The 122,673-nt window shown below is 49.3% G+C and overlaps 1 protein-coding gene across 1 annotated transcript; it reads left to right on the forward strand.

The window, feature by feature from the left end:
* The first annotated feature begins 9,585 nt into the window (after positions 1-9,585).
* Positions 9,586-114,206, forward strand: IGSF3 (immunoglobulin superfamily member 3). The gene is made up of 10 exons (XM_055138639.1): positions 9,586-10,491; positions 67,806-68,183; positions 69,782-70,192; positions 75,815-76,204; positions 80,257-80,658; positions 83,919-84,323; positions 96,883-97,293; positions 104,283-104,690; positions 108,887-109,372; positions 111,460-114,206. Exons 1-10 carry the CDS (start codon positions 10,167-10,169, stop codon positions 111,708-111,710), a joined length of 3,867 nt encoding a protein of 1,288 aa, XP_054994614.1. The 5' UTR covers positions 9,586-10,166; the 3' UTR covers positions 111,711-114,206.
* The last annotated feature ends 8,467 nt before the right edge of the window (positions 114,207-122,673 follow it).

Raw genomic sequence — 122,673 nt, forward strand, 5'->3', positions numbered from 1 at the left:
CAGGGATTACTCCTGGTGGGTTCAGAGGACCTGGGGTGCCAGGGATTGAACCTGGATCAGCCGCATATAAGACAAAAAAGCCTACCTGCTGTACTACTGCTCCGGCCCTGTTTCTTTGAATATAGCACACAATGTCAAGTTTGAGCTTATTGCCTATGTCAGATCATTCCAGTATTTCAAAGCTTGGTGGGTCTGTGTCAGTCTCCTGTGTCTTCTGCTAGTATCCACACGTAGTGTCCTATTTTTTGGTCCTAGCAAACTGTGTGCTAGAAATCTCATTTAGAATACTATGTGGCCCAAGTGAGAGGCTCTTCCTCTTGGGAGGATTTTTTTTTTCATTTCTGCAGGTATCTGGTGCTGCTCCTGGTCTGGGCCACTCCCACTCACATCTGGTTACTGGAAACCAGCTTGCAAGTGTGAGTCAGGGCTGATTCTGCTTCTCAGTTACCCTGAATGCAGCCCCCACCACCTCCCTCTGTCTCTATCTCTATCTCTCATCCACTTCTCCCATCCCCCCATTTTTACCTTCTTTTATTTTCTACACAGCCCTATTAAAGGTTCCTAATTTCAAATTCTGCCCACCTACATCCCCTCCAACCACCTGCATGCAAAATCTATCCTCACCCCTTCAGCTGGTCTTTCTGTACAATAACTATATTTTGTTCTATTTGGTTTTTTGAGAGCCCAGGCAGTGCTCAGGGCTGACTCCTGGCTCTGTCATCAGAGGACCATACAATACCATATGGGATGCCTGGGATTGAAACGGAGTCCTCTATGTGCCTGGCAAGTGCCTTATCTGATGTGCCTGCCAAATGCCTATCTCCCTGCTCTCTTCCCCAGTAACTCTATTTTTAACATTAAATCTTCCTGGTCTAATATTAGCAGAAGCTAATATTCTTCTCCCATCTATCTTTGGGAGGATCCTTCCAAGCAATACTAAGGGGGATCCAGACTCTTCTAGAGTTTCTAGACGACCAACCAGGCCAGGCAGCTCATTGTGCGGGCCTGAGTACTGCGTGCTCCATCCCAGAGGTGCTGAGGCTCAGCATGGCCATGAACAGTGCTTGGGGTGCCAGAGATAAAGCTTGAGATCTTACACATGCAAGGTATATACCCTGGCCACATCACTTTATCCTCTTCCCCCAATTTCCCTGTTTCTTCCAGGATTTCTTCCAGAGAAATTTCTCTCAAATACCAATAGGAAAATAGTACCTCCATCCCTGTATTCTTGATTTTCTTTTCTTCATAGCTCTTATCCCCATCTGACATTTGGTTGCATATTTCTTTACTTATTTTTATTATCTGTCTCCTGAAGTAGAATTTATTTACTCATTTATTAATCTAAGACATACTGAGTCTATCCTCCATGCCAGAAACTTTTCTGGGCACTGAGCAGACCCTAGGGAACAAGAGAGACCCCCTATAATTGTCAGCTTATAGTCAACTAGGGGAGATGGACAAGGAACAGAAAAACAAATACAGAACTGAGTTTCATGGGGGAAAGGAAGCTTGATGCTTTCTTTAGCACCACAGGGAGAATAGCAATACTTTATGTTAACTGAATATTGGTTAAATTCTTTTAAGGCAAGCATTGTGATTCCACTGTTATTTTCTGATATTACTTCATCGGGCTGGAGCGATAGCACAGTGGGTAGGGCATTTGCTTTGCACGCGACTGACCCGGGTTCGATTCCTCCTCCCCTCTCGGAGAGCCCAGCAAGCTACCGAGAGTATCTCTCCCACACAGCAGAGCCTAGCAAGCTACCCGTGACATATTCAATATGCCAAATACAGTAACAAGAAGTCTCACAATGGAGACGTTACTGGTGCCTACTCAAGCAAATCGATGAGCAAGGGATGACAGTGATACAGTGATTATTTCATCATTGGTATTTCAACTGTATTGGTTTCCCCCTATTTTTCCTTTCAAATACATACCATTTAGTGTGGGGAGGCACCCACACCCAACTGTGCTCAGAGTTTACTCCTAGTTCTGTGTTCAGGGATCATTTATTCCTGGAGGTGCTTGGAAGGGGAGCACATGTGGCACTGGGGATCAAACCCAGGCAGGTCGGCAAAATGCAAGGCAAGAGCCTTACCCGCTCTATGATCTCTCAGCCCGCAATATATAGCATTTTAAGTACATGGAATGTTAAACAGACATGGGGAAGCCTGGAAACAGAATCATATTTATTATATTACTATTAGAGGGAAATGCGTTCTGAGTTTCAAATAATTAACTTCCGCGTAAACTTTTGGAAACTGTCAGTCAGGGCTCCTTATGTATATTTGGGTGCAATTTTCCAGTGTCTTTATACTCTTCGGGGGAAAGAGGCAGCTTGCCAGTCAGATGAGACCAGACAGCCCTGGTGCTGAGTGGGGTAGCAGATGTCTCTGTGAGAGCACTCTCACACCCACAGGACTCTGTTCTGCTATAAGCTTATGGCTGTTTGCATTCTTAGATTCCCAGATCAATGGTGACATACTTTTTCCAGTGTGAGGAAAAGTGTGATTAAACTCTTTCTCTCTCCCCTCTCTCTCATGAATGTGTGCTCATTCATTCTTTTTCTCTCTCCTTTTCTCTGGCTCTCTTCAACAGGACAAAGTCAAATTCTTAAGAGTCCTCTACATGCTCTGAGGCATGGTGGAAGGTGGCAGCCTTCCCTGGCAGCCTGTCCAGCTGCCCTGAGGCATTGAGAGAGAGTAAGCACAGAACTGAGGTCAGCCAATACAACTCAGAGAAGTCGTCCCAATGGGGAGATGCGTCGTCATGGCATTCAGCCTGAGCTCAGTCTCCTTGCCTGCACACAGCTCTATGTTATTTCAATTCTTTCATGAAGGGAGGAAAATGAGGCTGTGAGTTTCTGGAAAACAATATGGGCATCCCTTAAAAAACTAGAAATTAAGCTTCCATATGACCCAGCAATATCACTTCTGGGAGTATATCCTGAGGGTAAAAAAAAGCACAATAGAAATGACATCTGCACCTATATGTTCACTGCAGCACAGTTCATAATATCCAGAATCTAGAAATAATCTGAGCTCCCGAGAACAGACAACTGGTAAAAGAAACTTTAGTGTATCTACACAATGGAACAGTATGCAGCTGTTAGGAAAGATGAAGTCATGGAGAGTATCATGCTAAGTGAAATGGGTCAGAAAGAGAGACAGACATAGAATGACTGCACGCATTTGTGGCATATAAAATAACATATTATGAGACTAACACCCAAGGACAGTAAAGACAGGGGCCAGGAAGATTGCTCCATGGTTGGAAGCCTGCCTCATGAGCTGGGGGAGAAGACAGCTAGGATAGAGAAGGGATCACTAAGTCAATGATGGTTGGAGGGATCTTTTGGGATGGGAGATGTGTGCTGAAAGTAGGTAAAGAACAAAACATGATATCCTCTCAGTATCTGTATTGAAAACCATAATGTCCAAAAGTAAAGAGAGAGCATGGGGGAAATTGTCTGCCATAGAGGAGGAGGACAATAGGGTGAGGGGAGGGATACTGGGGACATTGGTAGTGGAAAATGTGCACTGGTAGAGGGACAGGTATTTGATCATTGTATGACTGTTACTCAAACATGAAAGCTTTATAATTGTATCTCACGGTGATTAATAAAAAATAGTAATTAAATAAACAAAATTTAAATTAAAAAAAAAGAAAATGAGGCTGTGAGCCAACACTGGTTTAAGAACGGAATCTAAAGGACCAGCTTGGTGGTAGAGTGCTTACTTTTGCTTATTTTGCATGAGTGAGGCCCTGGGTTCAATCAGCTCTATTACTGGTGAGTTAGTGCGCCCCCCCCACACACAAACACATGCAGAGGATGTATGATATTTGGGGGGGAAATAAGTAAAAAGGAAGTGATGAGCAGTAAAATGCTCAATCTTTGGGCTTTGAAGACTAGGGAACCTGCCTGACCAGAATGTAGAATTTCAGAATGGAATATTTGGGGGTAAATATGAGTTATTTTTGCTTCTTATGTAAGTGTCAAGTTATAGAGTTGAGGATCTTCTGAGTTAAACTGAGAAATGAACTAGGGCAGAGAAGATAGGATCATAAATTTGGAAGGCCCATCCTAAAAATTTGAGTCACAAGAATCCTTCAAAGTTAATGGATTTCTGAGTGCCCTAAAACAAATGACTGGTTAAAGAAACTTTGCTACATTTACACAATCAAATACTATGCAGCTTCTAGGAGAGATGAAGTCATGAAACTTGCTTATAAATGGATAGACATGGAGAGTATCATGCTAAGTGAAATGAGTCAGAAAGAGAGGGACAGACATAGAGGGACTGCACTCACTTGTGGAGTGTAGGGTAGCATCACATGAGGCTGACAGCCAAAGACGGTAGATACAAGGGCCAGGAGGATGGCCCCATAGCTGGAAGACTGCTTCATAAGTGGAGGAGAGAAGGCAGATGGAATAGAGAAGGGAGCACTAAGAAAATGATGGCTGCAGGAATCAGTTGGGATGGGAGATGCATGTGGAAAGTAGATAATGGATCAAACATGATGACCTCTCAGTGTCTGTGGTGCAAGCCTAATGCCCAAAAGTAGAGAGAGAGTATGGGGAATATTGTCTCCAATGGAGGTGGGGGGAGGCTGGGAAAGTGGGGGGGGGGGTATACCGGGGATATTGGTGGTAGGGATTGTGCACTGGTAGAGGGTTGGGTGTTTGATCATTGTGTGATTGTAACCCAAACATGAAAGCTTGTAACTATCTCACGGTGATTCAATAAAATTAAAAAAAAAATTTAACTAAATTAAAAAAACCCCAAAGTTGGTGGATTTCAATGTTGTAGTAATGGTAAAGAAAAGGAAGCTTCTGGAGGGGACCTGGGAATCTCCTTCTCTTTGTACCTCTCAAGTAACTCATGCAGTTTGAAACCGACTGGTCAAAGCAGCCTAATTTGATAGAAGAAACTTGGGCCCAAAGAAGTCAAAAGCAGTCTGTGCTGAAAGCTAAAAATTCTGACTCTGATTCTCATTCTGATTCTTAAATAGTGGGAACAGGAGCATAACTAGTGGAAAGCAGAGCTCATGAGCACTGAGAACTAAGAATTAGGCATCTGACTAAGTTCTTTGCATATATCAGTTTCTCTAACCCTTCAGCCATTCCCGAGAAGACAGGTAGGTTCTTTGTTTTTCCCTTTTATAAGGTGGAACCTAGCCCAAGAGAGATTGAAAAGAACTTGACCAGACTTAAGTATCACTGAGCACAGAACTGGAGCACACAGCCAGGCATTCGTTCAACTTCAGGTTCCTATGCTCTGTTGGCAGGGAGGAGAGAGCACTGCTCTAGGGTTTTCTAGAAGGAGCTGGCTGGCTGACTAGAACAGCCCCCCTAGGGCAAACCAGAGTTCCTTCAGGAGACAAGTCCAGACCCTTCTCACAGTGTTAGATGGCACCCCTCTGTGGGAGAGCCTGGGGGAAGCCCTCTCCACCCTGATCGAATGTGAGTCCTTTTGGAGGCTGATGGTAACCGCATCAGCTCTTCTGGCTTGGGCTTCAGGAATTCGTCTGCCAGTGCAGAGGGTAATCACCAGCAAAGCTTGCTCTTGAGGACTGAGGAGCATTTTCAGCTCTGACTCTGCTGTTTGTGAGTTGAGAGCTTCGCTCTTCCCACTTGGCATTTCAAAGTGCATTAAGAGCAATTAACATCCGGGCTGTGAGCACACCCTATCAGGCTATCTTTAGGCAAAATGCCTCCCCTCAACTTTCTGTTGACAAAGGAGAACATGGCTACCACCGCTGCTTTTTAAATGTAACTTTATGTCTCTTGTGGTTTTATCCTTTGCCCCCCTTGACCCCACCACACGCACACTTTGTGGTTTATATTAGCCTTTTGATTACAGCTGCTACAGGTCTGGGGCCTTGGCAGGGCACTTACCATGTCTTACCCGCAAATACTGTTTTTCTTTAACAGTGATTTTTTTTTTACTTCTTGGGTCACACCCAGCAATGCTCAGGAATTACTCCCGGTGGTGCTTGGGGGACCATATGGGATTCAGGGGATTGAACTCGGGTTGTCTGTGTGCAAGGCAAACGCCCTACCCGCTGTACTATCGCTCCGGCCCCTTGATTTATTTTTAGATACTCTCTTCCAATGGAGAGCTGTGGAGGAACTCAACAAAACTCTAGATTTCCTGCTTCTCTTGAAAAGTAGGAAAGCCAAACAACATTGGCTTAGTTCTCCACTGCAACACTTAGCTGAGGCGATACTTTCATGAGGCTTCTCTTGGCTTCTGTGAATTCTCTGGAGAAGATTAAGACATTGAAAACATCCATCTGATTCTATACCAATCCAGTAACACATTCAACAGTCCTGGGTGGTTTTGAAGCAAGTTATTAATATTTAACCTGGGCATCAGATAGATTTGCTCCTGAGGGACTTTTGTCCCCTCCTCTCCTTTGAGCTTCTTTTTTTTTTTTTTTTTGAGAGGAGGTTTGGCCCATACCAGGTGGTGCTCAGGGATCACTCCTGGCAGGCTCAAGGGACTATATGGGATGCTAAATTCAAACCTTGGTTGGCCAAGTGCGAGGCAAGTGACCCACTAGTTGTACTAGGGCTCCAGCCCCCCTGAGTTTCTTCCCTTACTTTTCCTACTAAAGGATAATTTCCGGAAAGGGCCCTGGACAGCCACCACTGTGTAGCATGGCCTCATCTAATCCTTTCTATGGCAGTTGGGCACAACCCTTCTTTTCATTGCCCTTAACCCTTTTTGCCCAGTGATTGTCACTGTTCTCTCCCTATCTTAGACTTTCTATAAGTATGTAAATCAAAAAGCTATTATGTTGGGAACCAGGCATGTCAAGTCCAGGATGGAGATGAAAGTCAAGGGCTGCTAGGTTGTACAGAAGAAGGGCTCTGGGTTCAAGGATGAAGTGACCAGGAGGGTGCTTCAGAAGGATAATCTTACAGGAGGAGACAGAGCAGCCTGATAGGGTTGAAGAGTCCCAAAGCAGTCTGAGATTTAAAAAAACAAACAAACAAAAACTTTCTGGAAGATTCCTGGACTGTCCTCTTTCTCTTCTCATCCATGTCAAACTCTCCAGAAATTCCATCTTATTTTCTTTCACAATGTTTGCAGACACTACCCATTTCTTACAACCTGTATCTCTTCCACTCTAGTTTGAGTCATGCTGAGACTCTTACTTATGAGTACAAGAGCCTCTTTCTCAGTGTCCCTCTCTTACTTCAACCTCCTAAGACTCTTTTCTGCAGCCAAAGAAACTCAGCTGCCTCAGGCCCGAGAGTCCTGTGAGGTTTGGCCTCTGTGTCCTGTCTGATCACACTCCCCCTTCTCTCTTGTGGGACTTCAGGTACTTTAACTAGTATTTTTGCTTTTGTTTTTTTGTTTTTGATTTTGGGGGGTGGGTCACACTCAGTTGTGTTCTGAGCTTACTCCTGGCACTGTGCTCAGGAATCACTCTTGACAGGGATTGGGGACTATATCAGATGCCAAGGATCAAACCCAGCTCAGATGTATGCAAGAAAAGTGCCTTACCCGCTGTATTATTGCTCCTTGTCTAACAACCTTTTTGTGTGAGAGAATGTTCAGGGGCTTCGTTCTTGTTGTTCCCGATGTTTACAATGCTTTTCCTTTCAGAAAGCTTCAGGTTTCCTGATGTCTCTGTTCAAATGTTACTTCATTTTGAGAGATTGTTTCTGTGACCAACCCTTTAAAACAGACTCCTCTCATTCTACACACCTACATGTGATTCCCTTACCCTGCTGTTGCTCAAAACACATGTCCCATTCCGTGGTGTATTTACTTTCTTCACTGGATGTGTTTCCCACTAGAATGTCAGCCCCTGGGAGTAGACTCCCTGGCACTCAGTAGATGCTCAGTAGATGCATGAGGGAGTCTAGCAGATAAGGAAAAGTGAGAGGTGTCAGAGCCAGTGCTGCCTTTCTTAGGGGAAAGAGATAATATTTAACACACAAGAAGAGATTTTCAATACAAAATATGGCATATGTGATAAATATTCAATTTAATTTGATTCAAGTATTTATAGTGTAATTACTGTATGCAGACTGCAGTGCCAAGAGTTGTTTAAAGGAAATGATAATGAAAGGGCAGCTCCCACTGGCAAGGAACTTACAGCCAAGGGATAGGGGTGAGAGTCTCTGTGAAGCCCCATCCATGCATGGTTGGGGGGAGGATTAATTCTCTCTCTGTCTCTCTCTCTGTCTCTCTCTCTGTCTCTCTCTCTCATCTCTCTCTCTGTCTCTCTGTCTCTCTCTCTCTCTCTCTCTCTCTCACACACACACACACACATGCACACACACACACTCACACACAGGTGGAGGAAGAGAGAGAGTATGTGAGAGAGAGAGAGTGCAGTATATTTCTTTACCAAACCTTTCTACTGTCATGGATCTGGTAGAATCCATGGTCAAGCTCCTTCTCAGTGTCGAAATCTATTCCATCCTGTTTGCTTCCTAGACATCTTTATTGGAGGCCTCTTGAGCATCTCAAACTAAAAACACTCTGGGGTGTACATTCTGGTCCCAGTAGCTGTGGCCGAACTGGCATTTCTGCCCCATTCCTCGCCTCCAACTAGACCTTCCCTGGAGTTTCCCCTTCAGGGGAAACTTCCCTGGAACTCCCCTGTTCAGTTCCTTGCACATCATAGCAAGAGGTCTCCAGTTTTTTTCTTCTCTGCTTCTTTTTTTGCAGCCTCGTTTGGGCCCAGTGGAGACTTCTGGAACTCTCACCGCCGGTATCCTTTGTTAGGCCTTCCAGGACGCTTATGCCTTCTGTCCTCTTCTGCCGCCTGCTCGGTTTGGATTTTGTTTCCATGTTCTCCAAGAAGCCGTCCTAACTCCTGGTCTGACAGTATGTCTCCTCATCCCTGAGTTTCTCTCCATACCTGACAGATGATACTGGCTCCTACCCCACCAGCCCGGGGAGGGCAGGACTGACTTGGCCGAGCTTCGTTCCTTGTGCCAGGTGTACCCCACGCACGTTTGGCAAAACGCATGTCTGCATTCTGCGAGAGCTGCCTGAACGAAAATGCATTCATGCAGATAGACCTGTTTTTCATAAAATATGGATAGCTTACACTTACTGATGAGGCAGGCACCCTTCTAAGGGTTTGACCAGTCCGTATCAGGGACATTTTTCATAACCTATTCATGAAGGGGGTGTAGAGGCAGAGGGTGGGGCTGACTCTATTCATAACAGAAGGGGAAACCGGGGCACAGAACCAAGTCCCTTGTTCCAGGTCATCGTGAGAAAGCGCAGAAATAAAGATCAGAATCCAGATGGTTTCCGGAGTGCAGTTGGGGTTCAACTTCTAGGAAACTGTATTCTAACAGCGCAGCGACATGTGGGATTCGTCGGTGAAAAGCAGGGTTTGCTTTGTCCCGTGGAGAGGACGCGCGGTGCCTCTTTCCGGTGCGGAGTTCCTGCCGGTCCTGCAGGGTGCCGGGGGTCTGCTGGGGAGCCCCCGGCGGAACTTCCCGGGCTGCGGGGCGGGCGCCGGCGGAGCGGGGCGGGAAGGGGCGGGCCGCGCCGGGGCGGGGACTCGGGCGGCGGGCGGGCGCCGGGAGGGGGCGGCGGGAGGAGGCGTGCGAGGGCTGGGCGGACGGACAGACGGACGCGGGCGGCGGGCGGGCGCCGGGAGGAGGCGGTGGGCCCCGGGGCCGAGCGCGGGGCGCGCGGACGGACGGACGCGGAGCGGGACGGGCGGGCGCCAGGAGGAGGCGGCGGGCCCCGGGGCTGAGCGCGGGGCGCGCGGACGGACAGACGGACTGACGGACGAGGCCGGGCGGGCGGGCGCGGCGGGCGCAGGCTCCGAGCGACGGGTCTGGTCCGAGAGCCTCGGGCGCTCCCCCTGCCGCGACCGGAGCTCCGTGCAGTGAGACAATAGCGGGGCCGGGCGGGAGGGGCCGCGGGAGCCCGGGACGGGGCGCGGGGCCGGGGCCGGGCCCACCCGCCGCCGTGTCCGCCCGAACGCGACCCCCTCGGGCACCGGGGGCGGGTGAAGGAGACTCTCGGATGGGGACACGCCCGCCGTGGACGCCGCCGGGGTTGCGCGGCTGCCGGAGGCTCCGCTCCGACCTGCCCCGCTCCCGCGGGTGAATCCGACCGGGAGACGACAGACACCTTGACTGGGAGCGCCAAGGACGTTGCTGTATAATCGGTGGATGAAAGGATTTCCCCGCGCTGCCCCTTCCTTCTCCTGGAGGACCGGACCGCAGCAGCCCCAGCCCCCTGGGAGCGCCGGGAGAGGATGCGGCCGGGGCCCGGGACGCCGGCTCGGTGCGCGCGGGCGCGCCTGGCGCCCAGGGGACCCTGAACCCTGCCCTCCCCGCGTCCGCCCCTCTCTCCGGACTAATCCCTGTGCAGAACGGGCCCGGGGCCCGAGGATCGCCGGCAATGAGAGGCTGACCGAGGAAGCCCCCGCGCTCCCCCGCTGGGCTGTCGACATGAAGGGCTGCTTCCGCGTGCTCAGCTGCCTGGCCGTGCTGGGTAAGTGGCCTGCTGGCCTGTGGCCCTGGGTAAGTGGCCTGCTGGCCGGTGACCCTCGGGAAAGCCGGACCCTCTGGGTGCCTGTGGCCGCGGGTGGATTCATTCCCCGTGCGCAGCCCTCAGCTCTGCGGGACAGCAGGAGGCAGTGTCACGGGGAGGGCAGAGCAGGGAACAGGCCCTCCCCCACTGAGGAGGCTTGTCTGGAGGAAGAGGTCTCTGCCCTCTTCCCCTGTCCGGCCCAGGCCTTGAGGCAGGTCTGCTGTGCTGTGCAGCTGTGGTTTGGACGTGTGGAGAGCTGGTTTCCTGCTGTTACAAACATGGTGCTTCCACACTGTTGGCAAAGTTGGTTTGGTTGGAGCGGTGGTGGGTTTCTTCAGAAGAATTGAAGGCGGGCCTTGAAAGAGGCTTTGCCCTCCTCAAGTGATCTGGAGCTAGAACTGCTGGAGGCTGTGAGTGTGTTCCTCACCAGGGATGCCCAGCTCACAGTCTGAAGGGATGGTAGGAGGGCCCAGGCAGTGGAGCTGCCATGGGCCAGGACCCACGAGCAGGGGGAGGAGACTGTGATCCCAGGAGTCAAGAACCAATCCTTGACTATTCTCCTAGGGAGCCCCTCCAAATGGAGACTCCTCTGACTCTGGGCCCACTTCTAACACCAGCTCCCCAGCCAGAATTGAGTTTGTCCTGTCTTCAATCCCCCTTCCGACTTGTGCCAGGGGCCCCCACCCCCATTCCAAAGAGGCTGTTTATGCTGTTTGCACCCCCAAATAGAGCCTCGCATTTAGAACCTGCGTATGTGGTCTCTTGAAGAAGAATGCTTTCATGTGATATCTGTCTACAACAGAGTCCCTAACTTGTCTGGCCTTTTACTCCCTTTTCAGGATAAAAAACAATCACACAGTCACATAGTGCCCAACTGGGACTCTTTCCTTAAGTGGACCCAGTGCCCTCCGCTTGCACCAGGCTACTTCTACCTGCCCCCAGGATTTTTGGAGCTATTCTCTGGGTCACCCAGGGCTGATAGTTTCCACTTTGGGAACCACTTGTTTACACTGCGGGAGTTCATAGGTGTTTGGAAAGAAAGCAGACTTTGGTGTTTGAACCTCAGCCTGATCTTGGTAGCCTCTTCATCTTGGGACAGTGGGGTGACACATGGCAGGTTGGGGGGGGGGTGCCGTCTTGATTCTAATTGTCTCAGATGCTTGGGGAAATGGCTGGGACTTACCATAAATGGACAATCAAATCTGGGTGCCTCTTGAGATCTTTTAAAACTTCAAGGAGCAGCGTGTGGCTGTTTGTGTGTGCCTGGTGATCTGGAACCAGAACCCAGGCTGGGCTGAGTCTCTCATCCCAGCCTGCCCCAGCCACCAACACACAGACACAGCTACATCTGCCTCCTGGTTGCACAGATGACTCGCTCCTCTGGTGCCAGCCCGAAATATTTTATTGATATTTGTTATACTGTATTTGTCATCCATCCCGAGTCTGGGCTATAATCAGTGATCAGTGACTCACGGGATTCCGGAGGGTGCTAGGAAGCCCCTGGTGGGGGTGGCAGTAGGGAACCAGGCTGAGCCTGCCAGGGTGGAATGCAGGGCAGGTGTAGGGGCCACCCTTGGAAAAACATGGAAATGTATCATTTGTGCCTTTTGTTTTTTCTGGCTGCTTAAGAAATGTGAGACCACCTCCTGGTTGCCTGCCAGGCCATGGTACTGGGTGGAACTGGGGCCCTGGCACTGGGCCCTGTGGCTCTCCCCACCTCTTGCGGTCTCAGGGGTGGGCAGCTGCCTTAGGGAAAAGTGAACAGCAAGATGGATTTAAAGGGAGACGGTGGTAAGTGTACAGGACAGAGGGAAGGCTTGGGCTTGTGGTGGAGCCTTATCCCCTATGCGCAGTTTGTTCGGCCCCACCGGACTGCTTCACCTGTCCTTGCCCCCTCATTGGGTCTCAGCAGGGGTTTGCACTGGGCCTTGCTACCTCTGTCTTCACCTTGGCGAAGCAAAAGGCGCTTGGAGAGGGAACAAAGCCCGTGTTGGGGTCTCATTTCCTGCATGCATTCTGGCATTCAGTGCTTCCTGTGTCAGCATTCTCAGCGTGTGATGCAAATTCATGTGGAATGTGAATTTGAAGTGTGAGGAATCCCAGGGTTTTATGCCCAGGTGGTCACACCCCTTGAATAAGATGTTTGTCCGGAGGGGGCTCAGTCCAGGCGCACTGTGCTGGGAGAGGATGCAGGCACTGCAGCCTTCAGTGTGGCAGTGAGGAGAGGGGGCATGAGGCGTGCTGGCCACTCTTCTGATGTCTTAAACCTGGGCCTTCTGTCCCCTTCGAAGCTTCACCACATCAGGGGTTGAACTCAGGGTCCTCTTTTTCTGCCTGTCTGGATACTAAGTCCTGCCCATGTCTTTGTCCTCCTGAAGCCACAAGGCTCTGTACCTGTCCTCTTGGTAACTGTGGCCAGTGGTCTGCCTGCTGTTGCCCTCAAACGCCCTCACAGCCAGGGGTCATGTTTGCTTCCATCCAAAGCCATCATTAAATCTGGACCCACTTCACCCAGGAGGACAGCTAGGCTGAGAGTAGGTGAGAGGAGGAAAGTAGGGGCTGGTGTGAATGTGTGAGAGGGGTGGGAGCTAGAAGGGACAGGGAGACTATGCCCACACCTGCGAGGAGCAGTGGGTGTGAGTGACAGTTACAGGGAAATTGACAGTGCTGTGGGGAAGAAAGAGGGTTCCTGCTTTCTGCCAGAGCAGGAAGAGGATCACTAGGGGAAATGAATAGAAGTTTTTGGCACATAAAGCAGATTTCGATTGTTCATGAAAAGTTATGCTTCCCAGACTAGTGCTCATGTTGCAAACAAGGTAAAAGAACTTTGTTCGCAGTGAAAAACGAAGGTGATGGGTCACATCTCCCGATTCACACAGGAGAACTTAGCTTTTCCGCAGTTCATTTGGAGAGTGAGGGGAGTCCCTGTGTTGAACAGGTGGGGGCTGTCAGCCAGGGGAGAGGCCAGAGGGTGCTGCAAGGAGAGACAGGAAGGAATTTTGTTCATTTGAGAGGTGAGAGCTCAGAGCACCTCTAGGGTAATCAAAGGGGGAGAAGAGAAGCCGAGGGGCAGCGTGTCAGGGTATGGTTGAAGGTCCTGACTGATGCTACAGTCCTGACAGCCATCCTGAATAGAGGAGAGGCCTTTCCGTTCAGGGGGACTTTTGGACCAGGTGCTGGAGGGGAATTTTTGTCAGGAGAGCTAGAGTGACTAGGATGGAAGCCTTTAGCAGCAGCTATTGAGCCATTTCTGGGCCCCTCAAGCGCCAACATTTTTCTTTGCATCTAAAAAGAGTTATAGGAGTAGTACCACTTCTCTTAGCTCTCATGGTTTCTGTGAAGCCAGCTCTGTCTCAGCCCACACAATGACTTTGTCAGGAAAATACCATGTCCGATTTTTTTTTTTTTTGTAGCAGGAGAGGCCAAGGTGCAGAGAGGCTAAAGAGCTGGGGTGAGTTATTGTGCTAATTTGATGTGTCACAGTCCTTCACAGTGGTGAAGTTCTTCTCTCCTGTGCCATGTCCATATTGGCATTCTCAAAGTGATCTCATCATCTAAGATGCCATTGTTAGCCCAGTCTCAGGACCCTTCAGAGACAATCCACCTGTTATATCTGCTTACATTTTATTAGTTCAAACTTGATTGCAGCACCAGACTTTGTTCTAAGGCAGGCTGGGGAAAATGATCCTCTAACTGGAGTGTTCGAGCTGGAGAGTGTATGCTTTGTATGCTGGAGACCTGGATTTCATCCCTGGCACCATGTGGTCCTTCAAGAACTGCTGGGAGCAGCCCTGAGCACAGAGCTGGGGGTAGTACCTGAGTACTGCTGGCTATGGCTCAGAAACAGACAAACAAATATCAGTGTTCTGTTCAAATCTGTTCTGCTCCTGGAGGGGAACGAGAGAACAGATTTGGGCAGTCAGCTGCTTGTGTGCTCTTGTAGTCAGAGCTAGTAAGAAGCAGAGTAGGCTTTGGAAGCTTGGACAGTTTGGTTCTAAAGCCTGTGTTCTTCATCTAACAAGCTTCTCCATAGGTAAGTAAGGCTCAGCCCTGCCCTCTTAAGAAATCTTGGTGGAAAGGCCTGAGCTAGCTGAACTGACAGTTGTCACCTAGGAAGCAGCTTATATCAGCATATGATTCAAGAGTGAACACTGAGTTTTTAGCAGTAGTGTAGTGTTCAGAGAATGCTTATGTGTCGGTCATACAGCATGTCTGAATAAAGGCCTCATTAAAGATGGTCTCAGTCAGGTTCATTTACCATAGCCCCAGAAGTCAACCTCATACATGGCATAAAGTGGATATTGTGTCCATTTTTGTTGAAGAATACATGGTTTCATAGGATAGGTAGTGTATTCATATTTGCACCTTTGATCACAATAAAGAAAATTCAAGTTTCAGGGAGTTTAAGTAAGTTTTGCTCTAAGGAAAAGAGTGAAACTTGTAAGAGTCTTGATTTGAACCCTAATTTGGTTTGAGAGCTTGTGCTTTTACTGCACAAAGAAAGATTCTCACCTTTTTTGTCCCATGAATCCTCTGGCAAGGCAGACCCCTTTTAGGATAACATTTAAAAATGTGTTAATGAAGAAACAGAGGCCAACAAAGAAAATCAATTTTATTGAAAGGTAGCCACTGTGATATTAAGGTATTTTTTCGATATATCAGTGTGCTTCTTTAGTAGCAATAAACGATAGCATCTAACACAGGTCAGACCATTAGCTGTGAGTGTGTGAACGATTCTGTGTTTCTGTGTAGCCACTCTATTGTATCTGAGTTTCAGAGCCCGAGATAGGATCATGACACTTACCTATAGTCCCAGGAATCGATGATGTGCAAGATCACACACCACCTGAATGCTATCCCCAGGCATCTGTGAAGTTCAAAGTCAAGCTCCATGGTGATGAGGATACAGCAGGAGAGCACTTAAGCTGGGCTTTCAGGAATGGGCAAGACTTGGAGAGGAATTCCAGCCCTAGGAGAATTCTGATTGTGCTCAGTCTTCACATGGGACTGAGTTTGAGCTTTGGGCCTACACCGGGTCTGAGGAGCCCTGACTGACTACCGCCACTGAGCCCAGGCCAGAAGTGGGTGGAATGATCCCAGCTGATGGCCACCTCAGTGCCAGGGCTTGGTGCTGCTGTACGCCAAGGTATGGCCCCTCAACTGGTATTTTAGGCTCCTTTGGAGTTCTTCATTTGCCATGATTGGACACACCCGTTTCTGTGCCTCCTCAAAGGAAGCACAGCTATGCCTTTGAAAATGGTGTTTGGGGTCGGGTTTTTTTTTTTTTTTATTTAAGGAAATTTGGGACACCTGCCTGTGAATTTTCCCTGATTTTTAAAGGAGTGCCTATGTCAGAATTAAGATTATATTTGTAGAAAACCATGTGATACCAAGTGCTCTCAGAAGAACCTTTGATTCATGACTAGTTGTGGCCCGCCTGCCAGGTGTATCCCGAGCTCATGAGCATGGACCTTGCCTGACTGGGATCCTCCATTAAGTGGGATTTTGTTTTTATTTTGGAACGCGGCTTTCCATGAAGGCAAACATCATGAGACATGGTATGGAAGATCATTCTAGAAACCAGCTTTCTGGCCACTGTCCGCAGTCTCCACCTCTTCCACATCTATAATTAGAGCAGCAGAAGAGCCCGAGGGCTCTGTAAGATCCTAAATCAAAGATTCAATTCTGTTAACTCTACCCAGGCTGGAAAGTGGTCCGATGTCATTTAAAAAGCTTTATAACAGGGTTTGTGACAGTGAAGCAAAGTTTCTGCCGAGCCCACACTTAGGCCTCTAATGAGGTTCTCCCTGGGCCCCATTGCCCAGGTAGCCCAGGCTGTCTCTCTCTGGCCTCCATCTGCTAGGAGACCATAGTTTAGGGCCAGAAGAAGAACAAACAGAAGTCACTGGATAAACAGGTCCAAAGTCACTAATATTGTTTGCTTTTTCCAAGGAGTGTCTACTGGATAAAACTGGGAAACAAGGCCCCTGGATTCTCCCTTTCAGCTCCTCAGCAGGAAGCATGAAGGAATTGAGGCTGTAGAAACTCAGCCTATGTCTGGAAAGGCTTTCTGGAAGAATGGGAATGTTGGCTATTATTTAAAAGGGGAGGAAAGACTTGGCAGCACTGTGGGGCGGGGGGCAAAGGGGTACAAGTAGCTGCTCTGAGGAGGCTTCTTAGGGAATGTAGGACGAATGGGAGTTGGAGGGTCCTGACTAGTAAGGGTTGGAGGTGAAGGTGGGCACCAGAGGTGTGTTATTTGGGCCAGACAGGGATGGTAGGTACCAGAGCTGTTCCTGGGTGTCCTGAGGACCACAAGGAGGAGTGGGAGGAGCAGAGGCAGGTGTCAGAGTGAAAGTGAGAAAGAAAAGCTGCCTCAGTGCCTGCAGAGCTGTAGGGCCTGGGGTGTGGCTCAGAGATTGAGCATCTGCCTTTCTTATGTGAGTCCCTGGCTTTGAGCATGGGTACCACGAGCCCTAAAAGTCTCTAATCAGGAAAGGTATTTAATGAAACTGAAGACAGATAAAGTACGACGCAGTGGCTTGCAAGTGGAGGCCTCTTCCTGTCAACTTTCATGTTCCCCAAACTTGCCTTTGTAAACTTGGGAAAGAAGTCTCGTACCAGTCCTGCGTTCTTTCCAATTCTGATGCTTTGGTGCAGAAGGAGAGGCTCAGGATTGCCTAAATTCGCATTACTTTCATGCACTTAAGGCTGCTTTTGTTTGCAACATCTATTACCCCTGTGACAGGGTGCAAAGTCTGCACCTCCTTTCCCATGGCAGCCTTTGGGAGCCTTGTGCCCGCCCTTTTCTCTGGGTGTGCCTGTACTTGGCTGCTCCATCGCTCACAGGCCAGGCCATGAAACGCACCCAGGAGTCCCTGCATTTGAACTCTCCCATCTTCTAGGCAAACCACATGCATTCTGCAGGAATTCATCTTTTTTTCCCCCTGTGTGATAGCCAGTATGATGGCTCATCCTCGAATAAATGCAGTCCAACTCTAAAGCCAGCTCAGCATGGTAGATTGGGTTGCTGATGACCTTAGACATGTATCACCTCGTCCTGAAGCCTCCCTTAGCCCTGTCTATGCAGTTTAGTGGCATCATCATTAAGTGTTTGTGAAATTTCTAGGTGCTAGTGTCCTTCTCCCAGGTGTAACTAATGAGTCTGGTGAGCTTATGGAGGAAGACTCAGTGGCCCATTTGTTTGCACTGAGGCCTTGATTGGCTTTCTTAGAAAGCACCTTCCCTTGGAAAGGGCAACAGGAGACTTGGCGCTGAGGACCTCCCTATTGCTGCAGGTCCGACCACTCCCACCTGCTCTGACCAGGTACGGTCTGCTCCATTAAGATTTTTGTTGTTGTTGTTCCTATTTTTGGGCCATACCCAGCAGTCAGTATGCCAAAAACAGTAACAACAAGTCTCACAATGGAAATGTTACTGGTGCCTGCTCGAGAAAATCGATGAGCAACGGGATGACAGTGATAGTGACAGATCCAGCAGTGTTCAGGGACTATCCTCAGCATTGGGGATTGCTCCAATGTGTTGCTGAGGGTTGAACCCTGGCCTTTGCGTGCAAATCACGTGCTCAGGTCTTTGAAACTGCCTCTCTGACCCCAAAGACAAATCTTATTTATTTTTCGAGACTCACCTAGCAAATCTCTGGGACTATTCTTGGTTCTGTGCTCAGATGCTCAAGGGTCACTCTGGATGGTTACAAGGAACTATATGAGGTTCCAGGCATTAAACTGGGGTCTGCAAGGCAAGCTCATTAATCCCCTACTATCTCACCAGCCCTTCTCTCCACCTCCCTCTCTCCCCAAAATAAAAAGAATTTCAGAGAGTGAAATTTCAAAATCTCTTGGTGTATTACCCCCCTATCAGGTAACCTTAGTTTTACTTTAATGATGAAATACTTTAGGGTAAGATACAACAGTAAGGTGATGAAAGATTTACTTCAATTTTGAGATAACTTATATTTTCTTGGTTTTGTACGTTTTACTTTTTTACTTGAAGTAACATTGATTTCTGACATATAAGCTTTAGGGGTGCCTCATTATAAGTCAATACCTGTATGTTCACCACTGGAAATCTAATTCTGTCCTTCACCATGAAATTGACCACTTTTTTTTTTTTTTTTTTGCTTTTTGGGTCACACCCAGCAATGCTCAGGGGTTACTCCTGGCTTTGCACTCAGGAATTACTCCTGGCGGTGCTTGAGGGACCATATGGGATGCCGGGGATCGAACCCGGGTCGGCAGCGTGCAAGGCAAATGCCCTACCCGCTGTGCTATCGCTCCAGCCCCGAAATTGACCCCTTTTGCCCAATTTATTCTTTCTCCTTCTTCCTTCCCTTCTGTTAGTCATTAATTTGGTTTTATAGTCTAAATGTTTATTTTGCTATATATATTCACTCATTCCGTTATTTCTTTATGAAGATGATTGAAATCTTAGTGTTTGTCATTCTTCCTCATTAAGCAGAATGCCCTCTAGGTTCATCCATGTTGTTGCAAATGACAAGATTTCATTCTTTTTTCATAGCTGAGTAGTTGAATTTTGGCTTTGACAAAGCTAACTTGGATATGGTTCTACTATTAAAAAATAAAAATTTAAACATTACAAAGTAAAGTATGAAATTTCCTTTCTCAGCCTCATGCCCCTTACTGAGTATGATATATAGTCTTTACAATTTGATGTATTCTTCTAGACCATGGTCTATAATTTCTGTGCATATAGTGACATAAATAATAGATTTTCTTCCTTGACATAAATGGAATCATACAGATCATATTGTGTAACAACTTGATTTTAAAAGGGTGATTTATTATATTATTTTTGTAGGCTTAATTTTATGGTCATATCAGAACTGATTTGGTTATTTTATAGCTAGTTGAAGCTGTAATTTGTAAAATCATTGGGGAGTTGTGAGCCTCTTCAGTAACTGTATAATGGAATCATTTTTTCTTGCTTTATCAAGAATAAGAACCATAATAAAAACACTACTCCTAAATCCAGTGTATTAAATGAAAATAATTGACTTGTTTATTCTGAATACTTTTTCCAAAAATATATTTAGCAAATTAAACTTGCACACACCATTTCATTGAGTATTTTAGTTGTATTTTGAAAGTGTGTTGAATTAAAATGTAGGGAGACCATTTGAAACTTGTTAAAGGCTAGAGAGATCGTTCAGCAGGTAGGGAACTTGCCTTACATGCAGCTGATCCAAATTCCATCCCTGGTACTCCTTATGATCTCGAGCCCTACCAGAAGTGATCCTGAGCACCAACCAGTGTGGGCCCCAAAACCACAAAAGAAAAAGGAAAAGAAAGAGAAAGAGGAGGAGGAGATGAAGAAGAAAACTTCTTCTTTTTTTTTTTTAATTTTTTAATTTTTTATTGTGGAAAGTTGCAAAGTTACAAAGTTTTCAGGTTTAAATCTCAGTTATACAATGCTCGAATACCCATCCCTTCACCAGTGCTCATATTCCACCACCAAGAATCCCAAAAAGCACAATCATAAGGACTGGTTGTCTGTCTGATAAAAGCATGAAATTTAAACCATGCTTAGAGAGTAGGAGAAAAATGAGAAGTTTTCCTACATTTTCAACTTCCAAATGAGTCTAGCATTTTAAAGGGAAGGGAAAGTGAGGAGCCTGAGAGATGGCTGGCCCTGGCTCAGGTGACAAGCAGTTTCTTTCCCAGCCCTGCAGAAGCAGCAGCTGTAGGAAGATAGTCACGTCAAAGTATTGCTAATGTCTCAGCTCACTGGTTTTACTTTCTTGAGACCCTCTGGAGCAAAAGCAGGTTTCCTGGATGACCCACTTTTAGACCTGGCTTTTAAAAATAGTTGCTATTTTGAAGGAATGGTTAGTAAGTATTTTTTGTAAATATCAAAGCTTGCTCTCCATCCTGAAGCCACCGGGTAGACCCTATTAATCTTTTTTCTGTTGTTGTTGTTGTTTGGTTTTTGGTTTGGGGGCCACATCTTACTATGCTCAAGTCATACTCCTGGCAGTGCTCAGGTGACCATACGCAGTGCCAGGATCACACCTGCATGGGTCAGCTGCATGCAAGGCAGGTGCTCTACTCCTGCTGTGTGCTTTCTACAGCTACCCCCTTAGACTCTTGTAACATGTTCCTAAAAAGGTTTTCCATCTGCTCATTTGACAAATATTTGAGTGCCTGCTACAAGTGCTCATTGTTCCTTTATCTCAAATACCAAGAATTAAAATTTAAACCATGCTGAACATTTTGTCACCTGATTCATACTTTTAATCTTTAATAAATAGAAAGATTAATTAAAAGCACCCTGAACTCAGGGAACTCCTTTTTCTTCCTCAGGTGAGTCTTTTTTTTTAATGTTACTTAATATCGTTTATCTTCCCTTTTGTTCACAGCTCTCCTGTAGCTGCCCTTTAGGGTTAAGACAGAGATTAAGACCCGTGAATACGAAAGATGGGGTGGTTGGAGTGGGGAAGTATAGTCAGGGGCAAGGGAAGGGCAGATTCTTTCTTTTGAAAATATGCAAATATCCCTTAGAATTCTGACTTTGCAATGTCCTTATTAACTGTGGGAGATACTGCCTGTCAACAGAAATTGGGAATGTCATACTTAGTGCTGAATTCCTGGAAAGCCAGAACAAGAGAGAAAGGCAGAAATCATTCATTGGCTTTGCCTTGTTGAGGTGGTACATTCCTATAGGACTTGCTCAAGGACCCTTAGGGCGTGTGTGGTAGGGAAGGTCAAGTCCATCTTCTTCCCTACCTCGAACTTGGCTTCTCTAGTTCTCCCCGTAGGTGTGGAGTGGTGGGTGGTGTGGGGGCTCCCCGTGGGTTGAACCTATTTTCCTATCAGCTCTGGGATTCTCTTGAATCTCTACCTTGCCAGGTGCCCTTCCCACTGAGAGAAATCCTCAGCAGGCATCCGTCCACCTTGCACCTATCACTGTGCTTTCCCTTCTCCCCAGCTCCCTGTGCCTGCAGGGTTCAGGTGGGTTAGACCCTGTGCCCTGGGAAAATGGCCTTAGCCCCAGAGCAGGCGGCAGGCCTGGAATCTCTTTGTAGTCCCCTATCCGGCACCCCGAATGCAGCACTGCTTGGCGGTCTTTATGGCTTTCCCTTTTGGTTGTTTGCCACGGTAGTTTCATGATGGTTTGGAGAAGCTGGGTCTGCTGGGAATTCACAGATGGGCTCATCTGTTCAATGCTTGGTAGAGCAATGGATCAGATAGATTTGTTGGAGGCTCACCCCAACACTGCACAATCCTTTAGGGCACTATGGAGAGATGACTTGCCACACAGTCTCTCCGTGTCTTCTGATGTTTCAGCACCAACAAGAGCTGGTCTGACCATTCTCCAGTGTTGGTATTTGGTATTATATTCAGTATTATTCTCTGCCTTTTGTTTTTTTTGCATGAACTGCACAGTAGGGTCCTATTCTGAGTGCCAGCTCGCCTCTTTCTCCTGCCTTCTGCCCAAAGTGTGGTGCCCTCTAGCAGGATGTTCAGGATACTTCTCAGGTTTGGGATCGTGGTGATGTAGCTCTAACTCCTTTCTCATGCTTGGAGTCAGGAATTCAATAACTCTTCTCAGTCGCTCCTGCAAGTGGCAGACATGTAGAGAGGAGGAAGTCAGTGGAGAAGGATATGCCTCTGGCTGTATCATCTGTGCCTTAATGACGGCACTGCCCACACACCGGCCTTCCCACTCTCACCCCACCCCCAGCAAGCTGTAATTTCCCATATTTGGAGTTTGGGCAGAGCCAGACCCCATTTAAGAACAAGGCTGGATTCAACATGTGCTTTGGGAGAAGGCAAGTAAATCAGAAAGCCTCAAGAGCTGTGGTATTTATGGTGAATCTATGATTACTGTATGTGCCTTCCCATCATCATTTATTCAGCATCTCTGTGTCCTGAACTGGGACCAGGCACATCAGTAATCTGACTCCTGTTTTCTTCTACATATTTTCCCTTTTGCAACTGTAGATGCATCCAGCTTTAATCAAGCAGGCTTTTGCTCTGTCATCTATAATGGCCTGGACGTGACTTGTGGAGGATTTTAAGTAACTAAGCTTTTAAGACATTCAGAGCATAATCTCCCCCTCCTGCTGTTCATCTTGCCTGATTCCCAGAGATTACAAGGTTCTGCAAAGGCTGCAGGAAGGGACTTTGGCATCCTTCAGGAACACTGGCTGCAACCCTTGCTGGTGACAGGTTTTCCTGTGCTCTTGGCTTGAGCCCAGGGCTGTTGACCATTCCCATATAGAGAGAGTTCAAGATGGCTTGTGAATGTGGCTAGTGTTTTTCCTGAATCTCTGCTGCGCTGGAGAACAATGGCAGCCCCAATAGACCGGAAATACTGCCCGGCTCAGAGCATCTGTGCAGTGTGTTCAGGCCAAGCTCATAGGAAGTTCTGTAAGATCCTGCCAGTCAGAACACAGTGATCTCTACCCAGCCAATCAAAAGATCAGTGTTGGAGGACCCAAAATCTTTATGTACTTTGCTTGTAATTTCAGTGCAACTTCATACATATGCCATTGAGTGGGTTACTGTTAGTAAAATACCTGAATCATCAAATATTTTTCAAGAACTTCAGTTGTTACTAGTTGTACATAAATACTATAACTCAAACTGGGCTAATAGAGTGCCTGGTAGAGCTCCTTGGGGATCCTGCTCTAGAGAGAAATAGAATAATTTGCAATTAGCCTCCTCATTGTTTATGTAAATAGAATTTCTGAGGTACTAGATTGTACTTGAAAATGATTTGTCCTCTAAAGTATTTTAAATAGTCTCTGTGCAGCACCATATACGGATGCTGCTGGTAGCTTATATGTGGAAGACCAGTTTTTGAAGTCTTATTCACAACTTTATTGTTAATATTTGGAGTTCCAAGGAATGGTCCCAATCCTTGCCTTTTGAGATTTAGATCAGTGTGCCTTCATTTCATATGGCAACTGTGCTGGCCTCTTATATAATAAGTATGAATATGATTAACAAATATCTAATGCTTGGTTGGCCAGAGAGATAGTACAGCCTGTAGGGCATTGACCTTGCATGCCGCCAACCCAGGTTTGATCTCCAGCATCCCATATGATTCCCAGAGCACCACCATGAGTAATTCCTGAGTGCAGAGCCAGGAGTAACCCCTGAGCATTACTTGGGTATAGCCCCCCAAACAAACAAACAAAAAAAAACAACAAAACACAAAACAACAGAAACCTAATATTTAGGGCTGGAGTGATAGCACAGCGGGTAGGGTGTTTGCCTTGCACGCGGCCAACCCGGGTTCAATTCCCAGCATCCCATATTGTCCCCTGAGCACTGCTCAGGTTATTCCTGAGTGCAGAGCCAGGAATAACCCTTGTGCATCACCAGGTGTGACCCAAAAAGTAAAAAACAACAACAGCAACAGCAATCTAATGTTTGGCTTTGCCCTTGACAGTGTGTAATATGCAAGAGAGCCATATTATAGCTCATTGGCTAGCAAAGAATTTAGGCAGTCAGCAAATAAACACACATAAAATGAATCCTGGTGGTACTGATAGGTGTGTACCCCTTTCTAGTGAGTGCTTTACTCCCATACACTGTGAATTCCATGGTGGAATTCATGGTGGAGAGATTCTGTCAGTGTCATAGGTTCTGTTACCCCAAACTCCCCTGAGCCAGTTGCCTGGCCTCAAGTTAATATTCATGGGAACTGCTTTGTAGGTCAGAATCTTCAAATATCAACAGGGTCATATGATTTAGCTGAAGTTCAGTTGATATATATTGAGTGTTGAATAAATCTCCTAATCAATGCACTCTTGCAGTCAGCTACATTGAACACTTTCTCCAGCCAAGAAAGTGTCACTACAGTATTAGAAAAAGGAACCTCAAAACATAAATTGTCTTGCATGTGTGAGGCCCCAAGTTCAATCCCCAGCAGCTAAGCACTACAAAATCTAAGAAAACAAATGGCCAACACCCCTTCCTCAAATCACCTCTCAAAAACCAAACAACGTAAAACCAAGAAACAAACTCAAATAGCTGAAATTCATGGACCTACCTTGTGTAAGGCATCAGGGGTACGATGGGACCTTGCATTCAGTGTATTTTCTATGCAGTCGTCAGGCTGTTTCCCAGCCTCAGGGGAGATGTGTGTATTGAGGTCTGCAGCTTCAAATAATATGGGAGAGTGGGAGAGTGTTCTGGGAAGCTCACATGGAAAGCAAACACAAGTTAGCTGCAGAAAAAAAAAAGAGAGAGAAACTGGCTCCTTATTTTATTTCCGTATTTTATCTATGTATTCATTGGTTCCTGAACCACACCCATTAATCTTAGGGCTGTTCCAGCACAGTGCAGGCATGAACCTGACCCCTAGCAAGCGAAATATATACACCAGGCCTGAGAACTGTGGGTCCAGCCCCAAGCCCTCTTTTTATTCTTGAACGAAGGGACCAGAACATTCCTAGGGAGGCACTGACCTTTCTCATCATGGGAGCATCCTTTGTGCCCAGACCTGTTGGCAGCAAGGGTTGAACCGAGGAGAAGGCCCAGCTAGACCCTACTGGGAGCAGCCCAGCGCTCTGTCCTGGAGCCGCCTGTCTGCAGAACTGGGAGTGAGGCCCAGCCCAGGGTTGGACTGGAGCCCCCCAGACCTCCTTTGCTAAATTCTGTTTCGCATCTGTTTGGATTTCATGGCCTTGTTGCCATTTTGCTTCTAATGCACAAAGGTTTAGTTATGCCTCTCTATTGTGATTGTCACTATTTTCTCACACCCACAGGGTAATTTCAAGTTGGATTCAATTCCACAGCTATTTGTTGTATATCCATCTGTGCTAGCACAGGACGGGGCGGCTTGTGAGGGAAAACACAAAGAAATGACATTGGTCCCTCCGTGTGGCAGACCCTGCTAGCTGACTAGGAGCAGCCGTTCTTTTCCCTAATGGCTGGCAGGGCCCTGGTGGTTTTGCATGTTTCCTCTTCTCCCACCCAGGGGAAAAGGCAGCCTTACTTCTAGCTGCAGGGTAGAAATGGATGTAAGCCCATCCTCGGGGCTCTAAGTTGAGACATGTTGCAGAACACAGTTTTAGCTAACTAGATATGAGGGGGATAGGAGGGGATCTCAGAAAGAAACCACAGCAGCAGGGAGAACACCCTACTGAATTCCTGGAAATGATGCAGCCCTTTTGTTACCAGGAGCGAAAACAGGTTTGTTGAGGTTGCTTGAAGGGAAAGATTGAGAAGAATCAAGTCCCTTAACGTTCGTGTCTCTGTGGACAGAGCAGGTGGCCCCATAATCTCTGTCCTCACAGTTTTAGCCAGTTGCCTTGCTCTGTGCTGCAACTGAAAACTGAACCAGTGTAGATCGTACTCTCCCTCCAAAAAGTTAGAAATAAGATGGCCCAGACGTCATTCCTGGTGGCACATGGAGGACTAAGCGGTGTCAGAAGACAGAACTGAGCTTTCTGTATGTAGGATGTGTGCTCAGCTCTCACAGTGCTCTCTCTGGCTCTGGGATTATTCTTTATTTTTTAACTTTTGGGTTTTGGACCACACCTGGTGGTGTTCAAGGCTTACTCCTGGTTCTGTGCTCAGAGATCACTCCAGATGGTGCTCAGGGGGTCTTTTGCAGTGCAGGAAATAGAAACAGGGATGGCCTTGTGCAAGGGATTCATTCTTTTAAAACTGTACATTTCAGATATTCATCCAAATATATACTTTCCTATGGAAAGACTCCTAAGGAGAGAGAACCCTCCCACCAAGGGTTAGTGCAGTCGTTGGGTTTGGAGTGGACCCTGAGCAGGTCTGGAATTCATACAGGAAGCAGAAAGGCCTTCTGAGAAGCGGCTGGCACAGCAGACCATGTGGTACATGCTCGGAGCCACAGAGCAGGATCCTGGCTGGTTCCACAGCAGGTCCGAGCACATTGCAAATCTCAGCTTTAGAAGCTGGCTCTTAATTAGTGCCATAGGAATGTATTGTTCTTTATCATAAAGGATTATTGACCCTGGAGCAGCAGAGGAATTAAGAACATGTACTCAGAAAGGGAGTGGAAGCCCAGAACCCAGGCTGGGGTCCTAAAGTCCTTCGGTTATAGGTAGAATTGAAAGCTGTGGGATAGGGGAGATGATATCAAGTGAAAATTGTCAAGGAGTAAATAGCTGCCAAGAGAAGGGCTGAAGGCTGATGGCACCGGGAGATTTGATGGCTTCAGGCATTTGATGACTTGGGAAATGACAAGTGGAAATTCAGAAAAAGTGATTGATTTGTCTGGTTTTGCCAGTATTATTTTGAGGTAATAATGGGAGTGCCACGTTATAAAATCTCAGCTTTCTCTGAAAATAAGTGCTAGATTTTGGGTCAGAGAAACCAGAGTTTCAGAAGAAGAGGGAGTGGTGATAGCTCAGATATGCACAGTTCTCCATATTGTCTGGCCTCCCTGGAGATTTGGCTAATAAAATGGGAGAGGAAGTGGTCTCTTGACCCCACAGGGAACCGGTGTGTTTCTCCATCTCCTCCCCTGCCATGGCAATTTTGGGGTCCTGGGGGTGGCAGGTATCCGATATGGGTGGCAATATCCTTTGGTGATGCACTCAGAGTTCCAGAGATCTGGCTGAAAGTGGTGTCTCAGGAAAAAGTGCTAGACTTCCAGACCAAAGAAGGAGGTGCAGAGTCCACCGTGTTTAATCTTGCACTCTCCCAAGATTGCAGATCTGCCTTTTCTTAAAGGAGCTGGGCTTTGGCACCAGGAGGCGTGCTCTTTGTCGAGTCTTGCCTGGCTGGCTCCTGTTATTTTCCTAAGGGCAGAGGCCAAGGCAGAGCTAGAAGGCATTTGGCATCTGGTTTTCGTCAGGCAGTGAGTCAAAGTACAGATGCTCTATCTGATCTTCCTTTAAACAAAGCCCAGCTAGACTGGAAGGCAGGGCAGTGGGGACATGCCTTTCCCCTGGTGATCTCCTGCATGTCCTGGTTCCTCTCCACCTAAAAACTCGACTCCATAGACACCCAGAAGAAAACCCTGAGGCCTGGAACAGCCAGCATTGGCCACCCCTAGGCAATCCCTTTCCCTCCCCCCACCCCACTTTTTTTCCTTTTTTGGCTTTTGGGCCACTGGTGGTGCTCAGGGCTCACTCTCAGCTCTGGGATCAGGGGTCACTCTTGATGGTGCTTGGGGGACCATATAGGGTAGCGGGGATTAAACCCGAGTTGGTCGCATGCAAGACAAGTGCCTTCCTGTCTGTGCTAGCCACCCAGCCCCCTCCACATGCCCCTCCTGGGCTTCTCTTGATAAATTTGAGCATGGAAAGGCAGACAGGGTCCTTTTCTCTGTCTCATGGAGCAATGGTGTTTTATTTTTCCTCCAATCTCAATAAAATTGGGTTGTCATAAATATGTGCCAGCTTGTGGCTTTGCTCCTGAGGAGCACCTGCTGTCCTCCAGCTCTCTCTGGCGGGCCTCGAGGGTCCTAGTCCAGTTCCCCACATGTGGAGGAAGACACGAGCCATCTGTTAGCCTGGCTGTCTTTTCCTTTGTCCATTTGTCCTCCCTCCTTTCATCTGTCCACTCAGCCCACAGTCAGCAAGTGACATAACCATCCACAACGCCATTTCTGTTTCTGTGCATGGACAGCAGTGCCTTGACCCAGGTCATAGATGGAGCCATCCAAAGGGTGTGCCTTGCCTCCCCTCTGCATGCCTTAAATGACCAGGAAATGGTCATTGTCCTTATTGCTGTCCAGTCCCAGATGTTCCCCACACCAGCTGGCATCGTGGCCATTTGGAGATAGGATCGTGGCCACAGCACAGTTACCAGCCATAAAGACACAACCTTTGGACTGCAGTACTCCTGCCTCAGACTTGTGCTTCTGGTTTTAGTCTTTGGGAGACCATGGTCATGGGGTCCAGTACTCTGAACTGCTGATAACAGACGCTGGGCCCTCGGCTTTGCCAACCATAAGTTATCTGATGTTGAGCAGGTTGGCAGCTCTGAGGGGTTCTTGAGCTCTTTTTGGGGGGGAAACACCCAGCAGTGCTCAGGGCTTACTCCTGGCTCTGTTCTCAGAGGTCACTCCTGGCGGTGCTTAGGGTGCTCATAGGATGCTGAGGATCGAACCCCCATCAGCTGTGTGCAAGGCATATACCTTCCCTGTTGTATTGTTGCTCCAGCCTTTGTTCTCTTGTTCAGCCCCACCATCTTGTTACCTGCATCACCTTTGTCCCTAAGCATTGCTCTGACACATAAACCATTGTCGCTTCCAGCCACATTCAGCTGCTCAGGCTCCGGTGTCTGGTGCTGCTGGTGTGGTTCCCCCCAGAGTTCTTCCAGGAATAGTGATAAATCACTTCACAACATGGGTCTTACTCTGAAAGAACTGGCCTGGCCGTGGAAGGTCATGGAGAAGTAGAGCATGCGAGCTGAGTACCCTGAAAGAAGGTCTGGGGGAAATCTGTGTCCCCCCAAACACAGGCACCCACCAGACTCTTGCAGGTGGCTGAGGGCCTGGGGGCAGTTGCTGAGGCTTGTGGCGCCTCTCATACTGAGCTCACCTGTGTCTGCTTCCCTCCGGTCACGTGACAGCTCCTCTCCCCACAGGCGGCCTCATTTCAGCTGTCAGTTAAGGGAGGAAGTTCTCATATATCTTACCCGTGAGCCTTAGATTGGCCCTGCATTGGCTGCTAAATCCACTATGCTAAGGAGAACTTTTGAAATGAAAAAGCCAGACTAGGGGAGCTATAGTACAGTGGGGAGGGCATTTGCCTTGCACGCAGCTGACCCGGGTTCAATCCCCGGCATCCTGTATGGTCACCCCGAGCACTGCCAAGGGTTATTTCTGAGCATTACTGGGTGTGACCCAAAAAGCAAAAAAAAAAAAAAAAAAAAAAAAGCCAGAATAGCCTGCCCCAGCACTGTCAAGCCTTCTGCCTTTCCTGAAAGTCTTTTTCACCCTCTCCCCCGGATTCCATGTCTTTTAAGCTGATGGCCAGCAGTCTGGGGACTGAGCCTGTTCCTGGGGCCTGTGGAGAGGGTTGGAGTTGTGGCTGCTTATGTGTCAATGCTAAGAACTCCCCGGCCCCAGGAACTGATCACAGTGCCTTCATGAAGGTTCTGACCGACTGTGGCCAGCCATATTAAGCAGAGGACCTGGTGGGGAGCACTGTGGTTATGGGAGAGCCATGTGTGACCTCCAGTTAAGGTGGAGGAAGTAAGAAGCCTGGAGGCCACAGCCAGGTGGGCTCAGCCTGAGTCAGCAGCAGCTGGCCCTCAGCCCCGCCTGTCCCCACTGTGCTCCCCCTCCCGACCCCCCTATGGTAATGGTGGCCTTGTCCCCCTGCCCCCAGAGTCTTTGTTCTTTCCCTGCACCCCCTGGCACCACAACTGCTGTCCAGTCCAGGCTGTGTGAGTCTTTACCTCAGCCCTAGCCAGAGCAATCCACCCCAGGCTGGCTGAGGGTTCAGTAGGGACCACTCACTTATTCACACTGAGGAGGGGAGGCATGCCAAGTGCTTGCTGAGCCTTCCCTTTGTCTCGGGATCTGCGGGGTCACTTGTGCCCCTTGTGTCCGGCCCCTGGTACAGCTGACACAGTCCAGGCAGGGCCAGGCTATGAGTTGAATCCAGGCAGCAGCTGGCTCCACCCCCTCCCTTAGCTCCCGTTTAGGAGAAGGAGCCAGGATCGTGTGTAATGGCCTTCTTGTGGTCTGACACACACACAGCAGCACTTGCCAGTTCTCAGCATGTGATTCTTGGAGGGTGAATTCAGTGTGTCCATCCACACTTCCGGGCTTGGGCCCCTTCCCTCCTCAATCCCTCCCCATGGCAGGTTGTCCCCGTGCCATGCCCCTGCTGATGCAGCTTTTCTCTGTGGCCTCTTCGGAGTATCATCAGGGGAGCACAGAGAGCCCATATGATTGAAAAATGCCGCCTAAACCCTCACCGGCAGATGTGGAACCCTTCCCTTACCCCACAGGGCTCCGTACCCCGTCTCCAAGATGTGGTAACCACAGATCTCATTTGTTCTGCAGCTTTCCTGGTTCAGAATCAAGTGAACATAAAATCCTGGTCATGAAGGTTCTCCAAGCAGAAAGCTTTGGGGGCATAGCTTGATCCTGCCTCACCATTCTTGTGCTTGCACATGGCTAGCCCGTGCCTTATTTACTGCTGAGTAGTTCTCCAGCGTGTGGCCCTCCCGTCCACCTGGTCATCTGTCTGTGGACATTGGGCTTCTTTTCAGTTCAGAGTTAGACGAATATGGCTGCTCTGATGTGTCTAAACCATTGTGCTGACATTGGTGGTTTTCATTTCTCTTGGGTAAATACCAGCAGGGGGTTACGGGGTCATAACAGTGAGGATATGTTTAACTTGGTAAGAAATGGCCAAGTTAGTTTCCAGATTACCTGTTTCATCCCCTATTACCCCAGAGAGATTGGGGGAGACTGGGTCCGTTTCATTCTCATCTCGGGCCTTTCTGCCCATGACATAAGTGCCAGCAGCAGGCTGAGGGGCCGGTAGCTGAGCTCTGCTAACATGTGCAGGGCTGCCTCTGGACAGCATTTCTGGAGGTTTCAGAGCCGGAGCCACTGGACGCCAGAGAGCTTTCTTCAGTGGCTTATGAGGCAACTTTGTCCCCTGAGGATTGCCTACTGCACCAACACTGACTCCTCCCGCCCCCGATTTGGGAGTTGGGAGGGATGCTCTCAGGCAGCAGACTGGTTTTCTACTGGGGATACTTGACCAGTTATGCTGGACTGTTGAGTGACCGTGATGCAAGGCTCAGAAGATCTGCAGTCACCAGGGCTGTACCTGGCGATGCTGAGGTGCCTCAGGGCTCCATCCAGTGGTGTTGGGCACCACCAGGGCTATCCCCAGTAGTGTTGGGGTCCCCCGGAATGGCATCCAGTTATACTTGGGACCACCAGACCTATACCTGGCAGTGCTAGGGTCCCTCAAGGCTCTGTCTGGTGGTCGGGTTCCCCAGAGCTACACTAGGCAGTGCTGGGATGGGGCGGGTGAACAGTACCAGAGAGGGAAGCTGGGTTCTGGGAAGTCAAGGATTGGGCCTGTCAGCCCCGAGCTCTCTCCACCCTCTTTCCATGCTGTCCCCTCTGCTGTCACCTCACAACAGAGTTCAGATGCACCTGTGGAATCTCATGGTTGGTAGCCCATGCCCACTTACGGCTACAACTCCTGACTTTTCTACAGCGAGCGTGCTCTGCCCTGCCTCCTCTCTGCCTACTCCCGTGGGGCCCATCCCAGAGGATGCTGGCACTCAGGGGACATGCTGCATCTGCTGGTCCCTGGAACACCTCTGATGCTCAAGATCCTCTCCACAGCTGTGTGCTGACTGCAGCTTCCTGCTTTGCTTTCCCAGTGATTCCTGAGGTTTGGCCTGAAAGTGATCAGAGGTTCTGCTAGTTTACCCCACCCCAGTGAGGCCTCTCTGGAGATGGAAGGGTTCAGAGATCATTAGTGGAGTTGCTGAGTTCCTGGTTCCTGCCTGAGTCAGGGTGGCTTTTCTTTGGTGGGGGAGCCAGACAAGGCAGTAGGGGCCATCTTCCTTCAAGCCTGGGTGTCAGGAACCAGTGCTCTGCTTGTGAGGCTGGTCTGGTGGCATGTGGGGGCCTGCATCTAGTATTTGAGAGCTTAGGGACCTCCCAAATTGTGGGGAGGCAGAGACCAGCAGGTGAACTTGCTGGGCTGAAAGTCCTGCCCTGCCCCGCCCCTCACTCCTACCGACTTTATGGTTCTGGCTGTGGGACCAGAGGACCTCTGTCACACTGAGGCTCGGGGCGAAGTGCGCTGCTCTCACTCCCGTAGCAAGGGCACTACGGGGAGCCCTGCCCTTTGCTGCCTCCTGGATGTACCTGGGCGGGGCTTAGGCACCCCCCAGGCCACCACTGCTTCCTCTCTGGCCTCTCCCTCTGCCTGCATCTCAGGAAGACAGGCTGGGATGGGCTGGGATGGGCAGGTCCCAGGTGACCATCAGGGGAGAATGATCTACCCGCTTCCAGTGGTCGACCTGGGAACTCACCCCAGTTATAAATGCTCCTCTGGGAGCCCCCAATGGTACAGGTGTCCAGGACACAGGGAACTGTGGGAGGAGGGCCAGAGCTCCTGAAGGTCATTCCAGGAGCACCCATGCCTTTGGGGGCGAGGGGCAGCCCAGAGGTGTGACAGGGATACAGCTGAGACTCCCAGCTCAAGCTATCCTCTGGATGGGTAGAAGTGACTATGGTACACACCTTGACCCTGCAGCCCTGGGTCAGCGACTGTTTCCTTTCCAGGTGGGGGTGGGGTCAAGGCAGCCTTCACGCTGATTCTCACTGGACATGCATGGGGAGGGTTTATTTTCCTTATTTTGTTTCTGATCCACACCTGATGATCCTCAGGGCTTCCTCCTGGCTTTATACTCGGGGATCACTCCTGGCAGGACTCTGGGGACCATATGGGATACTGGCTATTCAGCTCAGGGCAACCACATGCATTGCAAGTGCCCTCCCCGCTGTGCTATGCCTCCAGCCACTTCAGCGCCTTTGTATTCTGGAGGGTAAATCCCCATGGTTGAGAAAACTACTGCAGGGGCACAAGTGGTGGTGAAACTGTGGGTGAAGGTGCCGTCACATTAAGGGAGGTCCAGCAGCTGGACCTGGCCGCAGAGCAGCTCTGCACCTGCTGCCTCCAAGTCTTGCGATACTTTGCTGTTCTTTTTTTTTTTTCCAGGTTTGGGGGCGGTTTACGCCCAGCAGTGCTCAGGGCTTACTCATGGCTCTGAGCTCAGGGATCAGTGGGGTTTGGGAAACTGTCTGTAGTGCTGGGGATTGTATCACTGTATCACTGTCACTGTCATACCATTGTTCGTCGATTTACTTGAGCAGGCACCAGTAACGTCTCTATTCCTCTCAGCCCTGAGATTTTTTTTTCCTTTTTTTGGGCCACACCCGGCAATGCACAGGGGTCACTCCTGGCAGTGCTCAGGGGACCATATGGAATGCTGGGAATCAAACCCAGGTCAGCCACATGCAAGGCAAACGCCCTATCCCCTGTGCTATCACTCCAGCCCCACTTTGCTGTTCTTAAAAATAAAAAAAATAGGCACCTTGATTTACAGTATTGATAATGGCAGGGATTTATAAAACCTTAAAACCTTAACATAAAACCTTACCTCCGTCATGTTCACTCCCTCTGTCATGTCCCCGTGCCCCCATCCTCCTGAAAACCAGCTCACAGCTTCTGTTGCCTTTGGATATGTGCTGCTTCTCTACTGTTTCTTTATAGCCCACACGTGAGGAGAAGCTCTGTCATAAACCACTAACACTTGAGGCTTTTCCTTTTCCGCATCCTTAACCCGTGTGGTGGGAGCCCTTTGCATTCACCTGGGCAGCTCTTGCTCTGCCTTAAGTCCCTTTCCATGCTTCTTCTAGATTCATCTTTCATGATCTAGTTCCTTTCCCATGCTGGGTCCTAGGCCCTGCTCCGGCTGCTTAGAAGTATCCAGCCTGCATCAGGATCCCAGACTTACTCTACAGCATGCAGATGGAGAACTGGTCTTCAGTAGGAAGCTTGCTACTGGCAGAGAGGGGGGCAGGAATAGGACTGGACGGAAAGAGAACACTATGACAGTGGTGAGGGGAGTTGTCACTCGGGGGCGGGGTATGGCTGGAATGGGCAAAGTGTTATGCAGGAAACCCTGTCAGTAACAGTACTATAAAACACAGTGCCTAAATTTTTTTTTTAAGTGCCTCCCATAGAGGCAGATGTGGGTAAGAGGGAAACAGGCTATTGTTGGAGGAAAGTGGATAATGGTGAAGGGATTGATGTTGGAACATTGTAAATCTAAAGCCCAATCATGAAAAACTCTAATCCATGGTGACTAAGTAAATAAAGTACAAGTAGACGTCTAGGGGCCAGAGTGGGTAGGGCGTTTGTTTGCATGCAGCCCACCTGGGTTTGATCCTTGCCGCCCTCTATGGCTCCCTGAGAACCCCAGGAGTGATTGTAGAGTGCAGAGCCAGGAGTAATTCCTGAGCACCACTGGGTGTGGCCCCAAAACTGAAAAAAAAAAAAAAAAAAGACTCCTCGGCCAGAATTCTACTCCAGTGGTAAAGCACTTACCTTGTGTATGTGAAGCCATGGCACTGAAAATGCAGATTTCTATTGCTCCATTCAATAAAATTATTCTTTATATGCAAAAAGAAAAATGCATGCAGTGTGGTCTTTATCATTATTGAAATTTCCCCCAATTAAAAACCAAAATAAAAAGCCAAGCCTGGGGGTGATAATTGGGGGCTGGAGCACATGCTTTGTATGCTGGAGTCCTGGGTGGGGGGGAGGTCCACATACTGGGTTGGGCACTCCCCACAGCACTCCCATCCAAAGCCAAAGAACCACCTTTTTTCACTAAAAAAAAAAGGTTTTTTTGGGGGGGTTAGGGTGTATAATGTGTCTCAGCGGTAGAATAACATGCCTTTGGTTCAGTCTCTAGCATGGTGGGGAGGAAGGTGGTGGCTGGGGGAGGTGGGAAAAATCTATGGTCACAGATGATTCTTGTTCATGTTAGAGATCAAATTGGGAGTTATGAAAACAAAAGAAATGTTCTCTTTTTGAGCCATACACTTTTAATGCTTGGCTACAACTCCTGAATCAGAACCAAAAAAAACATGTATTCCGGTGCATTGAGTCATCTCCCCAGCCCAGAATATTCTGTATTTCAGTCAAATTATACAGGGCAAACCTTGAGTGAAGGCTGATAGTATTTCATTTGATGCTACAATGTAGTCATCAGAAATAGTCATTCTTGGGGCTGGAGAGGTGTTACAGAGTCAGGCACTACAGGCCTTGCATGATCTCCCCAGCAGCGCTGACTCCTGAGTGCAGAGCCAGGAGTAAGCCCTGAGTGTGACCCCAAAGAAACACAAAACAAGAAAAGAAATACTAACTGTAATGATAGTCCTAACTCCTTGCCTTCACTTGAAACCTCCCAGCTGCTTTGGCCCTTTTGCTGCCTGTCCACTCTTCAGCTCTGTCCTTCCTGAAGCCTATTTCAAGTATTCCTCTTCTTTGGATGTTTTATTGTTTATTTGTTTGGGGACCATCCCAGCAGTGCTCAGGGCTTACTCCTGGCTCTGTGCTCAAAGATCACTCTTGGAAATTCTTGGTGAGGGGGATTGAGCCAGAGTCAGCCACAGACCAGACAAGCACCTTATCTGCCATACTACCCCTCCAGCCTCTGAATATTTTTTGCTCTGGATGCAAATATATGCTAAAGTGTAGTGAACAGGATAATGAGCCAGTTTTAGCACTGACCTCTCTATCTGTCTTATTTTATCTCTCATTTTCCTACTTTTTCTGTATAATTTTCCTGTTCATTTTTTATATATTTATGAATTTAATGTGGAGAATTTAACGAGATTGTATTTAGAGCTTAACTGTTAGGTGAGTTACTATTTTCAAGTAGGGTTTTTTTCCTCCTCTCCCCTTTTGTCTCCTATTGTTACCTCTTCCCTCCTTTCCCTTCTCCCACCAGCAGTGCTCAGGGACTACTTCTGGCTCTGTCCTCATGGGTTATTCCTGGTGGTACCCAGGGGACCAAATGTGGAGTGGAGGAATGAAACCAGGACTTGCTGCATGTATGGCAAATGATTAATCTTCATACTATCTCTCTGACCTCAAGTCGAGTTTCTTTTCCTTTCATAAAACTTCCTTAATTATTTATTGGCAGACCAGTTTAGTGGCAATTAATTTCTTTAATTGTTGTTTACCTGCAGAGCCTAGATTCTGCCTTCCAATATGAATGATAACTTACATGGATGAATATTCTTGGTTCTAGGTCTTTTCCATTGAGCACTTTGCATGCATAGTGCAATTCCTCCTAACTTTAGTTTATGTGGGAAAATCTGATGAAAGTCTTATGGGGGCAGTTTTCTCATAGATGGTTCTTTGCTTTTCTTTTGCTGGTTTTAGGATTCTCTTTTTACCTTTGATTTCTCTCATTTCCCTCTCTATTTAAATTACAATATATCTTGATCTATCCACTTTCAAATTTTAAGTTTAAAAGTCTTTGTGCTTCCTAGCTCTGTATGTCTAATTCCTTTCTTAGCTTGTGGGACTGTGAATAATCATCTATTATTTCTCCAAACAAGAATTCTCTCTCTCTCTCTCTCTCTCTCTCTCTCTCTCTCTCTCTCTCTCTCTCTCTCTCTCTCTCTCTCTCTCTCTCTCTCTCTCTCTCTCTCTCTCTCCCCCCTCTATGGTATGAAGACTATTCCTCTAAATGCTCTTCTATATTGCACTATGTTATATTGTGGGTTTTTTATCTTCTTTTTGCTCATCCTTTTTGGAGATTTTTTTCATTACTTTACCTTTATGCTCACTAATTTGATTTTCACTTTCCTCCATTCTGGTGCTGCACCTTCTATTGTATGTTTTAGTACATAGACAGGTACTGTCTATTTTTCTTCAAGTTCTTGAGACAAAACTGGCCACATTCCTGACCCCTGCTACTGTATCGTTTAGCTTTGTGATTTCTCTTTATACATTCCTTAAACTTTCCTGCATACTTCTTTGTCTTTATTAAAGTCCCTTTTTATTTGTCTCATTTCACTGTGCATCGTTATAGCAATTGGTTTGGAGTCTTCCGCTTGCTGACATAGCTCAGTTGTATTAGAGGTTCTTTCCAGTCTGTTGTCTAGAACCATCAAGTGGTTGAGTTCTTTTCATTATGTCTGGTACTTCATGAGGAACCGGTGGGGCTGGGGAAAGGGCTAAAGGGAGGGCTGGACTTGCAGTCCTACCGGCTGCTGGGGTTGACACAGTATTGGGCTGGCAGAGCCTGCAAGAGAGAATAGCAGATCCTCTTGTTTACTGACTGTTGCAGGAGGACTATAGGGTTCTTAGAGCTCACTCCTGGCTCAGTACTCAGGGATCACTTGAGGATGCTGTGGGGGACCATGTCTGGTATCAAGGATAGAAGTTGGTGAGCCCCATGCAAGGCAAGGCCTTTAATCCCTGTGCTATCTGTCCAGTCCCCTCACTCGTGGTAATTGTCTCTTTGTAGCCAGCTACCACCCTACCACTGCTGATTGCTAGTTGTAGACTAAGCTCTTTTCCAAATCTCCAAATCTTAGGAATTTGCCCCCTGGATCTGTTACTGTAGCAAATGAGAGCCTGTGTCTTGCAGTAGCACTGCTGTCTGTCTAGGCAAGAGAGGCCCTAAGCGTGGTTGCCTGCAATTGACTCTAACCCCTGTTTATACTCTATTGCTTCCCATCCCAGTGTTCCAAGTCACGAGGTCATAGGATTGGGGTGATAGGTGTTTAGGGCTAAACAGTATCCCTCCGCCCACCCCCGCATTCCCAGGATAAAGTTCTGACCATGGAAACCTATTCCTGATTGCAGCTTGCCATGCCATGGTGGAGTTTCTTTCTCAGGAAGGGCATCTCTGTCCAGTTCTTTTGAATGTGGGCTTTCTGTTCCTTGCTATGGAAGGTGTGTTCATGGAGGCTTGAAGTCTCATTCTGTGTAACGTATATTTTGTTTCTTTTTTTGTTTGCTTGGTTGGTTTTTATTGGGGCAGGGGACTGGGGGAGAGCACACTTGGTGGTGCTCAGGGGTTACCCCTGGCTCTGCACTCAGAAATCATTCCTGGAGGGCTCAGGGAAGAATATGGGGGGCTGGGATCAAACTGGGGTCAGCTACATGAAAGGCAAGCACCCGGGGCTGGAGCGATAGCACAGTGGGTAGGGCGTTTGCCTTGCACGCGGCCGACCCCGGTTCTAATCCCAGCATCCCATATGGTCCCCTGAGCACCACCAGGGGTAATTCCTGAGTGAAGAGCCAGGAGTAACCCCTGTGCATCGCCGGGTGTGACCGAAAAACAAAACAACAACAAAAAAAAGGCAAGCACCCACCCACTGTACTAGCTCTCCAGCCCAGATTAATGCAAGTTTTGTTATAGATTTGCCATATTGGCAGAGGAAAGTAACATAGGTTCTCTCATGACCCTTTCCTTCCTGAATTATTTTTAAGAAAATCCAAGGAATACTTAACAGTAAGTGTTCCCACATGCTGTTGAAACTCATGCCCACAAGTCTGCATGAGTATTGCATTTTCATGAAAATGAAAATTCATTTTCAAGATGAAAGGGAGGTAAGCATTTTTTCCTCCATCAGACTGGCTAAAAAAAATAGAGAGAGTTGACAAAAACATGGGACAGAAGTAACATTTGCACACTGATCTTGGGAATCTCAATTGCTACCCGATGCTGCATTGCAATTTGGACAATGCCTAGTATGACTGAGGAAACTCCTTGAAGAACATTTACCAGTTTGTTTTTTTTTTTTAAATTGGAGTGAATAGTTGGAAGCCACATCAGAAAATGAGCAAATAAATTGTGATATATGTAGTGAGTGTTCATACAACAAATTATGACATGCAGCAATAAAAAGAAATGCCTTGAAGTGACACATGCCAACAAGAATTACTCAGAATTACACCTAAATTTGTTGTATCAGCCTTGGAACTTGGTGGAGAACCACTGAGGCTCCTATGGATTTGCAGTTGAAACACATTGAACAGCCCCAGACTGTGTTATTAAAGGCTTTGTAAATTTCCTTAAAAATGTAATAAATGTTGAAAAACTGTATCCAGTAAAAGAAAGATGCTACTGAACAATATATACCATGTGGTAACCATTTGAATCAGCTTTTAATTATTTATTTTCAGTGGCACCTCATACATGCAAGGCAGGTGCTCTACTATTGAGATATAAATGGTTTTACAACATGTAAGGGCTGGAGCAATAGCACAGCAGTTGGGCATTCACCTTTCATGCGGCCAACCCGAGTTCGATTCCTCCGCCCCTCTGGAGAGCCCGGCAAGCTACCGAGAGTATTGAGCCCGCGTGGCAGAGCCTGGCAAGCTACCCGTGCATATTGGATATGCCAAAAACAGTAACAATAAATCTCTTAATGAGAAACGTTACTGCTGCCTGCTCGAACAAATCAATGAGCAACGGGATGACAGTGGCAACATGTAAGAACTCCATTCTTGGGTACCTACATATATGGTAAAAGTAAAATAAAATCTGAGGCACGAATTAGGGATTGCTTGGTGGTACAGCATCTGCCTTGCAAGTGTGAGGTTTCATGTTTTATCCCCAGTATCACCACCCATAAACAACAGCCCTTTTTTGGTGCCTCCTGGTGCCACAACAAAGTGTGATATCTGGTACATCACAGCCAAGGACTGTGAGAGCATCCGAACAAAAGTGTGCAATCCCTGTAATGGGTGTTCCTGCCTGCGAGCACCATGACCAGTGTCAGCCAGGCCATGCAGCCGCACGAGGTGGATAGTAGAAGGGCAAACACGAGTGAGCGCGATGAGTGTCAAGTTCAGAATGGTGTTGTTTCTAGGATGGGCAGGCAGTAGGGATTTGGAAAGGGATTAGGAAAAGATGGTAATCAGGACTGGAGAGGTGTCTTTAACGTTTTCTTTCTTTCTCTTTATCTTCCTTTTTCCCCCTTTCTCTCTTTTTTTGGGGCCCACAGCTGGTGGTGTTCAGGGCTTACTCCTGGTTCTGTTCTCCTAGCGTGCTCAGGGGGACCATATGGGATGTTGGGAATTGAAACCAAGTCAACTGCTTTCAAGGCGAGTGCTCGCCACACTGTTCTATCACTCTAGCCTCTACTTTTTTTTCTGAAAAGAAAAAAAGAAAATCTAAAGCAAATGTTGCAAAATGTGGTTTTGAAAGTCCTGGTTGTATGCTGGTGTTTGTTATCCTTACCTTTTTTCAGTTTTTTTTTAAAAAATCTTTCCTCGGGGCTGGAGCAGGTAGGGCATTTGCCTTGCATGTGGCCGACCTGGGTTCGATTCCCAGCACCCCATATGGTTCCCTGAACACCGCCAGGGGTGATTTATGAGTGCAGAGCCAGGAGTAATCCCTGTGCATTGCCGGGTGTGACCCAAAAAGGAAAAAATAACAAAACACAACCTTTCCTCATTCAAAGATTAATGTGAGATGACTGTCCTTCATCTTCTAATGACCTTGAGAATGCTATTGTTGTCACAGGATCTTTTCAGTGTCTAGATTGAGGCTGTGCAGCTTGTTTTTTCTTTCCTAGAAAGTGTGTATTTCCTTGTCATCTAGTGACAGGGATCCTGGAGAGTCTCCTACATGGAATGGACTTTTAGAGGCCATGGAGCCTGGCTGTTGCCAGATAGTTCTATTAGTGGAAAAAGCCCAGTGATGAAGCCCTTATGATTTCACTTCTCAAGTATGCAGGAGAAGCTGTTGCCTTATGGATTGGATTTTTTTTTCCTTTTGAAAAAGGTAAAAAAGAACATCAAGAAGAGAGGAGGTGAAGGAGGGACCTCCCTGTTGGCAAGCATGGGGTCTGCATTATGTTCCCCTCCTTTCATCTGTGCGAGTGCCGTCACCTGAGGTGAGCATGGTGGAGTAGAGACTGGCAGATGGATGACCTCAGAGGAGATAGGATTTAGAACAGTGGTTTTCAAAAGCCTGTCCACTTCCTGTCAGCCCTTGAGAAAGTTACTGCAGATTAACTTTTAAGCCCCATCAGTGATGAAAACCAAATGCTGTCAAAGCAGCAGCTCCTTTCCTCTGCAGCTCTGCGTAGCCACGGTCACCCTACATTCTAGAGAAGAGGCAGAGGCAGATTTTGCACAATCTCTTACTTTGAATTAGCTCTGGCTTTCTCGAAAGCTCACGACATTCTATTATTAGCATTTTTTGCCTTCTGCTTGGTGTCTGGTAATTATAAAATTAAATAACTATAGAATTTTCATTTTATGATATTAGATTTTAAGATTAATACCCAAGTCCCATTTCTAAATAATAGGTTTTATTACTGCCTTTGTGGTCTGGGAAATATGAACCCTATTTTCACTGTTCTACAGGTATACAAAGGTTGAAGGCCACTGATTTCAACAATGAAAGTATTTCTCTTTTTGCTTTTGCTTTTGGGGGGGATAAAAAAATTGGGGGTGCGGAGGATGGGGATGCTGCTCATAGCTCTGTACCCAGCCATTGCTTTGCAGTGTTTGGGACACTGAACAAGGCAGTGCCGGGGATCAAACCTGAGCCTCCTGTGTGCAAAGCTGGAGTGAATTCAGGCCCCTGGGCTCTCTCTCCCCATTAACAAAAATGAGTGTTGATTACATATATGTGTTGAAGGCCTAACTTTTTTTTTTTATTTAATTGAGTCACTGTGAATTACAAAGTTACAGAAATGTGATGGAGTTTCAGGTGTATATCGTTCCAGCATTCATCCCATCACCAGTGCCGACTATCCTCCTTCAATGCCCCGAGTTTCCCTGCCTTTGTGGCAGGCACTTCCCCTGCCCCTGTCCTCGTACTCCCTTCCCTGACTTATTCCTTTATCCCTGCCTGAGTGCTGAGCTTCCTACTGAAACCAGTTCTGCGCTCTGTTTCTGCTGCTATCAGGCATTTGATATTTCCCTATGGGGTTTTTTTATATTCCACATATGGGAGAGACCATTATGAGTCTGTTTCTCTCCCTCTGGTTGATTTCACCCAACATGGTATTCTCCAGATCCATCCACATTGCAGCAAATCACATAACTTTATCTTTTTTATGGCTAAGTAGTATTCTATTGTGTATGTGTCCTGTAGTTTCTTTATCCAGTCATCTGTAGGCATTTGGGTTGTTTCCGTATTTTTGGCTATTGTATATAGTACTGCAGATGTCTTTTCGGCAAACCCTTTGAGGTCAGGGCCTGGCCATCCATCTTGACCTCTGCAGCCCCTTGACTTCTGTGCCATAGCCTGCACACGCCCTCTCTGGAGCTCTGCCCGCAGCCCTGGCTCTGCCATGCTCTGTCGTGGGGGGAGCCTATCCCTCCCATCTTTCCCATCCTGGACCCTGCCTGACTTCTTTTCTAACTCAGCTGGAAGCCATGCTGGTGAGGTGCCTGCCAGAGTCCTGCAAGCCCTTTTGAGTCAGCAGAGATGTTGTGTGTGATCCAGACAGCTTTCTTACTTTTCTCTTTTTATTTTTATTGAGATAACCTTGGCTTACAAGAGCACAAATGCTTGTGTGTTTTATCGATACGATGTTTCCACACCATATTTCCCCACCACAAATCGGTTCTTTTTCAGCCCCTTCCCTGCACTCCTTGGTAACCCCAATTCAGCATTATCCCATCGCTTTGTTTCTTTCATTTACTTACTCATAACTGGAATAGGACTGGCAGGTGAGTTGGAAGCACTGATGTTTGATGAGAGATTTCTGGTGGCTTAGGCTGCAGGACCATGGGATAAAAATTTCATGTTTATTAGTTCATTTGTTTAGGGCTTCCTAAGGCTGGGGGTGCTCTGAGCCAATTGGGCTGGGTGGATCAGTGGAAGGACCTCAAGGATGCAGAGCTGCTCCAGTTCACTGGTGCTGGAACCACTTATACTGAAGCTTTGTGGTGCTTGAGAGTGCCCAGGATTACACTCTGTGGGGCCCTGTAACACTAGGGATAGAACTATCTGACTTGTTCCATGTATTTCTCAGGAGTATTTATGTCTGTTTTCATGCCTAGAATGTGCTCAGTGAATCCTGAATGGATAAATCAAATCCTGGGTCCATCCCATGGCCAGAGTCTTTGAGTCCCATTTCAGCTCAAAGTAAAGAACCTTGTTGCAGAACACACTCACACAGACACACACTCACGCACACACACTCATACACACACACTCACACACCCACATACACACATTAACACACACATACACACATGCTGACATTCACACACACTCAGTCATACATACACACAGGCACACACACACATACACACACATACACACACTGACATTCTCTCTCTCTCTCTCACATACACTCTCTCTCTCTCTCACACAGGCTGTCAGCAGTGAAAATTGACCCTGAGGGCACAAACAGAGAGTTGCCCTTAAGGGTGTGGATAGCTCAGCAGCTCCCCAAGAATTGACTCTTCTTTTCATGCATCAGGACTTGTGGTGGAGGATGGAAAAAATGGGTAAAAATTTCGATCACTGGGGGTGGCTTGCCGCAAGTAAATTTGTAAATGAATTTGCTGGCAAACTTACAAGTATAACTCACCCACCCCCCAACACTACTTTTTATAATTTCTAGATGAAATGCCCTCATTTGAAACAGCAGCAAGTAGAATTTCAGCTAATAGTGTGATTGCAACCCCATCTGCTTGGCTTCATGGCCCAGTAGATCTGCCGAGCCATTTGTCACCATTTGTTTTAAAGCCAGGAAATGCTTCCTGGCTGCAGCCCAGAGCTTCTCATGGGGCTGCTGTCTTTCGAGCGGGGATTGGGTGGGTGCGAGGAGTGGGTTGGACTGAAGGAAGGCTGTGGGCAGGGAGGCAAGGGCTGGGGTTCCAGGGTCTCCTTGCTGGAACATGCCAGCTGCAGGCCTGGATACCCATTCTGCACCTCAGCCTTATCCAAAACTGGCTAGGCGACCCTTCTTTCATTCCCTCGACTAATATTTGGAATTCCTGCTGGTGGCCAACACTGTAGTAGGAAAGGGGAATTCAGCAGAAACTTTATTTTATTTTCTTATTTTGGTTTGGAGGCCACACCTGGCAGTTCTCAGGGCTTACCTCAAACTCTGTGCTCAGCAACCACTTCTGGTGGTGGTCAGGGGACCATATGTAATGATAAGGGTCAAACTTGGATGGACTGCATGCAAGGCAAGCACCTTTCCTTTTGTACTGTATCCCCTGTATCCTGGACCCATCAGCAACAGTCCCTGCCCTGGTTCGAAGACCTGTGATAGTAAGAATATCACAGCCCCCATTATCAGAGAGCGGCATTTGTTTCCAGCCACGAGAACTGTGTGCAGACACTGTTCTGAGCTCAGGAGATGATGTCACCATCCTGCCCCTCTTGTCTGAGCATAGCCAGGTCAGCTGAGAAACAATGTGGTTCATCAGTGCAGAGACTAGACTCACCAAGCAGATGCTCAGGTGTTAATACAAGCGCAGTGGAGCAAATAAGGAGCCAGAAACCTGGTGTGGGGAATTCCTCCCAGGAAATATGTGGCTGCAGAGGGGCTGCTCCATATGACAAGGTTTCCTGCTCAGCTTGAGGGAAGACTTCAGAGCAGAGTGGGGGTGAGGGGAGGCCTCAAGGGGAGGGGAGGAGGTGCTCAGTGAGTGGCATGGAGCTGCATGGTGGAAGGAGGTTTAGGAGAAGCAGCAGTGGATTCATCTTATAAGCATTCAGTTCCCAGCCTCAGTAGAAGCACAGACAGACATGAGCATAAAGCTGAGACTTCAGGGACCCTAAAGTCCCATAACACTGGTGTGTGAGTAGATAATTTTCCCCACAGTCAGTGACACAACCCAAGGGGTGAGGAACTAACTGCTTCAGGGGCTGAGGAAGGTTTGCCAGCAGCAGTGACAAGGGAGCAAGGCCTTCCTGAGTGACCAGAGCTGACTGGCTGGAGATGGGGCAGAGGCCGTGGCCAGCCTGGAGCTTCCTTGAGTTGCCTTTGTACTGTCACTGAGGCTGAGACTCTACTGCCCCAGGTCCTTGTTTGATGCTTGGAGTCAAGGGCTTCAGGGCTCAGGGAAGATGGCCAATACACTGTGGAGAAGTCTCAGTGGTAGGGCACACACATACCTTGTGTGTGTGGAATCTGGGTTTGGATTTGATCTCCAACATTGCAAAATATATAATGGGTTTCAGTAATATAGAGTTCCAACACCCATCCCCTCAGCAGTGTCCACTTACCTCCACCAATGACCCAGTGTCCCCCCCCACCCACCGTGTCCCATCCTGCCTCCAGGATAGACACTTCTTTTTCTTCTGGGCACCGTGGGTCACAGTGCTGCTGCTAAGAGGCTTCACACATGATGCTTCACTCCCTCAGCACCACCAACTGTGGCTCCATAGTGGCCACTTGCCTCCACCTCTTTTGCAGTTTCCCTCTCCCCACCCTAAGTCCCCCACCTTTTCCCTCACCTCTCTCCACCCCCTCTTGCCCCTTTGGTAGCTTCCTATTGAAGACCTTTGGTATTTGTTATTCCCCTACTATGAGGAAAGGAGTTTTGGAAGATCATGTCCACAGTGTGGACTGACACTGCATTAATTTAATCAAATGTCTGCAGTTGGCACTCAGGTTTCATCATTAGTACTTTAGAACTAATGAGGGGCCAGGGGTGTGATTCCTTTGTACGAGCTTGTTTTGTTTTGTTTTGGGGCCACATCAGATGTAAACAGGGGTTACTCCTGGCTCTGTACTCAGCAATCACTCCTTGTGGACTTGGGGGATCATATGGGGTGCTGGGGGGCAAACCTCCATTAGCCATGTGTACTGTCTCTCAGGCCCCATGGGTATCCTGCCTATGGAAGGTCCTGGTTTCATCCCTAAGTCCCATGTGGTCCCAAGCACCACTGGGGTCAGACCCTGGTCCCCAGAGCACTACCACCTGTAGCACATACCATCAAAACAGAAACAGGAAGTGAGTTTCTGGTAGGTCTAGATGTTTGGAATTCTTTCCCTTGGAAGCAGGTTATCAGTTGTGCTGTAGCCGGTTAATCCAACTGGGAGGCACTTCAAGACAGCTCTCACTCTCGGATTTGTTGTTGTTGTTGTTGTGTTATTGAATCACTGTGAGATAGACTCTTACAAAGCTGTTCATTAGATTTCAGTCATACAATCCTCCAACACCCATCCCTCCACCAGTGTACATTTCTCAACACCAGTGTCCCCAGTTTCCCTCTTATCAACCCCCACCCCACCCCTAGCCTGCCTGTGGCAAGCACTTCTCATCTCTCCCTCTCTCTCTCCCTCCCCCCCCCCTCTCTCTGTCTGTCTCTCTCTCTCTTTCTCACCTTTTGGGAATTGTGGCTTGCAATACAGATACTGAAAGGTTGTCATGTATATATCTTTACCTACTTTTAACACTCAGTTCTTGTCCAGCTTGATTATTTCCAACTAATATTGTCATACTAGTCCCTTCTCTATCCTAGCCTTTGTTTTCCCTAGCCTTGGATAATAGCCTACTACTGTATAATTTTTGTATCCCACAAATGGATGCAGTCATTCTGTATCTGTATGTCTTCTTCTGACTCATTTCACTCAGTATGATACTCTCCATGTCCATCCATTTATAAGCAAATTACATGACTTCATTTTTCCTAACTGCTGTGTAGTGTTCCATTTCTCACTTTATTCTTGCAAGCAAGTGTTGCAACTAGGAGTGGTGAGGGCTGGACTGGCCTTGCTTTAGCAGCTTTATGGGAGCCTAACGGGGGCTGGACAACCCCTCGTCTCTACCCTTAGCTGGTGTGGGAGCACCTCAGAGCATGAGGGTTTGGAGTAGTGCCTGCTCACCTGGCAGCTTGAAGAGCCAAGGTTTGTCCTCAGAGAACCAGGCAAAGCCTTCCCTGACCTGGTCTGGCCTCCATCCATCACATCAACAGCCCACCCAGCGTTGGAGGGGCAGGGACACCCATCTTCTTCCATGGAGACCAGAACAAGATGGGAACAGGTGCTGACCGTGACCCAGTGGTGAAATGATGCAGACAGGAATCATTGCTAGTATGACTACAAGCAGAGAAGATGGTGTGAGTACAGAGAGAGGAGATGGTGTGATTACAGGGAGAGGAGATGGTATGAGTACAGGCTGAAGAGATGGTGTGTGTACAGGCAGAGAAAATGGTGTGACCACAGGGAGAGAGGAGATGGTGTGACTACAGGGAGATGAGATGATGTGAGTATAGGCAGAGGAAATGGTGTCACTACAGGGAGAGAGGAGATGGTGTAAGTACAGGCAGAGGAGATGGTGTGACTACAAGCAGTGGAGATGGTGTAAGTACAGGCAGAGGAGATGGTGTGACTATATAAGCAGAGGAGATAGTGTGAGCAAAGGCAGTGGAGGAGAGTACAGTGGTAGGTTCAGCAGCCCGGGCTCCTTTGCAGGAATGGAGACATGGACAGAGCATACAAGAGACCTAGGAGGTTGTGGGCTCCTGGTAGAGCTGAAGCAGATGTGGCTACTGGAGGACAGCGGAAATGGGAACTTGCCATGGACCTTTGAGTTTTTCAGCTTTTTATTTCAGTTGCTTCTTGAGTGCTCTAATTAGTCCGCATAGCCTTCTAAATCTAGGGTAATATTTCCTTGTCTGTTTTGGAGGTCACGACTGGCAGTAATCAGAGCTTAGCTGAGCCCCTCACTCTGGCTCAAATATCACTCCTGGTGGGGTCCGGGGACTACGTGTGTTGCCAGGGATCAAACCAGGTTGGCCACATGCAAGGCAGGCACCCTACCCACCGTACTATCTCTCGAACCCTGGGGTTTCTTGGCACTTTTTCCCAATGTTGTCCCTTCCAACTCAGCTAAGCTCTGAGTACTGCCAGTCGTGACCTCCAAAACAGACAAGGAAATATTACCCTAGATTTAGAAGGCTATGCGGACTAATTAGAGCACTCAAAAAGCAACTGAAATAAAAAGCTGAAAAACTCAAAGGTCCATGGCAAGTTCCCATTTCTGCTGTCCTCCAGTAGCCACATCTGCTTCTTTCCTCTGCTGTGTAATCAAAAAATTAATGAGTGATCAGCTGTGGTGGCAGTGTCTCACTCACCACGTGCATTCAGTGGCCATGAGCCACTTCCCCACTCCGGCCTGCTGCCGCCACCAACAAACACATGAAGAAGGCAACAGGGACACCAAGCTGGTTGGTGATCAGTTGCCTTTCATTCCATTCTCCCCACGCATCTGTTCTGGTCTCACTAAGCGCCCCACTCCAGGCTCCCACTGCCCCTCATTCCCATCCCCTCCTGTCCCCTATGCTAGTCTCTTTGTGCTCCATCTCACCACCTCAGTCTCATGCCCAACCTTTAAGTCTTGGGAGTAGTAACTACACTTAGGTCTGGTAGCACAGTCAACATATGAAAGCCCTTCCTGATTTCCTGCAGGCAGGAGATACTCAAGGGCAAAATACCACCTAGGGTGTGTTTTTCTCCTTTCCTTAGTCCAATAACCATTTAAACATTCATTTTAATTCTACTTCCTATTATTAGTCATTTTGTATGGACACAATAAGAGATACATTAAGCTTGTAGGATGGCTCTCCTGGGGACATCTCATTATAGATCCCAGACTACAGTGCTCAGGCCAAATTAACCTTTCCTAACCCTAGCAGGGTCCTAATCCAGTTGTTACTCTTTGGATCATGACAGAATTTGTCCATGGCCATGCTCTTATAGTTAAGTATTATGGCTCTTTACCTGGCCCATTTCAGTGCCAGGGTAGCTCACAGCTTGTCCTGGGTCCATTCAGTTCCTCGTCAGGTCACTGCTTTTCGGGTGCCAGTAATTAAGGGCAACTGAGGCTTAAGTCAAGAAAATAGATGCCCAGGAATGAATATTATTCAGAGTCAATTAACTTCCAAGTTATAAAAACATAGCATTAACTGTCTTCCTGTGTCTATACAAAAAGGATGTTGCTCTGAAGTAAACTATGTAAAAGGACATAAGGAGAAGAGAAAAGCAATATTTTACTTACAAATATAAAATCAGATTTCTGAGGAATTTTTACAAATCACTTTACAAGTCACTGCTTAGGACAACTGAGTGATTAACAGACAGGGGAAGCAGAACAAAGGAGAAATCAAAGATAAACACACAGAGGAGTGGCAGCGCCTCCGGAACACTGTGAATGGGTGCAGTCCAACAAACCCAAGCTCCCTGAGGCCAGGGAGAAAGGACAAACCAATATTATTTGCCTACAGAATTCCTAGAGAATATACACGAAGTTGGTCTAAGTTGGAATCCCTGGGTAGCTAGTGAGAAGCAGACTTAATTTTCACTGTCTATATTCTTTGCTATTCTTTTTAATTAAGCACATTACTGTTCAAAAACAAATGAATAGGTAGACAAGCCAGGGCCACACCTAGCAGTGCTCAGCGCTTATTCCTGGCTCTGCACTCAGGGATCACTCCTGGTGGTGTTTGGGACCCTACAGGATCCCAGAGATACATGCAAGGCAAGCATCCTACTCACTATATTGTCTCTTTTGTCCTGGAGAGAAGCTTTAGTGATTATCTAGGCCCTCTTACACCCCCTAAGTCACACACTTATTTTGGTTTTATTTAAAAAGTTTTTTCCCCTGCCTGTAGAAAGTTAAGCCTGTAGAGAATTAAGATCTCTTCCCATGCCCAAACTTAGCTGCCCCTCCCTTGCCCCTGGAATGGATGATGGCTGAGACCTCCCTGACTCCTGATTGTGGGTCAGAGAGTGGGCAGCACCTGATTCCCTGTGCTTCCCCCAGGGAGGCCTGAGCAGGGACGTTGGCACGGGGCAGCCGTGGTTGACTTCCTCACTGGCCTCCCGAGGGGGCTGTCTGCTGAGCGCTGGGCAGTGCCACGTGCAGCACACAGAAACCCAGGCCAGGCTGCAGTGCACAGCATCGATCTGGGCAGGGCGAAGCTATTTTCTCCTCTGCATGTCCACAAATTTCATGACTTTACAATGAGCCTGTCAGAAAGAGCTGCAGTGAAGAAGCTGTCCCTTCTGGTTCTCATTCTTTCTGGAATTTTCACCTTCACCACCCCCACCCATGGGATTCAGGATTTGTATACAGCCCCCCAGTCTCTCCCCCTTTCTGGCTCTCATGGCAGCCCTTTGTGCTGCTGGCGCCCACTGACATTCTGTGACAAGGATTTGGAGCAGCACCTTTGCTCCTGGAAAGTCCTCTCGTGCCCGGGGCCTATGCCACGGGCTGCACTTCCCCTGCCTGCCAGGGCAGTGCCCAGTTAATGACCCATTTGTCTCCCCCATGGACCTGGATTTCCCCAGTCCCTCAGAATGCTGGGGGACTTCAGGAGGCCTGGTAGGATTACCTTCAGCACCTCTGACCCCGTTTGCTTTCTTCCTGGGGTTGTTTTATGTTCCCCCTCCCAGGGTTCCTCACACAACCTATCACAAGCTTTGTTAGTACCCAGTGGTCTAGAAAGTGGTTTCTGTGATGCTGTTTAAGGGAACGGGGGCTGGAGCAGTAGCACAGCAATACTGCACTTGCCTTGCTCACTGCTAACCAGATTCAATCCTTGCCATCCCATAGGGTCCCCTGAGCCCACCTGGAGTAATCCCTGAGCACAGAGCCAGAATCGGGCCCTGAACACAACAGCTGAGCATGACCCAGAAACCAATCAATCAATGCTGGGGAGCATATCACCATTTGGTTATACTCTGCTGCTGTTTAAGATGCTGGCCGTGACCCCTGTCGCTTTCTCGCCTCCATCCCTAAGGGGTCCAGCCTTGCACAAAAAGCCACTGGTAACTCTGTGTCAGAGTTTGGGGTGGTCTGTGTTTTCTGGTTTTAGCACCTAGATTTGTGTTTTGGTTTGGGAGCTACACCCTGTGTGCTGGGTTGGGGGAGGGGGCTACTTGTGGTGCTCAGGGGGAGTTGCCACAGCACAGAGCCTCAAACTGAAGCTCCAACCAGTTTAGCATTTCCCAGCACCCCCACCCCCCCTCCCCAGTATGCACTTAAAGCGCAGAGACTGCTACCCCCTCCCTCTCCCAGCCTGACTGTGTGGGCCTCACTGATTGGATCACTTGCTGTTTGGGGCCTCTTCCCCCTCTCTCCTTTGTAAAGGCTTCATTCTTCCCCGGCCTTCATTGACTGAGCTGCTCCCTCTGGCACCATTAGTCGACTGTTTTCCAGGAAATGGCTATGCTCTTGGTGACTTTTGTTCTGTGTCCTCTTGCTGTGTTCAGGGTCTTCCCTGGAGGGGACTTTGAAGCCCTCTGGACACCAGCTACTCGGGAGCAGTGTGGTGGACCGTCTTCTCATGCCTGTCTCCCCTGCTGTCGTCTTCTGTCAGCTGCCATGACACCTCCTGCCAGGACACTCGTCCTTGGTGTCTGTTCCATGCTCCCATGGTCCTGCCCAGTGCTGACTCTTGACTTGGAAACATGGTCCAGTGATGCCCTCACCCCTACCAATCTGCCCCTTCCTCTCCATCTCTGCACCTCCCCAGCCCCGGGCTGTGGGACTATGGAGCTTCCTAGTCACCCCCAGAGCTCTGGTGTGCTTCACCTTCGCTTTCACCTTCACCTTCGCCTTTCCTGACAACTCCCTGCCTCCCCCTCCGGATCTGCTTTGGTCCAGCTGGATCACTGCAGGGCCTTTGCCCGTGGTTCCTGCCAGATCCTCCTGGACATCCAGCTCTGGCTCTCCTGCTCACGCTGCAGGTGTTCTGGAGCCTTCTGACACCTGCCCCGCCCTTCAGCCCCTTGTTCTCTCCGTTAGCCTTCATCTCTTGGGGCACCTGTCAGCCAGGAGCCACTGTATTCCCTGGTCCTCCCGCATACAGAGCCTTGCATCTTGTCTCAGGAATGGCTATTCATCCCCAGGAGAACCCAGCACTGGCGGCTCTTCCCGGAAGCCTTCCTGACCCCATGTGCTTAGAGGGACCATTGCCCCTTGGCTTCCCTGTGTCCTTCACAGATTGTCCAGTGTGTTAGCCTCAGTTTCCATGTCTCTCTTCTCCGTCTAGACTGTGAGCATTTGTGTCTCCTGTCATCAGCCTCGCACAGAACCCTGCAGGGGAGAGGCATTCAGTCTGCAGGGCATAGTCGAATTAATGGAGTTGGGGTACAGTGAATTGGAGCTTGGTGTGCCTCCACCATGATACTGTGTGTCTTTGCGCCTTGGCGGGCTCATTGGTAAAATGGGCAGAGAAAACTTCCGCCAGTTAAAATCAGTGGCTGCCTTGGGGACATGCTTGCCCCAAGCCATTTCCTTAGCAGCAATCCAGTTTGTGTCTTCTTGAATAAGAACTTGGGAGAAAGCCTTAGTGTTGGGTTGATGCATCTCGTCTCCTAATGACCCTGTTTCGTCTTTTTCCCAAGAGGGCATCTCATTGTCTCTGATTTGGATTGAGTGCCCCTGGGCCCCTTTGAGCATCTGCCAACTCTCGAGTCTTCTTCATGTGGTCCCCAGTTGTCTTGATGAGTCATTCAGACCCTGGTTCTGAATTCTGTCCCCAAAGGGTTTCTGCCTTGGATGGCGTAGCCTCTGCTCCCCCCACCCCTGTTTCCCATTTCCAGAGCCCCTCCCCATCTTCCCTGTCAGTTGGGATTTGGAAACAGCCTGTGCTTGGCGCTGGGCAGGTCCCTGACAGCCTGGTGTTTCAGGTTGATGCCGAGCCCGGTGCTCGGGGATGCTGCCACCATCTGTCCTGTAACTGCCTTCTTGCACAGGAAGTGATTTTCCTCAGAGCTCACAGTGTCTGTTAATGCTGCAGGGAGGAGGCATCTGGCTGGAAGGAGCAAGAAATGTGTTAGAGGGCACGAAAGGGATCAGCCTGAAATTGAAAGTTTAATAATTCGGAAAATAAGGAGTTTTAGGAAAGCATCTAAACAGCGGTGGAGATGAGGTCAGGCCTGTTCAAGCAGGCTCCTTTCCCCAGGTGCATGGCACAGGGGCCTGGGCCGGGCTGGCCCTGGCCTGTCTCAGCCTTGCACTGTCTTCCGCCTTCCCTGTTTCATCAGCCCCTTGGCCTCCCCTCAGCCCTGGCATGAGCCTGATTCATGTGTGCCAAAACATGCCACTCCTCTTACTCCCATTTGGGGAGTGTGTGTGTGTGTGTGTGTGTGTGTGTGTGTGTGTGTGTGTGTGTGTTGGGGCCATTTTTCTTCACAGAAGCTTTATTTTACTTATGTTTTTGGACCATACCCAGTTGTGCTCAGGTCTTGGCTCTGTGTTCAGGGATCATTCTGGCAGGGCTCACAGGAACATGTGGTGTGAGGGGGATCTTACCTGGGTTGGCCATGTATAAAATAAGCATCTGACCTACTGTACTATCACTGTGACCAAAAATTAGTTTTGAACATTTTTAGAATCCTTTGTTTCCTTAGTCATAGGATTTTAGCATTTTAGGTGTTCGTAAGTACATCTTGCTGGTTTTTACCAACTCCTAACACAGTACTCTGGGGCGAGGGGAGAAGGCAGTGCCTGGGTTTGAACCTGGCAAAGCAGGCCTACCAGGCCAGAGATAGTACATTGGGTAAGGCACTTGACTTCCACGTGGCTGACCTGGGTTTGATCCCCATATGGTTTTCAAGCCTGCTAGTAGTAATTCTTGAGTTCAGAGCCAGGATTAAGTCCTGAGCACTCATGGGTGTAGCCCAAACACAATTTTAAAAAAGAATGAGAAGAAGAAAAATTGGCATCCCAGCCCTTTGCAATCTCCCTGATTGATGTGATTTTTAATGACTGCATAATATTTCAGGATCCAGGGAAATGCTGTAATTCACATCATTGTGATTTTCCTGGTGAATTGAGTTCTCTTGCTTCCTGGCCCACCTCATCACTGATTGCTCATTTTCTCCCTCTTTTTGGACTCTTCCTCCACTCTACTAGTACCCCCTGTACATCTTCCAGTTCTGCGATCAGAGATACTGCATGTTTAACCTCTCTCCACTGACAAGGAGCTGGAGCTCATGGCTTGTTCACAATCATGTTCCTTGGATTGAATTGGAGGAACTTGCAAGAGGAGGGCTGTCTGCAGGGAGGGCAGGGCAGAAGGTGCCAGGCCACCAACAGTGCACATCAAAGTGGAGAAGGAATGGATTGTTTGGGGGTTTTGTTGTGGGGGGGAAGGGTAATGCTCAGGGATTATTCCTGGCTCTGCACTCAGGGATTATTCCTATTGATTCTCAGGGGACCATATGGGATGCCAGGGATCAAACCCTGGTCAATCACATGCAAGACAAGTGTCCTACTCACTGTAGTATCTATATCTCCAGCCTCAAGAAGAAATGGATTGTTGTTATAAGAACCAGCTGCTTAGGAACCCGCCCCCCCCACACACACACTCCCCCGCAAAGTAGTATCAGTGTGTTTGATGATGACTTTATAGTAATATGTAGGTGTTTGTGCTAGACATAGTTCAGACTGCTTGGTTACCCCTACTCAAAGCTCGGTGTGGCTGCTGTACTGAGGGTCCCTCCTGCTCTCAGTGTTTGAGGGCAGGAAATTGCGTGCAGCTGCCCGTCCGATCGAATGTGGCTGGTAGTAAATGGCCTCCATGTTAGCCATTTTGGAAGCCTGGGGACAGGAATGGGAGTCGCCCCAGACTCTGAAATGGCCTCAGCACAGTGTGCCACACACCTGGAGTCTCACTGTGACACTTGAAGTGCAGTGGACGTGAGCATCCCCTGCTCCATTTATCGAAACTGATGTCCAGTCAAGGACCATGAGGAGCTGAACCATGAGGAGCTGCCTTCTTGGGGCCCCTTGGTCCCCAGATTCCCACTCTGAGGCCACGCGATGCTGTGGGACGGGTCCACACTCGCTGGAGCTCTCCTCTGAGCTTTGCTGTGTGGCTTGTCCTCCCTGTTTCCCCCCTGTCACTCTACCACACACACCTGAGGTTGCTCATGGGGCCCAGCACCCTGCAGGGCTGCTGTGAACACACTGGGGGCTGGCCCACGAGTGTGTGTGCAGGTACTCGGGCAAGAGTGACAGTCATTGCCATCTCCTAGACTGTCCCCAAAGGCTCCTGCCCTCCATAGTAGTAGCTTGGTGGCTGGAATGGGATGCCATGGAGAAGTGGAAATGTGGCGTCAATTTCATGTTCCCTCAGAAGACCCTGAAGAGCAGTGCGTGCTGAGCTCACCTGCCCTGCCTGGTCCAGGAGAGCCCAGCTTGGCTGGGGGTGGGGAGCGCTGGGTAGAGTGGTGAGAAGGGGGCTTTGCACTGGGAATGTTTGCAGAGGGGGTAACTGGAGGGTCTGCATCAGGGGTGGAAATGGCTGAGACCCCTCTAGAGACCACCCATTCAAACATGGATTCTCCTCTTCTTAGGTTGGGGAGAGAGGGACGCATGGAAGACTGAGAAAGTGACTCAGATGCAGGGTGCTAATCTGTCCTGTCTCTACTGGGAAGGAGTACAGGGTGGTGGCAAGAGAGGAGGGACAGGAAAGGGGAGAGCCCCAGTGTCTAGAGGCTGGGCACTGAGTGGAGAATATCCTAGTGCAGGATGCAGGTTGACTTCGCATGAGCTTTCTGAACACACATTCTGCACTTCCCTCCCCATTCTAATCCGGGCCCTGCTTCAAAGACCACTGGACAGTCCCCATGTGATCTTTTGCTCCCCCTGTGCCCTGTCCAGTGACATCTTGAGGTCCACCAGGCCTTTTTCAGGAAGGACCTTGGCTTGGTGTCCTTTCCCTGGACCCCTGAGAGCATTGAGCGGGACATGGAAGAAACTCTGGGCCCTGCTTCTAGGAGTCTGGAGAGAGCAGAGCTGAAGAGGGCATCATCTGCCCCCATGTGGGGTGGGCAGGACAGCCAATAAGGACACTGCCTTGACATCTCGTAGTTCCTTGTAGACCATTCTGGGAAGTTGGAGCCTGCCAAGCCGAGACGTAGCCTGGCACCACTGGGCTAGGGGCTCAGCCTCAGCTGGTGCCCACTGGTGGGCCATGTCCAGGAACCTACTGTGAACCTATGGTTCCCGGCCCCTGACCTTTCCCGGGGTGCTGTGCTGTGAGGCTGCCCTTTTGCAGGAACAGTTACCCTGACACACAGCCTTTGCTGTTATCTCTGAAGCCTGATCGAAGGAAACCGTCATGGCCAGTAGATCTAGGGTAATTACCAGGAACACATTTTCTGGTTCCATCTTTTAACTGCCACTCCTGCCTGCACACTCAGAAAAAAAGAAGGCAAATACTGCTGCTCTTATTCATTTAGGAGCACTTTCTGTTGGATGTGCTGCCTGGTATCCTGGTAGCCAGTGGATCTGTGACAGTTGCCAGGGGCATGACGGGGTGAGAGCAGACTGTGGGCCTTCTTAGGGTGGGGAGAGAGGGACACAAGGAAGAGTGAGAAAGTGATGCAGGGGGCTAATCTGTCCTGTGTCTACTGGGGAAGGAGTACAGGGTGGTGGCAAGGGAGGAATAACAGGAGAGGGGACGCAGTGACAGAGTGAGGTCCGACTGCCAAGCTTATTCTGGGGACAGTGGAAGTGCCCAGGCTTCTGTGGGGTCCAGTGGTCAGGATGTACCAGTTTGGTGAAGGAAGGACAGTGGGTGGGAGGTGTGTGACAGGAGGAGGGTTTGTTGGTCACAGCAGCATCATCAAAAAGAACTCAGTATCAGAGTGTGTAAAATGTGATGTAACTCTCTGATGATTGCTCGACCGACATGGAAAAGGAAGGAACTAGAAAATAATGAGAAAAAACAGGAAACCAAAAACATCATGTATAAAGTGATCAACCTTTATGAAGACAATGCTGAAAAATACTATATACTTTCAATAGTTAAATATTTGTATATGTTTTTTTCCTTTTTCTTTTTGGGGGTACTTTTCCCTCTTTTCTTGGCCTGGGCTCACTCCTGGCTCTGCACCCACTCCTCCAGGGCTCCAGGGACTATGTATGGTGCCGGATATAAGACCTGGGCTGGCTGCCTGTAAGGCAGGCGCTATCCCCGCTGCACTGTTGCTCTGGCCCTGTTAGGTAACTTAAGTTGACCCTAGGATGTTTGAGACCGTTTTGGAGGAGTCATATCTAGCAGCCCCCAGGTGGCAGCATCGGCGTCAGTCATGAGTGAGTTCGGGATGGTTTGGACGCAGGGCCCCGCACAGGGGCATGCAGCTCAGCACCCAGCCTGTGACTCAGCGGTTCAGATGTCTGGGAGTCAGAGCTGGCAGGAGGGTGTGAACCGGTGTCATTCTCCCGCTGACTCCGTCCCTAATAGTCCCACCTTCTTGGAGGTGACATCAATAATTCAGCATTTACTAGGTACCTTAAGACAAGTTCTGCTCAGTTGCCACTGGTGATTTCAACAAACAAAAACGGGTCAAAGTATGAATGAGTGATACTTTTTGTCCCAGAACTGCAAGCGGGACCAGGCCTTTTTCTTTTGCCTTGTCTCTTCCTCGGCTCTATCTCTGGTCTTGCCCTGCTCTCAGTCCTCAGGAGGGATGAGCCAAAAGCCCAGCCCTGACCTGTGTGGACGTTTTCTTGAAAGTACCGTGCACTCTGGGTGCCCTCCTTTCACAGGACTGGGCAAACGTCTCCTGGTCCTGGGGCATAATCCAGGGCTACATGTGGCCTTTCTTCCTTGGGAACCTTCAAGACCCCCGTCCACTGCTGTCACTTCTGGGAGATCTTTGGGGACTCAGGAGGCTCTGAGGCGTCACTGACGCCAGCATACTTGTCGTCAGCTATTTCCCCTGGGATGCTCAGTTTAGGGTGAAGTAGGCTTGGTCCTCTCCCTGTGGCTTCTGCCCAGTTCCCCGCTTGCAGTTGGACCTGTTTGCAAGTGTAGCATCATATATTGGGCACCATTGTCTCACAGACCCTTTTGTCTCCGTCTGTACTCCCCTGGCCCAGAAAGCGATAGAAGGATCTCTTAATTCGTGTCCTGTGGCACCCCCAGGATCAGAGAAATAGTACAGAAGGTAGAGGCATTTGCTTGCATGAAGCTGATGAAGGTTTGATCTCTGGCATCTTATATGATCACTTGAGCACCCCCAGCAGTGATTCCTGAGTGCAGAGCCAGCGATAAGCCCTGAACATCAGGTATGGCCTAGTAGCCACAACCAAACAAAGTGGCATCCTCTGATCTTGTCACCTAAGTATTCCTGGCTGCTTACTCTGCGGAGCCTTTAGGTTCTAGAAAGCGCTCAGTTGGCCTGGCCTGGTCTGACCCCCAAGTTGGGTGGTTTGTCCAGTATTTTTTTTATTGTTTGTTTTTGCTTTGGGGCCACACCCAGGGGTGCTCAGGTCTTACTCCTGACTTTATGCTCAGGGATCACTACTGGTGGGCTCAGGGACCACCTGTAGTGCCAGGGATGGAATCAGGGTCTGTCGTGTGCAAGCAAGCCCCTTATCCACTTTACCATCTTGCTGGCTCCATGCTTGCCATTTCAAAGTCCCCTGATTCCCCAGAATAAATGTTAGGGTGTGGTGGAGAGGAAAGCCCGCTTGGTTTACTCTTACTCACTGGCTACAGTCTCATCAAGCATATTCAGTATGAGTCACAGACCCAGAAAACTGCTGGTTCTTTGTCATGAGAAAGTGGTGAAAGCTGTAAGACCATTTCCTTGTCTGACAAATGAGGCGGCAATGAAGCTGACCTCCTTTCCCTGCTCAGAGGATTGAGTGAGTTTGGCAATGTGCGAATCATTAGAGCTATTTATCTTGCTTTCCAAACAACACACACTCACTTCTTTAAAAGAATAGGGAAATAAAAGGAAAGTGTTTGTTGGGAAGGAGGGAATCCTCCACATCTGCCACTCCACAGAGCAACCCCAGTCACCTCGATTAATGTGTTTGGGTCACCTCTGTAGGGCTGGTTTCTTGCTTTTTTTTCTTTTTAGCATAGGTTTTTGGTTTTTTTTTAATTACTGCATTGACAGTTTTGCATTTTTAAACTCAAGTTAACATTAATATTCTTTGTAATGTGCTTGTACTTAACATTTTTTCCTTATTTTCAGAGCGATTGCTCACACTGGTAGAAATGAGTTACTTACTTAGTTCTAGTTTCGGGGGCCACAGCCAGTGGTGCTCAGGGCTACTTCCAGCTTTGTGCTTAAGGGGTACTCCTGGGTTCTTTGGTGATCAGTGGTGCCAGAGATGGAACCTCCAGCCTCCTGCATGCAAAGCTTGTGCTCTAACCACTGAGTGATCTCTGCAGTTCCTGAGATTTTAAAGCGCTGGTTTTCCCAGGGCTGTTTGATCTCTGGTACAGGATATTATTGCCATTTTATAGAGAGAGAAATGTGGCTTGGGTTCTAGGCATTGTTTGCTTGTTCTGTAAGAGCTTTGGTGACAGTAGATGTGAGATTGTGACACTTGGGTGAGCTCTTATCGCATCATGATGTGCCTGTGAATTGGAGTCTGCCTTAGAGTCTCTGAGCCCAGGAGGTTCTCCCACTCTGCCCCCAACCCAAATACACAGGGGAACCGGCTTTTATGGAGGCAGTGAAACCTTCCAGTGCACATAACCTCAAATCATCCTGTGGCTAGCAGGTTCATCTGGGATCCAGCACGTGGGGAAAAGCAGGAGTGTCCACCGACAGGCAAGACCCTGAAAAACTAGCCCAGCTATGTATGGCACGTGTTTATGTCAATGCAGGGAGACTGTCAAAATAAATTCCAAAGAGGCACAACCTTTTCCCTGACCAGTGACTGAAAGCAGTGAGTCTTCATCTTTCTTTGTGGCCTTGAATCCTTTCTGAAAATTATAGGAAACATCCAGACCTTTAATGAAGAAGAATAGCAATGCGACTGTAACTCAACTTCCCAGCCAATGTTAGGGTTCAGGGGCTTCCATAGTCCTGATATTTATCACCATAAAATCAATCACTTTAAAACATACAGCTTAAAACACCAGTAAATTCTTTTTCATTTTATCGTGTACCTAAAAAACTTCCTAAACATTTTTAAAAACTTTTAAAAATTTATATCTTGGAGAAATTTCAAAGGCAGCTGTGGCTGAAATTACCCATGAAATTCTTTGCAGTATTTTCTCCATCTTTCCCTCCTGCTATTGCTGGTGATTGTGGTAGTTCTGTTGAGGCCTGCCCTAAAAATTCTACTGACAGTTTCATGGGATTGGGAGATCGCTTCGTAGCTGCTGCATCAAGTGCTGAACTCGACCCCCAGTGCTCCTGTATGCACCAAGCACGATCCTGGCTGCTGTGCTCTTTGAGTCTGCACCCCCAAGTGATTCCCAGCCACACACAGTCTGCTCCAGCACCACAGATACACGATGACCTTGCTCCCCATAGTTCTGTGCGCACCCCACCCCCCATTATATTATCTGTTATCTATTGGTCTGCATCTTTCCTGGTTGCTTCTAGTATTCCTCTGTCTTTCCAGGGTTTGGCAGGCTACTTCTTTTCATGCTCAAATCATCCCATTATCTGGATGTATCAGGTTTTCTCTTCACTGCTGAAAGACATCTTGATTGGGTTCAAGTTTAGAAAATCTAGGATAAAGCGACTGCAAACATGCATATGAAGGCTTTACTGGAGGCAGAATCATCACTGCTTCTATGGGGCGGGTTGGGCTTAGTTTCATGAAGCTGCCAGACTGTCTTTCAGAGACTGGACCGTTTTGCACTTCTGCAGCAGGGCCAAGAGTGCCTCCTGCACCCAGCCTCCCAGCATCTGCTGCCGGGCAGGTTCTGGACGTTGACCGTTCTAATGGGCATGTTACCTCATTATTTTAATTTGCACCTTCCTGTTGACATATGAATTGGAGTATCTTTTCATACGCTTAGTTACCATCTGCATTGCTTCCTTGGTAAGTATTGAGATCTTTGGCCCTCTTTAAATAAGATTGTTTTTGAGTCTCGTTTGGGGCCAATACCGGCGCGCGCTCTGCCGAGATTTGACCCAGGTGGCCACACTTTTGTGCGGCCGCTTTGCTGCTGATCGACCACTATCTGATCCTGAGGCCGGCTAGACTACTTTTGGTCCCAGCAACTGGTTGCAGCCATGTCTCTAGACTGTGAACTAAGCCATTGCCCCATACTGCCCCAGGAAGGGAAATGATGCAATTTCTAATATAAATCTCCCAGGACTTAATTACTAAAATACTAAAATACAGAAATCCTAAATGAAGACTTCATATCTTGTCATTCTCAGCAATGGAAAACTAATTATCAAATGCTTCCTTCTCAGTAGGGCTGTTTTTTTGGGGGGAAACTCCAACAACAATAGTGAGTTTTGTGTTGAAATATGGAATGTAAACAAGGTAAAGAGAAAAGGAAGTGAAATTTATCAGTTATGCAGGCAGGGGTGGGGTTGGGGGGTAGAAGGTATACTGGGGTGTTTGGTGGTGGAATATGGGCACTGGTGAAGGGATGGGTATTTGAGCATTGTATAACTGAGACATAAGCCTGAGAACTTTGTAACTTCACATGGTGATTCAATAAAATCAATAATTAAAAAAAATAAGATTTTTTAAAAAAATTTTATTAGTGAATCACTGTGAAAGATTGGGTTTTTCGTTTTGTGTTGTATTGTTTTCTTGTGGTTTGGAGGCCATACCCACTGTACTCGGGCTACTCCCAGCTCAGTGCTCAGATAGAAAAAGAGTTTATGGTGCCAGGGATTGAGCCTGGTCTTCCCATATGCCAAGTGTGTGCTCCAGCTCATTGAGGTATCTCCTCAGTTTATATCAGATTTTTTCCTAATTGTTGAATTTTTTGTTGTTGATGAAATTTCTCATATATTCTCAATAGCAATCCCTTGTTAGATGTATCTTTTGCAAGTTACTTCTCATTTCTGTGTTTTGTATATTAACCGTATATCCTGAAACCTTGCTATAATCACATATCAATTAGTTGCAAGAACATTTTTTGTCTGTTCTTGCAGGCTTGGGCTGGAGCAATAGCACAGCAGGTAGGGCATTTGCCTTGCACACAACCAACCCGGGTTCGATTCCTCCATCCTTCTCGGAGAGCCCAGCAAGCTACTGAGTGTATCCTGCCCACACGGCAGAGCCTGGCAAGCTACTCGTGGCATATTCTATATGCCAAAAAACAGTAACAAGTCTCACAATGGAGACATTACTGGTGCCCACTTGAGCAAATTGATGAACAATGGGATGACAGTGCTACAGTGCTTGCAGGCTTTCTACGTAGACAGTCATTTCATTTGTGACAAAAAGGACAGTTTTAATAACTGAGACTTAAACCTGAAAGCTTTGTAATTTTCCACATGGTGATTCAATAAAAGAATTAAGTAAATAAATAAATAAGTAAGGACAGCTTTATCTAGTTTTTGTCAGAGTTTTCAGAGATTGTGTTTTTTAAGGAATTGGTCTGTTTAGCCTATCAGATTTGTGAGAGAATTAATCATGGTATTCCTTTATCTTAATTTCCATAACACCTGTAGTGACTCCTTTGTTTCATATTGATATTCATATTGTGTGCCTTCTTAGCTAGCCTGGCTAAAGGTTTAATAATTTTATTGACTTTTTCAGAGGACCAGCTTTTGGTCCCATTGATTTTTCTCTTTTGATTTCCTATTTTCAATGTCATTGATTGATGATCTAATTTTTATTATTTCTTCTACTTACTTCTGCACTTCCTTTTCTATTTCCAAAGGTAGGAACTTAAGAGTATTGATTTTTAGATCTTTCATTTCTAATATATATGTAACTCACTTTGGTTCTCTTCCTCCTAAGTACTAATTTTGTGCACCTACACCATTTGGAGTGTTGTGTTTCATTTTCATTTCATTCCAAATACTTCTAAGTTTCTCTTCAGAGTTGCCCCTTAGCCCATGTGTTATTTAGAAGTGCATTGTTGAATCTCTGTGTTTGGAATTTTTAGTTACCTTTCTGTTGCTGATTTAGTTTTTGGTTTGCCAGTAGACATTGTATAATTTCTGTCCTTGTTAATTTGCTAAGGTGTATTTGGTGGCCTAGAAGGTGCTGTGCCTTGGTGAATGTCCCATGAGAGCTTGAGAAAAATGTGTATTCTGCTGTTGAATTGAGTAATTCTAACATATCCTTCATCTTGTTGATTGATGGCATAATTGAGTTTAACTACTTTTGTAGTAGTAGTCTATGTGCTAGGTCTGTCCATTTGTGATAGAAGGTATTTAGTGGATTCATTCATTTCTCCTTGCAGATTTTTCATTATGAAGTTTCACACTCTGTTATTAGATGCTTACATGTTAAGGACTGTTAGCATTTGTTGAACTAGTAAACAACATTTTATTATAGAATGCCTTTCTTTATCTCTGGTAACTTTCCATATTTGGACATCTACTCCAAAGTTAATATACTAGTTCTGCTTTCTTTTGATTAGTATTAGCACAGTATATTTTTCTTTGCCCATTTACTTTTATTTTGTGTGTGTCTCTATATTTAATATGGGTTTCCTGTAAACAGGAAGTTGTTGTGTTGTACATTTTGATTCACTCTCACAATGTCTCTTCAATGGTACACTGTGACCATTGACATTCAGAGTGATAATTGATTTGCTTGGATGACTCTCTTCCATATTTCTGTGGTGATGCCAGGGAAGCCTCATACTTGTTGCCATGCCATGGATCATACTTGGTGATGTAGGGTGGTTCTGGGGTCAAACCCAGTACCTCACATGTGCAAAGCACACCCTCTTCACACCCGCCAGCTCAATTTGTACCCTCTCTATGCTCAGCACTCCTTTCTGTCAGTCTTGTTTGCACCTTGTTTTCCCATGTCTTTTCTTTCTGCCTTTTTTTTATATACAGTTCTACAGATTACTTGATCTTTTTAGAGCATAGAACTGGTATTTGCTTTTGCAAAGTAATAAAAAGAGTACAGGAATGTCTATAGTTTCTATTTATTATAAGGTTATTTAATATGCACTGGTGGAGGGATGGGTGTTGGAACACTGAAATCTAATCATGAACAGCTTTGTTATTATCTATATTACATATTATTATTTATGTATTATAACTTGGTCTCACAGTGATAAAATTAAAAAATTACTAATAAATAATTTTTTACAAAAGGTTATTTAAGGGGTCGGAGAGCTAGCACAATAGGGTAAGGCAAGTGCCTTCACATGTGGACCCGGGTTCAATCTGTGGCATCCCGTATGATCCTACAAACATCACCAGGAATGATCCCTGTGTGCAGATCCAGTATCACCTCAGTATCACCAGATGTGGCTCACACACCCTCTTCCCCCACCCATAAAGGGTTGAGATAAAGGCAGTGCCTGCTGAAGAAGAGTTTTGAGAAGAGTTGGATGGTGCTTGGGTGAGAGCTGGGAGCCAGTCGGAGGCATCAGCATCCCAGAGATGCATATAGCAGCTCCTGAGCAACAGAAGGAAATGCACTGGGTGGAGAGTGTGGAAGGTGAACTCAGGTCTTGAGGAGAAAAAGTTCATTTTTATTTCTGTGTTAAGGTCTATCTTATAAAATCAGCATCTTCTTCAGGGGGCAAAGGTCCTTAGTGGGATGGGCACGAAATCCAGGAGCTAGTGATTAAGCAGGTGCAGCCTAGTATATGTGGTTCAAGTCCAGTCCCATATTTGTTTACTTGTTAAGGCTGTTTATTACCTGCTTCCTGCCTGGACTAGTTGCTTTGACCCTGACGCCCTGGCTCATTCACGCCACTTAACACTGTTTACCCTGCTGGTCGTGAGGTGACTGATCCAAAGAGCAAGTGCTTTTGTAAAGTCTGTAAATAGAAGGCACTCTGGATAGGCTCATTACTGCATCACAATAGCTTATCTGATGGGCCTCAGCTGCCTCCTTCTGCCCATTCACTAGCAGAGAATGGAACTTCTTGCTGCAAATCAATGGCAAGCCTTTGCAAAGGGGAGGAGCTTAAAACTAGTGAAGGCCTTTAATGGGGAATGTTCTTCCCTACGGCCTAGACACCACAATGCCAAGTCTCTCGGCCCAGAATTGTAGCTTCATGGTACTCATCATGCATGCATGAGGCCCTGGGTTCTCTCCTTCCCCTCAAATAAACAAAACACCCAAACCCCAGTTCTTACCCTGCATTATTATTTTTAAAAATATATCATGATTTTTAAAAATTCTAAGTTCCGGGTATTATCCCATTTCCTGAGGTGCAGTACAGAGTACATTCCTGCTAGTTCTTTGTTTGCTTTGGGGCACACCTGGATGTGCACAGGGCTTACTCCTGGCTCTGTGCTGAGGGGTCACTCCTGGCAGGGTTTGGGGCCCATAAGTGGTGTGGACTTAGGTCAGCCAGTCCAGAGCAAGAGCCCTGCCACTGCTCTCTCCAGATTGAGCCCCCTCTCTTGGGCAGTGCTGAGGACTGAACCCAGGTCCTTCAGGGCATATCCTGTGCTCCTGAGCCCAATCCAGTCCTGGATTCAGTTGACACTATTCCAGACCAGAGGGAAACTAACAAGCCACACTGGAACACACAGGGAATAACTGACATGTTGCCTTTGCCTTGATTCTCAGCACAGCCCCATGCTGTTCACTGGACAGTGCCATGTCCACTCACATGCCACATGGCTCTGTGGATTTGTGCTCACCCCATTTGTTCCATTTCCCCACTGCCTCTGCTAAAGCTATGGCAGGGTTCCACGTAGCATTTTGGAGCCAGAGCAAAGAAGAAGAATCCAGGCTCTGCCCATGCTGCTAGCATTGGTTTGATCTCTGGTACCCCGTGATTTCCTTAGTACCGTCAGGTGAAGCTCTGAAAGCCCCCCAAGCACCACCAGGTATGGTCCTGGAAGCCCCCAGCACCGCTGGGGTGGCCCACGTAACTCCCTGCAGCCTGGGGCCTGAGTTGCACTGCACTCTTGGGCCCCTGCATTGAGTTGGGGACACAGAGTATTTCCAGGAGCAGATCTGGGCCTCCTGAGTTCTGCTTAGAAGGCTGCAATAAAAGACTTTGCTTGAGAAAAGGGTTCTGCATGAAAAGGAGTTTTCAATCCACCAGTCTTTCCTAGAGTCTGTTTTAAAGATGCCATCAGCTCGCTCTGAGGAGCAGACACTCCGAGGCTGTGCCCAGAGCTGCAGTCACACTAGTATTGGAGTGTCCAGCTGTTCTTAGCCAGAGCCACTTCAGATGGGTTTACACTCAGAGCTCAGCTCCTGTTGCAGAGGGAGAAACATTCCCGGAAGCAGGAATGGCTGCAGTGTTGGTACCCAGAGATTCTCACACAGTCTGGAGACCACTTTGGGATGTGCCTGCGTGATCCGGGGCCAAACCCTGTCCTCTGTGGGTCCAGGGCTATAGAATACTACATTTGGGAGGAGTCCTGGCTGCTGTCTTTAGGGAGGGTCAGGCTGGCCTGGCCCCGTGCTGACCTTGTGTTATGACTTTCCTGTAGCATCGGAGGCACAACTCATTGCGCCTGTGTGCTACGACTCAGGGCAGTTCAGTGGCAACATTAGTGTGGGCAACTCAAGACACTGCAGAGCCTTGAGAACCCTTTCAGGGCCAGAAGGGAACAGCGTGGCCCCTGGCCACCAGAATGCTCCTGCTGTCCTGTCCTGTAGCCAGGGATGGCTGCCTCAGGGGGACTGTGGGTTCGGGTCTCAGGTACAGCAGAAGAAACTGACGTCAGTGTGTGGTGCACCAAGTTTGAACCCCCATTTTACTGTGTATGTCATCCCATTCCCGCTCTGCAAGAAGAGGTGCTGTTAAGAAACACTTGGAGGGGGTTCCAAGGAGCCCCAGATTTCATGCCTATCCCTGCCTGTTCTCCTCAGCACCATCAGGAGTGACCCCTTTCCACAGCAGAGAGCTCAGAGTAATCCCTGAGCATTGAGACAGGTACAGCCCCAAAAGCAAAGAGAGAGGGGCTGGAGAGAGAGTATAGCTGATAGGGCCTTGAGTAAGGGCAACTGACCCAGGTTTGATCCTCAGCATCCCATATTTGGCATCCCATATTTGATCCTAGAGCACCACCAGGAGAAATTCCTGAGCACAGAGAGCCAGAGGTAACCTCTGAGCAACACTGGGTGTCCCTCCCCACCTCACCCTGCGCCCCATCCTCCTAAAAGCAGAGAGACAATAGAGAGAAACAGGAGCAGCACACAGAGTAGGCAGACAGGAGGACCTGGGGAACCATGTCCTGGCCAGGAGTCGGGGCTAATGGGCAACTCAGAGCTGTGAGCATGCAGACAGGTGACTTGCTTATCTGCACAGTCACTCTCCTGTCACCAGCATGTGGGTCTCTGGGTGCAAGGCCTATGTACTCAGCTGAAATTGGCAGGGGACCTGCTGCCTGCAGGAGTTCCCGGCTCTCCCTTTATGGAAAACAGAGGGAAGGAAAGCTCCTGGCAGCAGCTGCATTTCCCAGCAGAGGGGACAGTGCCAAGACAGAGCTCCTGGCCTCCCCACTCCCCGCCTCTGCTCGCCAGCCCTGGAATCCTGGAAGAAGCCTTCCCTTTTAGCCAGATTGCTAGACTTTTATTTATTTTCATTCGCATTTGCACCAAGAAGCTCAACTTCTCCTGCTCATTTTATGAAAACCTTGATAAACAACGCTATTATTAGACAGAACACTGCCTCCTAAGTGGCAGAGAGACTCCGTGAGATTCCCGAGAGGCCATGTTGACAAAGAAACAGAACCGCTTCTTTGCACCATCAAATCCTCATCTATGCAAATGAAGCTGGTGCTGTGCCTCTGAGAGTTTTAATTAATACTGATAAATCACAGAGCGCCTCCCTCGCCGAAGGCCGGCAAGCCTTCTGGTCAGTGTCCCAGTGCGGAAATAGGGAGCCTGGCCTGGGATCTGCTCTCCTTGCAATCTGACCTGAGAACTAAGTGTTGCATGTGTGTGTATGTGTGTGTCTCTTGTGTCCCCTCCTCAGGTGTCATGTCGGCTCAGCGGCAGGTGGCCGTGCAGGAGGGACCTTTGTTTCGCACCGAGGGCTCCCACGTCACCATCTGGTGCAATGTGAGCGGCTTCCAGGGCCCTGCCGAGCAGAATTTCCACTGGTCCATCTACCTGCCCTCGGCCCCCGAGCGCGAGGTGCAGATCGTCAGCACCGAGGACCCCTCCTTCCCCTACGCCATCTACACGCAGCGGGTCCGTGGGGGCAAGATCTACGTGGAGCGCACCCAGGGCAACGTGGCACTGCTACACATCACTGACCTCCAGGCCCGGGACGCTGGCGAGTACGAGTGTCACACGCCCAGCACCGATGTCCAGTACTTTGGGAGTTACAGTGCCAAAACAAACCTCATAGGTGAGGAGTTCCTCCCAGTGCCCTGTTCTGACTGCAGCTTTTTCTCTTACCCCTGGCGGACTGGTCAGGTGGGCTTGCTCTGTGGGGTCAGGTGGCTCACCTCTGGGAATACGAGTTCTCAGAGGGCAGGAAGAGAATATGATTTTCTGGGCTTCCTTCCTTGCCTAAAGACATTCACCCCTTTCCTGGGCCTTTTGCCACCCTCTAACTTGAACTCACCTGCTCCAAGTGCAGCTTTATCTGAAATATTCAGAGCTCCCCAGATAGTTTAGAGGCCAACAGGTGGCATGAGTGTACCAATTTATTTATTTACTTATTTTGCCTTGATTTGCAACTGATAGAAGGTTGAGACTGAAAAGACGGATTGCAGATGGTAAAGAGGGTTCAGAGAACATAGTGGGAAAGGGATATGAAAAGACAAGACAACACATGTGTGGCTTATTTTCAGGAGAAATGAGGAAAGTGTGTGCTCTGATAGCAGCCAGGCAGGGGCAGAGGGGCGCTCTGGGCGGGGACCTTTGCGCTGGCGCAGGTACCTCTTTGCTTTGGCCCCATGAATAGAGAAGTGGGCCCCTGTTTTTATCCCTGGCTGTCTGCAGGCTACAGGAAGCTCCAGGGAGCATTGGGGAGAATCCAGTGTGGACAGCTTTGGGCCCAGTGTTTCCACAGCAAACGCTCAGACCTATCCAAGCTGTTTGGTTGCGCTGACCAAGTTCTCATTGTGAGGCTCAAAACAGGAAATCAGGGCCGGAGAGATAGAAGAGGGAGAAAGGCACTTGCCTTACATGCAACTGACTCTGTAACACAGGTGTGTCTGAAGCTTCAGTTGTGTCCCCATGATGGCCCAGAGTCTTTCAGAGCATTGCCAGTAGTGATCCTTAAGCAAGAGCCAAGAGCAAGCACCACCAGATATATCCCTGCAACAGAAACAGGATAGGGGCAGTCAACCTGAGTGGCCTCCTGTGCCCAACCCTCCCCCTCACCAGCACTGAAGCCAGTGCCAAAGTCTCGGGTCCCTTCGTCTGCTGCCACACACTGACCAGCCCCACGGGGGGGTGGGGGGGCAAGGGAGACAGCATGGAGTTACAGTGGGGGCCCGTCATCCATCAGTGGGGGTGCTTAGTGCCCAAAAGATAATTTGGGGGAGTGAGGGGGCAGTCGTGGTGGAGCATCAGGCAGAAATGAAGTTGTCTAAGTATAAAAATTCTGAAAATTCCAATATATATTTCTGGTGGGCGATCAGTGAGAAGTGAAGTGCAGGTACTTGAGACTTTGCTAAAAGGAGCAACCAAGTCTCATTTGACCTAAGAGGAGAGTCCTTTTATAACCTGATGTTTTTAGGGAGCTCATTTATTATGCAAAACCACATCCTCTGTTAGCCAAGAGTTCTTTAAACACAGAACCAGCAAGTATGCATGCTTACATATTGCAGTCCAAACCCCAACAGGAAGCCCCTGCCATTTTTGTGCTATTGGGAGTCGCCAGTGGCTCCCCAGTGATTCTCACAGGGTTGGCTTGGGCAGGGGGGCGGGGGGGTCAGCCCCAGGCATTGAGATTGTGATATTGTGACTCTGCTTTGGAATATCTCTGTGTTGCAGTGATCCCCGACACTCTGCAGGCCACCGCTGTGCCCCAGACACTGCACAAGGTAGAGCAGGACCCTTTAGAGCTGACCTGTGAAGTGGCCACAGAGACTGTCCAGCACAGCCACCTATCTGTGGCCTGGCTCCGGCAGAAAGGCAGCGACAAGCCCGTGGAGGTCATCGCCCTGGCCCGAGACTTCGTCCTGCAGTCCAGCAGCGAGTATGCGCAGAGGCAGAGCCTGGGCGAGGTGCGGCTGGATAAGCTGGGGAGCACCACCTTTCGCCTCACCATCTTCCACCTCCAGCCCTCCGACCAGGGCGAGTTCTACTGCAGGGCTGCCGAGTGGATCCAGGATCCTGATGGCTCGTGGTACGCCATGACCCAGAAGCGTTCCGAGGGCACCATGGTCAACGTCCAGCCCACTGGTCAGTTCTGTGGTCCCCTTCACCACTGCCTTCTTTAGTGGCCTCAAGAGGTACTGGGGGGGAGGGGTCTTTGAATGACCTCAGTTGGTCCAGTATCCTTTGGTTATTTACCTTGGGGAGAGAAGGAAAAAATTCGGTCTAGGCCTCTGGACAGTGGCTGTGTTGATGGCAGATAAAGCTGGGTGGTCCAAGAGCCTTTCCTCCAGTTGAGGTGCCACAGCCAGCCTGGCTTTGGTTTGGGGGCCACACCCAGCTGCATTCAGACAGAGCTGTCTCCTGGCTCTGTGCTCAGGGGTCTCTTCTGCCAGAACTTGGGGAACCAAATGGAGGGTTCCAGGGATTGAGCATGGGTCAGCTGCATGCCAAGGCAAGAGCCTCAGCCCGCGGTACTCCCTCTCCGGGCCTGGAGCTCCCCCTTCAGGCCGTGCCTGGAGTGTCCTTGTCCCGTGGGCTGCTTGAAGGGGTCTTGGTCTTGGGGAGTTCTGCTGCCTCTTGGTTTGTTCTTTGGAAACAACCTTACAGTTCTTTTTTTTTTTTTAATTTATTTATTTTTAATTAGAGAATCACCGTGAGGGTACAGTTACAGATTTATACACTTTTGTGCTTATACTTCCCTCATACAAAGTTTGGGAACCCATCCCTTCACCAGTGCCCATTCTCCACCACCCGTAAACCCAGCGTCCCTCCCACCCTCCCCATTCCCATCTCCCCCCCACCCCACCCTGCCACTGTGGCAAGGCATTCCCTTCTGTTCTCTCTCTCTAATTAGCTGTTGTGGTTTGCAATAAAGGTGTTGAGTGGCTGCTGTGCTCAGTCTCTAGCCCTCATTCAGCCCGCAACTCCCTTCCCCCACATGGCCTTCGACTACAATGTAACCTTACAGTTCTTATTCCTCAGCTGCACCCAGAAAGCTCAGCCCAGCTCTTGGGGTGTCCCAAGAGCTGAGTTTCACCACACTTCCTCTGAGTTTCAGCACACACAAGGTGATCTCGCCAGGTGGTGTCTCATCAAACACGGCTCAAGAGTAGCAGTGCAGAAGCCAGCCGTTCTCTGCATCTAATGGATCCCAGGGTTTATGAAAAGAATTGGGCTCCCAGGCAAATAGCACTTTATCTGCTCTGTGGAGTCAAGGGCATTTTAAAACTGCTGGATTTCCCAGTCCTAAGCCATCCTGCAAGGCGCTTTATTTCATATCACTCTTTTCCCTTCCTAGATGGTTCTCAGATCAGCTTCAAAAGTGTAGACCAAACTTCACATTATAATGCTTTCAAATTAAGTCACATCCGTTAATCTTTTTTATTTTAATAGTAACCAATTTGCACTTAGGCCTTTTTGAATTTGCCCATTGAATCTGCAGTCTGAGCCAGCAGAGAAGTAGATGAAAAGAAAATGTGGATGGATTCTGGTGACTCTGTGCTGATCAGTTATTGCGCCCCAGTTTGTGCCCTTCCTTTAGTTTCAGTAAACGTTTTACATTTCACATTTTACATTTTAGTAAACGTTTAGTAAGGGTATAAACTGGAAGATGTGGCAAAAGTCTTTGGGAACTCAAAGATAAGTAACATGTGGTCCCTACACGGGGGAGCTTGCAAATGTAGAACCATGGCTGAGTGGAGCACTCCAAGTGCTGTAGTTGTGTTGTGTACAGAATGCTCTAGAAGCACAGTAAACACAGTATGTTCTTGCCATAATCACTTTTCCCTGAATGGCGTAATTGTTAAGGCGAATTCAAGAGAACCAACCATTTGGTGACTTTGATGGGTCTCATTCCTGAGGAGTAGCGGGAGGAGTGACACAAAGCTACAAAAACAGTGTTGTGTTTGGCAAGTGGAGAGAAGTCAAGCAGGAGGGATGTTGAGTCCCGGGTATGGGTGTGAGTGGAGAAAGGCAGCGAGAAACTCTTTGTACTGCATTAGTGCAGAGCTTGGCCTCTGCGGATCAAGAGTTTTCCAGCTCTTCTTCTTGGAGCTTGTGAGAGTGTAGAAGGTAAATCCTTTAGAGATGGAGGGCTTCTGAGGGCCTTGCTCTCTCCTCAGAGGGCAGCCAACGTTTTCTGTATCCTCTTATATATGAAGAAAGGAAGTTCTCTTTTTTCATCCTCTCCCCTTCAGTTAAAGTTTAAAAATCACTGCTACTAATACTTGGAGTGGGGAATAGAGATTTTTTTTGAGGGGGAGGGGCAGATAGACCACATCTGCCAGTGCACAGGGGCTACTCCTGGCTCTGTGCTCAGGGGCCTCACTAGGTGGTTCTCAGGAAACTGTATGTGATGCCAAGATTTGAATGGTTCAGCCAAGGCCATGACATTACCCTGGACTATCTCTCCCATCCCAGAATATAGAGATTTTTTCTTAACCTTCAAGATATCTTTTGTATATTTAGAAACCATATAAGAAACCATATATTTGTATATAATCATGAGTTATAAAACATAAAAATAAGGATTTGGAAAGGACATACTAAATTTTTCTAAAGTTGTACTGATTAATAATAGACAGAATTTTTTTTGTTTTTGTCTCCTAATGTGACATGATTAGGCTGGAGAGATAGCACCATGGGTAAGGTGCTGACCTTGCAGTTGTTTTAAAGCAGGGGGTGAAACAATCAGATAAGAGCTTGAGCAGGAAAATCATGTTGACGGCCTGAACATTGGTCACAGTGTCGGGTCTGGAGTTGAGAGACTGGGCAGAAAGAGCTCTTGGGGCCAGGACAGGGGTTGATGACTGCAGTTTGAAAAGCAGCCGAGGGTGGCAGAAAACGGTGGTAGGAGGAGTCCAGCTGTCCAGGAGCCCCGAATCAGATGTTCCAAGTGGTTTCTTCGACTGTGGTCTAGAAGAAAGGTGGGGGAAAGAAATGACAGGTGGTGACACCTCAAAATCTTGGCTTCCCCATTAGTGGCTGCTCTGGGTAGCTTTTGGGGGTCAGGGGATTGGGGCTGGGTCTCACCCGTTGGTGCTTCAGAGCTTACTCCTGCCTCTGTGCTCAGGGGTCATTTCTAGCAGAGCTTACAGAACCATATTGGTGCTGAGGATCTAACCAGGCAAACTGTGTGCTGATAAGTACCTAAACCCCTGTACTATCTCTTTGGCCCTGGGACTTTTTTATCCCCTCCCCACCATAAATTTTAGTTAAGGAGTTGATCTCATGAGCACTCGTCTAGAGATGGTTGGTGTGTGTGATCGCTGGTATGTCGTGGGATGTGGGGCTCAGTTAGAGGCTAAACTGGGGAGAAGTGAGGGCCTGCAAAGACGAAAGGGTTGGGAGAGAAGCAGCAATGAGGGTTAGTCAGAGGAGCAGGTCTTGGTGAGAGAAGAGAGTCTTCTGACAAGCAAGAGCAGAAGCAAGGGGAGAATATGCTATGGAGCGCAATTTTTTTTTTTTTTTTTGTGTGTGTGTGTGTGTGTGTGTGTGTGCTCATGCAGGTGCGTGCGCAGCAGCCATGGATGAAGCTTATGTGGGAAGTCATTGGTTGTGCTGGGTGGAGAGAGAAGGATCATGGGTGACATTTTAGCAAATGGCAAGTGAAATATTGAAGAAGGACCAGAAGTTCATTTCAGTGAGCTGAAGAGTGAGGGCGCTAGAAAAGCCATAAATCAGTTCCTAGAGGTTTGCTTGATGGGGAATAACTGTCAGCAAAATTGTTTTGCAGTTTGATGGTGCACTGTAAATCTTGCACCTTCAGCCTGGGAATGTGCAAGATTCTTCTCCAGCCATGCCTGGGGAGAGTTCTCAAAAAGAAGAATCAGCTGCTCAAAGAAGGTCACAGTTTGAGTCAGCCTCATGGAGGAAACATCAAAGGCCCACAGTGTAGGCTCCTGTCTGCATTCATCCTTGGAAGCCTCGAAATCACTGTTATGTGTTGACCAGAGTGCCCATAGCTGGCCAGTAATGTGGGCAAATTCCCCTGAGTGCATGTGTGACAGTGCAGGGGTAGGGGGTGTGGGTGGTCTTTCACAAGAGGGAAACTGAGCAGCTGTCACGTAGGTTATGCTAGTCTTGTTTGTTGGGAAGTTTGGGCAATAAAGGAAGGCACTAATAACACAGGAACAGGAAATGGACGGTTGGGGCAAGACACATGTTAGAGGGGAGTAGATAAAGAGCCTGAGAAAAGTTGGGTGTATGCCAAGCTTGGGTGCAAGAGGTAGAAGTAGGGCTACACTTGTGTTCACCAGGTGTTCTCCAGGAAGCAATTGCAGAGGGCATGGGATGTTGGGATTAAATCAGGGCTCGCTGGGCTGGAGAGAGACTATGGATGCTTTGTAGAATGCTTGCTCTGTGTGCATATAACCCAGCTTGGGTCCCCAGCACTGCCCCCGGTCCTCTGAGCACTGCCAGGAGTGATCCCTGAGCACAGAGCCAGGAGTAAGCCCTGAACACTGCTAGTTATTTTCCCCAAAACCAAAACCACACTAACAAAATTATGAGGCAAAGATGGTAGTGGTAATTGCTTGGAAGTGTCAAGGTTGGTAAGGCAAAGCAGGTTGGAGCTAATGAAACTACAAGAATCCAGGCATCTTTTGAAGGTGATTGATGGACATCAGGCACCAAGATACAGCTGCAGGAGGCTATTAGTGGCCGTGAGACCCTCCTTGCTCACCCATATATGCCTTGAAGGGTACTTGGACTCATTGACCATTTCAGAAATTGTTTCTGGCTTTTACCAGAAGTAGATGCTTTCTCCGTACTTCTCAAGAGTTGATCTGATGAGGAAAGGTTAATTATAAAACATTAACTGCTTTTCCCATGTATAGTTTTGTTAGAGGGTTGTCTTGTCTGTGTCTTATTTCCAATAATCACACTGAAATGGAGACTATATCAATAGGTTTATTTTTGTGTCTGTGTTAGGATTAGGGCCAGCACTCAGAGCACTGCATAGTTCTGTCTCACAAGCCTTAGTAGGAAAAGTCTTAATGGTATCTGCAGAAACTATTCACAGTTTTTCTGCTTACATGGAGTTTTCTGAGTGTGAAGGGTAGACATTTGGATCTTTGACTTACACATGTTGGAAGTGAGGTCAAATGTTCTTTATTAACCTCCAGGGTTCTAACCTGAGGCATGGCAGTAAGTTACTGGCAGAGCCCCACCAGCACTCACTGTCGGGGGCAGCTTACTTAGAGTTCTCTCTGTGATGTAGTAGAGTCCAGTGGACTCATGTCAGCTGGCTCTGAGTTCCCTTTTCCTCTCGAGACAGGCATGGTGTTACCTCCTCAGGGTGAGCACAGTGAAGAAGGCCATGGCAGACAGGACTTAATGTCCTCATGAGGGGATACAACGATTTTCAGTTTCTTCTGCGAAAATAGTTTTTGATCATTCTTTTGTAAAGTTAGTGGTAAGAAGCAGTACAAAATAAATTAATGTGGGCCTGTTATGTGAGCAAGCTTGAGGGCTAGTAAGGAAAATAGAATCAGTGGCAGGGGGAAGGTGACTGTAGGGTGGTATTATTGTTGGAATATTGAGTGCCTGTAACAAATCATCATGGACAACTTTATGAGCCATGGTGTTTAAATAAAATTGGGGGGGGGGAGTAAAGAGGGGCATGGGTGAGGGGAATTTGTTGAGGCACCTAAGGTGCATTTCCCAGAATGCTCAAGAATGTGCACATTTCACAATTTGCCTTCACAGACAAGGAGTTTCTGGTGCGGCTGGAGACCGAGAAGCGGCTATACACTGCCGGCGAGGCGGCTGAGTTCAGGTGCATCCTGGAAGCGCAGAATGTCCCTGATCGCTACTTTGCTGTCTCCTGGGCCTTCAACAGCTCCCTGATTGCCAGCATGGGGCCCAATGCTGTGCCAGTGCTCAACAATGAGTTCGCCCACCGGGAGGCACGGGGGCAGCTGAAAGTGGCCAAGGAGAGCGACGGTGTCTTTGTGCTGAAGATCTATCACCTCCGTCAGGAGGACAGTGGGAAGTACAACTGCCGTGTGACCGAGCGGGAGAAAACAGTCACGGGCGATTTCATCGACAAGGAGAGCAAGAGGCCCAAGAATATCCCTATCGTTGTGCTGCCGATCAGTAAGTGGGTGTGTTGGGCTGCTGCTTCCTCCTTCTGCTGGGCTGCTGAAGTCAGGGAAGCCTGGAGGCGGGAGGCAAGGACGGGGGGAGGAGGAATTTGGGGGTCCTCAGAGAACTGGTCAGGAAGCCGATTGGTTCATCTCTTACTTCTCCAGCCTACCTGAGCAAGTTCCCTCCTCAGGTCCTCCCAGAGAGGCAAATACTCGCAGTGTCTGCAGTCCAGGGGTGCAGGGGACACTCAGGCCAGCTCTGCCTCCTGCTTTCAGGGATAACACAGACTCTGAGACAGCTGTGTGTACCTGTATGGGAGCAAAGCCCAGAATTGATGCCCATCTTGAAAATGTACTTTCTCAGTGGGCAGATCTTCTATGAGATGAGCTTAAAGCCATAAAGTGCGTTATTGGGTTGGGGCAGGAGAGATAATACAGCCAATAGGGCACATGCCGTGCATGTGGCCAGCCCCAGTTTGATCCCTGGCATCCCAGATGGTCCCCGGGGACTTGCAGGAGTCATCCCTGAACATGGAGCCAGGAGTAAGCCCTGACTATTGCCAGGAGTGGCCCCAAAGCAAACAAACAAACAAATGAGCGCATTATTGAAAGTGTGTCTAAAAGCTTCCATTTGCCTAATTGTCTTTTCCCTGTTGAAACTGGGATTTTCACCATCTGTGGGTTGGACAGCTCCCAACTTCTTAGAGCGAAGGCATGGTATGGTGAGGCTGCTAGGTGGGGTCCCTGCTTCAGTGTAAGCCAGGGTGGGGGGCAGACTCTGGGGACTCCCTATGCTTGCCTGTGTTGGGTTTATCATCCACAACAGCAGGAGGTTCTCATTAATCTCTCATCTCTTTTACAGTTCTATTTCTAGTAAAGAGAGATTTAAAGCTGTCAGTGCCAGGTTTTAAGTGAGATAGTGAAGTTTCCAAACTAACCTTTAACCTTTCCTCCACGGCTCGTCCTGTTCTTTCTCTTAGCCTGGTAATAAATCCCCTTACATTTGTTTAATTTACACCTTTACAATTTTAATATTCAAGTGTGAAGAATATAAAAACAAAGGTTCTTGCTATTTCTTTTCTCATCCACAGGAATACTTTCTATCATGCCTATTATTTTAGTTGAAAGCACTCACACTCATTGTCTTGCAATGCTTTTGTTTCTTGGTCTTTTTTGTTTTTTAATTTTTCCATTTCTACAATGCCTAGCATGGTGCTTTGCATAGGGTAGGTGCTTGTTGGACATTGTAGAATTAAAATAGTAGAATTGAATGTCCACTCTCTATGTTCCCGTTAGTCTGTGCCTGCCTTAACCACGGACTCTCTCCTATTAAATCTGCAACTAATCCTCTTTGTTTTGTAAGGATCCAGGGAAGGGCAGCCACACTGTTTCCTTCTTATATTTTTTGTATAAGAGATTTCCCCCCCCACCCCTTTCCAAGAACTTGTTTGATGATCTGTGGCCTGCTGTATTGCTTTTCCAGCAGATAACTGGGTAGTTAAAGTCCCCCAGCACCACCAGCTCCTGCCCCAAGGCCACTTGGGTAAGTCTACCAAGAACAACAGTGATCACTTCGGTAATGATGATTATACCTTGGAACTTAATGGTGCTTTTTCTCCTGAGAGCCGGTCAAAAATGCTTCTGCATATCTCATCTCCTGCTCTGCTCCACCCCTCTCTGGTCCCTGCAGAGGCCAATTTTATATTCGTCCAGTGAACAGAAAAGCCAGAGTACCACACAGAGAAGTGGTAGAGCCACAGGTCCCTTTAGCAGTTGAGCTTGCATTGCATTAGAAACATTTGCTTCTAACTCCAAATCCACTGCTCTGAGCTTTAGCCTGTGCGAACGTCACCCACCTGCTGATTTGGAATTTTATTTGTCAACATGCACTCAGATTCTCATCAGCTCTGTCCTAGTTTTTCACTGAATCTAGAGAAGATGAGTTTGTCGGCTGCCTTTTCTCAGGCCCGGGAACACACACAGATAGTGTAGGCAGGCGGGGCTGGGGCTGCTGCCTGGGCCGCTGGGTTGGCTTTCCTTCTAGTGATACCTTCTCACTGGGAAGCTTTTTCAGGCTTGCTCAGCACAGAGCACCCAGCAAGCAGCCTTTAAGGAGCCTGTTGGGGTGACAGCAGGGATGAATGAGATCTGTTATTCTGCGTAAGACTGGGAGGCTTTCCTCCCCTTGGTGCTAAGGAGCCCTTTTGAATTGATAATAGTGCTGAAGAGTCTTTAAAGAGAAGTAGTGTTATTATCTGTGATGATATTTCAAACACCCCATTGTACAGGCCCTGAGAAGTAGGGATTGTTTGTATCATATCTATCTCCATTTTGCACATGAGCAATCAAAGCTTGAGTGAGGAAGGACCTCGTTCAGGCTCATCACGATCCCTCCACTCCGGTTGGCTTGCCTCAGTCTCCATACTTTTAGGTCCTGTGTTATAGATAGTGGCAGATAAGGAGCTGCTGTAGCTCTGTGGATTTTCTCTCAAGAAGAGTGCTAGGCCTGCCATGTCACCAGGACTGAGAGGAGTCATTACATGGGGCCAGAGAGATAGTGTAGCAGGTAAGGTTTTTGCCTTACATGCAGCAGATCCAGGTTAGATCCTTAGCATCCCGTAGTCACCTGAGATCTGCCAGGAGTCATCCCTGAGCTCAGAGCTGGGAGTGACCCCTGAGTATCACTGGGTGTTGTCCCACAAAACAAACAAACAAACAAATACATTAAATAGAAGGAGCCATTCCAGACAGGGTCCTGCAGGCATCTTCACCGTCTTAGGAGCTACACGCAAGGTCTCTGAGCTCATCTTTGCCTTTTTCTCCCTGTGGGGAAAATACAGGGAGGAAAGATTGATTCAATGCATGGGTCTGGGTATGTGTGCCTCTTCCTGCAACAATCACCCATGCCTCTTGATCTGGGATTTAATTTCGTTGATTTTGGTTTGTTGTGTGTTTCACATGGGCAGTACCCAGGAAATGGGAGCCAAATTAGTTAGGGTATTTTGTTTTGTTATGATTATTGGGAGACTTTGTGCACTTAATTTAGATGATCATGCAGAATAGTATATTTGTTATTAAGATAGATTAGAATACCTCTGGCCTTTATAGAAGTCAGAGGAATTAGTGGGGATAGTAAAATTAATTATGATTCATTTTTAAAAGCTTTCTTTATATTAGGTGATTTATGAACACGGTATCACTTTCTTTTGGCTCTTTACAAAAGCAGGTGTCATACACAGCACTCTCCTGTCCTATAGAGGAAGGTATCGAGCTTAACTGATCTGGTTGGGCTCATTCATAGAACTCAGGGAGCAGCAAAGGCTAAATAGAGGCAGCAAAGAGTAGATACGATCTTTATCGTAACTCTGATTCCAGAATATTTCAAAGTGGAGCGCAGGGGAAGCTGTGGGTGGTGAGTGGCGGACAGGATGGAGAGCTGCTCGAGGTAGGTCTGTGGTGGGGGCTCGCCCCCCTGCTCTGTGAGCCCTGGCAGCACCTCGTATTGGCCACACCTAAGCACAAGTTTCCTTCCAAGCACGTTCCATCCAGTCCCCTCCCCAACACACACACACACACACACACACACACACACTTCCTAATCCCACCTCCAGAGGACACAGGGGCATGTTATAGATGTTCCACTTCTGTTTGACTGTTGTAGCACCATGCACAGTGGAAGGATTGAGGTGACATTATCTCCCCGACTTACTCATCTTTCTGCAAATTCAAATGAAAAATCCTGGGAAACCTAGGATTTTTCCCTAACCACCCCAATAGTTTGTAGGTTGCCTGGTAAATTGTTTGATGCCCTGAGCATCGTGTCCTTAAGTTATATATCTCAGCATCTGATTCACACTCAGGCCCTAGAACTCACTGTCCTAAACCCATGCATTCCCCAAAGAGTGCCAAGGGTCTCCAAGCTAAAGTCTTGGGGAGCAGAGCAGAATGCCAGGGTTGGCAGCAGCAAGTGTCAGGGACTGCCCACAGGTATGCTCCTGTCTTAGGCCGGTGGGGAGGTGCAGGGCAAACCAGAACCCCAGCACTGTGCTCTGTCCTTCCCAGAGAGTAGCATCTCCGTGGAGGTCACCAGCAACGCCAGCGTTATCCTGGAGGGCGAGAACCTGCACTTCTCCTGCAGCGTCCGCACGGCGGGTCGGCCACAGGGCCACTTCTCGGTCATCTGGCAGCTCGTGGACAGGCAGAACCGCCGCAGCAACATCCTCTGGCTGGACCGTGAGGGCTCCGTGCAGTATGGCGCCGCCTACTGGGAGCGCAGCCGCTTTGGAGGCATACAGCTGGAGCAGGTGCAGCCCGGCGCCTTCAGCCTGGGCCTCTTCAACAGCAGGAAGGAGGACGAGGGCCAGTACGAGTGCCACGTGACGGAGTGGGTGAGGGCCGTGGACGGCGAGTGGCAGGTGGTGGGGGAGCGCCGCGCCAGCACCCCCATCTCCATCACAGCTCTTGGTAAGTCAGCACAGTACAGTAGCCAGGATATGAGAACCACCCACAGGCCAAGAGCCGCCAGAGAGCCCCAGAAGCTGTGGGTATAGATGCGACGTGGAATGCTATGCAGCTGTAAGAGAATAGGGCATCTTGCAGTGGGCTGCAACTTGGATGAAACCGGAGGCCATTGTGTGAAGTGAAATAGAGAAGAGCAAGTACTGGGTGATTTCACACAGCTATGGCCTAAAGAGGAGCAAAACAGGGAGTAGGCACTACAGAAAGGTGACAGCCCTTGGGACTGACACGCTAACACAGCAGTTCTTTTCCTCAGAAAGCCATTTCCTTTTTAGCATGGAATTAAAAGATACCTTGATATTTGCCGAAATGAAAACATCTAAGATACACTTTTTTTTTTTTTTTTTTTTTTTTTTTGCTTTTTGGGTCACACCTGGCGATGCACAGGGGTTACTCCTGGCTCTTCACTCAGAAATTACTACTGGCGGTGCTCAGGGGGCCATATGGGATGCTGGGATTCAAACCCGGTCAGCCGTGTGCAAGGCAAACACCCTACCCGCTGTGCTATCGCTCCAGCCCCTAAGATACACTTCTTACAGGACCGGGAAAGAGGTGTCTCCCAGAGTCTCCGCCTAATGGAAGCAGCAGGTTCCATTGTGAAGGTCAGCTGGCCAGGTAGCCGGAAAGGTGGTCTGTCTTGTTCACTTCCTGTTATCAGGAGAGCATGACATTGGTGTTTCCTGAAACTTTACATCCTGCTCCCTGGGGCCGTCCTAAAACTGGCTGGTTTGAAACACATTCATTAACCGAGTAGTACCAGCACTAAGGTCTTCATTCCTCCCCCAGTCTCCGCATTGGAATCACTACTTTTTATCCTTTTTGTTTTTTCATTTATGCCACACCCAGGAGTGCTCAGGGCTCATCCCTGGCTCTACTCTCAGAAATCACTCCTGGTTTGGCTCTGGGGACCATATAGGATGCCAGAGAGAAAACCCATGTTGGACATGTGCAAGGCAAGTGCCCTACCCATGTACTATCACTCCAGCACCTACTATTTCTATTTTCCCCCCACTGGTGGGAATTGAACCCAGAGCCTCTTGTATGTAGGGCTGGTGCTCTGCCCCAGAACTCCAACCCTCAGCCAGGTTTTCTGGAAGAAACTTAAAGCCAAGTATTGAACTGCTTTCTGCAACAGCTGTAAAGCGCAGTGGTTGTGCTTCCCACTGAGCTCAGCTCGTGTCTCTGCCCACTCTGCAGGGGCAGTGTGGAGCCCGTGGGGAAGGGTCTGGCTTCCACCAGCGGTATCCCTTCCGCAGCCCGGGAAGGGGAGGCACACTGAGGTGTGGCTCTTGGCCAGGAGTTCAGGTCCTAATCCAGATGTTTTTCTTACTCACATTGGTCTGTGATTCTTGTGGTTAGGCCTCACCCAGACCTGGGGGCCTGGGTCTGCTCACTCTTTCCCCAGCTGGCTAACATGGAACTCAGGGCAGCTGAAGGGGGTGGAAAGACAGGAAGACATCCTGGAAAAAGCTTGGATTTTAGTTGGAACCATAACACAAATGACAGTAAATAAAGGGACTGAGTTTAGTCGTGTCTCCTCATGGTGGCGGCCCAAGAGAGATCACCAGCTGACCCGTCCTTCTGTTAAGTCCAGGCCACTATGGCCCTTCACTTAGAGCCACCTGGGGCTTATGCGTTGTGAGCCTGTGTGCCTGGTGACAGCCCTGTTCTGAGGAGCTCTTGCCTTCTCAGGTAGTGGCAGGATGGACGTGGGTCCACGCTCTCACCCAGTGTTCAAAGATGAACATCTATGCATGACCTATTTTAATTGATAAGCAGTAATCTATGAAACTCAGATTGCACATCTACTGGGCAAGATAGCACAAGTGTGCTTGCCTTGCACACAGCTCACCCCGGTTTGATCCCCAGCACCCCATACAGTCTCCAAGCCCCTCAAAGAGTGACCTCTGGGCACAGAGCTAGGTGTAAGTCCTGACCACAGCTGTGGTAGCTCAACCTCTCCCTCCTAGCCCTGAAATTGAAGACCCAGAGTTCTCTGCAAATTAGGCTCATGCATTTGCTGACTATACCTTTCCGTGAAGCCCAAAGCTGTGCCCAGTCTTCTACCTGTGGGGTTGGAAGAACTTCATTTTGCATCTATTTTGTTTCTTCTTTTTGGTGGTACAGGGACTGAGCCCAGGGGCTCACATGTATAAGGCAAAGCATGCTGCCTCTGAGTTCCATCCCCAGCCCCTCTGTTTTATTTCCTTAATTAAGTTTATGCTATGTGCTAGGTAACATTCCATAGATTTTTATGAATGCTAATTCATTTCATCCTCACATGGACCCATTTCTCAGATGGGGAACATAAAGACAGAGAGAAGTTAGGTACATTATCCAACATCACACAACTAGGAAGTGGCATAGCTGGACTTCTACCTGCTACCTGGAACGTTCTCTGAGTCAAGCAAGCAAAGGTCCATGGAATAAGTCACCTATGGGTGTGTGGCCAGATGTTGCACTTTCGTTACCCAATTTGGTCGCCCTCCATGACTTCACGTCTAAAAAGGAACAAGAGCCCTTCTTGCCCTTTAAGGTCATTCAAGGACTGAGCCAAGGAGGGGATGAGATGAGCAGAGCAGAGCTGGGGCACGGGGCTGAACACTTGGGTGGCACTGAGTCAGCCCTCCCTGCGCTCAGAGTGGTGACTCTCACTTCCCTAGTAGGACTCAGGGTGTGTCAGGGCTTGCTTGGTCAGCAATTCAGTGCACCTGGGCCCTACTGACACCCCACTGCTGTCTCCCTTACTGAGTGGGAAAGGGACCACGGAGCAAGCCTGCCCTGAGGGGCTGGGGAGCAGGGCTGCCGCTACTATCCTCCCGTTACCTTCTCTGGGGATGGCGGGGTAGTGGGCGAATTCAGGCGGGTGACCCCCTAGCATGGACAGAGGACCCGGACTGTGGGATTTGGCCTCTCTTACTTAATCTGGAATCCCAAAGTGTCCATCTACACTCACCCTACCTGGAAGACTGATGTATTGGGGGCCTGCTCATGGCCCACAGGGAGGATCACCACCTCTCCCCACGAGTCTCACAGCCGCTGGACTATTCCTCAGTATGATGGCCAGGGCAGCCCCGCCTGGGTGCCTGGAGAGAGAGTCACAGGGCATTTGTCCGCAGCCCTGAGCAAATCATGCACCCCTCTGATCTCAGTCTCCCTCTCTCTCTCTCTCTTTCTCTCTTCCTCTACCCCCCTAACACCCGCAGAGATGGGCTTTGCAGTCACAGCCATCTCCCGGACGCCGGGGGTGACCTACAGTGATTCCTTCGACTTGCAGTGCATCCTCAAACCCCACTATCCCATCCGGGTGCCCGTGTCTGTGACGTGGCGCTTCCAGCCAGTGGGCACCATTGAATTCCATGACCTAGTGACCTTCACGCGGGATGGAGGCGTGCAGTGGGGGGATCGATCTTCCAGCTTCCGGACACGGACGGCCATTGAGAAGGCCGAGTCCAGCAACAACGTACGCCTGAGCATCAGCCGGGCCAGTGACACCGAAGCGGGCAAGTACCAGTGCGTGGCAGAGCTGTGGCGCAAGAATTACAACCACTCCTGGACGCGGCTGGCCGAGCGCGCCTCCAACCTGCTCGAGATCAGGGTGCTGCAGCCAGGTGAGTGCCAGCTACGAGGAGGGAAGGGCAAGGTGTGCCGGGTGAGGGGTCACAGCCTAGTGGAGTGTGGCCATCGAGACCTGACAATAGTAAAACACAAATGAAGCCATTGTGGGGCCCAGGGCGGCTCAGGAAAAGCATCTCCTCAAACTTGGACCGACCCCACAAGGCTACAAGTTTAATTAATTTTTTAAGATTACTTCTTGGTTTGGGGTCCACACCAAGCAGTGCTCAGGGCTTACTCCCAGTGCACCATGTGGTATGCCAGGAATCAAACCACAGTTGGCCATATGCAAGGCAAGTGCCTCACCCCTGTACACTCTGAGATTGTGGGTCTGACCCCAGTCCTGCCCCCTATGCATGAGCAAGGTGCCACTTCCCTGCCTCTTCCCATCTGTCTTGGATACATCCCTGCCCCAAAGTTTCTTTCTGCACTAAGCGGGAACCCCATCAAGGCTGGCTCGTGATTTTTAGCAGTCACAGCCCTTTAACTTCCTTGCTTTTGAGGAGAGGGAATGAAGGGACCCCACCCAAGTATGCTCAGGACTTACCCCTTGTTCTGCACTCAGGGATCCTGCCTAATGAGGTTCAGGGGGCCCTTGTGGGGTGCCAGGGATCAGACCAGGGCTGGCTGCATGCAGGATGCCACCTCACTGCCTGAAATATCTCCCCTGCCCTTCCTTCTCCAGCAGTTCCCCGCATGAGCTGTGGCCTTTACCCGCCGGCCCATGCCCTGTAGCCCTGCTGTGGCAGAACCCTGCTGCCTCCTCCTTGTGGTCTAGAACCCTGGGAAGGGCAGTGCCTAGCATTTACCGGCCCTGATTCTTACTTCTGTGTGTTGTATATTTAGACTTGCTAGTTAAATTTTCACAGCCACCTCCAGAGAGACGGAGGGAGCACCCCAGGGCCGTGCAGCTGGTGAGTGGTGGCCCCAGTTTGGACCCTGGCTCTTTCCCTGTCCTGTGCTGGGTTTATGCGGCCCTCTCCATGCAGGTGTGTCTCCCTTCACAGGAGAAGGATGCAGTTCTGGCTGATCTGAAGCATCTTAGTCGGTGTGTGGCGCTCTGCTTTCTGCACACACTCTGCCCCTCCTCTAACCCAGGGGGTGGGTTAGCAAGTTGCTCTGACAGTTGTGTGGGTTGTTCCTGTCCTCGGTGGGTTGGGGTGGGGCCAGGGTGCAGCAGGGGAGGGGCCCACACAGCAGCCCTGCTTCCTTCCTGTTGTGGGCTCCACGGTGCAGAGGGGGTGGTAAACAGAAGGGGCCCTGCAGAGCCTTCTCTGCCGCTGGCTGGGCAGAGCTCGTCTCTCTATCCAAGCGTGTGTGCCACCACTCCAAATGGTGACACTGGTTTGTGGCCAAGTGAGGTTGCAGCATTGTGCTGGCTGGGCTCAGCCTGTCCCGCTCGACCCCTGGCAGAGTCCCCTTCTGTCCTTGAGTTTGTAGGACTGAGTCATGAATGATGGGATGGTTCTTTGGCCAATTAGAGCCGAGACACGGGTGACCAGCTGCACAGGGAAAAGTCTGTCCTGCTTAAGTGGGTCTGCGGGTTAATGGAGGTTTACTCAGAGGCCCCATTTGGAATGAAGCCTTGTTGTGGAAAGTGCTGAGGGCCCTGCTTGCCGGCCTTCGTGGGGAGACCGCGGTGGCGGTAATGGCACCTGCTCTTGTCCCCTCTGGCCCCGAGGGTCTGCATTAAGAGCAGCAGCCACCCCCTGGCAGCTGAGAAGGCAGAGGAGGTGCCGAGTCCAGGGCTGTCGGACCTTTCCCAACATCCGTCTGTGCACTTCTCTCCTAATGTGTTTGACCTCGTGTCTGAGACTGGAGTCCCAAGGGGAGGAACATGGCACTGGCTTACCCAGGTGCTACTTCTGGTCTTGTCCTTTCCCTTTCCTTTGTTTTTGTTGCTCTCATGTCTGGGAGCGATGTCCCAGAGATCCACAGGGCAGTTGCTAGGATGGGGCGTGGTGGGGGGAGGGGGCCCAGGCATGGAGCTTGGTCTGTGCCTCGGAGCCCCGTGGCAGCTCTGGGCCATTTGTGCCATTATCCAATGGGGAAAGGGACTAAAGAGATTTCTCACCTGCCACATTTTATGTTTTGAAATGCTTTCTGTTGAAATCTGCCCACAGTGAAATAATGGAGAGGTTGGGTCCTGTTGGGTTCTCCATGAGGAAGCCTAGGATTCAAGAGTTTGGGCCTTGACTGGGACACCGCCCAGTCCTCCTGGGTTGGTCGTTGGAGGGACCTGTCCCCCAGGTGCACTCTATTTCCATATCGCTTCCTGGGTGGAATGAGCAGCTGAGAATCAGTTGCCTGGGCCCTGCTCTCCTGACTCCCCTGTCTCATGTGGGTCTGAATCTAGAACCAGCAGCAGTTGGAAAGCTCTGGTGGCCTTTGTCCATCTATTTGCTTCCACCATGAAGCCAGAGTGGTCACAGCCTGGTGGCAGGAGTAGATGCACTTTCAGGGCTGCTGGTCCTGAGGCCACTGCTCAGAGGTGGACCTCAGCACAAACAGGCCCTCCCAGGGGAAGGTGGGTGTTGGATGATACCAAATCCCAGGAGTGGCCGAGCACAGGGCATTATCCCCAAGTGCCGCTGCCTCTGCCTGGTGAAGCATTCATGCATCACTCCCTGCTTTCCCCCAAGGTCTCTTTCTTCCCCACTCTTCTCTCCTACGCTGGTGTTTTTATTTGGGGCAAAGAAAACAAAAATACCAGCAGCTGCCCTTGAGCTGGAGCCTGTATTGATTGCTTGGAAACTGTTACCCACTTGTGCTCGCATCCTGGGAGGGAGTCCTGGCCTTCTCATTTTTGATAAGCATCCAACTGGCTCTCTTGCATGCTACGTTGTTTTGGCTTGAGGGCTACCGCCTGCAGTGTGGGGTTACTGCTGGCTCTGAATTCAAGCACGATTCCTGGTGATGATTAGAGGATCATATATGGTGCTGGGGATCAAACTAGTCAACCGCTTCCAAGGCAAGTGCCTTAACCCCTATACTGTCTCTTCAGCCCCAGCATGTCTTGCAGAAGTCAAACAGCAGGTTGTGCCTATGGAAAAGCAGTGGATTGGAGAAGTGAGGGTGGGAGGCTTTGTCTTTGTAAAGGCCAGAAGGAAGAGTAGCAGTGACATCACAAGAGCAGTTCCTGTACTGTGCCCTGGCTGGGTGCTTTCTGTGGAGCAACTGGCCTAGTTTATTCTTAGTCCATGCAGCACCTTGAGGGACCATCTCTCGTGTCATGGGGAGGAATACAATGACATGGGAGCTAACCCAAATGTCCAACGAGCCATCAGAAGTGCCAGGATTCCAGCTAGAATAGAGAAGGGATCACTAAGTCAATGATGGTTGGAGGGATCGTTCGAGATGAGAGATGTGTGCTGAAAGTAGATAAAGGACCAAACGTGATAGCTTCTCAGTATCTATTGCAAACCATAATGCCCAAAAGTAGAGAGACACTATGGGGGAAATTGTCTACAGAGGCCAGGGGAGGAATGAGATTGGGGTTGCAGGAGGGAAACTGGGGATATTGGTGGTGGGAAAATGTGCACTTGTGGAGGAATGGGTGTTCAATCATTATATGGTGAAAACTCAATCATGGAAGCTTTGTAACTGTATCTCAGTGATTCAATTAAAATAAATAAATAAATAATTTTTTAAAAGAAAAAGAAAAAAAAGAAGTGCCAGGATTCAAATTTAGTCAGGAAGTCTAGCTCCAGAGTCCAGGTCTCAATTTTATTCTCTATAATTTCTAGATTATTTTTTAGGGAGTCTCCTCCAGTACCACGTCCTTTTGTTGGGATGCCACCCCAGGGCTTACTCCTGTCCGTGCCCAGGGGTCAGTCCTGGTGGTGCTCCCCTGCCAGGGTCAGACCAAAGTCCACTGCTTCCAGGGCAAGTGCCTCCTCTCCTCTCTCTCCAGCCCAGTACCAGGTGCTTTTATCAAAATTCCCTCCTTCCTCCTATTTTCCATCCTTGATTTTCCTTAGGAAGGACTTAACTTTGAGTTTGGGGAGTGGGGTTCCAAGCCTCAAGGCCCTGCTGCTAAGAGGCCTTTACTCCTGCCTTTGTCTCTGCTTCTCCTCCCTCTGCCACTAGGGGGCCTTTACTCTTGGGCGAGCCGGAGCTACCAACGTGTTTCTCTTTCTCCTGCCAGACTCTGTCCGCCCCGTCCTGAGTTCCCAGACCTGTATTTTCCATAGAAATATCTCCTTATTTTCCCTTCCCATACTTAGAATATTTTACTGGATTTTTTTATTTCAACTGCCTGGTTGAACCCCTCTGTGAGCCCTTTGCACTGTCATCTGCTCCTGAGAAGGCTCGGGTGGTCAGCGCACTTGGCCTTGGTGTACAGACCTGCTGCCCTGACCACCTCACGGGCTCTGGACTCATTACTCTCTGGCCGGGTGGCAGCTCACGTTGCTCCGTGGTTGCCACTGCCGTGAACTCTCCATCTGTACAGCCCCTCCAGCCCCACTCAGCAGTGCCCCGGTGGCGGCTCCCTGTGCCAGCCTGACTCCCATCCAGCCTTGCGTGCTAGGCCACACTCTGAGCCAGTCTAGCATCTTCAGTTCTTAATCAGTGTTTTCCTCTTTTTAAAAAAATGTTGGGGGGTGTCGAGGGGAGGCTGGAGTGATGGCATAGTATAAGGTTACCTTGCATGTGGCTGGCCCAGGTTCATTACCCGGCATCTCATATGCTCCCGGAGGAGTAAGCCCTGAGCACTGCTGGGTGTGGCTCAAAAAAACAAAAGTGGTAGTATGGGGAGGAGGGGGCACACCCAGTTATTCTCAGGATTTTCTTCCTCCTCTGCACTGAAGGATTGCTCCTAGCAGGGCCCAGGGGACCATATGTGGTACCAGGATCGACTGGGGTAAGTCTTAGGCAAGGCAAGTGCTATCTCTCCAGCCCCACTCTTTTAATTAATTTATTTTTGTTGTTTAGCCACACCCTGGCTGTTTACCCAGGAATCACTCCTGGTGGGTCTTGGGGCACCATTAAGGGATGCCAGGGAGTGAACCCAGGTTGACTGGAGTGCAAGGCAAGTGCCCCACCCACTATACTATTACTCCAGCTCCCCTCTTTCAATTTTAAGCCTCACTTTTTTTTTTTTTTTTTTTTTTGCTTTTTGGGTCACATCTGGCGATGCACAGGGGTTACTCCTGGCTCTGCACTCAGGAATCACTCCTGGCTGTGCTCAGGGGACCATATGGGATGCTGGGAATCGAACCCGGGTCAACCGCGTGCAAGGCAAATGCCCTACCCCCTCTTTCTTTTGATTTTCTTTAGTACCAACTTTTTCCCCTATACTCATCACCCCACCCCCGCCCGACACACCCCCTCCTATTACATACACCTCAGTGCAGAAGCAATAGGAAAAATGTCAGCATTCATTTTCCAAATGTTTATGGCCACCTCTTGGTCTGGCTATTAAACATTGCACATTAAAATTGACAAAGCCATAAACCAGCTCTAGGAGGACAGCCTCCGGTGGAGAAGCTGGCTTGTCAGTGGCTGTATTCTGCTGGGATTTTACTGATGGGTAGTCAGGATGAATATTTAATGCCCTCTGGATGCCGCCAAATCCGTTTCCTCCGATTTCTTAGTGCTGACCTGGCAGGTTGGGAGTGCTGAGGCTTTATCTGTGATTCCTGAGGCTAGGACAGGAATGCTGGCTCTCCTTGTCATGGTCTGGTGGGTGACACACTGCCCTGTCCCTCAGAAAGTGGCCCTTGCTTTCTTTCAAGCTGGAGCTGGAGTGATAGGACAGTGGAGAGGATGTTTGCCTTGCACATGGCTAACCCGTGTTTTATCCAGCACCACTAATGATTTCCTGGGCCCTGCTGGGAGGGAATGATCCCTAAGCATGGAGCCAAAAGTAGTAACCCTTGAGAACTGCTGGTGTCACCCAAATTAAAAATCAAGTTGCTACAATGCTCCAATTATGTAATGGGGAGAAATTGGGGCAGGGAGTGGGGGTGGGGGGGCATGGGCTATTCATACTCACATACACACTCACTGTCTGTCACTGTCCTCTCATTGCTCATTGATTTGCTTGAGTGGGAACCAGTAACATCTCCATTGTGAGACTTGTTGTTACTTTTTATGGCATATTGAATATGCCACAGGTAGCTTGCCAGGCTCTGCCATGCAGGCGAGATACTTTCGGTAGCTTGCTGGGCTCTCTGAGAGGGGCAAAGGAATTGAACCCAGGTTGGCCATGTGCAAGGCAAACGCCCTACCTGCGGTGCTATCGCGCCAGCCCCTGTGCTATCACTCCAGCCCTATACACACTCACGCTTACAATCACATACTCACACTTAGTCACATACTTTCACTCATACTCTCATTCACTCACTTTCACACTCTCTCTCACACTCACTCTAACACACTCACTCTAATTCACTCTAAACTCTCACACCCTTGGACACTCTCATACTCTCACTCTCACTCACTCTCATATTTTCACTCTCACCCTCACAGTCACACTCAAACTCACTCTGACACTCTCACTCTCACATTCTTAGACACTCTTGTATCCTCATTCACACTTTCACAATCACACTCTCTTACTCACCCTCTCACACACTCACACTTATACCTCACACTCTCACTCACCCTCACTCTCACACTCTCACTCATTCTATCACACCCTCACTCATACACTCACTCACACCGTCACTCACACTCTCACACCCTCACTCACACTCACACTCTTGCTCAGCTTCACACTCATTCTCATACCCTAGCTCACTCTCACACTCATTCACCCTCACCCTCTCACTCTCCCGCCCTTGTTCACACACTCTCATACCCTCATTCACATTCTCACTGATACTGTCACTGTCACACCCTCATTCACACTCATTCACTTTCATTTTCACTCTCACTCTCACTCTCTTCACCCTCACACTCACCCTCACACTCTCACACCCTCACTCATACTCACACCCTCACACTACTCTCATACCCTCACTCTCACACTTACACCCTCACTCATACTCATTCTTGCACTCATTCACTCGCACATCCACTCCTCTCTCTCCTTACCACACTCACATTCTCATTTCACTCACTCACACCCTGACTCACTCACCTCCTCACCCTCACTCACACTCTCACTCACTCTTGCATCACACTCATGTGCTCCCTGCATGCACTCACACACTTTCTCTGCAGCTGTCCCTTCCTTCTCTCCTGTCCCTTGGCTGACAAGCCTCCCCCATCTGAAAGCTTTCTGCCACCCATGCCTGCCCCCTCTCTGCCATGTGCCTTTAGTCAAGAGCAGTGTTGGGAGCCAGAGTGACCGTACAGGGGCCAGTGTGCTTACCTTGCCAATCGGTTCTATCCCCAACACCACATATTCCCCACCCCCCAGCACTGCCGAGTAACCCCTGAGCAACACCAGGGGTAACCAAACTTCCCCATTTCTCAAAATGAAATGATACGTTACCTTCCTTCTCTGCCACTCAGTCTTGTCCAGAGCGAGCAATACTGCGCTCGCGCACACACACACACACACACACACACACACACACACACACACACACACACGGCGGGGGAGCCAGAATAATAGGGGCATGTAGTAGCCTCAGGTACACTTGGGGAAAGCTTTCTGTTTGCTTAAAGAAGGTAGCTTTCCAGGAAGCCCACCGAGGAATTATTTCTTCTGAAAAGGAGGCTGTAGCCAAATGACTATAGCCTCTTCTCCCCCTTGCTCCCTCTCTGCCCACATCATTTATCCTGTACCCTGTGTCTGCTGCCCACAGAGCTGCATGGACATCACTGTTACAAGTGACCCAACCATGCGGGGGCTTCTCCAGCTGGTGTCTACAAAGCATCCTGGAGGGCTTGTAGCTAGCCAGACTCACTGGTCCAGGGTTGTGGCAAGACTGAGGGGGAGGGGAGCTCCTAGGGTGGCAGAGTGGCAGGGTGTTGGCCTCAGCTGTAGCTAACGTCCCCCACTCTCGGACCTTGTCCTAGGCCAGTCTGTCTTGGTACCTGGAGCTCTTAACACCCCTTCTCCATGCTCATTGTCCAGTTGCCCCTTCCCTCGTCCTCCTGGCTCCCCAGGTCCCGCTCAGGTGGCCCCTGCCTTATGTGACAGTCCTGTCTGGTGGCACTCGAATGCAGGGTGCTGCCTCTGTCCCACAGCTGCACAGAGACAAGGTGAGGTCGGCGTGGCCCCACACTCAGCGGCTCAGCAGATGGCCGGGTCCCACCTGTGTTCATGGTGTCTCAGGAGCACTCATGGCGTGGACAGCTCACTTCAGTGCAAGGCAGCCATGGGGAGGGGGCTGGGGGGGAAGGCTTCTTTTTTGTCAATTTGGTTCTGGTGTCCTTGGTTTGGGCCGCACCTGGTGGTGCTTGGGGCTTCCTCCTTTCTCTGCACTCGGGCTCACTCCCAGGCAGCCAGGTTGACTTGTCACAGTTACAGATTCTGTGAACACATGAAGTGGCTGCTTGTACTCTGCCTTAATTCTCTCTATGTATGAAACACATTATGTGTGAATTTTAAATTATTTTTTTCCTAACCTGCTCGGAGTGCCTGGTGGTGAAGTGTGTCAGACATATTAGGGTTCAAATTCCAACTCTTGCATTAATTAACTGGCTTAATTAGAGCAGATCTTTATTGGTTCTAATATTTTTTCTAATAAAGGATGGTGGTGATTGCTACATTTAAAAAAAAATAAAGGAATCATTCCTGGCAGTGCTCAGAGGACCATATGGGGTTCCAGGGATTAAACCCAGATTGGCTACATGCAAGGCAAGCGCCCTTTCCATTGTGGTATTGCTGGGCAGGGAGAAAGGAGCTTTGAGTTACAGATGCACTCATAGTAGGGATGCTTCCTGAGTCAGGGATGCACTCGTGGTGGAGCCCTTGACAGTGCTTGGGAGCGCCATTGAGTTTGGCTGCAAAACTCCCTTGTCCCTCCCTCAGTCCCGCCGGGCTGGAACCCAGCAGCTTCTCCCGTGATGTAAAGCTGAACACCCTGAGCCACAGAGATTGTACCCGCCTCAAGGCTCTTGCCTTGTACATGACCAATCCAGGTTCCATCCCCAGCGTTGCATAGTGTCCCTTGAATAGTTGTGTTTCTTGAGCACTGAAGCAGGAGTAAGCCCTGAGCATTTCTGGGTATGACCAAAAGCTGGGGGGGAAAGACCCAAACCTAAAACTCAGGATTCACCTACAACCCAGCTCCAAAAGTGCTGGGGTGCTCCCAGTGTGGTTGGGGTCTGTGCCTTCAGGGTCGCTCTGCCCAGGCAGGGTCGGGGGCTTATAGGAAGTCTGGCCTGTGCTCCTCATGCCCCCTTCCTGTCTTCCTTCCTCCCGATCATTCTCATTGAAGATTAGCCACGATCACAGAGTCTGAGCACGCCTGTCTTGCTGTCTCTTCTGCATCCGTTGGTTCTGACAGCCCAGGTGTATCACGGGTGCTTGTTACTGGAAGAGCCTGAGCCAGCCAGTCTGCAGTGCAGCCCGTGACTCTCTAACAAGCTCCCGAGCTGTGCCAGCCCTGCTCATCCATGCACAGCTCGTAGGAGCAAGTTTACCAGTCAAGCCAGACAGTTCTAACTCTCATGTGGAGCTTTGAACTAAGGGCGGAGCCAGAAAACCGAAAAGAAAGGGGAACGATTCTCCAGTGTGTCTCGTCTTTATCCTCTGCCAACGCTGCTGCTCATCTGCAAGCCAGTCCTGAGAGGGTTTGCAGATGAAAGTCTTCTGCCCCCTGAGTCTAAGGAGGTGGTAACAGACAGCTTCTGCCCAGATGGGCTATGGGAATGAGGGCTGATGACCCCTGGGGACATGAGGAAAGGCTCCCTCGCCTGCCACTGTAGGAAGGAATTTCACACTGGGTCCAGAGCCCGCCTCTAACCCACCTGTCTGTCCCACACCAAATCTCAAAAGTGCCTCCTTTTTCATCACTCCACAATATTTTGACATGGGAAGGGGTGGGGCAGGGGTGGAAATTCTTTGAAACATTTCTCTTCCTTGGATGCTAGTTCTCAGCTTATGTGACCAATTTGAAGTTTAGTCCTAGGATTCCAGTTTAACATATGCAGTTACTATGGCAATTGAGGTTTCCTTAGTAACAGTTGCAAAAAATAATCTGGCCTCAATTAATAATACATTTGAAAGCTCTTTCTATTCTACATGGAACAACCCAGAGTTTTTTGGCCAGGAACATGGTAGTTTGTGTGGTGTCCCTTGCACCAGCTGGGATATTTACATGCAGGATTGGAGAGGAATGAAAAATAAGTGGCAGGATAGGAATTTGGTCGAAAAGCTGTCTGGCTAGCTCTTGCAGAACTTCTCGTCAGAGCTGGGAAGCTTACTGTTCGACCCTGCCCACTGTGTTGGGCTAATTCACCTTGCTTCAGGGACTTGGTCATCGGAAGAAGGGGGAAGCTGGGCTTATTCGAAGAAAAGATGACACTATTAAAAGGGAGGTGGCAGGAAGTGGTTTCTCTCTGCTCAGTGCTGGGGCTTCAAGCCTGCTAAGAGTCTGTGTGGGTGTGCATGCTTCTGCCTGACCAGCAGGGACTGGGTGTGTCCAAAGTGCCTTTTGGGCTCAGATGCCACCACCCCTTGGCTGGCCAATCTCTGCTCTCCTAAGCATGTCTCTGTGCTGCCTTGGCACCCAAGTAATAGGCTGGCCCACATTTGCTTTGCTTGGGTGCCTGCATCTCAGGACTTAATGCTGTTTATGTCTGCCAAGCTCTGCACTGGACGTCTGTGGAGTCCAGGCACTTCTAGTGGGGCCTGGATGAAGACAGGGAAGCAGGTGCAGAGCAGACCCCCCACCCCAGGCCAGTCCACCGCAGGGAAATCCCCAGCCCTTTCCCTCCAGGCACTGTGCCTCAGCTGCCAAAGAGACTTAGTCTCCCCAGAGCTCAGGGGACAGAGAGGAGCAGAGCTTCCCCTGAACAGGTCTAAGGTTTGTGCTGGCCTAGTTAGTGTCTCTTGGTGGGGGGGAAGCAAGTCAGGAGACATCTGTGCATTACCCTCTGCTCCTAGCACGATGGGGCAGGTGAGAATGGCAAGTGACCTGCATGGCATATTTCAGTCAATGGCTCTTGGCCAGGGGAAGCTGGTTATCAGGAGATTGCCCTCACTCCTGATGTCCGGAGTCCAGAGCAAAGGGCAGGGAAGACTGTTGGGGAGGGGCGTCCCCGTGACCTGTTGGCTCCACTCTCCCACGCCCAGGAAGAAGCTTCATCACGTCCTGCAGCTTCCTGGTACTACACTCCCCAGCACATTCCCATTCGCTCACCACGTCCATACTTCAGGAAACACTGACTTAGAAAACACATTTCCCCCAAAGTCTCCAGACTCTCAGGCAGGCGTATGAGAAGCTTGTTCACTTGGTCTTGTATTTCAGGGCCCCTCTGCATGTTCTGTCATGAGGGGCACAGAGCAAGCGCTGAGTATTTGCAGACCGGGGATCTGGGCATGTGGCTCAAGGGGGTACATTAGGTGCATGTGCAGGCCCTTTGGATCGGTCTCTACCATTGCATGACCCCTGAGCACACTGCCCTCAAAGCTGAAACAAAGCCGGGTATGGCCCACACAACATCCCACAAATATATGTCAGTATTGCAGGGAGAATGGCCAAAGTTGTTTGGGTTTTGAATTAAAACCCACATTTGGGGGGTGTGGGGTACACACCCAGCAGTGCTCAAGGCTTACTCCTGGCTCTGCACTCAGGGGTCACTCCTGGTCAGGCTTGTGGGGGCCATATGGAGTGCTAGGGATCTAAGCCGGGTCAGCTTCATGCAAGGAAAGCACCCTATCCACTCTGTCTCTCCAGGCTCTGGGAATGGGAAACGTTTGATCATTGCACTCCGGGCTTTCCCAGAGAGACTCAGGAGAAACTAGGACGCTGTGGAGTGGGTGCAGTGAAAGATCAGAGGGTGACTAGCGGGATGGAGTTGAGGGGGAGGAGATGAAAGGGGAAGGGATGGGTGGGGACAGATCCTTCACCCAGAGCATCACAAAGTGGGAATTGGAACTGGTAGGAGACAGCAGAGAGAAGTGGCACAGTTGGGCAGAACTGCAGGGAGCTCAGGGGGCGGGTGGGATGCGAGCTGAGAAGGGTGTCTGGGGGATAAATGGAGACACTTGGGTGAGGGCCAGCTCTGAGTATCTCTGTACGTGAACAGGAGCCTGCTTGAAAAGCCACAGGGAAGTGCTTGTGTGGTTTCATGGTGTGGCCGCGGCGCAGGCTGGACTCGGTGGCAAAGGGCAGTGCAAGGATAGGACAGGACCCAGGGCCTCGTGCACGGCAGGAGCCTCTGTTCAGCGGCAGGCTGGTCTCAGGGGGACCCCCCAAAGGCATTGTGAAGAGAGGTAGATGGCCAGCAGGCACATGGGAGCAGAGAGCAGACATCGGAGAGGTTGGGGTGTTGGATGGGGAGTCGGTGAGTGGAGGGAAGCTGAGGCAGCCAGCCCCATTCTCCCCCTCACAGTTGCAAGCTGCTGCGGGAACCCAGGGTTGCTGGGCCAGTGTGGGCGGGGTGTGGGCCCCCTTCTAACCCACTCCTTGCGCTTCTCCTTCAAAGTGACCAAGCTGCAGGTGAGCAAATCCAAGCGGACCCTCACGCTGGTGGAGAACAGGCCCATCCAGCTGAACTGCTCCGTCAAGTCCCAGACCAGCCCCAACTCCCACTTTGCGGTGCTGTGGTACGTGCACAAGCCCTCGGATGCTGATGGCAAGCTCATCCTCAAGACCACACACAACTCCGCCTTTGAGTACGGCACCTACGCCGAGGAGGAGGGCCTGCGCCCCCGCCTGCAGTTCGAGAGACATGCCTTCGGGGGCCTGTTCAGCCTCACCGTCCAGCGGGCCGAGGTCGGCGACAGCGGCAGCTACTACTGCCACGTGGAGGAGTGGCTGCTGAGCCCTAACTACGCCTGGTACAAGCTGGCTGAGGAGGTGTCGGGGCGCACGGAGGTCACCGTGAAGCAGCCAGGTGAGGACTGTGCGAGCTTGCACCCTCCTGCAAGCTTCGTCTTTCTCATGACTAAGTAGTATCCCACTGGCCACTTACGATCCCATTACTCATTACCTGTTCATCTGCTGTGAATGATATTGTGCTAATATACTTGTGGATCAGTGTTTCTGGGCATGGTTGTTCCTAGGAGGGGGTGTCACTGGATGCTGTGGAATTTCTGCTTCTCCTCTCCTCTCCTCTCCTCTCCTCTCCCCTCTCCTCTCCTCTCCTCTCCTCTCCCCTCCCCTCCCCTCCCCTCCCCTCCCCTCCCCTCCCCTCCCCTCCCCTCCCCTCCCCTCCCCTCCCCTCCCCTCTCCTCTCCTCTCCTCTCCTCTCCTCTCCTCTCCTCTCCTCTCCTCTCCTCTCCTCTCCTCTCCTCTCCTCTCCTCTCCTCTCCTCTCCTCTCCTCTCCTCTCCTCTCCTCTCCTCTCCTCTCCTCTCCTCTCCTCTCCTCTCCTCTCCTCTCCTCTCCTCTCCTCTCCTCTCCTCTCCTCTCCTCTCCTCTCCTCTCCTCTCCTCTCCTCTCCTCTCCTCTCCTCTCCTCTCCTCTCCTCTCCTCTCCTCTCCTCTCCTCTCCTCTCCTCTCCTCTCCTCCTCTTCTTTGTGTTTTGGTGTTTTGTTGGGCCACACCTGGCAATGCTCAGGAGTTATTCCTGACTCTACACTCAGGAATTACTTCTGATAGTGCTCCAGAGACCATATGGAATGCCAGGGATCCAACCTGGGTCAGTTGTATGCAGGGCAAATGCCCTATTGTTCCAGACTGCTGTTCTTAATTTTCTGAAGCGTCTTCACATTATTTTGGAATAAGAGCTAGGCCAGAGAGCAGTACTACCAACAGTGAATAAAGGTTCCATTCCACCACATCCTGCCAACACTTTCATGCAGCCAGCCCAGGTTCGATCCCCAGCATCCCATATGGTCCCCCAAGTACCGCCAAGAGTAACTCCTGAGTACAGAGCCAGGAGTAACCCCTGTGCATCGCCAGGTGTGACCCCAAAAGCCAAAATAATAATAATATAATCACATGAATCACGTGTGATTAATAATATAACTAAATATTATAATTAAATATTAATAATATAATTTAAATTAATAATATAATTAAAAAATTAAAAATTAGTCCTTTGTTCCTTGTTTGAAGTGTGAGTATTTTATCTCATTCAGCTGTGTGTCCTTTCATTTGGGGTATCATTTCTTTGCCCATGTAGCTTTTAAGCCTGACATAGTTCCACTTGCTTCACTTCTGCCTTACTTCCGTTTGCTGGGGGCTTGTCTCCTTGATGAAGCCTCTGAAGTCAGTAACAGGGAGAGCCTTCCCTTTGGTCTCCTGGCTGTATTTATTGATTTCAGGTCTGATATTGAGGTCTTCAGTCCATTCTCTGTGCACATGACTATCCATTTTTTCCCAGCAGCATTCATTGAAGTGACTCTTACTACTTCACTTCATGGTCCCAGACTCTTTGTCGTAGATTATCAGCACATACATCTAATGATTTCTCTCTGGCCTGCTAATCCTGCTCCATTGATTTGAGAGTCTCATGACAGTGCTGTGCAGCTTTGATTCCTGTAGCTTTGTAGTATAGTTTAAAATCAGGGACTGCAACGCCTCCCATCTTTTTCTTCAGTATTACTTTAGCTATCCTGGGAGTCTTATGGTTTTGTACAAATTTTAGAAGTGTTTGTTCTGTGTGCTAAAGAATGCTGTAGGAATTTTAATGAAGATAGTGTTGAATCTGGGATTTGCTTTCAGAAGGATGATAAACATGCTTCCGATCTGTGAACAAGGAATATGTTTGTGTTTCCTTATGTCATTTCTTTCAGTAGTGTTATCACTTTTATAAGATAGGTCTTTCACCTCCTTTGTTGAGTGTATTATTCCTATTACTTGAATGTTTGGGTGACCGTCGTAAATGAAATTTTCAAAAAAAAATTTCTGGGGTTGGAGAGATAATACAGGGGAGTAAGACGCTTCTTTTGCATATGGCAGATCCTTTTTTGATCATTGACACCACATCGGATCCCTCAGCACTTCTAGGAGTGATTCATGAGTACTGCTAGATGTGACCCCAAAACCAAGAAAGAAATTATTTCTTTGTTTTCTCCATCTTTGTATATGAGTATGCAACAGATGCTGTGCATTGATTTTATTAGCTGCTACTTTGCAGTTTTTAGGTTTTATTTATGTACTACATCATGTCATCTGCAAATAATGATAATATGATTTCTTTGCCAATTTGAGTTGCTTTAATTTTTGTCTCTCATCTTAATGCTGTCACAGGGACTTCAAATACTATATAGAATAAAAAGATATCCTGTCTTATTCTTTTTTTTTTGTCTTATTCTTGATCTTAGAGGAAAAACCTTTACTTTTTCTTCATTCAGTGTTTTATTTTCAGTGAGATTGTTGTATATGGCCTTTACCACATTGAGGTAACTTCCTTCAACCCCCATCTGTTGAACGTATATTTTTTAATCACAGATGGTGTTGAATCTTATTAAACACTTTGTCTGCATTTATAGAGATGATCATATGGCTCTTATCTTTCCTCTTACTATATTAATGTGGTACATTACAGGTGATCTGTTTATGTTGAACCATCCTTGTATTCCTGGAACAAATTCTATTTGATCATGATATGAGGTGTTTAATGGATTGCATATTTAGTTCACAAGGATTTTTATCTAGCATCTTTATATCCATGTTCTTCAAGGATATTGTGTTGAAAAATAATAATAACAATAAAGGATATCGTGTTCAAAAATTTTTAGTAATATCTGTCTGCTTTTGATAGCATGATAACTGTTGGTATGAGCTTGAGAAGGTCGATAGTTGGTCCTTTTATTATTTATTTGTTTTTAATTTTAATGGTTTTAAGTCACCGTGAGACACAGAGTTACAAATCTGATCATGGTCATACAGTGTCCAACACCCATCCTTCCACCGGTGTACATTTCCCACCACCAGTGGCCCCACTTTCCCTCCCGCTGCCCTCCCCCTAGCCTGTCTTTATGGCAAGTGCTTGGGAGAAGGAGGTTGGGATAGAGAAGGGACCACCATGACAAAAATAGTTGGAAATGATCTCTCTGGATAAGAACTGTGGGCCGAAAACAGGTAAAGAAACAGACATGATAGTATCTCAGTATCTGTATTGCAAACCATAATTCCTGAGAGGGGAGAGAGAGAGACAGAGACAGATAGCGAAAGAGGCAGAGAAAAGGAAAGTCGGTTCTTTTTGAAGGCTTGGTAGACCTCACGAGTAAGCCTATTCAGCCCCGGGCTTGGTTGGAAAGATTTTGGTTCTGGAAAGATTTTCTGTTACTTTCTTAGCTTCCTCGACCTTCTTGGCTCAGCTTCAGGGTTCTAAATTTTTGTCTATTTCTCCTAAATTCTCTAATAAAGTTGATGTAACCATTCAAGGTTACTCTGATATAATCTTAAATGTTTGGTATTTCTGGGGGGGAGGGAGGGTCTGTCATAAGTTCTCTTATTTCATTTTTGATTTGATTTATTAGAATTTTCTCTTTTTCCTTTGTGATTCTAGCCAAGGATTTATCAATCCTGTTATTTGGGGAAGGAAGTTTGGGCCACACCGAGCAGAGCCAGGGCTTGATCACTGACTCTGTTCAGGCATCTCTCCTGCTGGTGCTCTGGGGACCAACACAGTGTCAAGGATGGCACTGCGGTCATCCGCATGCAAGGCAAGCATCGTAGCCCCTGTACTACTTCTCCAGCCCTTGATCAGATCATTAATAGTAATGATCTTATTATTTCTTTTCAAAACACAGCTCTTGGTTTCATTGATCTTTTGTATTATATTTCTGATTACCATATTACTGACATCCCCTCAAGTTTTTATTCCTTGTGCTTACTTTGAGCTCCCTTTTTGTTCTCGTCTAGTCCCCTGAGGTGTGAGGTTAGGCTGTTTGTGCCTGCTGTTGTTTCCTAAGGACACCTGTAAGCACACGGTGCAACAGTTGTTTTTTCCCCGTGACACTCTAAGTTCTTTGCGTTCAGGCCATGCTGGTGCCTCCTCAGCCCCCGACACAGCAGTGACTGACCCTTAATAGCTCGGCTTGAATCAGCCGTGAGTGGTTACTTGCCTTGAGCACCCAAGGCAGGTCCTTTATTCTTGCTGTTCTCTTAGCCTGGGACATATTGACCATCGAAATTCGTTTGTCTAGTTCTGTCTACCAGAGAATTTTCTCAGCTCTGGAGAATTCCAGGGGCCCTCCGGTTCCCTGTGCTGTGCTCATTCTCCTGCTCCCCTCTGTCACATGTCGTCCCTGCCTACCTTCTCTTGTCAGCAGTGGAAGATAGAGCCATGTTTCGGAGTGACCAGGCCCCAGGCCAGACAGTGGCATCAGCAGGTCAGAGCCAGCCTAGCAGTCACAGTCCAATGTGGCCTGTCACACTTGCTGGGGACAGAATTCTCGCAGAGTGTCTGTGCTGCCATGCAGTGACGCATTTCACTCTCCCTCACTAGGGTTTGCAAGCGACTGACTTGTCTCCACTTAGGGAGCTCCCGTCGTCCTTGGTGAGCCTGTGCTCCTCGCTCATGCCTCCGTGTTTGCACCCACCCTCATCTCTTTGCGAGAGAAAAGCACAGACATCCCTCATGACCCCTTCACCGCTGCCTCTCCTGCTCCTGCTGTCACTCTGGGGCTGTCACTCTGGGCTTCTCGCTGCCCCCCCCCCCCCGTGACCTTTGACATGGCCCTTTCTGATAGAAAAGGAATTTTAGGCATTCCTAGTGACCTTCGCCCGCTGTCTAGGACCTTTGAAAGCAGACTTGGGCTTCAGGCCCCAAAGTCCGTTTTGTTCTTCGACCTGCTTTCAGTTCTGATGGTTTTCCCTGTTGGCTAGCCATCTCCCGCTGTTTCCTCTGCACAGCCTTCCCTTGCCCTTTCTGCGTTTGTGTGAGAACAAAGACGGTCTGCTGGGTACTGAATCTGAGCAGACAGACTGATGGCCGGCTCTCTCAGGACCACACAAGTGTTCGAGGACGCTTCCCCGGAACAGCCTGCGTGAAGTCGCGGCCGGAGGGCCGGCGTGACGTGCTCCTGGGGAGCCCCGCAGCACAGGCACGGCAGCACGTTCCCCCTTTCTGTTGAATTTTTTGTTGCTATGATTATGATTTATTTATTCCTCCCCCTGGCTTCTCATTCTTTTATTTTTCATTCTGGGTCACACCCAGCGATGCACAGGGGTTACTCCTGGCTCTGCACTCAGGAACTACTCCCAGCGGTGCTCGAAGGACCATATGGGATACTGGGAATCAATCCTGGGTTTGCCATGTGCAAGGAAAATGCCCTACCTGCTGTGCTCCAGACCCCTGCTTTTTTTTTTCTTTAATTTTCCTTCTATTTTTTTCCCCCCAATGAAAGAACTGACACTTAGAGAGCTTTTGAAAAACGTTTCTTTAAAGAGCACAGAGATGGGCTGGAGCAGTAGTACAGGGGTGAAGGCACATGCCCAGTCCCTGGCCCTATGTCTGGTTCCCCCAGCGCAGCCAGGAGTGACCCCTGAGCACTGCCCCTCCTACCCGAAGTCCCAGAGACAACATCTTCACTATATCTATCTGGAGATACTGCTTATTTGAACTGTAATTTCTGGGGCCAGAGAGACAGTACAGAGGTTTAGGCTTTTGCACTGCTAACAGATGACCCCAGTTTGATTCCTGGCACTACATGTAGACCCCTGAACCCAGCCAGGAGTGACCCCTGAGTCGGGACGGGAGTAAAACCTAAGCACCACTGAGTGCTGCTCCCCCAAAGAAACAAACAATATATATGTGTATATGTATGTATGTATATATATGTATGTATATATACACATACATATATATACACACACATACAAATGCATACATATATATACAGGCACACACACACACACACATATATATGCATATGTGTGTACACACACACAGTTATTTTTTTTCTAGCAATCATCTTTTTGGTTTGGTTTGGTTTTTTGGCCACACCTGGAGATGCTCAAGGGTTACTCCTGGTTCTGTGCTCAGGAATTACTCCTGGCCTCTGGCTGGGCTCAGGGGACCATATGGAATGCCGAGAACCAAACCCAGTCTGCTGCATGCAAGGCAAGTGCCCTGCCTTCTGTGCTCTCTCTCCAGCCCCTAAAGCGACCCTTTCACTATACAAGGAGGTCTGTTCCTGTCACGCATGGCAACAGGGTTGAGGTGTGTGAGTCTCCCCTCCCTGGGGAGCCCCCACGACAGCCCCTCCCCCCACGGCCTATGTGTTGATTGACAGGCCCATCACTTCTCAGGTCCAGAGAGGCTCATCTTACAGAGTTGGAGTAGTGCCAGCGGGGGTAAGCGGTGCTTGTCCTCAGGATGGGAGTCTGCCTGGCTCTTTTCAGCCTGCTCAGTGCTATGTGGCTTGTTTGAAAAAAGGTGAGAACTGCAGCTCTTTGACCCCTGAGCAGAGCTGAGCAGGCCCTCTGCAGTCCAGCTCATTCTCGCCATCCCCTTTGGTCTGCAGGTGCCCTCCTGCTATGAGAGGGGCCGCCCCCCTTTCCCTCCCTGTTCCCTTCCCAGCACCTGCCCTCCCCACAGCCACGTGCTTCGTGGCCCTGTTCTTTGGACACTCAATCTAATCATCTAAGCTAATCACCTTGGCATGTGAACCCATGAGGCTATAAACGAGAGGGGGTGTTGCTGTAACACTGAACCTGAATGTGGGCACCCAGACCTATGGCCAAGGAGCTTGGAGAGTCGAGGGCATATGTCTGAGAACCTGCCCGCTGAGGTGTCTGCATCCATCCTGTGTTCAGAAAATGTGCGTGTGTGTCTGTGTGTGTGTGTGTGTGTATGTTTGTGTGCTCATGCACAGAGCAGATGTGAGCATGCCTGTGGGAAGCACATGAGCCCGTGAACATGTATGCACGCATGTGCCGGCCATGTGCATCACTTGTTCTCACCACTCTCTCCTCGCCCTCGCAGACAGCCGCCTGAAGCTCAGCCAAGCCCAGGGGAACCTGTCAGTCCTGGAGACGCAGCAGGTGCAGCTGGAATGCCTGGTCCTGAACCGCACAAGTGCAGCCTCACAGCTCCTGGTGGAGTGGTTTGTGTGGAAACCCAACCACCCCGAGCGGGAGGCTGTGGCCCGCCTGGGCCGGGACGGCACCTTCCACTACGGGGAGCAGGCGGCCAGGAACCGCCTGCAGGGCCGGCTGCACCAGGAGAGCCCAGCCCCTGGTGCCTTCCGCCTCCTGGTCCAGAACACGGCCGTGCAGGACTCCGGCACCTACAGCTGTCGCGTGGAGGAGTGGCTGCCCAGCCCCAGTGGCCGCTGGTACAAGCGGGCGGAGGACACGGCGGGGCAGACCACCGTCACCGTCACTCGGCCAGGTGAGCAGGAGACCCTGGCCCCCAACTCCTGGGGCTGTTTCGCCTGGAAATGGGGTATTCTGTGTACCTGAAAAAGTCAGTCATTGTTTGCAGCTAAATATCTGAGCATCAGATGCATCTCAATGTCCTTTCCCTGGTGGGTGAAAATTGTACACCTCACTTGGGTCAGAAATGATTCTCTCTCTCTCTCTCTCTCTCTCTCTCTCTCTCTCTCTCTCTCTCTCTCTGCCCCCCCTTCCTCTCCCTCTCCTTCTCTTTCTCTCTCCCTGTCCCTCTCTCTCTCTCCCCTTCTCTCTCTGTCTCTCTCTCCCTCCCTCTCTCTCTCCCCCTCTCTCTGTGTCTCTCTCTCCCTCCTCTTCTCCCTCTCCCCTACTCTCTCTCCCCCTCTCCCTCTCCCTCTCTCTCTGTCGCTCTCTCTCCCCCCTCCCTTTCCCTCCCCTCCCCGATCCTCACCAGTGTTTGAGTTCAAGATGCTCAGACATTTCTCCTGGCCATCTCAGGAACCTCTGTGGTGCTGGGGAACCTCAGCAGATCAAGACTTCAACCCTTCGAGCTCTCTCCAGCCAGATTCAGTTTCTCTCACTTTCTTTTTTTCAGTGTCAGGGCAGGTGAGGAAGGGGAGGTTAAAGCCATATCTGGCAGTGCTCAACAGTTCTTTAAAAAAAAAAAAGTTTTTTTTCGGGGCTGGAGTCATAGCACAGTGGGTAGGGTGTTTGCCTTGCACGCGGCTGACCCGGGTTCGACTCCCAGCATCCCATATGGTCCCCTGAGCACCGCCCAGGCTAATTCCTGAGTGCAGAGCCAGGAGTAACCCCTGTGCATCACCGGGTGTGACCCAAAAACCAAAAAATTTTTTTAAATTATTTTTTATTATAACACCATGATTTACTAAGTTGTTCATAATACAACTTAGTTGCTTCAGGCATTCAATGTTTTAGCACCAATCCCGCCTCTACTGTGGCCTTCTCCCCACCATCGTCCTATTTCCCACCTGTCCCCCAAACCTGCCTCCTGAGCAGGCACATATAAAATTACTTCATATCATATGTTACAGCACAATAGTAAATGGGGTTATCAAATCTTAGATCGGTTATATTCAGTTTTATCTCATTATATCATTATATCATTATATCTCACAGTTCATTATATTGCATAATGATCTTACTAAAACCACGGTCTGAGAATCTATTGTGCTGGGCAGTGCTAGAGTCATGACTCAGGTTCATTGAGCCTGTGGGCTTCTATGCAACTTTCCCATCAGATGTGCTATGATAGTCCTGGCCAACAGTACACTGGGATTTGGAGGTGTTGTGTGTTCACATATGTGGCTGTGCAGCCCAGGGGACCTAGAACAGTTTGGCGGCTTGGCAGCTTGATGAGGTTCGGTTTTGGAACTGACCATTTCCTTGTGGGGGGGTGTTGGGTGTGGCTGTGGGCTTCTGTGCCTTCATGTAGAAGGGGGGTCCCACCTCCATTCTGAGAAGACCCCAGAGCCCGGACCAGTCCACTGGGAAGATTCCACAGTGTCATGTGTTTTGGAGATTAGTCGTGAAGCTGAGCTATTTCTCTCCTGGCAGGATGGCAGGTGTGGGTAGGGCTGCTGGGTCTCCTGTGTGGGGCTGGGGGTTGTGTGTGGTTATGGGCAGTTGTTGGCCACCCCATTCCGAGGTCACTCCTGGCCGTGCTCCCGGGAGCACATGTGCTGCCAGATAGAGAACGGGGGCAGTGCCCTACTGCTGAACAACTTCTCTCCTCACACACAGAGTGTAGGGTATTGCCTTCTACAGAGTGCGTTCGGATTTGAACAGGGTAGAAATCTTGAGCTAGTAGCTCTGTAGACTGAATGAGTAAGCACATGAATTTTCAGAGGGGGAGAAATTATTCCCGTGCTTTAAATAGAAAAGGGAAGTGTCTGCAGCATTACTCTCTCACCTCCTACTCACGTTATTGGTGCTAATGACTAGTCTGTGTGGCCTTAGCTTGTTTTGTCATTTTAATCTTCATTATTGTTTCTCAAGTATCAAATTGCAGGTAGCAACTCAGGATAATTGTCACTACACATTTCATCACCTCATTAAAACAGAGGTGCAGGTTCCTTGGCCCCAGCTGTCCATCCAGATCAGAAGCAAAGGCCCAGAGGGCCCTGGAGCACAGAGCGAGAAGGGCTGGGCCCATGCCAGTGAGGGCCTTCGTCATCTTCGCTTTCCACGTGTTTCAGCAACGCTGGCACTGGTGGAAGCTTCTGGGTGTTTTCACATCTAAGTGGGGCAGCAGTGTTGGTGGGGTGGCTGGAGGTGACTGCAGCCTCGGGAGCCCTGCACAGCTCTGACCCCGCCTCCACGGGACCCAGAGGGGATCCCTGCTCCCCTTCCTCCGCCCCCTTGTTGCCCTCTGCCATGCTGGGAGCTGCTGGGCAGCTACTCCTCCCTCCTCCCCTCCCCCATTTCATTGACCTTTATCCTCAGCCTCACACCTCAGGAGCAGAGGAGAATAGCAGCAGCACCCACCAGTTAGGCGACCTTGAGGGCAGATGTCACTAGTGAACTGGAGCCTGAGGGAGATGCTGCGCAGCTGGGAAGAGAGGCTGGAATGGTGCCAGCTCACTCCTTCCACCTCCGCCTGCCTCCCTCTCTCCCTTCTTCCCTCCCTTCCTCCTACCCTCTCTTCTTCCTTCCATCCCTCCTTCCTCCCTTTCTCCCTCCCTTCCTCCCTCCCTCCCTTCCTTTCTTGCCCACTTCCTCCCTCCCTCCCTTCTTCCCTCCCTCCCTCCCTCCCTCCCTCCCTTCTTCCTGCCTTCTCCCGCCCACCCTCCCTCCCTTCTTCCCTTCCTTCCTCCCTCTCTCCCCCCTCCCTCCCTTTCTCCTGCCCTCCCATGTTTCTTCCCTCCCTCCCTCCTTCTCTCTGACCCTTCCTCCCATTTTCTCTCCCTTCCTCCTTTCCTCCCTCCGACCCTTCCTCCCTTTCTCCCTCCCTCTCTCCCATCCTTCTTTCCATATTCTCTCCCTCCACTTCTTACCAACATTCCTAACATTCCTTCTTCCCTCTCTCCCTCTTTCTCTTCCTCTCTCCTTCCTTCTTTGCTTCCTTATGTCCTGCCTTCCTCCTTTTATTCCTTCTTCCCTCCTACCTACCCTTCCATGATTAAATGAGCTGACTGTGTTAATATTCAGAAAACACGTCACTGTCATCATCACTGTCATCCCATTGTTTGTCAATTTGCTCAAGCAGGCACCAGTAACGTCTCCATTGTGAGACGTGTTGTTACTGTTTTGGCATATCTAATACACCATGGGTAGCTTGCCAGGCTCTGCCATGCTGGCGAGATACTCTCAGTAGCTTGTCGGGCTCTCCAAGAGGGGTGGAGGAAGCGAACCCGGGTCAGCTACGTGCAAGGCAAATGCCCTACCCACTGTACATAAACATAGTTTTGGGAGCTTGGGCCACACCCAAAGGTGCTCAAGGAAACTCCTGGCTCTGTGTTCAAGGATCACTCATGGTAGTGCTTGGGAAACCGGAGTGCAACCCCAGAGGCAAGACAGAAACTGCAAACTCCCTGACTCTGGAGGTGCTTCCCAAGCCTTTGTGAGCCAGTGGTGAGAGGCTGAGGGGGGTGGGCAGCAGCACCCCCACCCCCGGATAAAGAGGAAGCTCTTTGTCTGGAAGCAGCATTGACCGAGGGCAGTGCTGGGAGGTACTGGGTGCTGGTCTGTGTCCAGGTGGAGTGGGCATGGGCACTTGGTTGGTGGGCCTTATGCTGGCTTCTTTCCTGGCGGGCATTTAGTTAGCAGACAGAGAGAAGACCCCCCTGGGAGCTGGGAGTGAGTTACTACCCCAAGAAGGTAGCCCCGGGCCCCGAAGAGATAAAAAACAGCTGAATGAAATTGGGGCTTGCACCCTGCCTGGTGGGGTCTCCCTGCTCTCCTGTCTCCGTGTCTGACCACTCAGCCACGGGGCTGCTCCTGCAGGGGCTCAGGGCAGGCCAAGACCCCTTCAGGTTTGCTGGTACTTGCCTCAAGCCTGAGGAGCACTGGCCCCTGGGGCTTCCCTGTCCCAGGCCGCACTCAAATTCCTGCGATTCAGAGTCCAGAGCAAGGGTCCGAGAGCTGGCCGCCCCTCCCCTAGCCCTGCGCGCGGGGGGCCTGCCATGTCTGTGCTGGAGACTGAAGCCCCTGCCTTCCCCTTCTGTCCTTCCCCAGATGCTGCCTTGCAGGTGGACTTGCTCGTCGCCAACGCCACAGTGTCGGAGCACACGGAGTTCCAGCTGGACTGCCACATCGTGTCACGCTCAGGCCAGGACTCCCGCTTTGCTGTGGCCTGGTACTCCCTGCGGACTAAAGCTGGGCGCAAGAGGGGCAGCCGTGGCCCGGAGGAGGTGAGTGAGGAAGAGGAGGAGGAGGAGAAGGACGACGAGGACGACGAGGAGGACCCCACAGAGCGTGCCGCCCTGCTGAGCGTGGGCCCGGACTCCGTCTTCGGGCCCGAGGGCAGCCCCTGGGAGGGGCGGCTGCGCTTCCAGAGGGTCTCACCGCTGCTCTTCCGCCTCACCGTGCTGCACACCAGCCCCCAGGACACGGGCAACTACTCCTGCAGGGTGGGGGAGTGGCTGCCCAGCCCCCAGAAGGACTGGTACCAGCTGGCCCAGGAGGAGTCGGCACCCATTAGCATCCGAGTACTGGACACAAGTGAGTTTGACCGCATGGACGAGGGGAGGGGGGCGGCTGTTGTGGGCTGTGTGCACGCAGGATCCTCCTGGGCTGCGTTGTGAGTTAATGAGCAGTTTCCTCCCTTGTTTGGGCATTGAGCAGATGACACACCAGCTCATGTAACTGACTCTTGATTGCCCATGCAAACCAAGCAGTCGTCGGAGTTCAGTGCAAATACGCCAGCCCTTTTTCAGGGTTGACCTGAGGTCCCACCAGACTCCGTGGCGGTGAGGCAGGGGTGTCCTATGCTCCCTGTGACTGTGGACTCTCATCCTGGACTGCCTGCAGTCAGCAGGTGCCCCGGGTTGACACCTGAGCATCCTCACGTTACTGTGCCCCCCTCAACTTTTCAGATCATTTTCCTTTGGAGGGTGACTTGGGGGTACCTGGGGAGGGGTGGGTTGGGGAAGCTAAGAGGGCTGACTGAGAAAGTCAACGAGAAGCATCTGGGCATCAACCCTGCTTGCAGTTCGGGTTACTCCAGAATGTTTCAGAATTCTGACTTCTCTTGGAACAGAAACCAAAAGAACTACTTGCTGCCCTGAATTGTTGGTTCTAACCAGAGACTCCTGTGGTTCCTTCTGTCAAAAAGTGAACTGCAGGGGCCAGAGCAATAGTACAGTAGGGTAGGAGAAGGCGTTTGCCCTGCATGCCGCCAACCCGGGTTTAATCCCCAGCATCCCATATGGTCCCCCAAGCACTGCCAGGAGTAATTCTGAGTGCAGAGCCAGGAGTAATCCCTGAGCATCACTGGGTGTGACCCAAAAAGAAAAAAAAAGTGAACTGCCGTAGATGATAGTTTGTCTTTGATGGAAGAACCAGCCCACACTGCAGAATAAAACCTTTGCTAGATGTTCCTTTTACTTTTCCATCAAAGCATTTTCCCCTGGTCATTTTGACTTGAGTTTTGAATATCATCTGTGTTTTTTCTTTTTATGAACAACCTCCTATTTTACATTACGTGAAATTGAATCATACGAAATTTAGGTTTCATGGGTCAAAAGTGACTAGTTCTCCACAAGTTCACACTCTCCAGAAATCTCCTAAGTGTCATGAGCACAGCACAGCGGTTGGGTAGAAGGAAGCCAGCAGAGCCTCACAGCACGCAGCCCGCCAGTGAGCAGTGAGTACTGTGCAGGCCAAAGTACATAAGAGTTTAAGTGCGTCTGCCATGCCCAGGCCAGAGGGCCTGTTGCCAGCACAGAGCCATCGCCTCATAGCCTTGTTTTATCCACAGATGCAGGTCAGGCTCCTGCTGAGCTCTCACAGGTCAAAGGTCCACCCTCAGCTCAGTCTGGCCTGCGGCTCTGGGTTTCCTCCACCCCATATATAGTACTAACTCCTGCTGCCAGCATGCAGTGCAGAGTCACGTGGACATTTGCACACTGTCCCTAATGATGTTCTAATTGATCGTATTAATTAAGCGGGCATCATTTCAGGTCCAAGTACACTCAGAGGCTGTCAGGGAGAGAATGTGTTCTGTTCCCAAAGAAGGACTTTGGGTGTGGAACTAAGAGCAGAAAGGACCTGTAAAATAGAACCCTACAGAGCAATACGGCTTTTGCCTTGCGCATGGCTGACCTGGATTCAATCCCTCGGCATCCCATATGGTCCCCCAAGCACTACCAGAAGTAATTCCTGAGTGCAGAGCCAGGATTTACTTCTTGCTTGGTGTGACAACCCCTCCCCCCAGTCAAAACCAAAACCAAAACCAAAACCAAAACCAAAACAATATGTCTCTTCCCAGGCTGGAGGTGTGGCCTGAATTGGAGTGAGCTAGCATCATCTGGGCTCTAGGGGAACACTTTCCCCAAAAGGGCACTTCACAAACACACACACACACACACACACACACACACACACACACACACACACACACACACACACTCACGCATGCACACATGCACACATGCACACATGCACTCACGCACGCATGCTCACAGACTTCCAAGCCCTGTGGGTGAGGCATTAGTGTTGGTTCTTCATGTGGCGTTGCTCAGGGTCTTCGGGAAGACACCCCTAGCCCGGGTACCACCCTCACTGCTTCATGTGCTCTGTCCCTGCAGGTTCCAGCCTGCAGTCCATCATCTGCTCCAACGACGCCCTCTTCTACTTTGTCTTCTTTTACCCCTTCCCCATCTTCGGCATTCTCATCATCACCATCCTGCTGGTGCGCTTCAAAAGCCGCAGCTCCAGCAAGAACTCGGAAGGGAAGAACGGGGTGCCCCTGCTGTGGATCAAAGAGCCGCATCTCAACTACTCCCCCACCTGCCTGGAGCCCCCCGTGCTCAGCATCCACCCAGGAGCCATCGACTAAGGGCCTCGGGGCATCGCCACTGAGGAGCTGAGGCTCTCCCTTGCCTGTCCGGCTTGGCGTGGGCGTGCAGAGGGCCCCCACAAGAGAACCCTCAGACTGGACCAGGACCGTTCTGAGACAGGCTCTACAGGGGCAGACTCGGGAGTCTGGAGCTGCTGCTGTGGAGCTGGGTCTCGGGGTGGGGAGGCTCGGGGTTGAGGCCCAGTTCCGTTTCGGGTATTGTAGTGGATCCTTCCCATGCCACAGCTGCTCACTGGTTTCTGTAGCATTGTCTGATAGATGTCACAGGGCTTCCAAGTCTTTGTCATGGACTCTTTTAAAATCTTTTTTGCTTTGCCCTTTTTGGATTCCCTGAACTTTTCATGGACCAATTTCCATGCGACAGATGACAAAAACAAAAAAAAAAAAGGAAAAAGGAACCTTATAACCTTATTCCACCAAGAAATCTTTTGCAAGACATTTGGTCCTGAGCACTTGAAAATGTTGTCTGTGGAGCAAAATATAGCCAAGGATTTTTTGTTTTGTTTGTTTTTTTAACTTTCTTATGGAGACTTGAAAATGATGTGACACATAGGCCCAATTTGTATCTTATCTTTCCTCTTAGCTGAAGTTGCTGGAACCACTTTGGCATTGAGATGCGAGCTTTGCATTGTGCTTCAAAGAGCAGCATAGCTCCAAGGATCTCGACCCCCAGTGGGAGGAGATTGTGCCTGGCCAACCTGTCAGGGAGGCAAAGTTAAGGCAACCTTGCCCAAGACAAGGAGACTCGCCTGGAAAAAAATCAAAAGCTCCACAGGGTTCACTTGGGGGTGGGGGGGGACGCTGAGTGAACATGGGCTTAGCCACTCTCAGCCTTGCGGATTTCCAGACTGATCAAAGGAGAGAGCAGTGCAGGTGTGGTGGGGAGGGAGGCTTGCTCTTGGCATGGGTCCTGTGGGAGAGAGCTGTGAGCAGTGGGTTTCTGTTTCAAGGTGCTTTTCCAAACTCGTAAGGGAAAATGGCCAGGGAGCATGGTCCAGGGGCAGTCCCGAGTCAGCACGGCCCTGCACCAACGTAGGGCAGAGTCCCGCAAAGAGGGTTGAAGGCTGGGACCAGCAGGCTGGAAGGGGGCTTTGAGCCTGACTCAGGGCACCCAGGACCACTACCTCCCCAGAAGGGTTCTCTTCCTCCTGTGTACATTCCTCCTGGACATCACGCTTCCCTCTGCACCGTGTGTTCCTGGCCGCAGATCGCTTCCTGGGCCCTCCAGGCCCCAGCCTCAGTCTCACTCCTTTGTCTTTGTTTTTTTGTTGGTTTCCCAGCCTTCTCTTTCTTGGACCTTCTTTGTGGGTTCAGGTGATTGGGTGTTTTTCACTGTAGGGCCTCAGTTTCAGCAGACAGGGCGCCATTTGCCTTGCCCTGGGACTCGAGTCTAAGGGAGTTTCCAGTTTGGAAAAAAGACGACAGCAGCAACCACAAACCACAAACTTCTGGAGCTGAGACACCCCAGAGAGCCTTGTCCTGGAGCTTTGTTCTAAGATGCGGCAGCCTCAGTCTTGCAGAAGGGTGTGGAGCTCCCAGCCATTTGCACGGTGATGCAGGTCCAGGTGGAGGCAGCCCTTGCCATCTTGTTCTCCTGGAGGCACCCCACCTCAGCCCACTGCCCCTTCCCCTTTATTACACTGCAACATGCTTTGGAAGTTCAGACTTGGTTCTAGGGCAGAGAAGGCCAGAGGTTGCCCGTGTCTTCATGTCGGGGTGAAAGGGATGCTGACACCTCCCTTCCAGACCAAAGCCCGGGAGGAAACAAGAGGACTGTGGTGCCTATCTGGGCAGGACAGAGCCTGATTGCTGCCCTGGCTGGGACCTGCACCTCTGAGTCGAGTCTGGAGCGACTCACAGTTATGGAGATGTGGTGTTGTGAAGAATTGAAGCAGTGACTGGAAGGAAAGAAAGAAACCGGAGCCAGTATTTTAGCAAACTCATTTGTTTATCCAGTGTGTTTTCTAGTGGGCAGATGAGAGCAGCCGCGGGGGAGCATTTCCAGCTTTCTATGAAAATCCTGACTTTTGTTCTTGGGCCGTTTCTATGGAAACGTGGTGTCGGGCGGAAGGGAAGGGTGCCCTCTAGTGGCCACCAGGCCTCACTGCACCTCACCTGCCGTGCTTTCCTCCGGAGCAGGAGGGACTCGCTGCTTCTTCAGACCATCTGAGATGCTGCATTTGTAGAAAGTGCACTGGGGCCACTCCAGGACAGTGGCTATGTCCACGCCCTCTCCAGGCTGCCTCTCTCGCGAGTTTTCAGCTTCTTTTTAAGCAATGGTTTCTCTGCGGGGATGGTTGGCGAAAAAGGCAAAGTCAGGTGGGGGAGCAGAAATGGCCCCGTGCATGCCGTAGAGAGCCGTTGATTGAGTTGGTTTTGTTTGCTTTTATTTTTTAAGGAAAACTATTTGTAATATGTTGCACTAAAATGTTTTCTATACATCAGAGACCTGTAGTAAATGATGTTGGAAATATGGCTATTTGAGTTCCTGGGCCACTGGCCTCGCCTGTCCTCCAAGAAGCCCAGCGCCGCCAGCATGCCCCGCTTCCTCACAGCCCCCCGCCCGCACTGGGCACTTGGGCATAGGACCCAAGTTCCTTCCCCAAGACATTTGGCTGCCCTGTGCAGAACATGTGTCAGAACAAACGCACAGTCGGCCCAGTCTGCCAGTGCTGGGCTGCTCCAGGGACCCACTGTTGTGCTGGGGTTCGCTTAATCGAGGACGGAGACCCTCGATGGTGGGAGAACATGGAGGTCCTTATTACACCGGCCAGCCAGACCAGAGTCTAGGAGAGGTAGGCACCTGAGACCTTCGGCCAAGCTCAGGGGTCTGAGAGCCTGAGCCTGTTTTTATAGGTGAGACTCATTACTTTGCTTCCTACTCAAGCAACGAGGGGCGCGCACACACACACACGTTATGACATCTTATCGTACTAACTGTACTAGCTTTAATCCCCCCATCCTCCTCAATGCATGCGGCATATAGGAGGATATAACTATACTAGTTACGGGGATCAGCATTTTCTTAGCTTGGAACAAGGAAGTTCATCCCAAGTGCAGTCAGGGTGGGCATCTTTTTAAAACTTTTTACCCACAAGCAAAATCCTTTCTATAAAGTACATTCTACAAATCAGTTATAAAACCAAAAATAGGGGCCGGAGCGATAGCACAGTGGGTAGGGCGTTTGCCTTGCACGCGGCCGACCTGGGTTCGATCCCCGGCATCCCATATGGTCCCCCAAGCACTGCCAGGAGTAATTCCTGAGTGCAAAAACCAGGAGTAACCCCTGAGCATCGCTGGGTGTGACCCAAAAAGCAAAAAAATATAAAAAATAAAAAATAATAAAACCAAAAATAACATATAATAGCACAGAGGGGAAGGCGTTTGCCTTGCACATGGCCAACACGAGTTTGATTCCTCCATCCCTCTCAGAGAGCCTGACAAGCTACCAGGAGTATCCCACCCACATGGCAGAACCTGGCAAGATACCTGTGGCGTATTTGATATGCCAAAAAACAGTAACAACAAGTCTCACAATGAAGACGTTACTGGTGTCCACTCGAACAAATCAATGAACAATGGGACGACAGTGCTACAATGCATAATATCACCACAGTACACGGCCCCAATAGATCAGAATTTAGTGAATAACCTCTTTGGTTTAATTTTGCTGGGGGGCTGGGGTGCTTGGGTGGCAGGGCTGTGGGGACAATGGAGGGAAACAGGAAAACGGAGCGGAGCTGGAGAGAAGGTGTAGAGGATAAGGTGCTTGCGTTGTACCCTCACAACCCTGCTTCCAATCTTTGGTTTTATATGGTCCCCTGAGCACTGTTAGGTGTGACCTCAGTCCCCCCAAAGCACAGAGGATGGAAAGACTTTCTACTCCAGCACTAGGACCTTCAGCACCATCTTTACCAGACTAGTTGCTGTTGCCCCAGTTTCCAGGATGCGGGAAGAGCAGGAACTGTGTGGGAGTCCTGTCTCCAGTCCCTGTGCTCCCAGAGTTGGGACTTGCAGGAGTTTGCCGCATGCATTGAGGAGGATGGGGGGATTAAAGCTATCAAAGAACCCCCTCGATTCTTTGAGAACTCTCCAAAAGGAAGAGGACGGGAAGTCAGAAGCCATGGGGAGGTGCCTGCTTTTCTTTTAAAAATCCTTCCCATGAAACAAATGTGTTTCAAGCCTTTCTGTGGAAGAAATGAGCGTCTCAGTCTGCTTCCCAGCCCCACTGGCTGCCTCCTTATCAGCTCCCTGCAGCTGCCAGCTTGGCCAGGAGCTGCAGTGGACTGTGGCTGCCCTGGGGACCAGGAATGGCTCTCTCCTCGAGTTTCACAGGTTTGATTTCTCATTTGCCTAGAGTGTCTCCCCAAATATGCTTTCTCCCAGGAAACATTTCTACAAGTAGGAAAATAGACTATTGTGGAGTGAGGTCACCGCCATGACCCACCGCGCAAGCCTGCTTTGTTCCCGACTGGGAAGAGCACTGACTCCTCCCGGGAAGGCAGGGTGGGGAACAGGCTTTTCTCACAGGGCCCTGAGACTCCTGAGTGCCCAGGGGTGGTTCTGAACATCAGGCAGAAACCAGAGTCTTAGAGGGAGGTAGGGAGAGCTGCAGGATGAGCTCTTGTTCCCATCTAACTATAGTCATTGCGCAGGACAAGGCTATATCTGGGTCTCTCAACACTTACTGCACAGTGGAACATACCTCAGATCTTCCTTTTGGTCAGGAGGCTATGGACAGAGCCTTGACCACCTGCCCACAAATGGTAGGGCTGGCCTTGCTGCTCCACGCTGACTCATTAGGTCAGCCAGACCCACATTCGGGCATTTCTGCTGCACGGAAGTGTTCTCTCTGAAGAGCAGCGAGCAACTGTGGAAGGGTCAGGCACATCAACCAAGGAAGACCTAATGGTTCACTCCTTGCCCAGTGCTCTCAACCCTGGTGGGGAGGTGACCTTTAGAGGGGCTGACAGCTCCCACTGGTCCAGAAGCCACACCCTGCTCCAGATGGGCGATAAGCACAGTACTTTGGACTCAACCTTGATGAAGACTTCCAAGTGTACATCTTGCTGAGTGGCCTGGAACACGCCCCGAACTTTCTGAGCTTCAGTTTCCTCACATGAGTGGGGAAAGCACCACTGAACCTGCATGCGTTGGTGGGAATCCGTTCACAGACCTGGTTAGCTTCAAAGAAAAGTGAAAGTACAACTGAATGTCAAACACTGGCAGGATACTCACCCTGATATTCAGGGGAGTTGGGGGTCACCTAGTCTGTTAACTCAGCATTTCCGGGCCAGCCGTCATTTTCCTTTGCATATAATGATCGCTAAAAAGAGGCAGCTGAAGGGCACAGCAGGTAGGGCATTTGCTTTACACACAGCCAACCTGGATTCGACCCTGGCATATGGTCCCCCAAGCACCTCCAGAAGTAATTCCTGAGTGCAGAGCTAGGTATAAGCTCTGAGCATCACTGGGTGTGACCCCCCACACACAAAAAAAACGTTTAAAATAAAGATGGTTTAAAGGTTTGGATCTTTGGGACTGGAGCGATAGCACAGCGGGTAGGGCATTTGCCTTGCACACGCCCAACCCGGGTTCAATCCCCAGCATCCCACATGGTCCCCTGAGCACTACCAGGAGTAATTCCTGAGTGCAAAGCCAGGAGTAACCACTGTGCATCGCCAGGTGTGACCCAAAAAGCAAAAAACCACAAAGGTTTGGAGCGTGTGCTTCACACATTAGAGGTGGAGTGATCTCAATCCCAACACTGAACTCAAACCCCACTGATAACAAATCCTGAGCACTGTGCCAGGAATATCCCCTGCTGATACTCTTATGCCAGAGTCTGAACCCAGATCAGCCACGAGCCAGACTGCCTTACTGCCATCCAATCTCTGGCTCCAACACACAGTAGGATTCTTTTTGCACAAATGGAAGGACTTCCAGAGGGGTAGGGCTGCTAAAACCTCCAGTAATGGGGTCAGAGTGATTGTACAGCAGGTAGGGTGCTTGCTCACGTGAGTTTAATCACCGATATCCCATATGTTCCCCGAGCACCAACAGAAGTAATTCCTGAATGCAGAGACAGGAGAAAGCCCTGAGCATCACTGGGTGTGGCCCCAAACCAAAAGCTAACAAACAAAACCTCCAACAATCCTTCCTGCCTTTAAAGGGCTCCTGGGTTCATCCATCTTCCACTGGGATGATCATCTGGCTGCTCCCCCTCTCTTTTCATGTCAGTCTCAAGGATGGCATGACATATGTGCTGGCATCAATGAAGTTGACTCCATGGGCCCTAAACGCCAGCCAGCATCGCACTGAAGTGGCAAATGCAGAAGTCTCCAGAATGTGTAAGGAGGGTGTCCCAGCCTCAGGCCCCAACCCCAGTGCTGCAGCAGAGCATCTGTACAGAAGGTTGTGCCTCCCTCCTCCCCCAGCCGCCCTCATGGCCTGAGCTGGTGAAGGGCTGGTGGCTCCCAGGTGAGACCCTGCTTCCACACCTCTCGGGTGGATAATAGAAAACTGAGTTTCTGTTCAAGTTGGTTAAGGTCTGGTTCCCTTCTCCAGTAATGATGACAACTTCCTGGTATGTTTTTGTGCGCTATGGAAAACTTTAACTGGCTATTATAGGACACAAATTACCTCTGTCCTAACAGCCCAGTATATGGATGAAAGGTCTATGAGACGCATTATTCAACATCACCTATCAGGACTTAATCTGGCTTCAGAAGAAAAGATAACAAAACCATCTTGATTGTTAATGATTGTATTCAATTCTACCTGAACTGAAGGTTGAACATGGTCTAAACCCACCGGCCTGATCAACCACTCACTGTTGAATATCCAACCACAGTGGGAAGTTGGGGGTAAAATTAGGAACAGAGCCATACTTGCTGAGATTTTTCGGGGGGCGGCGGGGAATCACACCCGGCGATGCACAGGGGTTACTCCTGGCGCATGCACTCAGGAATCACTCCTGGCAGTGCTCGGGGAACCATATGGGTTGCTGGGAATCAACCCAGGTTGACCGTGTGCAAGGTAAACGCCCTACCCCCCGTGCTGTCACTCCAGCCCCATGCTGGGATTTTTTTTTTTTTGAGTCTTCCTTGTGTGTGTGTGTGTGTGTGTGTGTGTGTGTGTATGTATGTGTGTATGTGTGTATTATATATAGTATTATATATATATATATATATATATATATATATATATATATATATATAAATCCCTTCCTGAGCCCAAGAGGTAGTACAACAGGTAGGATGCTTGTCTTGCATGCAGCCAACCCGGGCTCAATGCCCAGCATGCCATATGGTTCCCCAACACCACCAGGAGTGATTCCTGAGTGTTGAGCAGGAGTAAGCCCTGAGCAGGGTTACTCAAAAAAGGGCCAGGGGAGGGTGTGGGAGAAGGGCCCTGGGACCTTGGGAGTGCACAGTGGCAGAGCTCCTACCTTGTAAGCATGACACTGTGGGTGTGGTCTCTGGCACTACCCCACATACATTGGGCCCCATCCTGGCACCAACACAAAGTGGGTGAGATTTTCAGTTCACAGCAGCAGCCTGGATGTGTCCACACACTGTGACACTGCAGCACTTCAAAAGGAAAGGAGGGACAAATACACTAAAAATATTTTTTTGTTGAAGTCTCTACATTTTTTAGTACAGTAATGAGATTAGATGGATCCACTCAGCACTGGGCTAGCTCACAATAGTCAACGAGTATTTGTGTTCCCTCTTATCTCAGAGCTTGACACATCCTGCCTTTCAGGGTGGCCCAGCCCAGCACCACACCCACTCCGGAGGACTTTATTTTCCTACATGCCCATTTGTATTCCACTATCTACAGGCTAGGCTCTGCCTTGAGGTAACCACGCCATGACTCCAGGCAGGATTTTCACGGACAGGAATACTTTTTCTTTGAGAGGGTGGTACTTTCTGGCTGTGCTCAGAGGCCACAGAACTGCACCCACTGGTGAGGGAGGGAACAGAGCAGAGTGAAGATGGTGCCAGGAGCTGAGCCCAGCGTCCCGCTCGGGAAAGGCATGTGCTCTGCCATCTGAGTCACATCCCCAGACCCTGGTAAACCCCTTAACATTCTATAGTTAGGGCTGGTGAGATACAGGCCAGGGGTAAAGACACTTACCTGGCATCATGTGTGGTGATATACTGCCAGGAGTAACCCCTGAACACAGAGCAGGAAGTAAGCCACAAATGCAGCCAGTTGTGACCTTCCCCTCAAAAAGCCCCAACTAAAAAATAAAGGCCTGAGAGATAGTACAGTACTAGGGTACTTGTACACATAACACAGCTGACCCCAGTTCTAACTCTGACACTGCACATGGCCTGAGAAACTCCAGGAATAAGCAATCCTAGAGCAGAGAACCAGAGCATGCCACAGTGTACCACAGGGTTTAACTCTCCTCCCCAAAAGGTTTTCATAAATAATTAGTGGGGGCCAGTGAGATGGCTCAGGGGCTGGGGCCCTCTATTGCCTGCAGGAGGCCTGGCCCCACCCCTGGCACCACATGGTCCCCCAAAACCAAAGAGGACAGCACCGAGTCAGGAGAGCCCCTGAACATTGCATGGGTATGGCTTCAAAACAAAAACAGAAAGAAGCCATGAGACCACAATTTTAAAGACCAGATTTTGCTTGCATGAGACCTAGGTTCATAAGACACATGAATTTTTTGAAAAATTCTTAGGAGGCTGGAGTGATAGTACAGAGGGTAAGGTGCTTGCCTTGCATGCAGCTGACCCAGGTTTGATCCCTGGCACAACATTTGGTCCCCTGAGCCTGCCAGGAATGATCCTGAGCTGAGAGCAAGGAGTGAGTCCCGAGCACTGCCGGTGTAGCCCCCCACCCAAAGATATCTTAGCAGAATGATTTGGAGTATGAATAGTAATGTTTCAAGCACCTGATGCTGCCCCATCAGTCACCAGCGTGGAGCATCTTCTGCCCATGTCTTCAGCTCCCTCTTGCCCCTTCCAGCCCATCCCCTCTTCGTCATCATTGGCCGTTCTTTATTCCCTTCATCGTTTCTTTACACTAGGGCTTGAGGGAATGAGAGAGACTCTGTGGTGTGCCTTCCCACCCCTTTGACACATTGCCCTCAGCTTCATGTCTTCCATTTTTTCTCGTTGCTGAGTAACATTTCCATTCTATAGAAATGCCACAACTTCTTCATCCTTTCCTCTCCTCTCTGTCAATCAGGCTGTATCCGGATCGTGGCTATTGTGAATAGCCCTTCAGTGAACATAGGAGCACAAATCACTTTTCAAATAAACATTTTGGGCAGGGGTAGGGGGCACTCTAGGGATAGATGCCAAGGGATCTGTGAATTTTGGCAGTAAAGGTCAAGTTCTTTGAGTGTTTTTATTATTATTATTATTATTGTTTGGTTAAGAAGTAGAATTTGTTTTAGTGAGTGAGATGAGGTGGTTGAGTGCTGATGTGAGGATGGAGGACTCGGCAGAGGGCAGTTCTGCAGTTGGTGTGGATGGACTGGATGACTTGACCCATGTGGATCCTGGCCACATACCTCCGGGCTTTCCAAAGGCCCCTCTCCCCCACATACTGTTTGGAGCCTGAGATTGGGCCAGTATGAGAGCAGACAGGATGGCCCATGGCAAAGGCCAGCAACTGCCTGCTGTCTGCGGCAAGGGCACACTGGCCTCCTTGAGTGCTTCTGGAGTCCCACTAAGGATGAGGAAGACGGGCCCAGCAAGATAAGCCATCAGGTAAAGCTTTTGCTCTGCATGCCCCGGACCCAGATTCAATCTCCAGCACCGCATACAGATCCCAGAAACCTGCTAGGAGTTATCCCTGAGCACAGAGCCAGGAGTAAACCCTGAGCACTGCTGGGTATGTCCGGACTCCCCCAAAACAAACAAATAAACAAACAAACAGTGGATGATAGAGAGGACGGCCAAGTGAGAGGCCTATCCCCACAGGTTCCCTGCAGCCAGCTGATGCTTACAGAACAGTGGGAGATCCAATTGGTGAGAGGGGTTCCCTTCCACTGAAAGAAGTCAGGGCTGAGGGGTGGGGGCAGGGGTGTGGTGGGTATGAAGAGGGCAAGCCAAGGAACAGGCTAAGCAATAGAACGGTGCATTCTGCCTCTCTGCTTGCCAGGGCAAGAAAGATTTGGGGAGACCCAACAGTGACAGGGAGGGGGAGAAGAAGGAAGGGAATTGTCCTCTCCTCTTGGCAGATTTCCAACCTAGACGCAGGAAGAGGAAAACCAAGGAGATACTGAGATGGGAGAACCCAGGGGTAGAAAATACCTGGTAGAGGTTAGGGGAGACGGTAGAGTGCAGGCTTTGGGCATGCACCTGAGTTAGGAAAGAGACGCACCGTGGGGTGCGTCTATAGTGGCTGTCAAAGACACTCCAGTTTCCATAGTGAAGGGACAGGTGTGGAACACTGTATGACTGAAACTCAACCACTAACAACTTTGCAACTGTATCTCACGGTGATGCAATTAAGAAAAAAAAAAACACAAAAACCATATTTATAGTTGGAAACCTGTCTCATGGGGAGCGGGAGGAGAAGGCAGCTGGAATAGAGAAGGGATCACTAAGACAATGATGGGTGGAGGGATCGTTTGGGATGGCAGATGTGTGCTGAAAGTAGGTAAAGGACCAAACGTGATAGCCTCTCAGTATCTGTACTGCAAACCAAATGCCCAAAAATATAGAGTATGGGGAATACTGTCTGCCATGGAGGCAGGGGGAGGGTTGGAAAGGGGGTGTATACTGGAGATATTGGTGGTGGGGAATGTGCACTGGTGGAGGGATGGGTGTTTAAGCTTTGTATGATTGAAACTCAAACATGAAAGCTTCGTAACTATCTCACAGTGGTTCAATTAAAAAAAACAAAAACGTGTTTTCCTTTGGTATGCTTAGCTGGCACCTCCTGGCAAGCTGCTGCCTTGCATTAGACC

The sequence above is a fragment of the Sorex araneus genome, chromosome 5, assembly GCF_027595985.1.
Source record: "Sorex araneus isolate mSorAra2 chromosome 5, mSorAra2.pri, whole genome shotgun sequence".
NCBI classification, from domain to species: Eukaryota; Metazoa; Chordata; class Mammalia; order Eulipotyphla; family Soricidae; genus Sorex; species Sorex araneus.

What these genes read in the sequence shown, in the direction of transcription:
- IGSF3 (XM_055138639.1), top strand. Translation starts at nt 10,167, where the DNA reads ATGAAAGGATTTCCCCGCGCTGCCCCTTCCTTCTCCTGGAGGACCGGA. An exon ending in TGCCAAAACAAACCTCATAG is followed by an intron (nt 68,184 to 69,781) that starts GTGAGGAGTTCC and finishes TCTGTGTTGCAG; the next exon opens with TGATCCCCGACACTCTGCAG. An exon ending in TATCGTTGTGCTGCCGATCA is followed by an intron (nt 76,205 to 80,256) that starts GTAAGTGGGTGT and finishes TGTCCTTCCCAG; the next exon opens with AGAGTAGCATCTCCGTGGAG.